The 144,179-nt window shown below is 40.5% G+C and overlaps 2 protein-coding genes and 1 long non-coding RNA gene across 6 annotated transcripts; 1 reads left to right on the top strand and 2 right to left on the bottom strand.

The window, feature by feature from the left end:
- Positions 1-17,644: 17,644 nt before the first annotated feature.
- LOC136291705 (uncharacterized) lies at positions 17,645-20,654 on the bottom strand. Its single transcript, XR_010721665.1, has 3 exons — positions 20,600-20,654; positions 18,543-18,646; positions 17,645-18,458 (listed from the first exon to the last, which is right to left on the bottom strand). It is a non-coding gene; the product is annotated as an uncharacterized lncRNA (long non-coding RNA).
- A 13,307-nt stretch (positions 20,655-33,961) lies between these two features.
- Positions 33,962-123,584, top strand: PPFIBP2 (PPFIA binding protein 2). 4 transcript variants are annotated; one of them, XM_066187464.1, is made up of 31 exons: positions 33,962-34,042; positions 49,028-49,120; positions 50,395-50,489; positions 63,121-63,335; positions 83,948-84,037; positions 87,667-87,780; positions 96,063-96,194; positions 100,944-101,123; positions 102,520-102,612; positions 105,085-105,193; positions 106,657-106,689; positions 108,339-108,400; positions 108,916-108,991; positions 109,663-109,760; positions 109,941-110,005; positions 110,264-110,332; positions 110,726-110,786; positions 112,314-112,355; positions 113,202-113,346; positions 114,698-114,730; positions 115,321-115,459; positions 116,102-116,230; positions 116,719-116,869; positions 117,029-117,140; positions 117,626-117,714; positions 118,429-118,551; positions 119,156-119,281; positions 120,043-120,231; positions 120,577-120,747; positions 122,287-122,352; positions 123,012-123,584. In XM_066187464.1, the coding sequence occupies exons 3-31, from the start codon at positions 50,426-50,428 to the stop codon at positions 123,081-123,083; spliced, it is 3,048 nt and encodes a 1,015-aa protein (XP_066043561.1). In that variant the 5' UTR covers positions 33,962-34,042; positions 49,028-49,120; positions 50,395-50,425; the 3' UTR covers positions 123,084-123,584. The 4 variants fall into 4 exon arrangements, with proteins under 4 accessions (XP_066043561.1, XP_066043563.1, XP_066043562.1 ...); XM_066187466.1 differs by lacking the exons at positions 100,944-101,123; positions 114,698-114,730; positions 122,287-122,352; positions 123,012-123,584 and having other exon boundaries at positions 120,577-121,431; XM_066187465.1 differs by lacking the exons at positions 33,962-34,042; positions 49,028-49,120; positions 50,395-50,489; positions 63,121-63,335; positions 112,314-112,355 and adding an exon at positions 74,338-75,163.
- An 837-nt stretch (positions 123,585-124,421) lies between these two features.
- On the bottom strand, positions 124,422-132,222 carry CYB5R2 (cytochrome b5 reductase 2). The gene is made up of 9 exons (XM_066187468.1): positions 132,081-132,222; positions 131,839-131,985; positions 131,117-131,189; positions 129,981-130,087; positions 128,312-128,441; positions 127,496-127,579; positions 126,888-126,973; positions 126,199-126,298; positions 124,422-125,273 (listed from the first exon to the last, which is right to left on the bottom strand). The coding sequence occupies exons 1-9, from the start codon at positions 132,093-132,095 to the stop codon at positions 125,101-125,103; spliced, it is 915 nt and encodes a 304-aa protein (XP_066043565.1). The 5' UTR covers positions 132,096-132,222; the 3' UTR covers positions 124,422-125,100.
- Between the last annotated feature and the right edge of the window lie 11,957 nt (positions 132,223-144,179).

The raw sequence follows: 144,179 nt of genomic DNA, 5'->3' as shown, positions 1-144,179 counted from the left end.
TCAGGGCAAAGATGCCACCTATAAGTGGGCCCGAAACCGAAGAGTAGATTTAACCATGGACAGTATTTCTCAGGTTATCCATGACTGTGAGACATGTGCTGCAATCAAGCAAGCCAAGCGGGTGAAGCCCTTATGGTATGGTGGGCGGTGGTCCAAATATAAATATGGGGAAGCCTGGCAGATTGACTACATCACCCTTCCCCAAACCCGCCAGGGCAAGCGTTATGTGCTAACCATAGTGGAAGCCACCACTGGATGGTTGGAGACCTACCCTGTGCCTCATGCTACTGCCCGGAACACCATCCTGAGCCTGGAAAAACAAGTCCTGTAGAGACATGGCACCCCTGAGAAAATCGAGTCGGACAATGAGACTCATTTCAAGAATAGTCTTATAAGCACCTGGGCTAGAGAACATGGCATTGAGTGGGTGTACCATATTCCTTATCATGCACCAGCGGCCGGAAAAGTTGAACAGTGCAATGGCCTGCTTAAAACTACCTTGAAAGCACTGGGTAGGGGAACCTTTAAGAATTGGGATACTAATTTAGCAAAGGCCACCTGGTTGGTGAACACTCGAGGTTCCACCAACCAAGCAAGTCCTGCCCAATCTGAGCCCTTGCAAAAGACAGACGAAGATAAAGTTCCAGTGGTACACATGAGAGGTATGCTGAGAAAAACTGTTTGGATTAATCCTGCCTCCAGCAAAGACAATCCCATCCGTGGGGTTGTCTTCGCTCAGGGACCAGGTTGCACCTGGTGGGTGATGCAAAAGGATGGAGAGACCCGATGCATACCTCAAGGGGACCTTGTTTTGGGGTGAACTACCCATGACAATGTGGCTGCATCCATATTTGCATATATATATATGTATTTTTAATAGTTAAAACTCAATGTAATATGTTTGTATGGGAAAAAAATTCGGGGTGGATAATGTTGGGGGTTGGATTTGTTCCTTCTTTCTCTGGGGAATTTTTTCCCCACAGGTTGCCAAAGAGACCGGGTGTTGGATACTTGAGAGTGCTTGGCTGAAACAAAGAGATGGACAAAAGGTGGAAGGGGGAGATAACGCAGGTAAAAGACACAGCTTGAGGCAGCGGCGTGCTTTTCTGCTTCCGGCGTTCGGGAGACGCGTGTCGGCCGCTCCTCGAGGATCTCAGCCGCCGCAAAGCACGCCGAGCAGAAGCTGGGCCGCTTTTCTGCCTCGCCTTCGGCTCCTTCGGCGCTGCTCCTCTTGCTGCAGCGTGACCCTGCACCCCCTGCGCTGCCGAGACACCCTGCCATCCCAGCTACCAGCCCGGGACTTTTCCACTGTTCCAGCTTGGTGCTCTGAGGATCCTGCAGGGACACCGAAACCAAACTGCCCTGAGTTTTGTGAAACAAAGCCCTCAAGGTTCTTGGTACTGTTGTCGTTTGTCATTAATGCTGTAGTTGTTTGGTGGGAGAGGAGGTTTTTTTTTTGTGTTTGTTTGCTTTGTATTACATACTAGTAAAGAACTGCTATTCCTATTTCCCAAATCTTTGCCAAAGAGCCTCTGATTGTAATTTTACCTAGCAGATACCTGTCTTCCTAAACCAAGACAGACCCCTAGACCACGAGCCCAAACCCTTTTCCCAGGGACTCTTGCGAGGATGGAAGGCCCAGCTCTGCCCTGCTGCAAAGCTGAACACCTCCTCCCCTGTGTCGTTCATCAGGAGTGGCGGTGATAGGCGCAACCCCTCGAGCCCCCCCCTCCACCTAGAGCTGATCTTAATAAAGGCATTAAAAAGGAGCTGGTCTCCTTGCCCACTCTTATTAAAACCAAAAACCAATTTTGCTCCACAAAACCAAATATAAAAAAAATGAGGAGAAATTTTAGCATGCACTAGAAAATATTTGATTGCCTTTGAATGCAGTGCCTGAGAACTCAAATATTCATTAAAAAAAGAAAACACACATAATATGAACAAAAGCACAAGGTACTAGACAAGTATCATTCCGCAAAATGGTTTCCCCAAGTCTCTTTGCCTCATCCCAAGCCTTTCTCCATCCTCAGGGTGACTGCATTCACTCCAGGGTACCTGGCAAAAAAAGGAGCAAGCGGAGACTTTGTGGCTTCTCCGGCAATCCACAGCAAATCAGAGCCACCAAGGGAGGCACAGATCCATCTGCAAGGGCAAGGACTGATCCGCGTCCACAGAATCTCCATGGCAATATTCAAACCCCAACAGCAGCAGCATTTGCCACGCTAGGTAGGCAGAACACAGCAGCAACCAGTGGTGCCCATTACCCATCACATCCCTGAAATGCAGCTGTCTTGGCCCCCAGAGCAGAAACCCATGTCTGCCATGAAACTACCAGGGATGAGAACAGCATCAGGTCTTTTTTTCCCCAAAGAGGAATAAAGTGAAAATACAAACATCAGCTTGGGGTTTTTTTACAGGTGGTTGTTACTCCCCCACAAAGTACAGAGTTATTCTTGTTCACAGATTCCTGGGGGGAATTGTTTTGCCAGTGCTTAAATCACAGACACCAACTTCAGGAATTTTGTCATTTAGCCAGGCTCAAAGCAAGAAGTTGTAAAAGGAGAAGCTCATCGCTGCACCTCATCATTCCTACCAAAGATTGCTGTGTTCATTTGGCACAGCCTGTGTTATAAACGTATATTATAGGGTTGGCTTTCCACAAGATGTGTGTTATATGAGTAATAATGTTGTGGTAAGGATATAAGTTTTTCTTTTATTTCTGCTATTAGTAAAGGGAACTAAGCATAGTGGTATTAGCTGATATAGTATGCTTAAACTGTTTGGCCGGGATAACATCCAGTGAACATGTAAAGAAGACTCTGCTATTTGCTTGAACTGTCTGTTTGGTCAGGATAACATCCAGTGAACATGCAAAAAGGGACTCTGCTATTGATACACCCACTATCAGCATCTACCATCTGAAGAAAGCATGGACCAAGGCCCAAACTGGAGGTGATAACGAAGACACGGGCAAGAAACACGCATGCTCTAAAAAGGCGGACCCAAGGAGGGGCCATGCAAAACAGTTCCTGGAATATGGAAACTAGTTTATGGAAAAATATGAATATTCAACAGACTGATGCAATAGAAAGGGTATTTAAAGTATGACTTTGATACAGCAGTGTGTGGACTTGACTGAGTGCCAAGTCACCCGGCCAGCCGTACTTTGATTTTTTTAATTTCTTTTTTCTTATTATTTTATTAAATTTATTTTTTAAATTTTACATAGAAAGTGAACCTCTTTTTTCACAATTTGAGGGCTCTTTCCAGGATAATACCTCATCCCTGAAACCCCAGGAAATCCAGAGCAAGGGAGGCGCCCCGCCTGTTTTTTTTTTTGGCGGCCCAAAACGTTGTTTTTCCAGGTGAGAATCAGGGATTTGCAGGGAAACGCCTGAAGAGACAAGCAAGGAGACAGAAAAATCCAAGTAAGGAAAAGGGAAAAGGTTCCCTAAAACTGCAGTATTTTTTGTTCCGTAAAAACCTTGTGCATGAAGAACCCAAGAAAGAAAAAGGATTGTAAGTATTTGTAAGGGGGGCGGGGGGGGGGTCTGTGTGGTGTGTGAATGAGACATTGGCTGGGTACCCCAGACTGGTGAAATGAGTGTGGTAGCTTCTTAAGCTGCGGTTCCATTCTCTCGTGAGGGAGGTGGCCAGTACGGAGGCGAAGTGAAAGATAAAAAGGAGTGAAAGTAACCCCCTGGGTGGCTGGGACAGGGTCCCAGGGGAAGAAGGGGTTGTAAAAAACCCTGGGTGGCTGGGACAGTCCCAGGGAGGGGTTGGACCCCTCAGAGGAAGGGAGCCAACAGCTTTTCCTAGTACAATCCACTGGGAAAGCGGGGTACTGAGGGGGAAAGGTTTGAACTCCCTTTTCTGGGACAGGGTCCCAGAGAAAGGGGTTGGACCCCTGAAAAGAAAGGAACAAAGGTTTTCCTGACACAAATCACTGGGAAAACAGGATAAAAATCTTTGGGGGGGGACCCCTAAAGATTTAAGACACCTGGGCGTTTTTTTTAAAACAAAAATGTCTGCCAGGTTGAGAAATACCAAAGGCTCAAAAAGAGTGTAATAATCCAGAGCATCTGGAGGGGGGTTGGTTAAACACCTATAGGTAAATATTAAATAGTAAAAGTGGGTACCATTTTTTCCTTGTATTGTCTACTTGTGTTGTCTGGTTGTGAATGGGGGAGAGTGAGAAAAGAAAATAAGAATAAATAAATAAAATTATGTAAGTGGGGTGAATGAATGTATATGTGATATGGATTGTTGATTTAACCTTTTCTTTTGGGGAAGAAGGTGCATGGTATTGTATTGTTGAGAGAAAGAGTTTCCTATGCCTTGGGAAAAGGGGGAAGGTGGTGTTTAGGCTGTTTGGGAAAGTGGAAAACAGAGACCAAGGAATAAATCGACAAATCCTGAAAATGGGACAGAATTTCAGTAAAAATCAGGGTTCAGGAAAAAAAGGGGAAAAAGAGCTGCCAGCAGAAATACCCCAACATAGCCCTTTAGGGGTTATGTTAGCAAATTGGGATATAGATCCTTGTACAAGAAAAAAAGACAAAGTAAAGATGATTCAGTACTGTATGATAGAATGGACAAAAACGGAAATAAGATCTGACCACATTTATTGGCCTAGATATGGTTCTTTTGAAGGGTGGATTTTTCAGGCTTTAAAGATATTTGTAAATTCAAAAGAACTGGTTAATCCAGAGGGAAAAAAAAATTATGCTGCCTGCTGGAAAGGAGATATGGACTCCATGGGGATAAGAATTTTTAAAGTATCAGAAACCCCCGAGACAAAGCAAGAAAAGAAAAAAAGAGAAAAAAGGTTACGATGTCCTAAAAATATTACCTCCCCCCACCGCCAGCCACCCCACATATCCCCACTCCCGCGTCGCTTTCATCCATGCCGCTGCCAGCCCCTCCGGCTGCCCCTGCTCCCCTGCCAGCCACTCCCCCATATGAGGCCCTCCCACCCGCCTCGGCCCCAGTACCAGCAGCTGCCCCCCCGTACGCTGCTCCCGCACCGCCGGCTGCCCAGCCGTCCACAGCTGCTGCACCTGTGTTTGCTTCAGCTCAGACCGCATGGTCGGGGGTCGCACCGTTAGACATGCCAGGATATGTCCCAGCCCCAGTTCTGGCGGCATGGCCCGCGGCAGCTCCACCGGAAACCCTGCCTGTCCCAGCCACGGCCGCTGTGGCCACCCTTCCCCCACCTGGGGCTGCTCCTGCTGCCCCGGCCCCAGCGGCTCTGCCCTTGATGGCTCCGGCTGTGCCGGGAATAGCCAGCAGAGACTACGTGCAAAAGATTCATGCCCCGATTTGGGTTCTGCCAGAAGATCCTGTCCTGTCGGCGGTTCCGGCTACAGCCTCCGCCAACCCCCTCCCTTTCTTGGAGGACTCCACCCCGGGGAGGATCCCTGCCCCCACCCCTCCCTCTCTGCCAGTCCCAGCAACCCCTGCCCTGGCCACTGTCCCCATGGTAACGACAGCCGCTGCTTGCCGGGGGGGGGGGGGGGGGGGGGGGGGGGTTCTCCTCTTAAAGGGGAAACACCATACCAACATAAGGATAAAAAACAGTATAAAGGAATTAATTTATTCCCTTTACAGGAAGTTCCTATGGGAGGGGGGAGCACAGGGTTTGTGAATGACCCTTTGACTTCTTCAGAAGTCAGAAATTTTAAAAAGGAAAGTAAAGCGTTGCTGGAGGACCCCGTAGGTGTTTCAGAGCAACTAGACCTCTTCTTAGGGCCAAATTTTTTCACTTGGGGAGAGTTACAATCAATTATGAAGATTATTTTTTCTCAGGAAGAAAGGCAGATTATTAGAGCAGCTGGAATAAGGATTTGGGAAAGGGAAAACCCGCAGGGAAAACCGGGAGACCAAAAAATGCCAATAGAACCTCCAAATTGGAATCATAATGATGAGGCAGGACGAAGATCTATGAATGATTATTGTAATTTGATAATCAAAGGAATAAAAGAAGCTGTACCACGAGGGAAGAATGTCAGGAAAGCTTTTGAAGGACAGCAGGGAAAAGAGGAAACACCAACAGAATGGCTAGAAAGACTCAAGAGAAATATGAAACAATATTCTGGAATAGATTCTGAGACACCTGCTGGACAGGCTTTATTGACAGTTAATTTTGTTACTCATGCCTGGCCAGATATGAGAAAAAAGCTGGAAAAAATGGAAGACTGGCACGAAAAACCACTAAATGATTTATCAAGGGAAGCCCAAAAAGTTTATGTTAAAAGAGATGAAGAAAAAGCCAAAACAGAAGCAAAGATCATGGTAGCCATGATGCGAGAAAGTAATTACCAAAAAAAAACCAAAGCCCCGGGTTACCACTCCTAGATATTCAGGTCTTAGAGACAGGGAAAAAGAGAAAAACAGAGTTCCAGTACAAACAAAATCCCAGGAGCACCCTAAGAGTGTCTGTTTCTTTTGTGGGAAGGAAGGACATTACAAATGTGAGTGTCCCCACTGAAAAAAGGATTTGAAAATTTTCAGAGAGATAAACCCAGACGAAGAATAGGGAAGTCATAGGCTCTACTTTTTAGGGGACAAATACCATCAAGAGCCTTTGATAACTTTAAAAGTAGGTCTCCAGGAGGAGGAATAGAATTTGTCGTGGATACAGGTGCTGAGAGGACATGCTTATTGAATATTCCCACAGGCTATAAAGTAAGTAAAGACACTGTAAAAGTATCAGGGGCAAAAGGGGAAAGTTTTACAGTTCCTGTTATTAAAATGTGGTGATAGAAGGTGAAACTAGAATATGGATGGGAGATGTCTTATTAGTCCCTGGGACAGGTACTAACTTATTAGGGAGAGACTTACAAGTAAAACTGGGAATAGGGGTCATACCACAAGAAGGAAAAATGACAGCTAAAATTTTAAAACTTGACCAAAAGGATGAGGATAAAATTTACAAAAAGGTTTGGGCTAGAGAAGGAAATAGGGGAGGATTGAACATAGAACCCCGTAAGGGTCACAGTTGAAAGAGAAGAGTGTCCTACACATGTATGTCAGTACCCTATATCCTTAGAAGGATGGGAGGGTTTGAAGCCAGTAATAGAAAGACTAATAAAGGATGGGACATTAGAACCTTGTATGTCCCCCCATAATACCCCCATTCTGCCAGTAGAGAAGTCTGATGGGAATTACAGACTAGTACAAGACTTGAGGGAGGTTAACAAAAGAACTCAGACCCGTTACCCGGTGGTACCCAATCCTTAGACTCTTCTAAGTAAGGTCCCGCCCCAGCATCAGTGGTTAAGTGTGGTGGATCTAAAAGATGATTTTTGGGCTTGTCCATTAGCCAAGGAAAGCCAAAATATTTTCGCCTTTGAATGGGAAGATCCACATACTGGAAGGAGACAGCAACTAGATGGACAAGGTTGCCGCAGGGTTTTTCTGAGTCTCCCAACCTATTTGGACAAGTTTTAGAAACAATATTACAAACTTTCCCTACTCCTCCTGGAATACAAATTATACAATATATGGATGATCTCTTATTATCAGGGGAATCTAAAGTTGAAGTTAGGGAAGCTACCATAAAGCTTTTGAATTTCCTTGGGGAGAAAGGACTAAGGGTATCAAAAGGGAAACTGCAATTTGTAGAACCTGACGTGAAATATCTTGGACACTTAATAAGCAAAGGTAGCTGAAAATTAAACCCTGAGAGGATTGCAGGAATTTTATCCCTCCCTCCCTCCTCCCTCTTCAAAGAAGGAAATAAGAAAACTACTTGGATTATTGGGATATTGTAGGTTATGGATTGAAGGGTATACACAGGCAGTAAAATTCTTATATGGAAAACTGGCAGAGGGGGATAACATAAAGTGGACCAAGGAAGATGATGATAAATTAGAAAAACTGAAGTCAAAACTAGCCTCAGTGCCAGCTTTAAGCTTACCCTCATTAGAAAAGCCCTTTCATCTGTATGTAAATGTAGAAAGTGGAATGGCTCATGAAGTCCAGGTTCAAGAGTGGGGAGGAGTGAAAAGACCAATAGCTTATTTATCAAAAATGTTGGACCCAGTGAGCCACGGCTGGCCAGTGGGTATTCAAGCTATAGCGGCTACTGCAGTCCTGGTAAAAGAGAGCCGTAAGCTTACGTTTGGAAGTAAACTACTTGTGTGTACACCTCATGCAATTTGAAATGTATTAAACCAGAAGGCTGAAAAATGGTTAATAGACTCTAGGATGCTGAAATATGAAGCAATCCTGATAGACAGTGATGACCTGACATTAGAAGTAAACAAGAGTTTAAATCCAGCACAATTTTTATATGGAGAACCAAAAAATGACTTAATACATGATTTTTTAGAAATAATCCAATACCAAACTAAGGTACGAGAAGATCTTGAAGAGCAAGCCCTTTCAGAAGGGGAAACAATATATGTGGATGGTTTTTCCAGGTGTGTACAGGGGAAAAGAATGTCAGGGTATGCTTTGGTTGATGGGAAAAATATGCAAACCATTGAAAAGGGCAAATTACATTCAAACTGGTCTGCTCAAGCTTGTGAATTATATGCTCTAAAAAGAGCACTAGAATATTTAGCACATAAGAAAGGAACTATATGCACTGATTCAAAATATGCCTTTGGGGTAGTGCACACTTTTGGAAAAATTTGGGAAGAAAGGGGATTACTCAATTCAAAGGGAAAGGGGTTGGTACATGAGGGTCTTATTTTGGAGGTCTTAGAGGCATTAAAATTGCCTGAGGAGATAGCTGTAGTACATGTCAAAGGACATCAAAAGGGAATGACCTCTGACATAAGGGGAAATAATCTGGCAGATCAAGAAGCTAAGGATGCTGCAGAGAACGGGACCTGTCGGGTTAGGTCTCCTCAATCAAGCTTAAAGATGGTAAAAAGTCTTTTTTCCCTCTGAAAGCCCCAAGCCAGGTCGCAAGAAAGAAGCGGAGTCCTCAAGGTCTTGTTCTCTTGATATTTTGTGTTGTTTATTGTTTCATATCTTAAAATGTTCTCCGTGCCCAGCCGAGATCTGAGCAGCAGCTAGGACACGAGGTGACTCCCCCCACAGTGGGACCTTGCAGTCCCTTTATACAGAAAGTTACATATCACCTGTTTATACTTATATTCCAATACCTATCACCTCTACTAAAATGATCAACTTTACTCTGATCCAGTCTCCTTAAACTACTTTGTGCCACCGTCACCAAGAGATGAAGGCCAGGGGAGAAGAAGGAAGAACTAAGGGCAACACCCTAAATCCTCCATCTTGTCCCCCATGTACCTATATTCTAAAAACTCAAAACTACATCATTTTTCATCCTATACCAAACTAAACTACTTTTTTCACATCTTTGTGGTTTGTAATTTTTCCCTCAATGTTGGAAGCCATTCCCATGGACTGAAGTCAAAGGCAGTGTCCACCTGAGCTCCGTGCCAGGGTCTCCAACCCCCCTGTACAGATCCAAACCCCCCTGTACAGATTTCAACCCCCCCCCCCCCCCCCCCCCCCCCAGATCTCAAACCCTCTTGCTCAGGTCTGTGGCCTCCCAGGGCATCCAGAGGAATGCCCTGGACTCCAACAGGGACCCAAAAGGTTAAGCTAATTCTGACTTCAAATGGGGAGGAATTGGAAATTCCAAAATTCAGTGAAGCAGAAGAAGAAGAATTAAATAAGATAGGGGGAAAATTAGATGAATCAGGGAGATGGAAACTTCCTGATGCGAGACAGTTACTTAATAAGCCACTCACTAAGAAAATACTAGAAAACATGCATCAAAAAACCCATTGGGATACTCAAGCTTTGTGTGATTACTTTCTAAGAAATTATGAGTGTATTGGGATTTTTGGATTGGCGAAACAAGTAACTGAAAGATGCATAATTTGCCAAAAGGTAAATAAAAAGGTAATGAGAAAAACAACACTAGGAGGTCAAGAGTTAGCTCTCTGACCATTTCAAAGTATCGAAGTGGATTTTACTGAACTTCCTCAAGAACAAAGATGGAAGTTTTTATTAGTAATAACAGACCACCTGACTCATTGGGTGGAGGCTATTCCCACTGTCAAAGCCACAGCCAATGTGGTATGTAAGACCCTCTTGGGACAAATTATTCCTAGATATGGAATGGTTAATAGGATAGACTCAGAGGAACATATTTCACGTCAAAATTCTTACAGCAAATAATTCAAGCCCTGGGAATAAAGTGGGAATTACACACCCCATGACACCCACAGAGTTCAGGTAGGGTAGAAAGGATGAACCAGACTTTAAAGAGAAACTCAACAAAATTAGTAATTGAAACCCAAATGTTGTGGGTGAAATGCCTACCTTTGTCTTTACTGAGGGTTCGCACACAACCCAGATCAGACTTGGGAGTGTCACCTTATGAAGTGATGTTTGGATTACCCTTTCTGACCACCCAACATGAAACAGCCACTTAAGATGTAGGAGAGATGAGTGTTAAGAAATACGTCAACACAATTGCAAAAACCCTTGAAAATCTGTGGTTGAAAGGGATAATCCCTCAAACCGCACCTTTAGATTTTAAAATCCATAATATCCATCCAGGGGAGTGGGTGCTAGTTAAGACCTGGAAAGAACAATCTTTAACTCCACAATGGGAAGGTCCTTTCCAGGTATTGCTGACAACTGAGGTTGCGGTCCGGATTAGGGAACGAGGGTGGATCCACACCAGCAGGATCAAAGGACCCGTGGAAGAACCGAAGGAATGGATTGTAAGATCTAAACCGGGTGATACCAAACTGACTCTTAAACGAGGACTGGGTGGTAATGAACTGGGGAGAACTTAAATGACCCAAGAAATATACAAAGAATCACACCTAACTGGGAAATAAGGCCAAGTTTAAATCAGTGGTTTCAAGTGCGGCTTGGAAGAACTCCGAAACACCTCCACTATCCCCCTGGGGAGGGACACTTTCACTTCAAACAGGAGGATCAGGACTATCTCAGCAGAGGATTCTCATATTCTCACCCTAGATTGTGACTTATGCACAGAAGAAGAGGAGCTACCACCTCCATCAAAATTATACTATATATGTACTCTGTTTAATTTGCCCTAATACTAGATATGTTAACTGGGTTAAATGTAAATGTTAAATTGCTGAAAATTGCTATTGTAGTTCACTAAGGTAAGGCTCTCATTGTATGAAGTGTTGAGTGACAAATCTATTCCCCATCCCAGTGGAACTAAGAACAAGCTGAAATAGTAACTTTGCTCTGTGTATGGGGATGACTTATGACTGTTGAGTGGGAAAGTACTTGAGGAACCATGAGAAATTACAGTTAAGAAGTGTCAAAAGACGATTCGCCTGGAAATTACCAAAAAGGAAGTGACAAGGAAATAGAGGGCAAGACTGGGTTGGCTGCTGTACTTGCCACCAAGAAGATCACATATTCCTGCTGTGGGTAGCAACCCCATAGGCATGGAAGGTGGAGGTATAAGCCATATCAGACCTCTGTTGTTCCTTTTTCTGTCACTCATCCTTGGTGTTTTCCCTTATGGGATATCGAGCAAGTCATGTCACAGATGCTATAAAAAGTGTATATGGAAAGACACCGAGGTTCCTTTCTTATTACACATACCCGTACCAACAGTCACTGTTAACTCATCCAAATTAGACAATTGTATTCATAATGGGAAAAAATATTGGATTGCTGAATACTTGGGGTCCAGTGGTGACCGGTTGGGAAGTAAGTGCACAAAAGGGGAAAGATGGATTTGTTTCACGCACACTGTTGGGAGCACAGTCCAAGATTTAGAAAAAAAACAACAGGTGAAAAAAAAGACAAAGCTGGCACAGCAATCCAACCCTGTACAAATTTCACTCCAAGATTTGTATACAAAAGTGGACCAGCAATTAGAAAAAGAAATAGATATCTCGAGACTGGGGAAAAATCTGTTTGTGGAATTGGGGGAAAGAATAAGTAAGGAACTTAACATAACCAACTGTTGGGTCTGTGGAGGGGCTTTGATGTCAGAGGAATGGCCATGGAAAGGCAGTAGCTTAGGCCCGGTTGAACTCCTTAAACGGAATCAGACAAATATAAAAGGGGAAAACTGACCGGAAGGGTGGATTTTAAGCTCAACAGTGATAGGGGAAGAATGTCTCTGGCACACTGGAAAAAATTTTCATAATGAAGTAGGAAACACTCCCTGTAAAAGATATAAGGTGAGCAATGAAACTTTTACTTCGTGGATCCCAGAGAAACCAACTTGGTATTGGACTCAAAAGAAAATGAACAAGAGGAATTGTAAATATAATAACCAAGATGGACTTTTTCAATGCAATGATACAGAGAAAAATCCTTATTTTGGGATCCCTGAAATATCCAAATTTTGGGAGTATATGAATCAAAAGGAAAATGATTATTGGAAAGCACCAGATGGCTTATTTTGGATTTGTGGAAAGAGGGCATACCCAGACTCCCCTCTAGGTGGAAAGGGAGTTGCACTTTGGGAATGATACAGCCAGGATTCTTTCTTTTACCAGGACCAAAGGGAGATCAATTTGGAATACCAGTTTATGAGGACTTGAAAAGAAATAAGAGGGATGTGATTGGAGGATTCCAAAAATGGGGGAATGATGAATGGCCCTCTGAACGCATATTGAAAACATATGGGCCAGCCACCTGGGCACAGGATGGAAGTTGGGGATATCAGACCCCAATTTAAATGTTGAACCGCATCATAAGACTCCAGGCTGTTGTACAAATAATAACAAACAAAACTGGTCAGGCGTTGGAATTAATATCAAGTCAACAACGCCAAACCAGGACTGCAGTATATCAAAATAAATTAGCTTTAGATTATTTACTAGCTGAAGAAGGGCGTGTTTGTGGAAAATTTAATACATCAGATTGTTGTTTGAAAGTAGATGCCAACAGAGATGCTGTTCCGGATATAGTCAATGATACCAGGAAAATAGCTCATGTACCGCTCCAAAAGTGGGAATCAATGCTAAAAAGCAGCTGGTGGGATAATTTACTGGGAATAAAATTGTGAAAAAACCTAGGATTTTTTTCTCTTATGTGCTACTGCTGGCCTGATATTTCTTCCTTGTTTAATCCTCTGTTTTATTCGGCTGATCACAAACATAGTTCAAGGCATGCAAATAGTAGCAATGCCTACAGACCCAAAATTGACCACATCTGGAACGGCACAAAAGATCATGGTGTTATAGAAGCAAAATAATGTAAAAGACCCCTTTGAAGAAGCAAAATTGATCTGTGAAAAAAATGAACAAATAATGGAGGCTAGAAAACAAGAAATATGGCTCAAGCCAAATGAATTTTAAAAGGAAGAGGAGGGAATTGTTATAAACGTATATTATAGGGTTGGCTTTCCACAAGATGTGTGTTATATGAGTAATAATGTCGTGGTAAGGATATAAGTTTTTCTTTTATTTCTGCTATTAGTAAAGAAAACTAAGCATAGTGGTATTAGCTGATACAGTATGCTTAAACTGTTTGGCCGGGATAACATCCAGTGAACATGTAAAGAAGACTCTGCTATTTGCTTGAACTGTCTGTTTGGTCGGGATAACATCCAGTGAACATGCAAAAAGGGACTCTGCTATTGATATACCAACTATCAGTATCTACCATCTGAAGAAAGCATGGACCAAGGCCCAAACTGGAGGTGATAACAAAGACATGGGCAAGAACCACACATGCTGTAAAAAGGCGGACCCAAGGAGGGGCCATGCAAAACAGTTCCTGGAATATGGAAACTAGTTTATGGAAAAATATGAATATTCAACAGACTGATGCAATAGAAAGGGTATTTAAAGTATGACTTTGATACAGCAGTGTATGGACTTGGCTGAGTGCCAAGTCACCCGGCCAGCTGTACTTTGCTTTTTTTAATTTCTTTTGTCTTATCATTTTATTAAATCTATTTTTTAAATTTTACATAGAAAGTGAACCTCATTTTTCACAGCCTGGTTTTTTGGTAGCAGCGGGGGCAGGGAGCCCACAGAGGTGGCTTCTGTGAGAAGCTGCTAGAAGCTTCCACCATGTCCGACAGAGCCGATTACTGATAGCTCTGACGATGGACATGCTGCTGGCCCAGTTAAAAAGGTTGGTAATGCCTCTGCGGTAACATTTACAAAGAAAATCAAAGCAGCGCACACACAGTTTTTTCCAGGGGTTGCGAGGTGCTGCTGCCAGGGGCCATCCTGGCGTGGCCCACGGCAATGCAGTGCTGTGGCCACCGCCATCTCCATGCGGCTGTGACAAAGCCAGCCTGCCTGGCCATCCCAGCCAGCCATGCTGCAGGGACAAGGGCAGGGCAGGCAGCAGCAGCTTCTCCCAGCACCAGGCATGAGGAGAGGTGCTAAATAGAACCAGTGCCACAGTAGCCGCCACTGCTCACACAAAAGCTGCAGGGGAACACGGCCGGCAGCAAAACCGTGGCGAGCGACTCCCTGACATGGAACCTCAACAAGATCAACCTCTTGCTGCTGTGGGATCGTGTGGGCATCTATGAATTGGTGAAATTTGTTGGCAGTGGTACCTACAAGCAGCAAATTTTCTTCTAGTCAGGGAAGAGGAAGAAGTGAGGACATGATGGAAAACAACATGGTGGCATCCAGGTAAATGGGAAAAAGGGGAAAGAAGTGCTTCAAACATCACAGCTGAGACTCCTCTGCAAGCTGTAGTCAGGACTATGATGGAACAAACTGTGCCCCTGTAATGCATTAAGTCCAGAGGGGATGCAGAGACCCACCCACAGCCTGTGGGAAAAAATGCCCATGCCAGAGTGGGTGGAAGTCAGAGAAAGCTTTGATCCACTGGCAGACCTGAATATAGAGAGCCCCTGCTTTTAGAGATAAAGAGAGCCCTTACTTCCAAACTAGAGCTACTTATCCTTAAAAAGCTACACCCTACAGATGAGTAACCCATGCCACAAGAAGTTGTGGGAAGACTTTACACATGGGAGGGACCCCATGGCATAGCAGAGAAAAAACTCCTCTCCCTGAGCAAAGAGAAGAAAATCTCGAATATTGAACTGCCCAAAACCCTCATACCCTCTCTCCTTGCACTGTCAGTTGGAAAGAGGGATGGGGCTAGGGGGGAAAAAAAAAGGTGTTTTAAAGGCTAAATTTACTTCTCGCTATAACCTTATACCTTTAAATTTGAACCTGTTTTGCCCTTAAGAGTGTTTTTCTCCCAGTTCTTAACTCATGAACTCTTCATTAATTTTTTTTCCTCCCTCTCCTCTGCCCAACTATAGCAGAAGAGAGTGAGTGAACGACTTAATGGGTGCCTGGGTTTGGCCAATTGCCTACAGTGATTGAGCACCAGTGACCCTAAGGCTTCACCATCCCCCAGAGCTGCAGCTGGGGGGTCCCTGTCCCAGCCCAGCACTGGAGAGCCCCTCCCAGAACTGCGAATTCCCACGGGGGTGTCCACCCACAGGCAAAGAGGCTCCAGCTGTACTGGGACAGGGCCCGGTGTGGGCAGTGGGAATAAACAAGCTCCCCCCATTGCCAGGGCAGGAACAGCTGGGGTCAGCCTCCTCCTGGGTTCTTCCCAAAAAAGCCTGGCCAGGGCTCAGGGAGAAAGTCAGGGAGTTCCCTTTGACCATGGAGCTCCCAGCAAGGCCAGAAGTCTGATTTCATGGTCTTGGCCAGCTTCTCAATAGAGAAAGGTCAATCTGTGTTTTGTTAACAAGCAGATACAGATGCTAATAATCCCGTGTTTCTCTTTAATGACGGGATACAAATGCAACGTTTGGTTGGAAGGTTCATCAAGAGCTCAGCCTTGGCTAAGGGCCATTACACATCCAAAACAAGGCCCTTTTTACAATCTCCAAAGTATGGCCAAAATCCCACCTACACTAGAACACCAGATTTTTACAGTGTAGCAATATAAACAAAAATAGATTTAACACATTATTCTCTAGACAACAACTAATTACTGCGCATTTGCACTGCTTGGTCAATACCCTTTCTGTGTAACCTTAAGCACAAAACATGAAATCAGAAACCAACTTTGACACACCAAACCAAGTAGATAAAAAAATGATCACAAGCACTAGAAAATACTTGCTTGCCTTTGAATGCAGAGCCTCAAACTCAAACAGACGTTAAAAATGGAAAACACAGAAAGGTTGAAAAAAATCAAATATTAGATAATTCCACAGAAGTGTCATTCTGGAAAGTGGTTACTTCCTGTGTTTTTGTCTCATCCAAAGCCCTTCTCCATTCTCAGGGGTCACTTCATTTACTCCAGTGTAGCTGGCAGGAAAAAGGAGCAGGTGGAGTCTTCATGGCTTCCCTAGGATCTCTTCTTCTTTGACCACCTCAGTGACTAGGAAAAGCTCTCTGGGAACCAGGGTAAAACCAGAGCTCTCCAGCCTGGAATGCTATCCATTACCCATCACATTCCTGAAAAACAACTGTGCTGCACATCAGAATAGCTGGAGCAGGTATCAACACCTGTGTCCTGGGTTGTAGTATAGGATGTGCACAAAGTATTCTATCACCATCTTCATGAACTGTTGAATCCAGGTGGGGCAGTGTTTTCCCAGACCCCCTCCCTCTGGGCCATTATCTTCTGTTAATGGCCCATCAGATGCCTTGCCCATGACTCACAGATAACTCCCTCCGGGAGTTGTCTCTGTTTAATGGGCCATCAAGGACCCTCTGCATGACTCATCATCCCATTGTGAGATGCTCCGCACAGAGGGAGGAACCAAGCATTCCAGCCTGGATATAATCTGAGGTTTAGGACAGTACAGGGGCCCCTTACCCACTGGATTCCCAGAGGACCAGAGCTACCAGACCTTTCTACAGGATCACTGCTTTAAGAAGACTACCTCATCTGGACTGCTTCCATAACTCTGCTCAGGTAGTATTCTGACTCTGTCAGTGGTCTTTTGTATTATTGCATCTATTTTATTTTACTTTCTTTCCTTTCTTCCTATTAAATTGTATCTGACTTGGAGCCTCTCATTTGTTTTGCTTTTAAACCACTACAACCTGCCTTGCAAATTCAAAAGAGCATCAGATTTTTTTCTCTAATTAGTGAAAATAACAAGCTGATGTTTGTATTTCACAGGTGGTTGTTACATCCCCACAAAAGCCAGAGTTACCCAGGCTCTTAATAGATCCTTTCAGGAGGAATAGCACCCAAGAACAATGGATGCTATGTTTGTAAACACACACATATGGATGTAGGGGTAATTTTTTAAACCATTTGGTTGCAATGGAAAGCAGCTGTGCAGACATTTTAGTTATTATCTATAGCAGTACAGCAATAAGAAAGCAAACAAATATTGTTTTAGAAAATGAGTAAGGGAAAAGAAAATTGATAACTGAGCCAGTTGTGTCAGGGAGGGTAATTAAAATGAGAACAGGCACCATCTCACCTTGTGGGATTTGTCTCTTACTGCCTCCAAGCCCAGCCTGTAGCCTCAAGGTACTGATAGTTCACCTCCTCTGTACCACACACACTTGGCCAGACCCCACGCAAAACCTCTCTTTCTCCCTCCAGGCAGGCCAGCCTGGACTATGCAGAGTACCTGGCTCTCCACAAATGGGCCATTGGCTGGAATCATTCATCATTAATAGCCTAGTGTCCCACAGTGGTTTGAGCCTCACAGTGTCGCAGCAGACCTCAGCTTCATCTTAGAAACTCTCATTCCCTTTCCAGTAAAACAATGGTCTGCAAAAACCACCTGATCAAAAGATGTGATTTGAAGGCAACAAATTAATTTCTTCCATCTCACCAACACAATTGTGGTTTCAGCAGTTTATACTCCCTGAACTTCTTCTGAAAGTTACACAAAATCTACTCCATTTCTTTGCTTACTTTCATTATGTCATTAATTACAGAAAGAAACTGAACTATTTTTTGAGGCTTCCAATTAATTCAGCTATTTTCCATTGCAGAACTTTGGAAATAAGCCTCTGATTTGCCTCTCAAGAGAGCGTAAGGAGAAGCTCTGCAATGCCCCTCATCATTGCCACCAAACACTGTCTACAGTGATTAAGATAGAGCACCAGTGACCCTAAGGCTTCGCAATCCCCCAGAGCTGCAGCTGGGGGCTCCCTGTCCCAGCCCAGCACTGGAGAGCCCCTCCCAGAACTGCGAATTCCCACGGGGGCATCCACCCACAGGCAAAGAGGCTCCAGCTGTGCTGGGACAGGGCCCGGCTTGGGCAGTGGGAATAAACAAGCTCCCACCACTGCCAGGGCAGGAACAGCTGGGGTCAGCCTCCTCCTGCGTTCTTCCTAAAAAAGCCTGGCCAGGGCTCAGGGAGCAAGCCAGGGAGTCCCCTTTGACCATGGAGCTCCCAGCAAAGCCAGAGGTCTGATTTCATGGCCTTGTCCAGCTTCTCAGTTACAGAAAGGTCAATACTTTTCCTACTCCATTTGCTGCTTCTCTGTTTCTGTCAGGATCCCCACAAGTTCTGCCTCAGCTCTTGTCCTACCCTTCCAAGTGACCTCAAGAGAAAAAAGGCACAATTATTACTACTCATTATAGCCACAGACTTTACATTCACTAGTGGGTTCTGGAAATTCACTAACCTTCTGGAAACAGAAGCAGACAAAGCTCAACCTACTGGGGCTGATTTGTCCATTCCCTGCTCTGCTCTCACAAATCCTTCAACCACTCTGCCAAACCTGCAGATCTACAAGAGAGCAGCAGTTTATCCACAGTCACTTCTCCTAATACACATTTCCCATTACATATCCATAGCAATCCAAGGGCTTATTTTACTTTTCTGTAAGTGTGGCCCAAGTCCCATGTACACAAAGCACACCAAATCCCCGCAGTGTGCCAAGAGAGGAACCTACAGGACACTTTATGCACATCCTTAAGTACAAAGCATAAGAACAAAACCCAGCCTTGCTCTGTCAAAGCAAACAAAGAAAACTGTAGGAAATTATTCCATAAAATAGAAAAAGCATCCCTTTAACCCAGGCAAGCATTCAACTGCAGGAGGGGACCACCTGGTAGAAGAATGCTGACCAACCAAACGCAAAGCACAGAACCAGGGGCTGCCTTAAGGTTAGTGTGCTGGTTTGAAGGTAAACCAGCAGGAGAAATTAACTCTGCATAAATACTTTGTGAGAAATTCCAAGCCAGAGCTACAATTTAATAGAAAAATTACAATAAAGGCAATAGCACAGAAACACTGGCTTAAACCAGTCAAGACATGCTGTTAGCCAGGGTGTTAGTCAAGTCCCATGCAAGTGATGGAAGTGGTCTCGTCAAAGCAGGGGACCTGTCTAAAGGTCTGGTCCCTCTCAGGAGATCCAGTGGTGGTTGTTGAGAGCTCATGTCCTCTGGGCACCCAGCAGTGATATCACAAGTCCCAGATTATACCTCAGGTACTGGTGTCCCTGTCCCATACAGGCAGGAATGTTTGGCACCTCCCCCAGGGGGAGGGAATTTCACAATGGGGTGATAGAATTCTTCGAGTTATTCTGGGGAGTCCCTGGCAGCCCATCACAGAGATGGACCCCTCAGGGTGGGTGGTGCTGCTGCTTCCCTGGAGAGAGTTATCAGGCTTGAGTCACGGCAGTGATAAAGAAAGTGGCTCCACCCACTTTCACAGCTGAGCAGACGGCAATGCAGATGGGGGTAGAGCATAAACTTTAATTACACCCCATATCGTAACCCAGGACACATAGGAAAGCTTAAGCTGTATAAAACACACATTTCCCAAAAGCTACCTCTGCGTCCCCTGACTATTCCTTATGCATTTGATAGTGATTTCCACAGGCGTTTTACCATTAAACTTACTATATAAATCAGCAAAGAAGTTGAACCTCAAAAGGTTATTTTTCTTGCTGTGTTTCCAAACTAAAAGCTAACAAAGAGGTTCAGCATCACGTACAGTCCAGCTGCTTTTCCATATCATTCACCCCACAGTGTGACCACATCACAGTGCTCAGTCACCCTTCCCTGCAAGGTTTTCAGTCTGTAACTTTCATCCCTCAGGAGGAGCCTGAATTAACAAAAGCACCCCTATGCCCCCTGCCCCAAACAGGGATACAGCAACACCACCTGGAAAAGGAGCAAAACTTCACAGCTCCTGTCCCAAACACTGACCTTGGCCAGAACCACAGACACAATAAAAATTTACAGGTTGGAGAAATTAAGGCAGGAAAAACTTTGTGCCTCCCATTCCCTGCCAAACATGCTCCAGTTCTACACAAGCATGAGTCAGAGTTTTAACTGTAGAAATTTGAAGACTTGCTATAATTCTTGTTTATAAAGGAGCTTCCTAACGCAATTATCTGTCCCAACAGAGGGCAAACCCCTCTGCATTCTACCAGAGCCACAGGAAACCCAAACCAAGGGTAGAGACTGACACAGAATATACAAAAAGTATTATTTCAGCCATTAAAAGGTCAGGAAAAAGCCAAATTAGAACAACTGTTGCCTCCTAACTCCTCATTGAGGAAGAGCTTGGAAGTCTAAGGCACATTCTGGGACAGCCAGAGAGCAACAGCCCCTCAGCACCAGCACAGCTTCTGCTGGGGCCACCTAACATTTGCTCTATATCACACCACATGCCTAAACATAATATTAATTTCAATACCGTTTAAACAACTGAGTTAAAACATGCGCTTACCCCACTAAAACAGCCCCAAGGAAGCAAACACCAGCACCCACCAAATGCACACCCACAAACGCCACTACACCCCAGGCTCCAGCCCTTATAAGCCCCCACCTGGTTCGTGATTGGCCGATGCCCTGAAGTGCTCACAGCGCTGATTGGGCAGTGCGCCCAGGGCCCTGCTCCCGCCCTGCCCTCGGATGCGCAGCATCGCCGCCCCGGAGCTCCGGGACCCGCAGGCGGGGCTGCCTGACTGCCGCCAGGGGGCGCTGCCACAGGGCTGTGCCCATGCAAGACCCCCGCCCCGGGACAGCCCCGGCCCTCACTGCCGGTATTTAATTCCTTGGCCAGCAGGAGTTTTTTTTTTCCCACCTCAATTCTGTTGTGAGATCTGATGATTTTGCACTAGAAGTTTTGTGTACCAAGTCCAAGATTTGGTGCCTTTGTCCATCTTGTGTGTGTTTTCTCTTCTAAATGGCTGTTTGAGCTCTAGGGCCCTGTGTTCAAAGGCAAGGAGGTGTCTTCTTACCAGCTTAGAAATGAATCTGAATACAAAAATGTGTTTTAATCTCTTTTACCTGAGATAAATCTCAGGTGGGACATGTGACAAAGATTATCTGATGCAGCCACAGGGACGGATGATCCCCCCACAGTCAATGCCACCCTCCAGCTGCCCAGAGACTGGGCACTACCACCCTGGGTGTGTGTGGAAAGGTGCCAAAGCAGACACTTTTAATCAAGCTTTTCTTGTCTAAGTTTGATCTTATCACTAGTGTATTAAATAATAGTGTATCCTCCAGAAGGATTTCCAGCAGAGTCTGCCCTCTGAGCTGAAGGGCAAAATTCAGTTGAAGTGAAAAGAAATTTTCCTGAGGAAAAGGTGCGTTTGTAGACATTACAAAGCTGAGTCTTTTTGGCAGGTGTGTAATTTTTAAGGGTAATTTCTAGCCCAAGGAACAGCGATTTCAGGGTCTTACCCACACCTGGGGGTCAAGTATTGATGTTGCACAAGGAATGTACGTGACACAGTATTCCCAAGCTGTGATGGAAACCAAGGTCAAGCAGTTTGGCTTTTCAAGGCAGATGCTAATGAATCCATGAATCTCTGTGCTGGCCAAAAGTAATTGTTTTTTAGATTATTGTACAGGTGAAAGATTTGAGAAATTATTCAGCCTTTTCATTGATTTTGCCCTGTTTCACTGAGAAAAACCTGTGTTGTTTTCACCATAATTCCATGAAGCAATAGATCTGATATATTGGGGAGAAGGGTTCTGTCTTTCTAGTGGGATTGATTCCTGCTTTTTTTTTAATGAATTGCTTGGAATATTCATGACAATGCATGTTTAGAAGAGGAGGAGGCTGCCTGGATTTTTGGTGTGGGGATGGGGCAGCACAGGGGAAATCCAGGCTTTTCCTGGACTTCTTAGAATGACATTGATATTGGGATATTGCAGGCTAGAGGCTTAGAATGTCACCTATAACACAAAATTATCCAAATCTTTGAAAGATCAGCACTGGAAATGATGATGTCCCTTGCTTGGGTAGGGGACTTTCCTCAGTGTTTGGAGGCTGGGAGGAATGAGGGTGTTCATCCCTGTCCATGGCCGTCTCTCTGCTTGGCACTGCTTGGAATAACAAAAAACAAAAGGAGAATCTCTTGCAAAGTTCTGTAAAATATAAGTTTTTTCCAGCCTCTGGAAAGGGCTTTGACATGTTGTGGTGTCAAAGGAGCATTTAATTCTGTATCCCTTCCTTTCCCCTAATGCATTGGGGGAGGCAGCAGACTATACCTTAGCCAGACTATATTTGATTTTTCCTTATGGCCTGGCTTTACAGCTTCATATTTCCATCTCTATTTCTCTCACTCTGCAGGACAGATATAACTGCAGCCCAACCAGGAAATGTTAAAACAACAGTTATACCTTGCTCCCTGCAGAGGTTAAAGGATTCCCTCATCTGTTTCCCAGCCCAGGCTGTGGCAGGAGCCCATCCCTGGGTTTGGATATCTGTGGGTTGGTCTGACTTCCTGAACTTCACAGCTGCAGAAACCTTTTGTACCATCTTCCTTCAGCTGAGTAAATGCCTTCTGACTGTGTTGTGGAAGTTGGTGAGATGTCCAACGTGGATTGTAAATGTACCTAGTGTAACTGGTTATCCTAGAGGGAACCTCCAGGTGTGATCAGTGTCTCACAGAGCTACAAGGCCATGGCACCAGCCTGTGTTTAACTGCCCAAGCTCTTATCTAAAGTATTTCTTTTTCTAGGGAGCCCCAAAAGCCAGGAGATGGAATTTTTGAAGTTGGCGTCACTGAGAGACTGAAAACATAAATATTAGTTTATTATTCCATTAGGGATCTGCTGTATGTCAGGTGGAACTGCTTCCAGTCCAGTGGCTGTTCCCATCACAGGCACAGGAAACCTGAAATCCAGAGACATCTTTCAGCTTGGACCTTTCCTTCTGTTGGGAACAAGACTTGGAGCCTGGGGTATTTCAACACCTGTTCCTGTTCAGGGGAATGCCAGTTCCCAACTCCAAATTGATTTTTCTGCATTGTCTGTTCCTGTAAACTGGGTATTTTCTTTCCCCCATCACTAAAAGGCAGCTGGTCCCGTTATGGTTTGGGTCTAGCACAGAAGTGGGATCTTTGTCTTGTGCTGAAGGGGCAGTGGATAGAACCTCTAGTAACAAGACAGGCTTGAAATTGTGTGGGAACTGCTGCTCCAGCTGGATCCCTACAAATCCATGGGGCCCAATGGGATTCATCTGGGAATCCTTAAAGAGCTGCTGATGTCATCAACAAACCTCTCTCGATTTTTTGAGCTGTCTTGGGAATCTGGAGAGGTTCCAGCTGACTAGAAGTTATTCCAGTTCTCAAGAAGGGCAGGAAGGAGAACCCTTCCTGTTAGGAAACTACAAGTCTGTCAGTCTCACTTCAGTGCCTGAGAAGGTTATGGAGAAGGTGATTCTGGGAGCTATTGAAAAACGTTAGTAGGACAACGCAGTCATCAGTCACAGCCAGCACGGCTTTGTGAGGGGAAAGTCCTGCTTATCAAAGGTGATTTCCTTTTGTGACAAGGTAACCCACTGGGGCAGCCAGATCATGAGTCTTGGGGGCAATTCTGGGCACCCCAATATAAGAAAGACATTAAACTCTTAGAGAGTGTCCAAAAGAGGGCAACAAAAATGGTGAAGGCCCTTGAGGAGAAGCTGTTGGACAAGTGACTGAGGGCACTTGTTCTGTTCAGCCTGGAGAAGAAGAGACTGAGGGGAGACTTCTTTGCAGTCTGCAACTTCCTCCCAAGGGGAAGAAGAGGGCAGACACTGATGTCTTCTCTGGCCAGTGACAGTACCTGAGGGAATGGCCTGAAGTTTTGTCAGGGGAGGTTTAAGTTGGGTATTAGAAAAATGTTCCTCACCCCGAGGGTGGTTGGGCACTGGAACTGACTCCCCAGAACAGTGGTCACAGCACCAAGTCTGATAGAGACAAACATTCAAGCAATGCTCTTGGGTACATGGTGTGACTCTTGGGGATGGGTTTGTGCAGGGCTGAGAGCTGGACTTGATGCTTGTGGATCCCTTCCAACTCAGCATATTCTGTGATTCTCCTGGATTGTTGCAGCCAAACTTCATAGAATCCTGGAATGGTTTGGGTTGGAAAGGCCCTTAAAGCTCATCTTGTCCCACCCGCCTGCTACCAGCACAGGCACATTCCACTACACAGGATCCCTCCAACATGACCTGGAACACTTCCAGAAAAAAAAAATATATTTCCTATTCAGTTGTTTGGCCATAAAATGCAAACATACATTAATCAGTATTAATGACAGCAGTAAAGTAAAAAAATGTATTGCTCTAAGTTTAAAGAACTTTCATGCAAACAGACTGAAACAACTTCCAGGCTACCCTGAATCCGTTTTTTTCCCCGTGGCGTTGGTATCACAAGAAAAACAACATATTCACATTCTCATTGCATATTTGTTACCACTACATTCCTAGTCAGTCTGGTAAACAAATAACTTATTAAATTTCAAAGAAATATATAAGTTGTGGTTGGTAATGAATGAGAATTACAGAACCACTAAGGCTGGAGAAGACCTCCAGGGTCATCAAGTCCAACCTTTGACTGAACACTGCCATGTCAAATAAACCACAGCACTAAGTGCCAAGGCTACTCTTTCTCTGAACATCTCCAGGGATGGCAGCCCCACCATTTCCCTGGGCAGCCCCTTCTGATGCTTAATCACTCTTTCAGTGAAGGTTTTTCCTAATATTCAACCTGAACCTCCCCAGGTGTAACTTGAGGCCCTTTTCTCTTGTTGCTCTTACCTGGGAGAAGAGACTGATCCCCACCTGGCTCCAGCCTCCTGTCACACAGTTGTAGAGAGCAGTCAGGTGTGTAAAGTGTTCTCTTTTCCAGGCTGAACACACCCAGTTCCCTCAGCTGGACTCTCCAGACCCTTCCCCAGCTCTGCTGTCTTTCTCTGGACTTACCCCAGCACCTCAAAGCCCCTCCTGCCGTGAGGGGCCCAGAGTTTTAGATATATGCTTTGAATAAATCTTTTCCTCATCAAGTTCTTACGTAAAACAATGTTTGTTTTACTAACCAACAGGTATGGAGATTATACTTTTTTCTATCCAAGCAATTCAAAATACGTTGGCAATGGTCATATGCTTGTATGTTTATGTTTTGTTGTTTGAAAAACAGAAGAGATTGGTTGTTTGGGTTTTTTTACGAGAAAACATTTGAGTACTCCACACCCATCTTTTGCAATATAAACCTCCATAGATTTATCAGTCAGAGCACAGCACTGGTATCCAGCTGGGACAATGAAGTTGGGTTTTCTTACTAGGTATGATTTTACTGACTCCCTCTAATGGCGGAAGAGAGCAAGGAAGGTGCTGCTTATCATGTCCACAAGCAAAATTTTTGGTGAAATGTTTATATTAACATTGTCTGCTATTACTCACAACAGCCAAATAACTTCAGCGCTGTAAATGTCACTAGCCATAAGCATTACTTTTCATTTCAGCCCTGTTTGTGTCCAAACGAAGAGATTTTGTGGGGCTGTTTGGTGAGGAAATACACCATCACATGACTGACTAACCAGAAAAACAGCAAGGAATGTTCATAAACAAGATGTGAATACTTTTTTAAAAGGAATGTGGTGTGTACACATAAAGAGGACCCTGATATCTGACAATGCACAAGCAAAGCAAAACAGAAGCTAAATTCCTGTCCTTATTCATTCCATTACTCCAGGGAAACAAATGTTTCACCTGTGTACACCTGCACTGGGTAAAGCCAGTGGTTTAGGTTTTCCTATGGTGAGCTAGGCTTTAGGAACCAAGAAGATTTTAAAGGAGCCTGAAAAAAAGTGAACATCTTCCTAAATATTTCAGCTAAAAATCCCAGAAGAAAGCTTAAGATCTTAGCAGAAGAAAAAATACTTTACAACAGCAAGAAATGAAATACTTCTAAGGTTGAATCCATGAGCCATAATTTCGACCTGGATCAGAAAGCCCCTGTCTAAATCTATAGGTATGACAGAAATGCAGTTGTTGTCATACCAGCAAGTTTTTGGTACTGAGGTACTTCTTTTGGCTGGACATAAATTCATACGAGGAAGAAAATAATGGTGATTATAAATATGCAAAAAAATCAAATTCCATATCAAGAGCAGAGTTCTTCTACTGAAACAAATATCAGAACCACAATAAAGATGACTGACCATCATTTCCTGTTCAGAGAGGATTTTTTGGGAGATAGAACCCCCTAACTATTTAATAATACTACAAGTCAAAGACAGAGTACATTAAAAAGCTACAAAGAATAAAATAATGCATTATGATAACACACAATAACAAATACATCTCGAATTTAGGACTGGATTGGTGTAAAGAAAATTAAACTGCAAATTACCTGAAAAGGCTTGCTAACTACCCAAATGTCAAAATTTACAGTGCTCAAAAAAATCTTTGTCCATGATTAATTGTGTTTTTATTTGAACTAAGAGAAAGGATGGCAAAGCACAGAAGCAAAGTTTCACTTTTCAGAGAGGTTTATTTTGAGGCTGATATAGCTGCAATCAGCATGAACTCACAAGAGGATTCTGAGGTCATTGGCAGTGAAACACAGGTTTTCTCAGAGTCAGTCAGAACTCCTGCAGCTGTGGCACTGAGATCAAGCTAAAAACAACCCTTCTGAGAGAGTTTGTGTTGGAATTAACTTGGTTGCTCACCAGCTCCAGTCCCAAGGTGGTAAAATGTGCACGAAGGCTGTACAGCTTCTACTTCCCACATTGTAGTCCAGTTTCTAAGTTAGTTAATTTTAAGAAAGTAAAAATATATCAGGAGACATTTTCCTGGTTACTTCTAAAATGTAATGAAAGTGTAGTGACCAGGATATGTGCAGTCATCTACAAAACATGTTTAGAGCTCAAAGGCAGGGCACAGGGAAGTGACTCTTTAGACTAAGAACCTTCCCCCCCCCAAAAAAAACCCAAAACCCCAAAAACCAAAAACCAAAAAAAAACCCAAACAAACAAAACAAACAAACAAAAAAAACACAAACTGCCCCCCCCCCAAAACCCACAAAAACCCCCAAACCTCTAAGAGTGAAGAACTGCTGAAAACCTGCAATCTGTTGGATAAACAAAACAGGTCTTAGATGCTAAATCAAGTCTCAAAAAAACACCAAGTTTATCTCTGAGGGTAGAGAGACGAACAAAGGAAATGGGAAAATGGCTAAAGGGTTCTTTGACAGGCAGCCTGTATTGTGCCAAACCAGGTCACATGTCCCCAGGGAACCTGTAAATCCAGGAGTTCCCACTGATTTGTCAATCAGGGTCAATTACTCAGAATTTCCAGGCCCTGCACACTCTGGTACACCCATGTTGGTTATCAGCTCCTGGGTCCAAGACAAGCTCTGGAGATAGCGACCTGCTGCTTTTTCTGTCCTTGGGTTGGCGTTTGGGGCTGGCGTTTTCAATGGGATTTTTTCTGTAATAGACCTTAATGACTGCTCTCAGACTGGCACTTAGGATGTGAATCAGGAGACACGCAGCTATGCAACTGCCCACTCTTTAATCTCCACAGAAAGCACCATTCACTCCCTTTGAAGCCATGTCTCAGCAAACAGCAGAAAATACCAGAGCACAGCTGACTAGTAAACAAACATGAGCAGTTTGACATAAAAATCCCACTTTGATCATCTTCTCTATAGGCTCCAACACAGTCCTTCATTTGTAGCCCATGACTCAAATAATGCAAGAGTTCTGTCTTAAAGAGAAACCAAACAAACCAATACCATAGCACAGATGCAGTTCAGAGCTATATCTGATTAATTATTGTTTTTGAATGGGGACAGCATCACTCACTGAAGGCTATACCGTGGTGAAGCAGCACTGGGCATTGAAATTAAAATGCAAGTAATAACTTGAAATAGGATGCTCGTTTCCACAGGTGGAACAATTCTTAAACTCATTCTTAAAAGTAGGCACCATGTTATCTGTGCATAAGAAGGAAATGCCTGCATTTCTGTCTTGGTTTTGGCTCAGGGTGTTTAAGGATCAATGTAAGGAAACTTAGATACTTTGACTCTGAGTGGAGCACAGATGTCTAAGACAGGCAATGTTTGTAGCACTTCCTTTCCACACTGTATTTAAGACTAAATATGCAAACCCAGTATATAACAACTCAGATACATATGAAGAAAAGTTACCATCAGGATACGTGCTTGCCCATTTAGTCTCTGTTTCCCAGAGAAAGATATTCAATCTTGGCTGTTTGACTTGCCTTTTGAACTAGTCTGATACATTACTGAAGCATCACTGAGTCCAATTAATGCTTATGTGAATAATATATACACATAATGATTATGTAATGATACTGTGATCATGGATTTCCAGATATGTGATCATACCCAAAGATCTTCATCTTGCTTTGCAGAGCTCAGGCATGTGAGCAAGATCCTGCATGTCAGCTGAGTCCTAGGAGCTGACCTTGTCTGCTCTGGCTCATGTCGGGGTTAGATGAAAGGGGCTTAGGCTAATCTTGCCTGCCTGAGAGCTGGGACAAGTCACACCCCACTGCTCATTCCTGCAGCTGAGCCAGCACAGGGTGTTTTGTTCCATCACAGCACCAAAGGGCACCGGCCAGAGCTGCCCCAGGTCTGCCTTGAAACCGAAAGCAAAGGCATGACCTGCTGCAGCTGTGAGCAAAAAGGCTGTGTGAGAGGCACCAGCAACCTGACACACAGAGTTGAGCAAGGACATCACCAGGGAAAGAGAGCACACAGAGGCCCAGCTTGTGTCCTGCCTCCAAGTTTGCAGGTAAGCTGAACTCAGGGCTTTTCTTTGTTATGGCCTCTCCTGATGTTTGAAGGTACAGGATTTTGTGTGTATTTTTAAAAATAAGAAATCCCTTAAAAAACAAACAAACAAACAAACCAACAACAGCAAACTGTCTGGGAGATTACCAGAAGAGATAATATGACAGATATTTTTTCAGTCAAGAAACAGCTTAATAATACTTTATGTAGCTCACAAGACTTTCTAGCTTGTTTTCTTTTCCTATGAAAAAATTTAGGCGTTTGTTAAATCCCCCAATGTTGTGACTGAAACAAATCCCATGACTCAACATCGCCTCATGGAAGGAGTTGGAATACCAGCTTCTATGGGGCTGTGTTCTCACAAATCCCTCCAGCCACACACGGTATAAATTCTGTATCTCCCGAGCTCCTTGATGGTGAGAGAAAATGCCGATGTTATAAACAGTGGTGGCCCATCAGCTCTTGTGTTACTAAGGCAGGCTTGCTAACCCCAGAATTTATAAAATGCCTCGGCGTGGGGAGGCTGCATTCACCTGGGGGAGCCAAGAACGAATGCGCCATCCCAAAACCTCTCTGGCTGTCTCGCGAGTGATTTAAAGCCTGAACACGAGATGGCGCCAAGTCCTTTCAGCAGCACCACCTAAATTTCGGTTATTTCACCTGTCTCAGGAGGAATTCCAGTTCCAGCAAGCAACCGCATTAATGGCATTTTTTAAATGCTGAACGAAAGGCGCAACACGTTCCTGAAAGGCTTTTTAAAGGACTTCATGTGTGAAAGAAAGCTTCTGGAATAGAAAGAGGAGAAAAAAAAATCCCAAACTTCTCAACAAGTATAGCTCTCTCTGGAAAAACTATCTACATATTAAGCTTTTGAGGTTTGTTTTTTTTTTTTTTTTAAGTGTATCATTTCTGTCCTAGTAAGAAGACTTCTATATCATGTGTTCTGCTAAATGATGACAGAGGAAAAAAAAAAGTTTTGGTTTTATATCAAGTAGCTGTTGCTATCCAGAAAAATCTCAATATTCTATTTTCTAAATGCAGAATTTCTACTTTTATGTAGGGGCAAAACACCTTTGTTCAAACTCTCAACTTGAGTGTTGCAAATTGATTCCACCAATTCCACTAGCAGGTTCTAGTGAGACATAATGGATTAGTTGCATGGAGTCCATGGGGAAGGATTCTCCAACACATTTCCTGTCTACAGCTGATTTTTCCCCATTTACGTGAAAGGAAATCCCTGGGGATTTCAATGGGTCACTTTATTTCAAAAACAGGAGATTACACAGTATTTCAGCTTTCACAGTCCTGCAATCATAGTGTTTATTTGTCGTTTTAACGACAAACACTATAAACACAGGTTGCAGTCTATGAGGACTGTGATTTGGGAGAAGCAGTGAAACCATACTGTAACTGACCTGTGTAGTGGTCTTGGAGTAAAGATTTCATAAAGAAGGACATGAGATCTTGTGAGGATTCTTGAGCAAATTGAAACTAAAATATCTGAGTGGCTGGGAGTGAATTTAGACTACTTTAGTTGCAACTAATTTACTCTCCTTTATAAACAGGAAAATTACAGCTTTATAAAAACCTTTCAGCAAATATAACAGCAATTTGGAACATACTGCAAAGTGATGTATCAAAAGATGATTCCCCCCCCACCCCCGCCTTAGAACCACGAGTTTCTATCCAGGGAGCAGAGCCATTTAGAGCCTTCATCTCAGAGTCTATTTTGGCTCTTCCCCTTCAGGGACTATGGTCAATTTTGCCACTTTTCTGCATAATCCAGTAACGGGGCAAGCAGCACAAGAAAAGAACCACTGGATGCATTAGCCTAAGCACCATTCAGGCACACTTGCAGGATCAGGAATCTGGCCTGGACTGAATCTGGTCACCTTGTCAAAGTGACCCATAATGTGACTGTGATGCTGCAGAACAGAAACTTGGTCAGGTCTGCTCAATAAATTCTAACAGCATAAAAATGAACCCTGATGGTTAAATCTCATTAGGATAAACTGTGGGATCTCACATGTGGGATCTTACAGATAACTGTTCTTTGAGATGGAAGAAATGAAGATGGTTGGTAAAACCATGTCGAGCACTGCTCTGCTTTGGGGCTCCTAACTTGTTTTTCTCATAGGTCTTTTCCGAGAAGGATGATTCTGTTCTCCCTGAATAAACCCCATTGTTATATGAGAGAGGCAAAGACATAACACAATGCCAGCTTTGTGACAGCCATGGGTCTGCACCACTGCAGCAAAGACACAAACCACTCTCATTGAAGAGGGCACTTCTGGAATGGTAATTAGCCAAGAGGCCAGCACAGCTGAGGGAGTGCTCCTGGAACCCACTACACTGGGAGAGGTGCAGAATTAACTCACTTATTGCAGTGATAGTAAATAGGATAGACAGGACAAACAAGCTAAAGGGAGCCCAGAATTAAGATTCTCTCTGGTTTCTGGTGGTGCAGCAATATTATGCCAAACAATAAAGAAACCGACCTGTAAAATCATGACTCATGAACAGACGGGGGCTTGTGCTCTGTGCTTGGCCCCCCTGCGCTCCTGCCTGTGCTTCCCAAGGGAGTGGCAGTAATTGCAGGGCCTCCCCATTCCAGGCCGTTCCCCTGCACAGCATCGGGGCAATGCCATGCTTGCCTTTCCCAGGCACTGCCTGACACTGCTTCTCCCAGTGAAACGCTGGAGAACAGCATGTGCCAGCAGGGACTTGCCAATTGAGCTCAGGAATAAACGGGACAGGGGGAGACAACCGTACATCACGGAGTCAGTGAGGTCCCAGGTGCTGCTTCTATCGTGTGGAACGTTGTCCAGATACCTGCCCTAGACCTCCAGTGAGCTGGGAAAAAGGAGAGGAAACTGGGCTGTTCTCAACTAAGTTTTGCCCAGATTGTTCTAAATTCTACTGATTCTTTCCCAAGTGGTTTAGCAATACTCAACAAGCAGTACTGTACAGTAATTTTTGGTATCAATATTATGAAAGATGCAAATGTTATCAACTGGTGTAATTTTCACTGCTCCTCTATGTGACCTGTTTAAGAGGAGTACCTCGAAGTGGAGAGAAAAGACAAGAAACACTCAAAAGCCAAATTAATACACAGCCCGTGGATCCTTTCCAGTTGAAATTACTCTTTAGCATGTTCAGAGATGTTTCAAAGGCATTCTACTTCACTTCCCATTTTCTCCCTCTCCCACCTTGGGCATGTCTGCTCTGTACGTGAGGTCCGATCCTTTATCTGGAATATCTGGTATGTGATTCATAGCCTTGGTGTGTCGTGTAAGTTTAAAGCAAAACTGAAATAATGTATAATTCTTCCCAAGGTCAGAGAGTGGCTCAGCCGGTAACAGGGAACAAGTTTTAACACCCCAAATGCACTGGAAGATTATTCTAGGCAAAAAGAGATTATAAAACTGAGGAGAAGTGTTATAAGTAACAAAATTACGTTAAAACAACGTGTATATTAGGCATGCTTAAACTATTTAGGTGAAAAACACAATCATCCCAGAAGGAAGACAGGAGACTGCAGTGGTCAAAATACAACCACTCCACAAAGAGGGAAGAGTGGGTGTTAATTGCATTGTATATGTGTCTGGAACCTCTTTATCTCCCTTTCTGCCAAGTAGTTACTTTTGTTTATTCAGCTCCGTGGAAAAGTGACATCGTCAGAGGCACTCAGCGCTGCTGTGAAAGAGCTGTGCCGGTACAGCGGAAGTGACCCCTTTGGTCGACAGAAACCCTTTATCAGATATTTGCTCAGCCAGGCGCCCCAAGTGACATGGGAACTCCCAATGACCAAAACTCGCAGCACTTTTCATATTTCTACGAGTGACCCTGGAATCTCTAGAGACAGAAGAAAAGCTACACATTGTGTGTTTTTGTTTAACAGCCGTGTACTTGCAGTCTTACTGCACGGGAGATTTTTTCAGTCATTAACAGAGCACTAGAGGCTGATTTTTAAGCAGGAGTCAACAGGAGATGATATGAAATAGTTATTACAATAGAAACGACTTATGCTGTTATTTTACTAAGAGAATTAAAGTAGGTAAGAAGCGCTGTAAGTAGAGAAACACCTGATTTTGAAATCTTTGGAGTAGTTAGTGTTTTTCTCAGTCAATACCATGATGTCTGTGTTAACCTGGAAAACCTCCCCGGGCTGTAGGAAAACGCACCAAAAAAATACGCGGGGTAACACTTCTTGAAACAACACAGTTTTGATTCCAGCAATAGCGAGGAGGGGAAACGCTGTACAGACAATTCCCTGAGCGCAGGAATTCCCTGGAGCATGTGCCCGCGCGGGGGGGCCGGAGCGCCGGGCGCCGTCATTTGGGGGCGGCCCCGAGCGCGGCCGAGCCGGCGTCGGGCCGGGAACAGGATTGGGGATCGGGCTGCGTGGGAAGGTCCGGCTGCAGCCGCCCGAACCCTCGGTGCGGGAGGCGGCGGAGCGCGGTCCCGACTGTCCGGGCTCTGCGGAGTCACCGCCGGGCACGATCAGGAAGACCAGGATAGCGAGGGCTCGGTGGGTCCGGGGTATTCCAGCGGGGCCGCTCCCGGCGCTGTGGCTGCAGCACCGCCTGTTGCTTCTCGCCGCTCTATCCCGCTGGCAGCAGAACATTTAAATAGACGTTGTAAGGTAAATGTTTATTCTTGCGGCGAGCAAAGCTCCCAAACTCGAGTTCGACTGGCAGGTCGGTAAATAAAGCGCTTTATTGACGTAGGGCAGGGGGTTCAAGCAAGTGCTGGCAGTAATGACACCCAGCTGCAGACGAGCTCTCTGAGGTGGGAGCCCACCCCTTCCTCCCCTCCCCAGGCTTTGGCAATTAACTATAAAAACGCGGTATGTAGGGTGTCATAGTGGTGAAGAGGAGGTTGTTTGAAGGGTGTTTGGGGAAAAAGTAGCTGGAAGGTGAAGCTGGCTGTTGGAGCAGTGCAGAGGAAAGGGCATGAGGAGATGTGAAGTGATCCCCAGTCCCATCGGCTAGCACTCACCGTGTCGCGAGGCAAAAGTACCTCCTCCAAGCATTTGCAAGAAGGTTAAGGAACTACCCTCTTTTGTGTGTCGTCTTTTGCTCAGCTTTGTACGCGGCAGAAGAGGATGCTGTGTATCAGTTTTTCAGGTCAGCAGCTACAGGTCTGACAGTGTATGGGTACAGTGCAGTGTGTGTTTTTGAAGGTTTGCGTGTACCAAACTTTGTATTTCCACAGCCAAAAAGGTCATTTGCAGTTTCAGATTTTTAATTTTAAGGTTAAAGAAAGGGAAATCGCTGAGGGGTGCTTTTCTGGGGTTGTGTTTTGGTTTTTTGGGTTTTTTTTGTTTTTTTTTTTTTTTTTTTTTTTAAGGAATATGTGAGCAAGCGTGTGAAGGACTTCATTCTGAGACTTGTGTGGAAATGTGGAAAAAGTAGGTGGGAGAGCAAGGGAAGCAGAATTCCAGCATTCCATGTTTATTTATTGACTTTGCCTGTGTTCCTGATTTTTACTTGCATCTGCTGTATGAACCTGTTTAGAACCAATGAATCTTTATACTTATCTTCATCTTGCTAATGGAGAAATACTTGGAGTCGAACTCGGTATACCAGGAAAGTGAAAGGTCAAACTAGGACAAATACAAGCAAATAAGGATTGTTGTTTTTTAAATGATATGGGTTTCCAGCCACTTGCTTATACTTCCAGTTGAGAATAATTGTAAAGGCCTCTTGAATCTGAAGGAAACCCAGTGTAAGTTAAAGCAGAGGGAGAACTCAAAAGAGACTTAGCTTTGTCTTAAGGACAGGTATAGCTTGGTACCAGAATATAAGAAAAAATAATATGTAGAAATAGTAAAATTTATAATATATGCAATAATTTCAACTTCTCAGTAACAAGACTTAAGTTGAGAGATAACTCAAGACTGGTCTCACCACTGACTGCTGAAGGTTTTTTTCTGTTGTAGAGACACATGAATTGTCTGTAACTCTTTTGAACTAATGTTAGCATCACTTTTGAAAACTTAAATACCTTATTTACTTAAGCTAAGTAGGTAATTAAGTGTCCTGATAAAACATACTGCAGCTTATCTGTCACGCATCTGGGACTCTGCCCTGTGGAAAGCCCAAATTAAAGGGACCGGGTAGAAACTGCTTGATCTGTGTCACTGGAACCTGGTCAGAATTGGGCTGGGAGCATTGTTCCCTGATTGCAGGTTCCCTGGCTGCCATCATCTCCCATCCCAGGGAGAAGAGGAATTAGAGGGATGGTGGCAGAGGGCACTGCTGCTACCGTCCTGATTTTACTCCAGCAGCCCCAGCCACATGAGGGTAAGCAGGGAAGACCGGAAGGAGATAGGGAAGGGATAGGTAAAGATGCGATAATAAGAGCTATCTTCCCCTCACTCATCCTGTATCTGATCTCACTTCATTTTTCTTCATGTGGTATCATCAGTGTGGAAAAGTGATCAGGGTGGGTGGGGGTGTGTGTAGACAAAAGGAGAATGTTTTGGTGTAGGCACAGACCACAGAAGTGCTTTCTGGGTTCTTGAATCCATCCTCCCATTTTCCTGTCATGCTTGTTACTCTGAGTTGGGGTTTCTCTGGACACACCATGCAGGCTCTGAGGCAGCAAAATGTGACTCCATGTGGCAGAGAGTGAATGGAGGATGGGAAGAGAACAGATGGACAAGAGCAGAGAGGAGACCTCAATAATCACCTTCCCTCAACATGCTGCTAGTGTCAGGAAAAAGGCAGGAAAGGCAGAGGGGCAATGTTCTATGAGTGCAGAAGATGAGAAAATGAAACAGAACAAGAGACAGTGAGCCACCTCTTTGTTATTCCATGTGCAGCTCTGCTTCCAGCCCTCATTTACCTAACTTGTTTCCTGTTTGACTCTTTCTGGTCTCTCTCCTCGAAACAAACAAACTCCCACAAAACCCTACAAGGCACTCATCTCCAGACACTGCTTTCACTCTTGTTGGCTACTCAGAGGCAGGCCAGATACAGTTCATTTTCCCTACAGCTAGGGATTTGTTTGAGCTCAAGCAGCCTTGGTCTAGTAAAATTAGCTGAAGACTCTGCTCACACAGGTGAAGCAGGGCCTCAATAGGGCTCTGCTTATTAGCAAAAAATCCACCTTCCTCCTGCTCCCTTCCCCAGAAAAGACATTTACAGCAATAGGATGAAACCTCCTCCTTGCTTTAGAAGTCTATAATGTAATGATTTCATTTATCAAAGCAGAGAATAATGAATAAGAAAATGTGTTTTATGATAATGATCACTCAGTATAGGTGCAAAGTCATTGAACATGCTGTACAAAGAAAGGCTTTTCTGTGTTTTCCAGAAATACCCCATGGTGTGGAAATAGCACTACAGCAGAAGATGACATTGTTTAGGGCAGTAGATTAGGACAGTCAGAAGTCACTTTTCTATCAGTGAAGTTGCAGCATTCCAGTCTCTGGAAATGTTTATCATTTCTGTTTGCCACCTCATCCCCAGACATCCCTTCAACTTCTTTAGGCATAACCTTGAAAATCTCATAAGTTACTGAAGAGGGTTTAGCAGTAGTGGAGGGACACTTAATCAGTTACCAGAGTTCTGTAGCTGTGTATGAAATAACTTTGCTTCATTAAATTCCCTGGGAGTTGGAAAGTTGGAGCAGTAAATAAAGTTCTTTAAAATTTCCCCAGCTTGCTTTTGTCTGCTCAGTTCTGTCAACTCGCCTGTTGCTTTGAAGCTGAAGAAACTGAGTCCCACCTTTGCTCAGTCTGTTCTTTAACTTTGTGTAAGCACCTGCTCTGAGGTGATGCCTTTGGTAACCTGTGGCAGGTTGAATTTCTTCGTGTTACCTTTACATTTTAGTTCTTCATTTACATAGATGCACATTAAGCAACAAAACAAAGGTGCTTTTTTTCTTGTAGCTAGATACCTCTGCCTATATGTTTTAGTGTGACATTTTTATTTCAAGTCTCTCTGACTTTGTAACATTACAGTTATCTCTTTTGTTTCCACCTTCAGGTGGTTTTTTGCTATTAAATAATTTCTCAATAGCACTTTTATCTGGCAATTCACTGATGCAGAGAACAAAACAGTTAAATTACAAGGGTAATTTCTTTCTGAAACAAATGTAAGTAAATCCTGATGGCACTGTTGCCAGTCTAGGTCAGTTTGTGTTTATAATGTGCATCTGCCAAGTTTCAGTGTAGTGGTTTAGAGGACTTTTAGCACAGCCTGGATTTTAAACTCTAATTTGGTAACGTTTAAAGCAAGATTTTATGACTGTTGTGTGGTTCACTAGTATTTCTGCAAAACCTGTGACTGAAACCTGCTAAGGGGAAAGTGCTGGGTATTTTCATACTGATCAAGAGGGAAAGTTTGGTATCTTCAAATGTCTAAGACAGGGTATTATTTCTCTAACAGATCATCAACAAACAAATAGGGAACCATTAGTGGTTTTCTCAACTCTGTGTATGTGATATATAAAGTATATTCAGTGTTTCTCTGTTTAGTCAAATTTTCCAGGTTAAATCTGAAATAACGAAAGATAAAACTTGAGGACCGAATACAGGTTAAAATAGAGCACTTTATAGACGGGTAATGATAAGAAACCTGATGTGACCAGATAGTATGTGTCATTCAAGGAGTGGTAAATAATGGGTCTGACTTCCAAAAAGTTGCACGTATGAGCTGGTGATTGTATGGGAAGCCTTTGGCATATCACCCAAGGAAGTGGTGGTAAATTGATGGTGGTTTCCTGAAGCAGATGTGAATTTGGAGAAAACAGATCAGCTGATTCTCCTTCAACAAATCCTTGCATTAGTGTGGAGGGGTGAAATCAGACTGAATGCTCAAAGTAAAGAAAAAGACAGGCCCAAAGAATGCCTCTGTTAAAAGTCTTGCTTATCCAATGCTGACTGGGAGCGTTGTTTTCATGAGAGCACATAAAATGTATAAATATTCTTAGAGAATGATTCACCTGCTGCTTAGGTCTTAATAGTCTTTAGGATCAAGAGATTGTGTGCCAGTTAAAGTAATTAGTGAAGATAAATCTAAGCTCTTGTATTCTAATCTGAATTTGCAGCACTTACAGTATGGGAACTCCTGTTTTACCTTATCCTCTCCTGAATACAAGTCTCATTGGTCTCTGCATTCATAAGTGACTTAGCTGGGGTTGCCTCCTTTCTTCTGTGTGTACTGCTCATACAAAAAAAGTAATTTTATTTTCAATTTGCACTATTTTCAACCCAAACTTTATTTCAGAAGTCTTATTTGGGCAGGGGAAGATACTTGACAAGTGTCTTTTGAATGTAGTGAATCATATTTTTATTTCTCTACAGTGCAAATGGTAGCATCTGCTTTAATAAGGCATAATCAGAGCATCTTATTCTAATAGCATTGCAGTAAGATTTATGAGTGTGTTTCTAGGGTGGTCATAAACTAATGAACATAATCCAGTCAGCTCCCAAACAGAAGAATTCTGATGTTTCACTCTAGAGAAAAAAAAAGTAAAAATCTCTAACAGAGACCTTTTATGTCTCTGTTAGAGATATGCATAGGCATATCTCTATGGTTAGGCAGGAAACAAGCACAAACTAGCTATGAAAGTAGGTTATTCTCTTTAAGAGTGTGTTCATTACATCTGAAGAAAAGGCCAAATTAGTGAAGTTAACATTTTCTTTTGTTGAAGTAATCTTCTGCAAATAAAATAAAAGTGTACAGTAAATAAAAGTATACATACAAAATATTTTAGTACTGGTACAGATTATATTAAACTTGAAAATCTCAGTCAAAGGCATTATAAATGATTAGTTAAATATTTCTTGAATTAAAACTTTCTTCAATTTAGAAAGCTGAATGCATGCAAAGTAGAAATTTTACCTGAAACTCTAAAGTAGAATTTTCAGTCTGCTCTGGCAGACTTTGTATGTATACAAAGAAAATCATATTAGAACCTTTGCCACTAAAAGAAAGGAAAGTTGTTCTAACAAGCTTTTGTGCAAGAAGAAGGTCTGTTCTGGCTTGCTTTGCAGAGCACAGTGCTGCTCTGTTGTGAAATATACTGAATAACCCTCCATAGTTACCCATACTCTGCCCAGTGTGTCCAACACTTCATAATAATTGTAAATCAGGCTGAGGATTAGAAAACTATTTCAAGACTTGTGGTCCAAATCTGTTTTTCCTTGATTTCCTTCTCCATTTTAATTAGGAAACTTATTAGCATCTTCAGTTTCCTCTGCAGATTGTGAAGTGCAGCTGGTTCTCATGTAACTGGCAAAAGGCATATTTTAGAAAGCTGCTTTTTTGCCTTTTTTTTTTTTTTTAAATAGCATGGGGAGGGGAGTTTGTGTTCAGAGCAAATGCTTCATTATAAAAGAAATTCATACTCTGAAATTTAGCTGGGTTTCCCCAGCCATTTCTAGTTTTTATTTTATCAAAGCTTCTGATTATCCAGGACTAATTGCAATTGGGAGTAGCAGCTGATTCCTTCCTTTGGAAACCCAGATTTGGGTACTTAAAAGAAGAGCTTCCAAATTAGTAGAATCATAAAAGTGCAATGCTAGGCAGAATGCCCAGTTTGCCAGGCAGAATGTTTATAAATATCATTTCACTGTATATGTATTTTATTTGCTTTCCTTAACTAATGAGTAAACAGAACTGTTACATGTATGTGTTTACAGCACAGTCTTAAAGCAAAACTGCTCCTTATCAATAAAGACTAACAAAGCAAAACTACCCCTTGTCAATAAACATTAACAAACAATTTCTTCATGACAGAACTGTGTTTCAGTGTTTGCCAATATGACTGTATTCTTCTTTCCAAGTAGGAATGGACAGGATCTATATAATTTTGGAATTAATGAAACTGTTTTGAATATTTCCACTTGGAGGTTTGAAAACAACTGGAACCAAGGGGACTAAATCTCTCTTATATAATAGCAAATTAAATTTTCCTTGCAAATTTAATAGAAGAGTACAAAGATGCCACGATCACGGATATGGAAGCAGACTTTGATCCATTTTCTGGAAAATTAAATAAACTGAAGACATTGATAATGAATTCTGATTCCCTTTTCTCTCCTGAAATAGAAGCAAAAGATAAAGTTATCCAACAGATGGTCATTTCAGTACTTCAGTCTTATGTCTGTATTTTATTTTGATTTTGATGCAAGTGGCCCCAAATGCAAGAAACTTCTGGGAACTTGTCATGCAGGCAAATCAGCTGGTAGCTGTTAGGGATTAAAGGACTTTGTAAGTCATTCGCCTGAAATAATTTAGTTTGTGGTCAAATAAAGGCATTGTTATCAAGCATTAAAATACATGATTAAGTTATTACCTCAGGAAAATCCATAGGTGTATTCACAGACTACATATGAGCAGTAGGACTTTCAAATAGTTCTAAAAAGCTGCTCTGGGTCTGAGCATGTAATACTCTGGAGCAGTACAGATTGTGTAAAAGTCTGACAATCAGCATGCCCCCAGGTGACATTCCTGGCTATGACAGTGCATTTTATGACTTCTGGCCTTGTTATGATGACATTCAAACCCTCTAAATTAATGTAAGAATTCTTTTTCGTTTTGTGCTGTGGCAGTACAAAGGTGTCTACTACATTTATTTCAGAGGCAGTAAAATCTGATTAAATTTATGACAAAATTTTGTTTTGGTTACAGTTATACTCTAGGATCTGCAATTTTTCTGTTTATTTGAACCATATGATAGAGTTCTTCTTGGGACAAAAAGTAACATGCAGCGGAATTTTAGCTACAGGGGGGTTTTTTGGCAAGTCCTTTTGTGTCATTGTTTGTGTTCAAGATGGTGTTCGTATTCAAATACTTATCTGGAAAGGAATCTAGAGAAATCCTGTGTATGTTCATTATAATGGCTTAACTTGTGGATTTTTCATGCCCTAAAAGTAGTGGGAATTCAGAGAACAAAAGGTATCCTTTAAATATACCCCAGTGATAGATTATGCTGACAGCATCCTGAACTTCAGCTGTAAATGTGTTTATAAAACCCAGAAGAGCACTGAGTTTATGAATAGGTCTGTTCCTAGGTTCAGCTCTTCTATTCAGTTGATTTGCAAAACTTCCAAAAGCTTTCTGAATCGGGTGTCTTAGCAAATGTGTGAGCCGAAATGATTGAATTAGAATATGGAAACTTTAGAGACTCCTAAGTTCATAAGGCTTGTAAGTTTTATTGAGCAATCAGTCTTTATCTGGAAATGTCACATACTTTCAGGGTTCTGCAAATTCAAAAAGGCATCCTGATTCATGGAACTGAGGCTTTGCTTTTTCTTATCTCTTTCTTAGTCCCTCATATCATGTATAAGGAGAAATTTACATTGATTTGGCTTACCCTTGATAAGATGATTTGACATGGAAACATATTCATTTTACACTTGTATAGAACTTAGAATAAATGACTTGAAATGGTTGGCAGACTCTGCATGATGGGCTCTGTGGATGGTAAGAACCTGAGAGCACCTCATAGTTGGTACTAAAAGGTGCAATATATTACAGGAGAATTTGAGGATCTCTTTTGTATCCTGTGCCATAGGAGTATTCGCTTTGTGGGAGCAGCACAGAGAGTACCTCAGAACTCTTTAAGCCTATAAAACATTTCCCCCAGATATTCAAAACTGCATATACAGTTACCTTTTTTAAAAATTATCGTATTATTACTTAACATGTTTTATTTGTGGTTATAGAGTCAAAACAGTACTAATGCACACAAATGAATGGGAAATACAAGAGCAGAGCACTTGAGTGGGTTTTCAGGGAGGTGAATCCCTTAAGAGCCTTCCCTAGGTAAATATGTGTTTCTCTGAGCAAATACAGCTCCCCTATCAAACAGGTCATTGAGGAGGCCTGTGCATTTTTTCAGACATTCACTGTGGGCTGGTCCATGCTCTCTCTAAAGTCAACTTCTGATTTCAGTGCATGCCTAGTCTGTCTGTAGGCATCTTGGTATTCACTTTTCTTCTAGAATTCATTGGAAAAACTAGGATAAATGGTGTTTAATTCATTCTTGACACCTGTAATAGTGTTTCTTCAGCTGGGGGATGTTACATGTTTCTCTCACATCTGTGAATCTTAAACGTATTAAATGTTGCTCTTGGATGTCCAGTTACTCTTCTGTCCTGCAGCATTTCCTATCTGTATAATGCCCTTTTTTCAAAGTTAGAAAATCTTATTACTCCATTAAGTATGGAAAACAATTATGATAGGAGGCTGGGATTTAAAATTCAACTGTGGCACAGGGTTTGATACAGATATGTTCTTAGTGTTGGCCAGTTCTGCAGGGAATAAGATCTCCCACACCCTGGATAATGGAGGAGCAAAACCCACAAAATATGTCATTTTAAATCAAGGTTTTACTTGCCGTGAAGATTTTTTGCCTCTTGGTTTTGGTGTTCAGGTGTTGGAATGAGGAGTTACTTATCCATAGAATTGTCTTGCTAAAGTTTAGGGATGACATGATCAGTGATCTCAGACTTATGGGGGCTTAACAAACCTTGGGGAGAAAGATGTACCACTGATAGTGGGCACAAAGAATGCAGAATTTACAGGCCACAGGGACTTTGGGTAGAATTCCCAAATAAGGAAGAAAGTAACAAAGCCAACTCAGCAACTGGTGCTCCTCTGCTCTGTGTGTGGGTTGGTCTCTTGCACACCAGTGAAATAACTTATTTGGGGCCAACAATTATACCTATCCTTAAGGCAGAGAAAGAGGAAAAACTTGAAGATGGCTTTTTTTCCAAAGATATTTTCAATAATCTTCAGGCAGCAATCTATATAGGAGTGTTTTGTTTATAAGCACAGGCCTTAAACTGGCACAGCTGTTAAAATTTATATTTTTGTTGATATGATGAGTAATGTGGGATATGGTGCTTTTCATAGTGATCCATTTGCTGTTCCCAATTTAGTGCTTTTATTCCAAGTGGATTCCATTTTGTTGAATTTGCTGTTTCTGGCAGAAGTATGTTTTTCTTTTCTTTGTTTCTCACAGACATTTTCCTCAAAATAGCTACTGAAGCTTCAATTTATACAGAAGTGCTTGATAATGTCAGTTCGTGTTAGTATGAATTCAGCATATTTGTATCCACAGATGCAGGTTGGGTAATATTAAACCAGCCTGGTGATATTTCTTGTTATTTATAAATTGCTGCACAGAATTGTTCAAAAGAGGAAGAATACTCATATGAAAATGAATTTTGCAAAGTCAAAAAGTTGACTTTTTAGCATACATTTTTAGCCTTTATGCCTAAAGCTGAGACTTCAGACCTCACAAGAACCTTCATGTCACATTTGTAAAGCTGAAGGAAATTCAGGACAGAGCTCTATAATCAGAGTAACCCAAGAGTAGATAGTTTTGTAATAATAAATATTCATAAGACATATTCTTCTTTATTGTGTCTATGTGGAACTGTTTCTCTGTGCAGTCTAGCCCAGACCTCATGTTTTTCACCTCTAGATATCTTGTGGATGAGAATTGCTTCTTTGGATTGCAGGAAATCCATTTTCTAGGTCATCAACCCTGCCCTTTGTTCTGAGGGTCTGTTGCAGAAAAACACATCTTGGGTACCTCAGCAACCACTGGTGTCAGTTCCTTCACTGACCCTCACCTCTTCCAGTGTCTGCCCATGTTAAGGAGCATTTAGTGCCCTCCACTCTTCTAAACCTCCAAAGTGAGTTGTTTCTGTAAAGATCTGTGGCTTTTTACTCTGCATGGAAATGGTCACACCTTCACCTGTGATTCTTTTGCAGCATTTTTCTAAAAATCAGAAATACCTTTGAATGGTTCCCATAGCATCCCAAGGGCTGCATGGGCCCTACACACCTGCTGCCTTTGTTGGCAAGGCAGCCGATTTTTACAGTGACCCTCTTTGTACATCAAGGAACTGAAGAAACAGAGGAGATTTGAAAATTGGATATTTCAAACTTCCATGCGTTTCTTTGAGATATAAGATCTTCTGGCCCTGTGTTAGCACTTTTTAGTTTATCTAAATTTTTACGAGTTTTACAGAGGCTAGCTTTGAAAATTTTGCTTATCATATTTACCTAATCTCTCTCCGTTTCTGTCAAGGGTTTGTCCTCTGCTTTACTTGAGGACAGAGTTAATTTGTGCATGAATTCTGTGTTTACTTTTGCTATAACTCCTCACCTTTCAATTTACCAGAGCATGAATTTACTTTCACGATGTGGGGGGTGGGGAAAGGTGTGGTCTGAGCAGTTTCCCAGGCATTTGAGCTGGATTTAAGTAACTTCAAAGATCTCATTGAAATGTTGACCTTCATGGAAGAAAATTTGGAGCTCTGACCTTAAGGCCAGTGAGATTAGAAGGAAAATAAAAAAAAACAAACTGTGGTTTGTTGTTGGTTTATTTTAAATGTTGAAGTTTTGAGGATCTAAATTTTCTTAGTTGTAACTCTCTGACCTAAATGTGAACTGCAGTACCAAATCTGACTTTTGTATGTGTTTATTTTAAGAGCAGAAATGTTAATATTTTGGTTCAGAAACTTTCCTCTTGTGCATTTTATAAGATAGTGTTTTGTTCAGCTGAAGTTTATATCCAAACTATTTATTCATTGTGTCACTTTTTAAAAAAATTTTAACTAGTTAACAGCTGGAACTAGTTTGATGATGGAAAAGTGAACTAAAATAATTAGACATTTTGGACTTAATACAGTAACAATTAATGCAAGTCTGTTTTTAAGATTTGCAAAGTCAGAAGCTATAACACTTTTCCTTTATACTGTGTATAAGTCAGAAAACATCATATATCTGATAACAATATGAACTTAAATGATGAAGGGCTTTTTCAAACTTTTATGGACAAAGTTTAAAGCAGCACTGAGGAATGAAGGGCTTCCTGCCGTTGCTGGAAGTATTACAGAGAGGACCTGAAGAGAGCTCACTTTGCACATGCCATTCTGTCAGCATCAGCTTTTATGTGTAAGGATGAGACTTTGTGCAAACATGAGTCAGGAAATTTGATTATGGTATCAGTAGGATCTGTAACTCAATGTCCATCAGGCCTGTGGAGGAGTTGCTATGAGGTGATACTTGTTTTAAAGCATCAAGTATCAGTCAGATCTAGCATTTTTTTAAAGGGGGCTTTCTTTTTTTCCTTCACCCTCTGTTCCCCCCCAAAACTGAAATTCAGACTTGCATTAGCAAACTTCATGGGTTTATTTTTGAAAAGAGGTGTTTGGCTTTGATTTTGCCACTACATAATGCACTAAGTTTAACTATGTTCTGTTCCCTTTGTATTTTAAATCAAATTATTTAGCATGTTATGTTTAAAAGCAGCATTGCTTTCTTCTTGTTGCTCTGACTTGCATCAGTAACACACAAATATGGTGCCTTTACAGTGCCAAGGTACTATGCTTCACTTAAGGATATCCTCTTGTGTAAGGACCCCCAGCAACAGGTTGAATAGAGACTTGAACAGTTCTGCCACCTACCTGAAGTAATTTGCTATCAGGTCTTCGTTCAACTTTGACTAATCTATATTTCTCTTTAGAGCTGCCCATTCTGCCTTCATGTGGGCACTTTACACTTCCCAGCTGAAAACAAATTTGATTTTTTCATTCCTATTCTAGTTATTCCTAAAAACCCTCTGAAATAGGGTCTGATTTTACTTATTAGGAATGGGTAATCAATGAAAGAAGAGGTTTTTTGCCTTTCTGCCTATTCCAGTGAAGCATGTGAAGGGAAAATAGAGCAAGTACCCATCTGTATTAAGAAATAAATGAAATTTAAGCTAGAACCACAGAATGGTTTGTGTTGGAAAGGACCACAAAGGGCATCTGGTTCCACCCCTCCTGCCATGAACAGAGACACATTCCACTCTCCCAGGTTGCTCAGAGCCCCATCCAACCTGGCGTTGGACACTTCCAGGGATGGGGCAGCCACAGCTTCTATGGGCAGCCTGTGCCAGGGCCTCAGCACCCTCACAGGGAACAATTTCTTCCTGATACTGAATGGAAATCTGCCTTCCTTCAGCTAAAGGCTCTTACCCCTTCTTCTGTCACTACTGCCCTTGTGACAAGTCCCTCTCCAGCTCTCTTGTAACCCCTTTAGGCACTAGAAAACTGCTGAAACATCTCCCTGAAGCTTTCTCTCCCCCAGGCTGATCAAACCCAGCTTTCTCAGCTGTCTGATAAACAGGATTTTTGGCTGGGTAGCCCTGGAGGATCCTGCATAAGTAGCGTTCCGTAGGCAGTCATTGCAGTGACCATCAGAAATGACTCTGTTCCCTGGATTGCTGGTTAGTCCTAAGGATTATCTTAATTAGAGAGTTATAGCAGGTTCTAAAAGGCCAGGATCCAAATATGAATTTATAACTTTTGGAACTGCTGGTGCCATGAGCTGGAGGGATGAATCAGTGGCTGTGCTCCTGTCTGGATGCTACACAAAGTGTGGCTGGGGGAAAAGAAAGGTGGGAAAGAGAGAGGGTGGAAGTTGGGCACATTTCTGCATTCCAGGGCAGGAGTCATCTTGCAGCTGAAGGAAAGCTTGGAGGACTTCTGAGGGTTATCCAAGGCACTTGATATTTTATTATGCTGTTAAGTCCAAAGCAATGTAATACTCAAATCTGAGTGTTGAAACAGTTTACAAACATGTATTTATTCAACCTAGGAAAAAAAGGTGGTGGTAGTTAATTATTTACGTGTGTCTGCTAAATGTAAGAGGAATTCCTAGGCCACAGACAAGATCTGGATTTCTGGAGCTTGTGTGAAAAACAGCACCCTTTGCAACTGTTAGAGTAGGTAACCTCATTATTATGAGCAGCCTTGGGAAAACATCTGAGTTGCCTAAATTTGTATTGTTCATATTCTTATCTCTAGGTAGCTGCTGGTTCAAGCCAGCCATGAGAGATTCAAATTTAATTAAAGCTTTTCATCATTATGAAGAACATCTTGCTCGTAGTGAATATATCTATTGAATATTATGTTCCTTTTAGACAGAGCAAGTTGTAGTTTTACATAGAGAATGTAGGTTAAGACATTTGCAAGGGATATTGGCTCTGAGCACCATAGTTCTACCAGAGATTTTTCATTTTATTTGAAATGCAAATCTCAGATTAGGACTTAGAGTGTAAAACTAGCTTAGCAAAATAAATTTCAGGAATTCAGACTAGTTTGCTCTGTCTGCACCTCCTGGAAGATCTCATTACTTAGGCAATTATAACAAACAGGGTTGCAGTATCTCTGTGGGCTGGGCTCTAAATTAGTATGAGCATGTGGCTTAGAAGGGATGATAATAATTCGGACTTATGTCTGTTAAACAGTAAAACTTTGGCTATTAATAGCAAGGAATTTTTACTGATCAGGAAAAAAGTAAAGTCTTTTCCTCCCAGAGACCTGAAAAGATGAGTAGCCTGGTTCTTTTGTTTTGCTGACATATGTATTATTCTAATAAATCCTGAAGGTTAGAATTTGCTAATATTGAAGCTTGTACTGTAATGTGAGAAGCAGCTTTTGTTCAGTTTTCAGCAAAGCTGAAAAGACTTGGATTTTTTTAAAATATTGGGGTTTTTAAAATATATTTGCATAAGTAAATAACTCATGGTGTCCTGCATCTGTTGATGTCATTCAAGAATGAAAACTGTAAAAAAGATTTGTAATTAAAATACAGCAAATAGATGGATGTTGTTTGAGGGACTATTACAAGTGGCTTGTTATTTAATAATATTGCAAGAGGAATCCACAGTTGAAGATACTTCTGTAGAATTTGTTCAGAAATGGTAGCTAAAAGCCCAGGAGACCTAACAAGCTCTTTTCACAACACTGCTTAGAACAGCCAAAATGTAAGAAGGGAGTGTCTGGGAAAGTGAGACTTGCCTGGAGCACACACAACAGGTCTGTCTAGAAAAAGATGTCAAGCAAGTAATATTACATTATCTCTCCAGAGCAAAGAACATTGTTTTTATTAATAAATCGTTGTTTGATCAGCAGGTTTTGCTAAAACTTAATGCAGTTGAGCAGCAAATACACTGTGGGTACAGGTGAGAAAATAGGTTAACTGTGGAGTCAGGGAGGAGGTAGGAGATTTACTTCAGGTGGAGTTTTTCAGCAAAACTTTCTGGGTTTACTGAGGCTTTGATGGGAGGTTTTTCCATAAGTGAGTTTTCAAGTTTGTAATGCAGTGTAGGAGCGCTTTCTGTCCCTTGGTCACTACAAATGATGAAATGCTGTATCAGATGTTAACAAGAAATGTAGTCCTGCATTTCTCGTTTGAACAGCCATATGCTGCTCCAGCCCATGGAGCAGTAGCTTTCATCACAAATAAGAGTATGGAGTGCAACCTAGCAATAGAAACTCTATGCTGTATTTAGCATTTTCTCACTTTTTTTTCCTTCTAACTCTGAGCCAGAAATCTGCTGCCCTGATTTCCCAGCCCAGCTGGTGGCCATGCATTCCTGGGGGAGTGGCTGGTGGCACCAGGAAGCCTTGGTGCCCCTTTGGCACCTGTTTGCTGTAGGTGGATTTCCTGTCACTGAGGTGATTATTCCCTGTGGTATGGCTTCTTTGAACTAGAGGAAATAGTGCAAGGAAGGAGGATCATTGCAGCTGAGAGGTCTTTGCTGGCCTGTGATGTGGCAACAGAAGATGGAAGTCTCCCAAAAACCAACAAATAGAAGCAGCAGGATCAGGCAGAGTGCTTGGAAAGTTCATGTGTGAAAGGAAGCAATTTTAACTTTATATCACCTGACTTAATGACTTTCCTGATTATTCTAGACACAGTTTATTTCCATTGCCATTAAACAAAATACTTGGGTGACACGTACTTCGGTTAAATTTAGCTTTGCTTGTACTTAAAAGATTATTTTGACAAAAACGGAGGGACCAAAGCCACTCATTCATTTACATTAATCTTAGCCTTGGGTGACTCTAAAGATGAGACATTCTCACATTGCTCTTCCGATCAATGTGATCTGAAGTTAAATTGTGGCTTACCCACTGTGACAAGCTATAAATGGCAGAGTTTAAATTAGAACATTGTGCTTTCTGACTCATTGCTGCATCGGTCTCTCTAGATCCTGCAGTTATCTGCATTTACTGGAATCAACATAGGATGCTGATTACACAGATGTTCTTAGTAAATTAGTTTTCTTTGTGTTTGTTTCAGCAGCACCATGGAGAAAAGCCCATCACATCTCAGGATCCTTAGTTTTCAAGAGAAGAAAATAATTTTGGTTTGATAGTGGTACAAATTTTCACGGTAATATTTATTTCAATTCAAACTACTTGAATTCTTTGCACACATAGTCCCAGGATAAACACATATTAGTGGCGTTTCAGTAGCACTGGAATACAAAAAAACATAGGCCCATTGCCTTTACACTTATCCGCAGCCTGAGTTATTCGAAGGATATCTCTGTCCATTGTCAGATAGGTGTCTTTTGTGACAGCTGTTAAAACTGAACCGTTTTAAAGCACAGCTCTTACAACTCACTGTAAAAGAAGACTGAATGCCAAGAGGCTGAATTGCAGCCTTCATGGAAGAGAAACCAAAGTACTGTGACTCTTTGTGGGCTATGTGAGTGCTCTGAGCTGTGTGTTAGAGCCCTGTGAATCACAGGCACGGGAGCCATCCCTTTTTCCTCGCTGTGTGAGCACTGCTCTTGTGCTTCAGCGGTGAAGTGATATGCGAAAAGGGCCTTATTCCAGAGGGGGGTTTTCACTGGCAGTGAAATGGACTGCATAAATTCTTCTCCCCTCCTTGAAATGTCATCTGCTGGCAACAGTGGCTGCTGCTTGACTTCGAGTCCAGCAACACCAACTCACAAGCAGAGACTCATTCCGGAAGATTTTTCTTTTTTTTTGTTATCCCTAATGTCAAATGGCAACATGACTGTATTTAATCCTGTTTTAAAGTAGCAGTAGTAACTTCAGAGAACTCATACCTAGGACATTTTGTTTATCTGAACAGAAAGAATTGGATTTTCTGTGCCATGAAGGAGCTGTTGAAAAGACTGAATGGGATATAGATGAGAGAAGTAAAAACTATTTCAGAATTTTCTTTACTGTTAAGGCAAAAATCAAAAAGTAGAGCTCCTACAGATTTCTGCTTATAGTCTAGACATGTTTTGCCCCATGTCTTCATTCCTTCATTGAACCTTAGTCAATCTTCTTTTTTTTCCTCATGAGGCAAAAGACTGAAATTGAATCTAGGAAACCATTGTTAAGGATGAGGAGCAGGAGAATCTCAGGCTTCCAGTATTTGAAAATCTTTGGGTTTTTTATTTGCATTTGATTGTTTTAGTAAAATCTCTTAAGAAGCATCAGAACTCCCAAGTCATCTATCAAGAATAGGAACAGTTTTGTTAGTTTTCTTATTGCTAGGCTGTATTTTTTGTCTGACTAGTCTGCATTACTAAGCTGTAGCATGGCTTTTGTTTGTGTCACCTAATGTATAATGTGAAAGTGAAATGTATTTTTTTGCCGCCAGGCTATTTAGTGTAATACATTTGGTTTATTCTGTCTTTTCAATAGAGGGAGTAAAGATCTGAAGAAATCCCAGACGATGGCTTCTGATGCCAGTCATATGCTGGAAGCAGCTTTGGAGCAAATGGATGACATCATTGCAGGTACTACAATGCTTTATTTTACACCATACTATCTTGAGATTTAACTATGTCTGGTTTACTTTTTAATAATTGTTCTCAGTTTATCAAAGTCTCTGACATGTAGATTTCACCATTAACACTCTGGTTCAATAGCTGTGTGGAGAAAACTGGAAGTAAAATAAACCCTACATTTCCCCTTAACAGGTGAATATTGAAGTAAGAGAAATTTACTCTGCTTAGAGCATTAGCTCTATGATAACTTAAACACATCCTCAGCCATGTGGTAACATTCCATATTTCATATGTTAGTTTTTTATTTCAATGTGTCTTCAAAAGTTTTCACCAAGTCTTCTGGCTATCTGGATAATATATGACTGCATCAAACACCTGCACATATAGATACATAAAAATGTGTGTATACGTAAAAATCTACGTTTTTTAAAAATTTGTGATGTGTTTATTTCAAACAGCTGGCCTATTAATTATCTTCATGGCCTATCTTTTTGTCAAATTTCATAACCAGAAGTGGCGCTGTGAATTGATTTTACACAGCTGTCCACTAGAAAGGCACATGATCCAAGAAGAATTTGCTGTGTTTAGGTGCTCTCATAGCAAGGCAATTAGCAGATTCTTTCTCACCATTACAGCATGCTAGAAGGGAAGTTAAATTCTGTGGTTAGGCCTGTGTAGCCTTGGGGTTTGTGCTCACACACCGTGCAGTAGAAGCTCCTTATAGGAGTGTCAGGGTAGGGCATGATCTCACTTGTGCACAATGGGAAAGAATTCACTAAAGATTTATAAATCAAAATGGTGACACCCAAGCTGAGCCTTCTTCCCTAGTGATGAAGACAATGACATCAGCCTCTTGTTGCTGCAGTTGTGCTGCTCCTTGATCTTCTTCCTGCTCTTCTAGGAAAGCTTTTTGTCAAGAGATTGATATAGGGCTTTAAATGTCATCATCAGGCTAGATCATTATCCAGGATTTTTAGTTTAAACAATCACTAGAGTTTGATTTGTTTGGTTTTTGCATCCTCATATGAGTCTTCACTTCATTCTAAATGTGCAACCTTTAACAGCCTACTGAGATACCCAGAATTGTAAACATGAATATGGAATAGATATAACTGAAATGACTTTTTACATTGATGGAAAAAATTCTAGGCAAATAGGAAAAATCACGCATATATTTCCTTGTCCTGAATGCAAAACCTTATTCTAACAAGATTTTAACCAATGGAAGTTACTGGGATTTTATTTTTTCACACCTAACAAAACACATAGGGAAACATTGAACTTCCCTCAGATGTATAAGGAGATAGTAAGAAAGGCAAGTCCCAAACCGTAATTCATAAACTAGGAAACTATTATGTTTTTTAGCCACTGCAGGCTTTGGTATCCTATAGAACCTGTGCTCAGAAACCACCTGCACACAAATAGAACTCATTGCCTCTCTTCTGTGGTGATTTATGCACAGCTCTGCACACTTTGGGGTGGATGGACTGATGGTTCCACTCTTCAGAAGAAGCAAGAGAATGAAAAAAGAGTCTCTTTATTTAAATTGATTTTCAGATTAGACTTTTTTTTTTATCTAGAAGCTATCAGTTGTCAGGTGAGTCCTGGTTATGACAATAGGTGTTTAGTGTTGGGTGTTTTTTCATGGTGTGGAAAGATAGCCTCATAGTATGTGGCATACCTGATTAAATAGCATTATATGACATCCTAAGAAAATAGTGGGGTTTTTTCAAGTTTTGTGCCAGAATGATGAGGCCAGAAGATAGCTTTGATTTTGGGTTGGTTGGTAGGTTTTAATGTGCTTTTCCCTGCTCCTTATTCAGATTGTTTGTGCCATACCATTTCAGGATTTAATCTTGATAAATAAGGAATAGAAAATTAAATTTTTCCAGGCTTTCAAATGACATCACTTTTGCCCCTATCACTTGGCTGTCTTGGGGGTGTAGAACAGTAATGCAGAGAAGAAAAGCACATGTTGAGAGAACTAACCACTGGAAATGAGCTCACCACAGCTGTTCTGTGCTAATGACCAAGCTCTAAACTAAAAAGATTCAGACATCCCAGTGGCACGTGGAGTTTATTTCCACCATGCGTGGGTGCTCATGAGCAGATTAGCAGCCTCTTCAGGAGAGTTGAATTTGTGACTTTGCATTACTTACCTTTTCAGTCTAATGTCCACTGATAGGCAGCATAGCATTGAAAACAGGCTTATATAAAGATATGTAATGGGAGAAGAAACAAAATATTTCCCAGACAATGCATCTTTCAAGCCTCATCTATGTTAATTGAGTGCTTCCCATATGATTCAGAGTTATATCTACCTGTGCTAATAAAGAAACATATTGATTTATTCCTATACTTAGTGAAAACTCAGTTATTTGGGAAGGTTGCTTAACTTATTTATTTCTTTATTATTTTCCTTTGTAGGAATAAATAAACTTTTTAAAGACAGGTTAAGTCTGGTGTCATTCTCCTCTAGCCAATGTTCTGTGTGTTCCAGAACTACTTCTTGAATATTCTGGCATAATTGAAGGACCAAGTAGATCTGATGGACTCTATACTTGGGATATGGTTATTATCATGTTTTGTCTGAAACTGAGGAATAGAATGATTATTCAAGTTTGATTCTCCCTAATTCAATCCAGTGAGCTTCTGTATGCAACTTGGGCAGGTACTGGAAAACAGGAGTGGTCTGTTGTCCCGTATAGTAAGAGAAAAAATAAGGTAGAAAACCCCTTTGAAAGGATGACTGTAAGACTGTGCTGAAACAAACCAGGACTGAGATTTCTTCAAATATGGAAAAAATCATCTGTACAAATGTAGCTGCTCTTAGAATTGACAGGGATTAGCAAAAAATCCATTCTTAAGAGCTTGTGCTATTTCAGTTCACTGTATCCAGAGTCCGTGGACATCTCTAGGATTCAAAGACCAAGGTTAAACTTCATGATTGATGTAAACTTAAGTAGCTGATAAAAAAGATGTTTTCTTTTTCAGTGAGGCCTGAGTGAGTACTAGGAGAGCCAAATGCTTGTCTTGCCCTCAGAAACTTCATCTTTAGGCACAAAATTAGCATTAATCCCATTTTAGAGAAGTCCAGAGGTGTATTACTGACATTGCTTAACTTTTGAAGCTTGAGCATAAATGTATATATACACATGCAAAACCAGCATTCTCTCTCTTTATACAGCCCTCATTTCTTTTGTTCTCTTTATTATCATTAAAACATTGGATTGTGGCCTTGTCCTTTAAGGTAAGAACTGGGTATATGCAAATATATATTACAAGTATTTACAGATTTGCACTTTGAGCCTTTCAGTTCTAGAAGTCCTACCCCTTGCTCCAAGAGGAAACATCTCCTGCATGATTCTGATTAATCCAACCAAGAAGCCCCACTGCAGCATATGCTCATTCTCAGTGCAACGCAAAACCTATTCGTGCTCAAACTGCACAAGGGGAGGATTGTGAGACAAGATTAACAAATTGAATTTCACTGCAGCTGATCAAATTTGACAGATAGGTCAGTGTTCCCAAGTCTTTTATGCCTCAGTACATCTGTACTGATAACCCGCCCTCAGAGCTATATGAATTAGCCATGCTAAATGTTTAGCCTTATTTGACTAAAATAGCAAAGAAGGGCTAATGTGATTGTCAATTCACATCATTTATCCATTAGCTGGAGTGCCTTGCACTCCAAACAGATGCGTCCTCTAAAGAAAGCACCATATATCAGATCTGTCTACTCATTCTTCATTTAAGGTGTGTGAATTTGGCCTTGCTTCCCTTTGAGCCTTAATCAAGTCATTACTTCTCCTTTTATTCAGCTTGTACCTGTTTATTAAAATGTGTTTCTTTCTAGGACTGTAGATTTTGGTTATTTTTATTTGCAATATATCATAACAGATGAATATAGTTTTTATTTTACAATTATTTTATATCAAACTGCTTCTCTCCATCATCAGTTTGTAAATCCATTCTTTCCCCTTGTGATTAGTTAACATTAATTTTAAGGTCTAAAACCTCCCATCACAATATAGTTTGCTGCAGCTACAGAGTCTCTTCAAATTCACCAAGTCATCAATGTAATTACTGAGTTTACTTTTAACCAGAGCTCCTGCAATTATTGCTCACCGAAAATAATGAGAAAGTTAAATGTGTTATCACATGGGTCTGTATGAATATTTCAGTATTCGCACAGAAAGATTATGAAGTAAATACAGTTTAAAAGTTGGACAAGGAGTATTCATGTTTGAATTCCCTTCTCCTGAGCTGGCAGAATGTTGGTGTTTGACTGCTCTGTTAGAAACTCAACCACTTCCCACAGGCTTTTCCAGAGGAAATTTTACTTAAGAGATAAACAGGCTTTTAGTTCAACTTTGATATATTTTCCTTGTGGGATATACCAGCCAGTATTTGAAGGAGCATCTGTTTGTGGGGATTATTAAATCACCTCTAATAAGCGATTAGGACTTGGATTCTAAACAAAATGGAATTCTGAAACTTATTTGAACTCCTTTGGATGAACTTTAGGTTCCGTGGAGTAAAGTTTTCACTGAGTTCCTAGATAAATAAAAGGAAATCACAATATTTCCTAGTGACCTCATCCTTCACCCCTGAATAGCCACATATCACAGGATTCATTCAGTCTCACAGCACTTGAAGTGAAGAGGAAGGACATCCCTGTTCTGCTTCATGAGGGATTGAGATTTTCCAGACCAGACAGAGAGCAGTTAATCCTATTTTTGTGTGTGTGTGTGTTGGGGAGGTGCTGGTGGGTCTCATTTGAAGTCCATGCTGGGTAACATGCAGCTGATGGGCACAGCTGTGACTGTGTGGAATGGCTAGAAAATGGCTTCTGTTTTTCTTTTCAATTTGTTCAATTCCAGATGGTTTTATATTTTTATCACTTAAATCCTGTTCAAGGTTCACGATGCTTTCAAATTCAAAGTTTGATTTCTATAGCAGAGGTGTATAATTTTTTATAATTGTAATAGGAATCTTCGTAGAATTTCACTTCAGAGCACTGAACTGACTGTAGTTAAAGTAATGATAAGCTAAACAGAACAATTTAAATACTAAGCAATTTCCTTCATTGTAGATTAGAGTAGGTGGACAACAATTGCTGTGGTTTTCTTGCATTTTCTAAATAATTGTGTTAAAAGGCCATGCTTCAGTTATGAGTAGTGCATTTCCTTTTTATATTCTGTGATTTTTTTCAATCAATGATTTAGGCTATTTTTTCTGAACCAAAGAAATAATGTGTCTAGAGCACTTGTTTCTCTTGTTACTATTCATTAAGGTGAGCATTTGTGAATTTATAATGTTGCAGCTTTTTAAACTGTTAACTACAGTGTGTTTATGCATAGATCTTATAGCAATAGCGATATGAAAAAGGAAATTACATAGAAAATGACTTGAAATTAGGACTTTGATAGAGGAACACATAACTTCCTGTCATAACAATTCCAGAAAGTTATGTGTCAAGAATGATGGGGGCTTGGGGGGAAGGGAAAGATAAAAATTGTGTGACCCCTAAACATCCAGTATATTAAAGGAGAAAATCTAAAAGCTTAACACAATATTTATGGTTTATCATTTGTTGGGTTTTATTTTATAGCACTTAAAATTTGTTTAAGGTGCTGACATTTATCTTCAGATATTGACTTCAGAAAAATGGATGAGTTAATTCCTCAGATATCAACAATACCTAATTTACAGTAATTAAAAATACTTTAAACATTTAATTTTTTTAACATTTAAAAGTAGAGCACTGCAGTTTTTATATTTATTTAATTCATCATTTTTCATGTGAGCTCTCAGTGGCCTTGCTTTTAATTTTGTTAACAACACCTAAAAGAATTGTACACTCTTGAATAACCATTACAGCCATTTGTTACTATAACCTATGAGAGCTATTTATTAAAGCCTTTAGATGTGCTGTATCCTTTGGGTTAAGACCTTACACAAGTGTCCAGGTGCTTTTTTTGATCCATGTTTTAAAAGCATGTGAAAATCAGGGCACCTTGCATGGTGTTTCATGCATGTGCAGCACTGGCTACTGATCCCTTCCCCAGGGTTACCAGAGCAACCTGATCTTTGGAATTTCCTCAATTTTGAGAGTTTAACTTTGCAAGAGGTCACTACAGCTGTCCCCAAACGTGCTTCCCGTTCTCAGGTTCTCAAAATTATGGAGCTCTGAGCACAGTACGGAGAGGGGAGACTCTCCATCTTGTTTGAAGGACAGGTGGAATCCCTCTGTAAACAGGGCAGTACTACAGAACTTATAAAGCTGAAAGCACTGAGAGCATCTTTCCTAAAAATCCTTAATTATCATCTAAAAAATCGGGCGTTTAAAATTGTTTTCTGTAAGGCAGAGTGGTCCTTTGAAGGTCCAAGTCAAACTGATTCACTGATCAGTTTGGTCTTTGGCTTCCCTTGCATGTTTCTGCCTTTCCAGCAAAACAAAAAAATTAGAGGTTTTCTTGAAAATGGGAGTTTAATTCAAAACAGAGAAATGCTTACAGTTTAAATATGCCACTTTAAATTCTTTATTTCTGACAAGAGATAGGGTTTTTTTCTGTAATACAGCAAAAATACTGTCCTGTCCTAGACACCTACACCAGCGTACCAAACTGCAGTAATGCATTGCATTTAAACCAGATCAACTCCATACATCATTGCTGTTTGTGCTGAGTTTTGAGGAAGGACTGGAAAGAAACAGAAACCTGAATAGCTGCAGATACAACAGGTGGCAAAGGAAGGCAGTTGTATCATGATGGCCAAAACCCCACAGGATTGAAAATCTGAGACGCAGAGGTCCTTTTGTAGTCTGTATGATGTGATCTGGTTTTTAGTACATGAGTGAGTCAGTTGCTTAATAGGCAAGTGAAGGGAAATCTAAGATTTAAATTTAAAAGAACTTTGATATCATTAAATTCAAAATCATATCTTGTCCAATTCTTACTTTAAGCTAATGAAATTGATTTGAGAGTCTTTTAAAAATGATAACAATGTAATCTTAATGAAACAAGTTTCCTTCATTTCCTCACAAACTGAATGCTCTTACTACAAACAATTACAGATTTTGTGCTAAAAACGCTGTTTTACTTAGACTACTGGTTTCACTGGCCCTAAATACACTCCTTTTTAATGTGCAATTTAAAAAAAAGCATTCTTGCAAGTATTTTTTAATGTTTAATAAATGTGTTGATCCTGGTTTTTTCTGTACAATGGAGACTCAGCCTCAAACCTCTATCACAGCTGCATAATTGATCCTCCTTTTTTTCCACCAGACTGCTTAGCTTGTGTTTTTGGATAGGAAGGACTTTTTTTGTTGTAACTGTGTGTGCAGTCCCTGAAAGTGCTGCACATCACAGCCCAGCATCTAGAAGCATGCAGGAAAGAAGCCTGAGCAGTTACACCTATAATTTACATAAGAAACTATAGACAGTGTGGAAATTGTCTCAAAGATTCCATGTGTGATTGTAGGCAGAGCTCAGCTGAAAATCATCTGAGCTGTGTGAAGCTCTCATCTCAATGTTTCTAGGCTTGGAAAATTTTTCCTAGCGCTTCCTGCTAATCCAGGTTAATAATTGCTTTTCCCCTGTAGTTAAAGATCTAAAAGCAGAGATTTGAGAAGAAGTTAATGTGAGATGTGTGTCAAAACACACCATTTGTGATGTATTCTGCATTACAGTGTGAGAAGAAAGGATTGTGTGAGCTCCCTCTTCACTCATTTTGTAGGAGGCTTAGGAAGGAGGAGGCTGAAATATGTCCTGTCCAGCCCTTACTGCTGGTTTACATAAATTCACACTTTTAAGGCTGTCTTCATGTGAAAAAAAAAAAAAGAACTGTGCTTCAAAGAAAATAGCACTGTTTAGTCTTGAAGGAGAGAGGAAGAACTTGGACAATCTATATGCTCACCTATATTGAGTAAAAATTCAGGTAAAAATGTGTTCTCTAGCAGTGTAATGATTGACTGAAAGGCCAGAGGAAATGTATGTTTATAACTTTATTCTAACCACTGTTGGTCAGATGTCAGAATTGTTACTCATGAATATTTCAGCTTTGTTAGAAAGTCATCCTTACCCAGCATGGATGTAGTTTTGGTGTTTGCTGTGGGGTGTTTGTTGGTTTTTGCTGGTTTCTGACCTAAAGGAGCCAGCAGTCCTAAGAAAATGTCGTTTTAACCACTGATGGTTGAATTGTGCATTACCTGGAATTTTTTTTCTAGACTCAGCCAGTTTGAGAGTGAAAAAATTGAGATGAACGCAGGGGATCAGAAGTTAAGATTCAAGGGAGAGATCAGACACAGTATCTACTGCTAAGAGAAATGGAAGATGTGTGGTAGATGAATGCATACAACATAAACTGAGAGGGGATTTTCAAACTGGCAGGGCTTTTGCCTCTTTCTTTACTTGTGCTTAGTGACTTATTTTTTGCAAGCTACCTATTTTCTGAATAGGTTATGTATTTGCCCAAAAGGAATGTTTCTTTGAAGCCACTCTGCTAACTGCAAGGAACTCTGAAAGAGAAATGTGCTTGCATGGTCAGGGTGTAAGAAATGTGTAACTTAAAAGTTGTTTTGCTTGTTTTATTATTTATTTTATTCTTTCTGCCTACAAATGATGTGCAACTGCCTTTAAGCTCCTTCACTCACTGACTGGGGAGGCCAGGAGTGAACTACTTGTAATGTCTTAGTTTCAACACTTTCTCCCTTTCTTTTTTCTTTCTTTGCCGCTCTTCTAAAGTGAACATTCATGATGAATAATTGTGTTGCAGTAGTACACTAGGAAACCATGGTGTTGGACATTATATAAACATCGCGACAAAAGACTCCCCTGTGTCCTGTTTACCCCTGGAAAAAGAAGTGAGGTACAGGAAGACTGTGACTTGCTCAAGAAAAAAATTTAGTCCTTTTGCAAGAGTTCAAAACTGCACTTATTTTTCCTGAGTATTGATAAAATTCTGATGTTTGAACTGCATTCTTCCCCACTTCAGTTATCTATAATAAAGCTACATACATGTAAAGAGCTGTTAATGGTAGAGAATGCTGGTAAAAAATGTTGTGTGGCATCCCTTTTTATTTCCATTAATCTGCATGGATATCCAAATTCTTACTGTCTGCTGCTAAAAGTTCATGTACTTTGCAGCATGATGATGTCAAGGTTTAAAGCAATGCAAAGAAATACATTTACTCGTACGCGCTTCTTTTTTTTCCAGGGTGTGTTCTTGTCCTTCTGGTGAGCAGGGCAATCCTACTTAATATGAAACTACATGGGAAGCAAATGAGAGAAGCAAGCCTGTGATTCATTTGAATTTTAGCAGCAAACCAGGAAGTTTTCTGAATTAAAATGCTGAGTTGGGCTCAGTACTTCGCATTTCTGTACCTAGTACAAAGTTCATTATTTGTTGTATTCAAAGGAGTCCTCCATTTTCTCTTGCAGCCAGGAGAATAAAAAGCTACCACATTAGCAAGCCATAGCAAACCATTTTTAAAGTAATTCAGCATTTTGCAAAATGTGAGCGTGCAGAGAATTCTGCCATTCTGAGCTGTCTGAGTTGAAGAGCCTGGGATAACTCAATGATGCATAAGGAGTATGCCCAGTCTCAAGAAATCACAGAATTCCTGGCTGGTCTGCCCATGCTCCAGCAGTGTAGGAATTTTGTCCTTTATAGAATTAGTTTCTTAAAGGTAACAGCCCATGTGTGTATATATATGTTGTTTTCCCTGGTATTTTGGTAGAGACAAATCAAATAAAGGCACAATTAAATGTGAGACTATCGCTGACACATAATTTTCCTACACAACCTGGAATTATTTTCTGGGGAAGGTAGATGTTGCCAGGAATGTTGTAGTCATGCAAGGCAAGGATTGAGGCATGAGGTGATACACAGCAATGTTACCAATAATGCCCTGGAGAAAGTTTATACAGTCAAATATACACCTACATCAAATGTAACTATCTCCCTCGTAAAATTAACTGAACTCCTGAAGAGTTGTTTTAAATTGTATTTAGCTTGGCTTTTTTTCTCACCTGAAGTATTTGTTGCGGGCCTGTACGTTTTTGTGGTTTTTGTTTGGATTGTGTGGAATTTTGTTTGTTTTTTTTCCTCCTGTCTGTAAAAGAAAAATATTCATACAAATAACATGAAAAAAATCTATAGCAGTCCTTTCAGTTTCCCCATTCCATAAATATTTTAAATTGCCAGTTCATTGAAGGGGTAGCCACCAGAGCTGATTACAAAATAGCTTTGAATCCTGTCTGATATTCTAGAGTGAAAAGTGCTTGCTAAGCAAAAAGAGAATATTGGCATGGGTTTTCTGAAAGAAAGTGAGAAATGGCACAATAACCAAGGAATCAATGCTACTGAAGAAGTCAGTGTCATGTATCAGTTTCTGGATGCATCTCTCAGAATGTAGTAAGCCTCTCTTGGCTGAATGAAAAGATGTCATTGGTTATTTGATCCAAATGGCCCTTTCGCAATTTGGAACTCTGCTATTTTTAGTTTATTAGTTTCGTATTAATCTGCATTAGGAGATAAAGAAACAAGCTGGCCTGAGTAGCTGAAAGCATGGAAACACATAAGAAAATATCATTTAGTGGTTAGAAAACACAAGTCCTGCAAACCAGTCAGTTGATCCTCCCCTCCAAAGGAAGCAATTCAGGAAGCTAGGGTTGGTTTACAGGGTGAGGTTGTCTCGTGTGGTAGCTTTGGAGCACGGGATATTGGAGAAACTTTATCTTGGACGTGGTCTTAGCCAGAAATTAAGATGAGATCTTGCACTTGAGGTATTAAAATAAACTCATAAGCAGCGGAAGTCAACAGGCTCAAATGGAATATTCTTGGTCTGAAAAGAAGTTAAGGTAATGTGAATTACTCCAGTTGTGAAAATGTCTGTCGCTTTACCAATACAAAAAAAGAAAAATCGTACTACAGAGCCTTGTAAATCTTCTAGGGAGGGCTTTTCATTATTTAAAACAGTCAAAAAACACCCCCATATGAATTGTGTGGTAGAATTCAAGCCACACAATTTTTTTCCAAAGATATGACAGGCTACTTTGGGTCATTGAAAGAGTTTTTGAAGAAAACCTGGTTAATATTATTCAAATTTTCCCCAAAGCTGTGAGTAAAATTAAGCATTCACTAAATGAGAAAGCAAGTATTGTTTTTGTTCAAAAACTGGTTGACGTGGGGAATAATATTAGCATTACATGATCAATTAGTAGTTTGGCTAAAAGCTACTTTAGGTGCAGAAATTATTTCTGTGTCCTGGGATCTACAGTGTTGGTGTATTCATGTCGCATGTATCAGGCTACACGTAAAATGAAACACTGGGTTCAAACATAGTTTGAAGTGCCCAGGTCATGGTAGATAAATGACCACAGCAAGCAAACTAACACTAATTAATGCCAGGCAGTGTGCATTCAAAAAGAAAATCTGAATTCTTTACACATTTTGTACATCACATTAGATACATCTGTTTAGGAGAAAAATAAATTTAGCAGATCATTTTCAAAGACCCTATGAAGATTTTTGTTCCTTTTGTTACTAACACATAAACTATGTTAAACACGGGAGTCAAAAGAATAATAGCAAGGAGATTATTAAAATCTCCTTGTGTACATCAATTATGTAGTCTTCTAGTGAATACACAATGCTGTGTGGAGCCAGTACAATGTGAATGATCAGAAACCTAAAAAAATTCTCCCATTAAGTCAAATAGGAAGGGAAATTTTGCTTGTTTATGCCAGAGAGAACATGAATGTGTACCATCTATTATGTACATGAGGCAATGGATTGTAAGTAAAAACTTTAAAAAGTAGAGGAAATAGAAGTTTTCTACCTGACTGGTTCTTAAAGACATAAAGGCCTATTAAATGAAATTGAGATCTGAAATTTAGGACTGAGAGAAGAGAGCCTATTTTAGTGTGCATCTTCTTGAAACACACAGAGTACTAAGACAAGAAGTTTTGGAGATATTAGAATTTGTATTATTTATAATTCTTCCATAGGTGAGTTAAGGTTTTTGTGGCTATTGTTGTTGATAGATGACTGGCAGAAGAGAGACGGTGACATTTAGAGAGCTTTTTGTAATTCATAGCACTAGAAAATTTGCATTTGCCATTTTTGTTGCTAACTTTTGTGGTGTTGCTCTCCATGAGAGAGTTCTAAACCTGCTCCTGATCATTTATATTTTTCTAGATCTGGTAACATGATCTGTTTTGATCCCAGTTTCATGTCAAAGAGCTGCATCAGTCATTCTTACATTGCTGAGCAGTGAGCTGTGTGGGGCTTTCAGTGGTGTAGCTGAGAAGTTAGTGACACCTCATGGTAACTGTGGAAAATTACAAGTGTTTTGGAATAAACTTTAGGGTTTGTAATTTGGACATTGCAAATGTGATCTAGGTCAAAATTCTTTTTTGATATGCATGTACACACGTCTTGGATTTAATTCTCCATATTTCATGATTTATCTGGAGATTAATTCAAGTATTCTAAGCCTGAAATGAAGATTTTCAGCCTAGAGTGAAACTTGTCAATCTGAAGTCAAAGTATTGTAGTGTGCAGGACCTATTAATTTGCCACCTACAAAGCAATTATATAACATTATTGTCTCTGCTCACTTTATTTGTTTTAGGCACAAAGTCAGCCACAGAGTATACTAATGGTGGTTACGATATCATGTCACCTGCTCCATCAGTGTACCTGGGCACATCTCAAATTTTGCACCTCCTGGAAGATCTGAAGATGGCCCTGGAGATGCTGGAGGACCCTCAGGAGAAAGAAGCACTGCGAAACCAAATCCCAGGGGCTACAGCCCTGTGTCTGAGGGAGTGGTTTGAGGAGAACCTGGTGAGCTGCTATTTGAGCTTTTCCATTTTGTCTGCAAACAGGGTTGGGTCAAGTATTTTCAAACTCAGATTATTTCTATAACTGAAATCTGCATACTTAGAAAACTGCAGGGGGTGGTCAGCAATAATAGCTGTGGATATCACTGCTTTATATGCTGATTTCTAAAGCAATGCAGATATAGGAGCAGAAGAAGTTCATAAAATACCTTATTTTGATCTTTGGGGGGAGAAGAGATAGTAAATTGAAGTACAAAAATGTTTGCCTTTTCTGTGTGTTTGTTTGTTTTTTTTTTTAATTTGATTTGCTTTGTTTCACTCTTTACTGGAGATAACAAATTTATAACTATTTACAAAACTTCTAATTCTTAAATTGTCAGTTTAGAATAGAGTGGCGCTGTCTGTTGCAGGGACAGCCCCAGACTGGATGATCCTCCTTTCCTTTTCCTTGATGCATTTCCTTTGCTATCAGTACAACGAATCTCCAAGGCATCCTGTAAACCAGGCAGTGGGGGTAAATACAGGAAAGTCTTTGGTTCTGAAGGGGAGACATTCCTGTCGGGATGGATGGGGAACAAACATCTGCACTGGAAAAGACAGAGGTTTACCAGGTGAGGAGCAGATTCTGAGACACACCGCAAAAGAAGAGACTGACTGGATGTAGAGGAAGAGAAACACAACATTGCCCTTCCCCAAACCTGCCACTGCCAGGGACTGGTGGGTTCCTCATGAGTAAAACCTACCTGGGGCTTCCCCAGCTTCAGAAAACTTCCTAGATTAATGTGGTTTTTTTTTCTTCTGGCTTTGTCAGTGCATGTGACTTTTCTGTAACCATGCCTGCAGCCTGTGGTGTGGTGTTTATTTGCAGTAGCTGCCGTGTGCTGCCTGTAACCCGATGATGTTGGGAAGGTGGCTGCTTTTGTTTGAACTTGTCAGCTGCTGGCTGGTTGGCATTCTTCACAGAGGGCAGGTCTGTGGCTGGAAAATCCTGTTTGGGCCCACATGAGAGGAAGGAAGGAGAATTTGGTACCAGTTTTGAAAGCTAAAGGTGTAGACAATGTTTACTTTGGATTTTCAGTATAGGTTTTGGATTTAGATATCCTTAGGCCAGCTCGTACCAAATGCTTGCCTCAGCAGAAATTTTAATGATTTTTCTAATTTTTATGATACCTAAGAGATGAGTTTTGTGCATAAAAGACAAATTTTCAGAGTTGTTTACAGGACAAAATTGGACCTGTATCAAGAGTAATATTCATTTGGCAAAGCAGTTGGGCACTCTGGATTCAAAACTAAGAAAACAGAGAAGATGGTGGTTTGGAGTATCTCTAGTGCAGTATGTAGAGATGACTGGTTTAAAAATATTTTGCACTGCTCTGAATCAAGGGAGGCTAGTGCATAGTTGCTGTGACTGTTACTTGAAAATGGATAGTAATCTCAGGTGTTTGAAGACCTTTCTTATATTTTTTTAAAATGCAATTAATTTGCAAGCAAGCATATAATTTCTGTTGAAGAAATGTGATTCAGCTGGTTTCAATGAAATGGAATATGTGTTCCATGATTGTGTCCCATACTGAAATTTCCTTTGTTCCAGCCCAGAGCTTTGAAACATGCCACTTAATATGTGTCATTTGTCAGGATAGCGGAGGTAGTGAGTTCTAAAGAATGAGAACTCTGCATCTCAGTGAATGTGTTCACACTGGAAACCTCAAAAGCAGTTTGGTGATCATTACTCTACAAAATGCTGGAGTATCATTAAAAAAACCCACTCAGATGTGGCACATTCTCCAGGGGAATTGTGCTCCCAAGTGTCTCTTCTAAGCATTCTACCTGAAGTGTAGGGTAATAACCCAGCACAGAGATTTGGAGTATATTTTAATTGTTGTATTCAACTGAAATATTACATAAAACAATGTTTAATATCAGTAGCAGTAATTAAATTGCAACAAATGTTGTATGTGAAATGCATGCGACAAATAGCAAATAGTGAACTGATTCTTTTCGGATTTTATTGTTTAGAGTGTTACAGGTCAAATAACAGCCATAAATGGAGAGGGATTTTCTTTTGTGGGTGATTAATTCCACATCTGGGGATTTTTTGGGGGATCCATGCATCTTCCTTTAAGCTGGGAGAGCTGCTCTAGCATGTCACTGAATAGCTTCAGAGACTACAGCAATTGCTCCAACATTTTACTCTAATGGGCACCAAAAATATTCCCAACTTATCCTGATTGGGCACACATTAGAAACTAAAGATACAAAAAGCCGTTTCATATTTTTAAAAGCAGATAAGTATGCTTCTTTCAAGAACAGTGTGTTGTTCTCCTTCACTTCAGTGTGTGGTTGAAAATTATATTGGAAGTCATTTCAGCTGCCATGGTTAATCAAGATTACAAACAGTGTGCCTAATGGAAATAATTTGAACGTGTGTTTTTCCACTGCCCCGTGTTGCTTTGCTGGGAAACCCGAGGAAGGGAAGTCAGAAGGAAGACTGGAGGCTCATTCCTGATGGATAGCATCAAACAGCAGCATTTGACTGCCAGCATTTGGGTTTAAACAAATTATGCAATAAAAGTCCCAATGATTGTTCAGTGTGTTCCTTCTGCTTTACCAATTTTCATAGCCTGATGCAGCCCTGAGAGCTCTCTGAGTGCCAGGATGGGTGTCCCTGCTCTGTGTTTGCCACACAGTAGGATTTGGGATTGCAGCTCAGAGCACAGAAAGTGGCTGAATCTTCTTGGTGCTGTTTTTATTGGAGTAACATCTAGAAACCAGAGATCAGTTGTATCTGCATGGGGGAAATAACCTCTGCAGAAAATTGCCTCTTGGCCTCATGACTCAAGTAGCTTTGCAGCTTTGAGAATTGCCACTTAATGTGCTGAACTGCACCTTCAAATAAAGAGATAAAAGCTGTGGAGTTCAGCCTTTGGTCAGCTTTGAGGTCCACGGGATCATCACTGCTCAGTCAGGAAGTTTCTGTGGTGATTATAGATACTACAGCTGGTCTTACCTTCCTTTGGGTCCATAGCACCCAGCTATGGTGATAATACTAGAGAATTTATCTCTGCTATCTATACTACTACAGATACTAGACTGTCTGATAATACTAGAGAATTTATTAGGCGTGAAACTCACCAAGTGATGTTTGGTGGTCTGATCAATTTAATTTTTTTATTTTTAACCAGTAGTAACTTTTATATTCTTTGTCCCATCTGCTCTAGGTGTGAATACCAAAGATGTGGAAAAATTTAGATGTGGTTAGAATTGGAAAACTTTAGGTATCATGTTTCATACCTGGTATTACCTCCCCTAATAAGTCTATGAAAAGGAGCTGCCTAATTCCTTTTTCTTATGGAGCCATTAGTGATTTGGTGTTTCCTCTAAGATCGAGGCACAGCATCTCTTGAACTAAAGGTGTTTCTTTTAAAAAGGCCTTTTTTTTGTTTGTTTGTTTCTGTGATCTAGGATCTATGAACAATTCAGATTCCTGAGTTTACAGCATAACTGGATGCAGTAACTGTGCTGTCCCTGCTTTGAGATAGATGAAACAGGTTTGACAGAATTAGCACTGAATTTAGAAAAATTTTATGTCATGTAGAATGAAGATTTTATAGTTGCTGTAGTTGCACAAATTTTTTTTACAAACCTAAACCAGAAGAAAACAGGATTAAATATAGACTTTTAACTACTTTAGATTTGTATTAAAAGCTTTTGCCTTGAAAAGAACTGTTTTACATGGCTTTATGATTGTAAATTCTTTGGCCTTAAAAACAACACAAAGACCTAGGGATTATCTGGGACACTTCATGCAAAACAAATTCGTGGATAGTGTCCATGTTCCTTGTTAAATATTTCAGTATTGCCAGTTACCATGTGACCTATCACAAAGCAGATAGTATTTTCAGCATTAAAAATTAACTGCTGCAATGACAATTTGGCTTTGTGAGCTACGAGAGAATGTATTTAGTTACAATTTCGTAACTCTAAATGAATTTCCACACTGTTCGTTCTGGGTTTTATTCTATCCACCTTTATGGAATCCTTTTTTGAGTAAAGAGGAACACTTGTGTTCTTACAGTGGACCTTAAGCCTCATTTTCAGGATTGCAAAATGTGATCTTCCTCCTAGGGGAACATGTATATTTAAAGCAAACCACTCCATCATGTAGCTTTATATAATGAGCTTTAAAATGCCAATTCTTGAAAATTCGTTAGTATTTTCCTGATTATTCAAAGGTTTTTTGGAAGCTTGACTCTGAAAATCTTTATAAATATTCTCAATTTGATGAAATGGAGGGAAGAGCAGAAGAAATAGTAGAGGAACATGTGGTAGAGACAATTTATAATGGAGTGTGTTTTGCCTTATGATATGTGCTGTACTTTGTTTCTTTTGAAGATCTGTTCCTAAATGGTAAAACCAGAAACCTTTTAGCAGAAACAGCATATATTCCATATAGTCTTGGTTGCTATTTGCTCATAATTAATGTTCAAAAAAGATTGTTTCCACTGTGGGTTAAAATATAGGAATATTTTTCCCCAGTATCTTCACAAAGAGTTGAATTAAAGCTCAGTTCAGAACTGTGACTTGATGGAGCTCGTGGAGTTTTGAAATCACTTCAAAGTTTTATTTTAAGCATGTGTTAAAGTGCTCTGCTGAAACCTAATCACTGGCCTCTCTGTTTCATTTTTGTCGAAGATTCATTTCACAGAGTTATTAGTCCAGAAGAGAGGCAGAAAATTACTGAGTTCACGGCACTTCCATCTACTTGAAAACATGCTTTTATAAAAATATCAAAAGCATTTTTCAGCAACAGCTGAGTGGGAAGGGAATGTATTCTGAGCACCACCAATTAAAGCCAGTGTATTTAACTGCTGGTAGATCTGACTGTGGAACTCAGCTGCTGGGAGTCCTGATAGAGATATTTATAGCTGGATCTCCCCACTGCCAAGGGATATTAACACATGTCAGAGTGAAAAAGGAGCAGCAGAGCCTGCTTGGGACAGTGTGAAAAAGCAGTCATTCGATAAGCATTCATGTTTATTTTTGCCAGCTTGAAATATTAGATAGGTTCTCTTTTTTGAGAAGGACTCAGAGCTGAAAGTTGAATGTCCTAGTCCTCTGCTGTGCTCCAGCTCCTTTTTGGTGAATTGATGATGCAAGGAAAGCCTGAACTGGAACTCTCAGAGTTCCCCTAGTGGTTCAGAGCAATTCACAGGACACCAGAGACAGCAGAGAAGTGCCCTTCATGTGTTCAGCCATGTATGAATACTAGAGAATGCCTTGGAGACCGTGAAACTGCTGGTGTACAGAGCTTGCACAAAACTTTTCTGAACTAGGCCTAATTTTTCCAGTGTTCTGTGGTTGCTTTGTCTGGGAACTAGCCCCATCACCTCTGACTATGACTGCTCTCTGGAGTAGCTCTCAGAAGAAATAAGAAAGTCTCCTTAGTTATGTTATTAGAGGAACTAACTGAAGTTTAAAACAGTTTTGCAGTGGATAGGACAGATTTAGATCTCTTTCTAAAAATGTCATTTTCTTTCACCCTTGTAATGATCAGTAATGTTTAACAGAGCTGACTTAAACTACAGTGAGCAGAAGTGCTTAAACAGGATTGAGTTATGGCCTAGAGGCTTAGAGTACTCATGGAAGACAGGTGATATTCCTGTTATAACAGCAGGGGCTGTATTTTATGTAAGCTTTCCAAGATTTCAAGGTACTCTACTGACTTATATGCAGTTTGCCCTCAGGCGCAATCCTCAGCTATGTGGCCTAACCACACCTTGATGCTGTCACACTGAAATACTCTGTAGGAAGCCATGATTTTAAACAGAAATTGCATGTTATCCTTCAAAAAGATGATTTATTCAGTTTCATTTGTACAAGTCTCATTCAGCTCCTGGGTTTAGTGCCTTCCTTTGCACTAAGTGGCTGAATATCCCATTAGTTCATCTTTCCTTTTGTGTCTGATGTTATGCACGGAGTCCCTTTTCCATCTCACCTACTGATCTCTCACTAGAATCTCCAACTGCATTACTTTTCACTGATTTAAATGTTATACACTGTATTCATTTAACAAACATTAGTGCATAAATGTATTTTTCAAGTGGAGCTACAGGAAACATTGGAAAATGTTTTCCGTAAAGTAATTAACAGATTGGCAAGAGAGATTTGTTTCCTCAGACAGTGGTGCTGTCAGAAAATGTGTAGAGGTTACGTAGAGAAACTGGAGACAAATTTTAGTTTTAAAAGGTCCCTGTATTGATTTGTAGGCATTATGTGAATAATAGAAGAAGGACTTAACTTTGAAGTATTTCTTTATATAACACCTGTTCACATTTCACAATTTGGATGGACAGGTTAACCTATTGAAATTTGCTTAATCTTACTAGTTATGACAAACATAGCAGTGTTGTATCCACAACAAAATTATTTCATTATCTTTTGGATTAATATGCTAATAACACAAAACTAAATATTTTCTCAGATTTTTTGACCATTCAAAAATGGGGAAAACCCCTACTTATTTTGGACATACTGTCTAAACGTGTTGGCATCCTATTCTTTTCCAGAAGTTGGAAACAATGGGCTTAATTTTCCTCAGTAATGAAATGCTTAAGAAAGAAATTGAAAAGAATATTCGTATATTCCATATCAGAAATAAGGACTTGTAAAGGTGCATCTGCAGCTTGTTCTGTGGGTGTGTTTTTTTTTTTTTAACTATGTTTTCCATTCTGAAATTTAGAAGAAAAAATATGATGTGCATCATAGCGAGGAGAGGCAAACTGTTACCTGGTAATATTATTGGTGTGTATGCAAATATTTGGTAAATATCTTGTTTCAAATGTCTCATATCCTGATTTATTGCAGGCTTAGTAGTTTCAGCAGTGCTTTGAAGCATTTGAGACAGGAAACTAAACCTGACATTGTAATGTGCTGTGTGGTCGGATGAAAATAAGTATCTTTAATTATTTTCTTTATGTATCAGTATACTCTGCATATAACTGGGGGAGGTGATCACAGTGATGTTGATGGTCTATTAAGTAGAAAATATTTTTCAGATTTTGTGCAAAAACAGAGAACTCATGCTTCTTACTTGTTTTCCAAGTAAGTTTCATTCAAAAAAAGAAAAATAAAAAGGCACAGTTCTTGTAGAACTTGGGCTGGACAAAGTATTTCAGCATATGGTGAGGAATGTGGGAAACTGCCAAGAATGTGCAAATGTCTGTGGATGAGTTAACAGACACTAACTTCATCTCAGAACCAGCTATACATTCTTTATGCCAGCCAAGGGAAGGGAGCTGCTCAGTGCTTGAGGAGTGGCCAGAGAGGATGTGGCAGTGCTGGGGATATCTGATATGGGAATGGCTCCAGAGGTGGCAGCACCTGCTGCAAGAATTACCAACATAGAATAATGGTGAGAGTTAACCACCACATGGAACTAATGGCCATCTAAGTCTGTTTAGTTCCAAGTCAAGTCTGATTCTTGATTTTAACCAAAGAATTAAAGCATTAGGATTAAGTGTGTCTTATGCTGGGAAAGGATTATTTGTGCACCTGCAAAATGTTTTTTCTTGTCTGTTTCCCAGGATATTGTTTATTTTTTTCTAAATTATCACAAGCAAAGCAAATGTGCTCATCTACAGATTGCAGTGTATTTTTTAAATTTTGTTCCAAGAGTTTCTTCTTTCTCTGTCACGTAGGCATTATCAGTCAGTCACAATTAAGTTTCTAGGACAAATTTTCTTGCTGTTAATCCTTCATCCAGATTCCTGAAGCCATTTTTGCCATGAAAAAGGGATTACTTTCTCCATTGTCTTCTACACAAATGGTCTGAGTTTCTTTATACAGAAGTATTCCCATGTTTTCTCTCTTTTTTCACTCTGAAGCTCTCATATTTTTCTGCACCATGAGAATGACATGTGTGACCATGAGAATTGGCATGCTGAAAACATTTTCCCTTTTAAAATCTGGTCCTAATCCCTTTGTTTCCAAAGCAGTCCAGATGCTAGGATTGGGCGGGGGGCGGGGGGGAAGTAGAGGAAGACATGTAGGAAAAGTTGATATAATTCTTGGGAATGAGTAGATTTTTGTAGCACGTCCATCCTTGCTGGGCTTCCCTGATGGGGCTGGGAGGATGCAAACCTGGACACTTTCTTTCTTGGCCTAAGAGAGCAAGTGTAAGTTCTTTTAGTGTTTTCAAGGGCTGATGGGATTTGAAACCAGAACAATCTATAAGTTATTGATGAAAAGGATGACCTGGAGGACTGCTCTGATTCCTTCTATTCCTTTGGCCTTTAGTTTCCCAGGAGATTCAGGGGCAATAGAAGAACACAATTGACCATTTGCATTTGTGCTGCACCAAAACCTGTATTTTATCACAAATAAAAAGTAAAATTACTAAAACAATGCTAATAAATATAATTTGTTAGTGTCTATAGGGCCCTAGCTGGGTGGGAGAAAGAAGGGGGGAAAGTGGTGAAAAAGCAAACAGCTCCATGCTTCTTCAGCTTAGTGTTGGTAGAAGAGGGAAAACACCAGACAGTGCCTTTCCCTCCACAGTTCTAAGAGGATCTCTGGATGTTTTCTTGCCCCTTCATAGTCTGGAATGGAGGGACATGAAAAGTGTAGCTGATCATTTAAAGCATTGTTGCTTTCAGTTTCAAAGCTCTTGCAGCATGTTTGTTTTAAAAGAGACTCCAAGCCTTGTTTGAAGTATTTGAGTGCTGACTAAAAGTAGTGGCTCACTTAGCTGAGTGGGCTTTGTTGGTTGTCTATCAGCACTAAAGTTCTTGGGCAGGCACCTTTGGTGTTCTGCAAACAGAGTTTTTAGTCCGATCAAGTCTGGCAGTAGTCAGCAGTTTTCTGTGGAAGTATGGAACTGGCAAATAAACCCTAATGGGTTATCATACAGCTTATGGAGTATATAAACTTTGCTAATTTGAAATGCATATGTATTGCCATAACGTGTGTGTTCTTTTATTTTTGGGAACAGCACAGGAGAAAGCAGGTAATTTGATGGGGCCAAGAGAGCAAAAGCTGGATCAGCCTCTCTCTGGGGTAACACTTGAGGATGGAGGTTCTGCAGTGGAGGGTGGGGGGGGCTTTTTCTTCTTTGCTTTTTAGCTCTCCACTGACCCAGAAAGTGGTGGTCAGTGAAGAGCTACACACAGACATGAATTTCCTGAAAATAAGAAAAACATTCAATGGTAACCTGATGAAGCAATCCTGAGAATGCAACGTATTTTCCTTGTTTTCACACTGCCCAGAGAAGCTAACCTGCTTCCCCAGTGAAACAGAAGAGCACTCTAAGCAAATCTGGGGCAATTGATTTGCATTCAGCTGGTTTCTGAAAGTTTCAGACCAAAGCTCAAGCAGGATGTAAAGTTCAGTATGCAGGTGACAGGCTCCCAGTGAGCATGTGACTGTCTGGAATGTATGCTGTCGACATTCTGGCTGATAAGACGCAGAAAATTCAGGCACTTACCTTTTAATCAGGAAGAATGACTTAACAGAAATCATGATGCCTTTGCATGAAATCCCGCACAAGTAACGAGGCAGAGGAAAGGTATGTTGTAATTTTTAGTACTTTTAAAAGGAGAAATGAATACTTCTCTAAGTGCAAATGATGCACTGGGGCACTAGGAAGTTTAGTAACACAGTTTTTCTGTAGTTTTTTAAATTAAAAACACAATCATTAGCTCATAAACTGTGGTGGAGTGTTTTAAGAGAGGTATTTCCTTCCCTGAATAAGACTGAAATGGGAGTCTTAGAGCCAGTGTTTTGAAATGGATGAAATATGGAACTTACGGCACCATGGTGGTGGTGCTATGGGCTACGCAATGCTGAGAGATAAAGATATTTGCTAATCTCTGTAATTAGATAACAAGTTTATTTGGGGAAAAAGTGCTTTATACTGTTGGGCATTCATGTTTAATGTCAAGACAACTCCCATTTAGTCTCCAGCTTGTCAGCCATGATGGAGGCTGTCATGCACAGGGAAATGTACTGTATTAAGTATTAATTTTTTTTTGTCATGCACTGTTGATAATGTATTAACATTTTTGCCAGATAGTATGAGCTATTCAAGAAATAACTGCTCTCATCCACTTTCAGACAGCATAAAATAAGTATATACTATGCTCAGGGCAACCTAAGTCATATCTGTCTTGTAGCATTGCTTTTAGAAATGGACAGGTTTTTTTCCTCACATTTACTGTTGATTTTAGGTATCCAGCACCTTTAGAAGACTTGTAGCACTGACTTTCTAAAAATTGTCATATTTTTCTTGTCATGTGACTTTAAGTAAGAGCAGATAATAAATACATGAAGGGAACTGAAAGTCCAGGTTTATATCCTTCCCTCTCATTTTGGGTTGTGGGAGGTTCTCAGTAGAGTTCCATCAGGTCAAAAGGACCAAGAATGTTTGAAATATTAAAAATCCACATCCCCTTGAAGAAGTTTTGTCACGTATCTGTGACTTGCCCAGTCTGGAATGTGGGTAGGTGTGTGAGTGAGGTAGGTCCCTGCAGGAAAGGCTTTATACTGCTTCAGACTTTGAGTCCTTTGTGTCTAATGTTAGGACCATGGGCAGCTTGGACACTGGCTCTTTCAAACTGCTGATTTACTGCTCCCTAAGCCCAGGGGACAGTTTGGCTATAGAATCTGAAGGCAGTGACGAGATAGGCAAATGTTCTGAGATGGTCACAAAGATTCCATGGGGGAAGCTGCCTTTGAATCTTGAGAGGCATTGCCCAAGCAGTTGTCCTTGTGTGTGTAACAGGCAGGTGCCTGGTTTAAGGCCAAAGTCACTCTGAACTAGGGGGAGAAACGACACTGGAAACTGGAGTTTATTGGGAAATTTGGAAGTTATGGATAAGTGCTGTGTGGAGGCACTAGAGGACACCGCAATAACAGGCAACACTTTAGACTTCCCTTCTTGCCAGAGCATTGCATTACACATGCGTTTATCTTGGTGTTGCAAGTTTGAAAAGCTGCCCTGCTGTGAGATTTCAGCTTCAGCGGGAGCAGACAAATATCTTGGAAGGGTATCATGGTCTTCTGTTGGGCTGGAAAATCGCCTCTTTGGCAATAGAGCAGTTTATGGGATCATTATCTTATTCACAGGATTGTCCTTGAATTCCTCCCCTTTTTATAATGTCTTTTGAGAGGACAGGCAAGTAATTCAAAGAGCAGAACTTATTTTTAGGTTTATTCCGAGCCTGAAATAAATTGAGAAGGCTGCGTAGTGTTACAATAGACAGGGAGTAGAACAGAGACAGGAAATAGGGGGTCTTTGGTAATGAGTTCCAGCCACTCTTGAAACAGAAAGCCAGAGAAGGCATTACTTGAGAATAGTTTCTCAGTGACAGCTTAATAATTTTTAGCTTGTTATTCAGCATTAAAGAGGAACAGTTCCTGCAGATTTATGCTGTTCTGGAAAGATCCATTTTTAAAGATCACTTAGCAAGTTATCTTTTCAATGTTTTTAGAGTTGCATTGTTCTTGCTGCTAACTGATCTGCTGTTTAAAAATATCAGATGTTTGGGGGGGAGCCTGAAGTTTATACAGTTGCGTGTTATATATACATCTGTGTGGAGCCTTTGGGATAAGACTGGGGGACAGGGACAGGGGATTCAGCTTAAAATATGACCAGGCATTGAAGATTTCAGAAGTTGAGGGTTGAAAGGAGAAGAAATCACGGCTACATCCTGTAGAACAAAGCAGAGCGCTTGCTTCCAAAAGTTTCTTTTAAGCCTGGGAATGTGACTGCTGAGATGGACCAGAAGCATGGATGGTGAGATTGATATTTATAAGCACTTCACGTGGCTAAAGAGGGTAAGTGATTTGCTAAGCTTTGTTTTCATTTTCGAAATGCACATTTAGCAAAATCTTTGAGAGGATTCTCTGCTTTGAGGAAGGAAACTCATTCAGTGCCTCACACTTTAAATGGTGTGAGTTTCTTCATGAGAAGTGAATTAAAGACATGCCTTAGTGGAGGAGGAGGAGGCTTAGGGAGGGGGGAGAAAATCAGCTGTCTTTGTCTTTAAAAATGAAACTCTAGGACCCAACTTTGAGCAAATGGCAATAGATTCTGGCAAGGGCTTGTGCCTTCCGGGGATTGAAATGCAACAAAACAAATCCTGCATGGTAACGTATAGCATAAGAAAGGAGAGGCTCTTGTTTACCATGTTGTGCTTTAAAGGGAGAAGTTTTCTACACCAGTTCTTTCTTTAAGTGATTCTTCATCGGGGTAACTGTATGAGTCCTTTCTCGTGATGCCTTTGTCTCGGGTAAAAATGGTGGTGGTTTTCTTCTGTGCCTGTTACTCTGCTAAAAAGATGTTTGTTTGGTTTTTAAGGCAGGGCTATTAACTTTGTTAATTTTGTTGATGAACTGCCCAGGCATAGATCAGCTGCATGAAGTTTTTGTCTTCCTTTTTTTTTTTAAAAAAGTAGGTTTCTACAGGTCTCTTATCACCCTGAAAAAATCACTTTGTTTTTCTCAGCTTTTAGGTTTTATGTTCTGAGTATTTATTTTTCAGTGTTAGAAAAATCCTTGAATGGGATGTGACTAAATCCCTCAGAATAGGCTGTTTTTAAAATTAGAATATGGATTTATTGTATGTCATAAAAGAAGCACATTCTCTCCTTTTTCTTTTAAAATCTGTTTTAACCTGTGTGTGTTTTTCCAGCAAATTCTTGCTTGTCGGTATGTATACACACATGGATACATATGCAAATGGTCTCTTGGGTTTTTATTAGCTGTATAAACACAAAATATCCGTCAATTCTAATGTGAAATGTGATTAGGAGCACTTATTTTGGGTAGTTTCTTGAATAAGTGTAAAAAATTAATCATGTGTCAGTCTTTAATAAGAGCTTGAAAGTCCTGGAGTTAATTTACCAAATATTCTGGAAACTTTCACATTTCTGGAGTGTGTCTGTGGAGGGGATTAAATGGAAAGTGAGCAGATAGTGAAGAGGCAACAGGAAGTAGCTGCTGGTAACATTATATTATAATTTAACCTGTGTTCTGTGCAGTTACGGCTAATTACCTCTTTTAAAAACTATATTTAGAGCTCACACATTAATTTGCTATTTAAATGAGGTTATGGATGCAGTGTGTCTGACACTCCTGCTTCCAGAAATTTCATTTCTGTAAAGACAGGTTTGCTAACAAAAAGGTTAATAAGGTCTGCTGCCATCAGCTTGTGGACTATGTTATGAAGTGTTCAAATGTAGCACAAGATTTTACAGAAATTAGTAATGCTCCTGCTGTTGCATGTAATTCCCTTTATGTCAGATACATAAAGGAGAATATCAGTACTGCTGGTTTTCCTTGCAAGCTCTTTAAAGGGGTGAGCATGTGGGGGAAGGGAGGAGGACTGAAAGTGGTCTTGCATTGTTCCCAGGAGAACTTAAGCAGTCTGCTCCCACATTCCTTTGACAAGTGATTTAGAAACCAAAAAAGTTGAAACTGTCTAAGTTCCTTGTTCAGTTCTCCTGTCCAAGAATCCCAGTGTCTCACGTCTGGCACTGACTGTTACAGCATGTAAAGATTTCAGTCCCTGCAATCATAAACTGTTGCTCTTTGGCTTGATTATAAAATTATGAGTTTCTTTCAGAGTAACACATGGCATTTTAACCGAGAATAACTGCAACAGACTCCCGTAAAGCCTTGGTGAAGTATGCCAGGGCTGGCTCAAATTTCATCATTAGCAGAAATCACTGGAGAGACCCAGATGGGTTTTGATGTTGCAGGGGTTGGCTAGACTGTATTTGTGTGGTATCTGTGGCTTGGACTGGGTTAGGGCAGCAAGCAAAAACAAAAACCGTGAGATCCAGGCAGGCAAAACAACAGATAGAGCTGCTGGTTTTAAGCAGACGTCTTGTAACATAATATGTACAATGGCCCCTTGCAACAGCAGCAGGAGATCAAACTGAAAGAATCTGTCACCACACTTCAGTTCTTTCCATTGGGTTTTATTGGTGCCAACAAGACGTGTGGAAATGCTGGGCCAAGAATGGCCAAAGGGATGGACAAAGTGGGAAGCAAGACCAGAGAGCTTGTGGACAGAGCCAAGGAAGGAGGATAGGGAAATTCCTTGTGTATAAACATGGTGCTTTTAAATTCACAGCTTGGCCAGCAGCACAGTCATAAAGCAGTGCTGGGCAGTTTGGGGGAAGTGTGTGGGAACTGACAGAACATGGATTCTTAGGCTTCAGGCAGTGCCTTGAAGCCTGTGGGAAAGCCAAGGACAAAACTCTCTGTCTGGCCTGGGAAATCGTGAGGAGGAACCCAAAACAATCCCTATAAGCAATCCCTGTAGATAGCCTCTTCCTGGTGCCTGGTGTTTTTCTGACTTGATTACCGGTAGAGATGTTCACAAAAAGGTGGTGCCCTAAAGGACCAATCCTATTAATTGTACTGAAACACTGTATAAAAGAATCTGTCTTTCAATAAACTTTGTTATAAGCCCTCTGAAGAAATTGGGATTCTGTGTGTTGTTACATGAGCCGTCCTGAATTGTAACAATAGAAGTGTTTTGAAGGCAATTAATACTGGGTTCTTTCACAGGGCCCTAGTGTGGATCTGTTAAAAGTTTCTCTTGCAAACTAAGAGACCTGAGATACCCTCATTACCTGAAAATGTCTCATTTTTAACAAACATTTCTTTGTTCTCCCAAGGGATTTGGGTTAGAGGGTTCACATACAATTTTGTGTCATCCTGTTGCTTTATTCTTTTCTTTCTACCCACTCTTAATTGGATGACACCATTCCAAATAAAAACAGTACAACTCACATTTTGGTATGCAGACATGTAGTTACAGACAAAAATGATTAATAGAAATGCTAATATTCACTGCAAACTGTGTGGCACAGAGCTGATGGCTGGCCTGAAATTGATATGCATTGGTTTTAGGCCTTCCTTTTTTTCTGGAGGAGATTCTTTACCTGTATCGAGTGATCAAACCCATGATGTAGCCATTGAATTCAAGATGTTGAAGGTGAATCTTATGACTTCTGTAAGGATATTTACTCTTAAGACATGTAACTGTCTGAAGCATAAAACCAAGTATTAGTTTACAGAAAAATTTTCTGGGTATAATAAAATATTTGTTTAAAATTCATTTGGTTGCAGGACTACCAAAATTTACCTAGCTCTGTCTTTGCTTAGTTTCAGACTATGCACTGTCAGCTTTTTCCAAGTGACTGCCACTTTCATTTAACCAACCAGTAACAGTGGCAAATAAAAAAATCCTGCTGTTGATTTACTAATTGCCTTCAGATGAAATACAAGAATTATAGATCCAGAAATTGTGTTCCAGCCCTCTCCTCCTCCTCTCAGGTAACTGAGGGGAGTGCACATATATTGAGATGGATGTGTGTATCTGAGGTAGCACTAACATGTCAAGAGATTGAATTTGTATTGCATCCACAGTCAAATGCAAATAAAGATGTTTACTGTGTAAGCTACTCGCTCATCACTCTTATAATACTCATCATAATAAATAACTCCTTGTGACTCAGAACATAATTCTAGTGATCAAAAAGAGGTGGAAAGACAATACACTTCAATATATTGTCAACTCAAATAGGCTGGAAAGAGTCTGCAGTTACATTTTCTTGTGTTGGAATGCAGTGCTGAGTTCTGGGTGCTGCTGGTAGTTGGTGGTAAAGCTGACTGGCTGGATTCTGCTAGCCATACTCCTTGTCTTCAGCTTCTAAACTACAACAAAATGCAATACATCAAGCACGTCCCTAGTCTTCCCCATTAATACAAGTATTATTGTTGCCATGGGCATCCTGTTCCATTATCAGTGGAGCAGAAGGTGATTCATGTGGCTAAGGAAGAGAGAAGGCTTATGGCATAATCTGTCTCCTCAAAGAGGCAGGTGACTTGTTGAAAAAGCTCACAAATCACCACTTTAACTGACTGCCAGGTTTCTTTTCCCAGCTCCTCCCTGTTCCATATCCCAGGGTGAGATCCATGGTGTTTGTGACAAATTTCTGAGTCACAGCTTGCTGACCAACTTCAGAAGTTGGTGGGGTTTGGATAGAAATTGGCTGTGTTGGAGATTCTTGGCGCTGAAAAGGCACACACGAGGAGAACATAAACTGACCAACATTTCTTGCCATGCCCTTTGATACTTTGCTGATTATCCCCATTTTAAATCAAAGCCATTGAATTGTTCTCCAAAGTCTGATTGTTTTGTGTGTCATGTAAGAAGGAAAATTTAAGCCCTTTTCTTGGAAGAGGACTCAGTAATGACTGGATCATGCAAGTGGTACTTAGAATGTCCCAGCAACTTCCCAATATTATTTTCATAGTAAATCAGTGAGCATATTCGAAAGAGAGATTTGGAATATAAAAATGAAGAGGCTAAAGCAAGCAACATAATACTTTTTGACCAAGAAAACCCCAAATATAGAAAGCTTTCTTTTTCTTTTCTTTCTCTAGAACTGGGAGTAACAGCTGATTTGGAATTGTTCCAGGAAACTTTTTATGTTAATATCTTTTGCCATCTGATGTGCAGTAAACTATATCCCAAATCACCAAGGAGACTGTAATACAGGTGCTCCAAGGAATTGCTTTGCAGCTCCTGGCTTCCCACGGCTTGCACAGGTGCACTCTTCAGTGGGTAAAACCTGGCTGGATGTCCTGACACAGAGTGGTGAAGGATGGAGTTATATCCAGCTGGGGACTGTCACCAGTGGTGTACCCCAGGGATCAGTGTTGAACCTAGTCCTGTTTGGTGTCTTTATTGATGATCTAGATGAGGGGATTGAGTGCACACACAGCAAGTACCAAGATAACACCAAGTTCGGTGGGAGTGTTGATCTGTTGGAGGGAGAAAGGCACTGTAGAGGGATCTGGACAGGCTGGAGAGATGGACTGAGGCCAATGAAGTGAGATTCAACAAGGCCAGATTCTGGATCCTGTCCTTGGTTCACAACAAACCCATGGTGCCCTACAGACTGGAGACAGAATAGCTGGACAGTGGCCAGAGAAAAGGACCTGGAGGTGCTGGTTGAGAGTGACTGAACATGAGCCAGGGTGTGCCCAGGTGCGCAGTGACACCCTGGCCTGTATCAGCAAGATTGTGGCCAGCAGGAGCAGGGCAGGGACTGTCCCCCTGTCCTGGGCACTGGTGAGGCCACGCCTCGAGTGCTCTGTCCAGTTCTGAGCCCCTCAGGAAGGACATTGAGGGGCTGAAGTTAGTCCAGAGAAGGGCAATAGAGCTGGGAGGGTCTGGAGAGTCCTTTGAGGAGTGATTGAGGGAGCTGGGGGGTGTTCAGCCTGGAGAAAAGGAGGCTCAGTGGGGACTTCATCACTCTCTAGAACTGCCTGACAGGAGGAGGGAATCAGATGGGGATTGGCCTCTTCTCCCAGGAAACAGTGACAGGACAAGAGAAATGGCCGAAGTTGTGCCATGAGAGGTTTAGATTGGATGTTAGAAAAAGTTTCATCACAGAAAGGGTTATAAAACATGGGACAGACTACCCAGGGAAATGGTGGAGACACTGACCCTGGAAGAGTTCAAAAATGTGTAGATGTGGTACTTGAGGATGTGATTTAATGACAAAAATGGTGGTCGTGCTGGTTGGACTCGATGATCTTAAAACTCTTTTCCAGTCTTAAGAATTCTATGATTCCTGTAGGCAAAGTATTTTTGGCATGCTGTTGGTTTTTTTATCTGCAGTTGTACTGCCATCAGCATATTTTCAGCTACCTTGCCTTAGCATATTGTTCCTTCTCCTTTGTTATCATGTATAATCATAAACTTTTTTATGTGTTTTGTGCAATCTCTCTCATTTTTTCATTGTAAGAGGCATGGTTAACATATTTGGCTTATAATTTGTTGAGCCTAGGTAACAATTTTTGGTCTTTAATGCTGGACCTTCTGGAATAAGAGCTTTATAGGGAATCCTGCAGATTCAGCCTTTTAGACCTGTGTTACCACATGACCAGTATTTATTTATTGTTTGTGAGTTCTTAGAGCAACTGGGATCATCTATGATCTTGTGTCTTTTGTGCTATAGGTCTTCTATTCAATTGCAGCCCGTACATGTGACATCTTGCTCAGTTTCTTCTCAGTCCTGGCTCTCACAACTGCAGAATGCACTCCAACCATGCACAGATGGCCTTGATTCATGTTACGCTGTTTTATCTTGTCTTTATACATGCCACAAAGAATTACCAGTTCTCAAACAACTGCTGTGAGTCAATCAGACGCTTTCATTTAGCAGGTCATTTTTCTGTCTACTGTATTTCCGTGTGCTTATCTGAGGCCTTTCTGGCTGACCTCTCACCTGCGTATTTGGAGCCATTTCTGTGAGGTCTTGAACCTTATCTGGACTTACTATGAACTGGTCAAAAACTTGTGGCAAAATTATATTTTGAGTAGGGTTAACACGTTCATCTTTTGATGATGAATGCCGGTAAGTGAGGTGTGGAGTGAGTGCCTGAACATTCTGTCCTCAGTGTTCCTGTTGACCCCTTAAACAGGGACAGAAGATCAAAATTATTGAATTTGGAGGTGATTCTAGTTAAGGGCCTTGCAGCTATGCTAAAGGACATGATTAAAACATAACAGCCAGATGCACAGGAAAAGAGTATAAATAATAGAATGCAAGTCAGTGCAGACTTGCTCAAAGTTACACACTTAATCAGAAACAAAGAGTAAAAGCAAAATGAAGAGCAGACTGGCAGCTAAATAAAAGCATTTTTAAAGGATCTGGAAGTTATGGGTCCTAGGCTGAAAATATATGAATTTTACCATATGTCTAATATGGAAAGAAATATGGCCTGAGAGTCTGTGAAAAGGTTTTACCACTGAAGCCAGTTTCAGCTGGAGTCCTGTGTATCCTCTTAGGCACTTAATTTCAAAAGAACTTGGGAAATAGTTGGTAAAGAGGAACCAAAAGAAAACAACAAAACAAATCTCGAAAAATTAACCTATGAGGAAAAGACAGAAAAACTTGTATTTTCTTTCACAGCATGCAGAGGGACCTGCTAATTAGAGATGTAGAGAAAAACTTCAAATACGTAGAAAATCTCTGAAGTGAACAGAAGCACCTATTTTTTAATTTATGGTGGTACGATAACCATGAAGTTGAGTAGCTGATTCTGATTAGGCATTAAGAAAAATGCTCTGATGGTGGGTAGGTAAGAAGTTGATGGAGAAGCTGTGAATTCCATTTCTGGAGGTCTTTAGAAGAAGACAAAACAAGAATATTGCAAATCATCATTGGGTCTAGGATGCAACAGGGAACCAGATGATCTCTCCAGACATCTTTCAGCCCTGTTTGTAGGTGCCATTGTGATTTTCTCAGTTTCTTTCAAAATAATCAGAGGCAAGTGTGCTCGGCTTCTCTCAGCTTATAAAGGTGCCACACTTTTATCTAGTGCCACACTTACATCTAGTTCAGCAATTTATGGCTTGAAAAGTGTCTTTTGATTGGATAAAAATTTTATTTCTTGATTTGAGTGAATTGGCACCATGTTTATTTTCAGCACCTGTTTTACATTTTGGCCCGTAGGCCTCAATATAGATCAAGATGTCATAAATATAAATTTTTTTAAATATTTAATATTAATATTAATAATATATTTTTTTAAAAAAAAAACGTTCACAAATGTTCAGTTGAAAAAGAAAGGGCAGTTGGGGAGGAGGATTATAGTTCTATTGGTGCCGTTGTGCAAGTAATTATAAATGAGTAGTCAGCTGCAGCTGAAGGGAGCTCCTTGGATTCTTGTGTTGGCTGCAAAGCCAGGCTGAGTGTTCTGTTCCCTGGCAGAAATGCAGTGCCTGCAGTGAAGCTGGGAAATTAACCTCTGGGGGCTCAGGTTAGTTTTGATGCTCTGAGCAAACGGCTCCATTCCCACAATGTTTCAGTATGCAGGATGAACCTCGGAGACTGTTCTAAACTTAAATAAATCTGCAGACTTTTTTTTTTTTTCAGCTGTGGTGTTTCTATATGAAGTATTAAAAGTCATAGGAAATGGGGCATAGTAGTTAAGGACAGGCCATGTTTTAGAAGGTTTTGCTCCCTAGAGCCATCTAGAAATCCATAAGTGATTGGGTGGCTAGAGTATCTCCTGATAAGAATTTGATCATTTAAATAAATTTTTAATTGCTTACAAAAAAACTTCTAGTTTTCTTTCAGTAATTTCTAGGAATAATACGCCTATAGCAATTTTTACCACTTGAAAGTAAATACAGGAGTCACTGACTTTGGAAAAAGACTGTGGAGACTAGATATTTTAAATAAAATGGGTTTTGTTTTGTTAAGATGGTATTTTCCACTGAAATTATAATTTTCTGTAAAATATCGGTCTGTTCACTTACCACTCTTGAATGCTGGAAATGAGAGAGGATTCAAAACACAGCTGAAAAGGGTACATTCTTAATGTACATTAATTTTTAATTTCCATTAAGTACAGGCTTAATATATCTGAAATAAACAGTTCTGGTCTATACACATATTTTTTCTTTTTTTTTCTTTCTTTTTTTTTTTTTGTCTTGTAAAAACTGCTCAATATAAAAAACTTTTATTAACTATTGCTTGAAACTTTAACTGTAAAAATTCTCACTGCACTTTTTTTCCCTCCCAGTCACAGGTGAACCATCATCCATCCAATAATGAAACTTATCAAGAAAGGTTGGCACGATTAGAAGGTGATAAAGAGTCGCTCATCCTGCAGGTATGTCCAAAAGAGACAAGAATATTGTCTGTGTAGTTGATATTCAGTGCAAAAAAGCTGAAGTGGCAGAGTATTTTCTGTTAAACAAATGTTAGGAGGTCACCAAATGTAACTGATATTTAACCAGGAATTAATTTGTAATCTGTATAATGTCTCTAAATGATTTTGTGGTGGGGTAACATGGTAGAGGAGAGGGGTGTAACAGGAGTAAAAGTTTTTCCTGTTTATGCACTGTACCGAAATTGTTTACATCATTGAAAAGCTCAAGGGGGAGGGAAAGAGGGATAGAGAAGATTTGACAGTAAAATGCATGCCTAAACTCTTCCAGGTTTCCTGTTTCTCAGTTTACCAAGCCTTTTTCAAACAGATCCCATATCCCCTGTAAGTTCTGCTCCTGAAGAAAACACATGTTGCACAACTTAAAAAAAATATTTTTGTCTATATATTTTTGGTAGTACTAAACTGCACAATTCATGCTTTTTAAAAACTGAAGCCAGAGATTATTTAAATAGTCTTTGCAAATTCTTTCCCTTCACGTTTTCACATGCATAATATAAGCACATATATTTATATCAAACAAAACTGGAGTGTGTTGGGTAGGTGTTCTCCCTGCTTTCAGTCACAAGTTTCTGTAAACATGTCTTATCCTGTATGTTTTGCTCACACTTGTGTTCATTTACTGAGCAGAAGCCTCACTGCTGTTGTTAAATAAACAGTAAATGTTTTGAGACACAAGCTTTGGCTTGGTTGGATTATTTTTTTTTCATTACTGTTAAACTAAATTGCTATTACCAAATTTAGGAAAAAAACCCCACCTGACTGAAAAAAAATCTTCTGGTTGGAATTTAAGTCTGTGCTACAAATTCCCTTTACAACTGCTATTTATTAGAACATCTGTAATCAAGTGGTTGTTTATACTAAAAACTTGATTCTATTACTAATAGAAAACAGCTTTTCACACTGTACATTCATGCCTTGCATGCCTGAGCAACTCTTAAATGGAGAGACAATTGGATGGCCAAATCCAGCTGTTCCCTCCAGAGCTGAGGGTGGAACTGGCACATCTGTGGCTTTGGCTGTGGGGTTCTCCTTTATTGCTTACATTTATCTGTGAAGTCCTGTCATTTTCCTCTCTTTGTCCTGCAGATTGTCAGTAACTATTTCTTCATCCACACAAACAAGTACCCAGGAATGCAGCCAGCCAAGTACACAAAACGCGGGGGTTTGTGACACGTTTTGGGACCTGCCTAGGGTTTTTCTTAGAAGGAATAGAGTAAAACCAGAGCTATAAAATGTCTCCCTTGCATTTTACTCCCATCACTTCCACCCTTCATCAAATCCAAAGACTTAGTCAATATTTATGCATTTTCCTTTTGCACTGCACAGCATCACTGTGGAACTGCAAAAACCCCAGGAAAATAAGATAGACTAAAACCTCAGTCTGGAAGATGAACATCAACAACAATAAAGATGCCAAGGTGGAGCTGGGTTTAGGACCTGGTTTACACCAGTTCTTCTGTCCAGGCAGTCAAACCTGAGGAGCACAGGCAAGCCCCAAGTTGAGGTTCCATGGCCTGAGGGACTCTGCTGGTGCAGACCTATCTGCTGGGCGTGACCTTTGGCAGGAAGGATGAGAAAGGAATTGGAACTGAGCACCTCTATCCTGTGGCTCATGCTGAATTGCACCAATGACTGGACCGTAGCTGCAATCTGGAGGGAATATGAGGCTGGGAGCCCTCCAGGCTTGCCTCAGACTTTTACGCCTTTCAAACACTCGATTTTTAGCTAAGTGCTCAATACCTCTCACTTTTGCAGACAACAGGCTGAGCCTTGCACGTGTTGCACTGCTAACGCAAGATGGAATTGCCAGTGTAACCGGGAGATTTTGTTCTGGGTGCCTACGGATTCCTTGAAGAGTCTGGCCAATGTGATCCTGTACAGAGGGGAAAATATGAGCTCCAAGTGGTTGATGTGCCTCTCAGCCCAGCTGCTGGAACACCCAACACATGCTTCTAAAGCTGCTAAGCTTTCACTAAATACCTTTGCAGGTCCCATTTAACATCCAGAGTTTTCCTTCCAAGTTACAATAGTTTAAATGGTATTTAAATCTAACCTGGTCCTCTAAATAGAGCTGTTTTTTTTTCTCTGGAACTTGCATCACGCTGAAGGAGAGAATTCCGTTCATTTCTTCGTGCCTTCTGACCTCATGTGGGGTTTCTTGTGTATCATCCCTCAATTAATGGGAGCAAAACAAAGTAGACTAGCAACAGCAGGGAGTTCTCCTGCCCCAGCTTGGATGTGAACCCCTGCCATCTGCCTCCACCCACTCCTTCCTATCACCTCTCATCCGGAGTCCAGCTGTACTCTAACCTACAGCCAACTACTTGAATGGAAAAAAAATTAAATAGTCCCTTTTCCCCTTTTCATTTTTTTCTGTGATTCTTTCCCAGGCATACTTGCATTATGTCTGCAGGTAAAAGAAATGCAGATCTCTCCCTCTGCAGCTTCCCTGAAGTGAACTCAATTGTTCATTGGGGTTTGGACATGCTGCATAGTGGATATATCTTAAAAGTTTCACTTCCACATACTGTACATTTTTATTTTGTTTTATTAATAAAGGTGTTGCAGGGTTGGATGTGAGAACATATATAAGTTTTTGTTAATGCATTTACTTCAAAATGGAGTTTAAATACCTTAGGCTCCTTTGTTTGTTTTAGATAATATTTTTCTAGAATAATCAAGGCTTTATATAAATAAATAGTCAAAATGAATATACAGAGTGTATGTTCTTCTTAATATAAGAATTATCATTAGGGGTTTTTTCCATATCTGTCTAATGTTATTATGGGTACAGGGTTTTTTTTCTGCTTGGCAAGATTTGGGTTCAGTTTCTGGGATTTTTTATTGCATACTCATTTCTCTGTACCACCATTCCCACAGTTCTTTACCACGACTGCTTATTGTTTCTTTTCCTGGGGTTCATTGTCTGTATCTCCCTGCTTTTGCTTTCATGTTTTGGCTTGCCCAAGCCTGGGAATTCTTGTTGGAATAGAACTTTGCCACAGCCGAAACTTGCCTTTTAACACATTGCATTCTTTATAGCTTCAGAACTTTTTATTGATAAGTAAGTTTTGAATAAAGTTTTGTTCCTGTAATAAGTAAAGTAATTGGTTGGATTGGGAATGAGCAGTTTTCCTGCTTATCTGTTTTAGGGAGTGAAATGCCAACAGAACCCAAAATGGCGATGCATGCTCCAAAACCACATAAAATATTTCCAGCGTCCTCTGTTCTTGCTTGCTCCTTTCCAATTTTCCAGACTTTTGCATGAAGGGACCCAGGCTACCTTTAGGTAGCATTCCACCTCTTCTTGAAATGCCCTTTCTTTTTTATATCAAAACAAAACTGTTGCAGGGGAGGGGAGATGAGAGGGCGGGGTTGGAGTAAAATAGAGGTAAGACTGCAAAACTGTGTTGGTAGAGGAGGTTGCTGCAGTGCACAAGAATATTAAAGCATTGAGGGCGTTAAAAGGGATCTTCTTGTCAAAACGTGTGTTTGGATGTTATATGCATAAGGTAATTGAAACTTACTTACAGTCAGTTCAGTAGCACTGTGCTTCTCTCAAATTACAGGTGAGTGTTCTCACAGACCAGGTGGAAGCTCAAGGAGAGAAAATCCGGGACTTAGAAATCTGTCTTGAGGGGCATCAGTTGAAGCTGAATGCTACAGAAGAAATGCTCCAACAGGTAAATCTGGATTACAGAGCTTCCTGCACAACCTTCTCCAGTGGTGGGGTGAGCACACATGGTCAGCTTGTCTGTGTGTGTGACTGCCTTTGGCAGCAGGATAAAACAGGGAGGAAAAAAAATGCTTCTTTTATTGTTCTCCTCCTGCTTTGCACTTCGCCCCCCCCCCCCCCATAAATGTTTTTTTGTTTTCCTGTTGCAGAGAAGTTTTACTGGCTGGTTGCATAATGCTGTACGTGGCAGCCTGTAAAATGAAGCTATTGTGTCTTATTTGAGCTGTGCTTATTTGGACATGGCTGAGTAACTGGTTAGACAGGTTAAATGTATCTAATATATGTAGAAAGTTACAGAATTAAGAAGTTTTACTTAAATGCCTTCTGTTTTCCTATGGCTTTGAAGTTGAACAAGCAGCAATTTGAAATTAATTACTGTATGAAGTTCTGTTCTAGAAGCATTTTTGTGTAACTTCAGAGCTTTCCCCTTAATTTGATAGGAGAAAATCACTATATAAAGACATTTTTTCTTTATTTCAATCAACAGTTTCAGGCTATGTGATTCAGTTTTTGTTCTTTCATGTTCTATGTTGAGGGAGCAAAGCAAATGATAAATTAAAAACCTTACAGAACTTTCAGGTCTGTTGATGCCAAAGTTCTTTGCCTGTGCAATTTTCTGTTATTACAGATGTAGATCATCCACTGTTAATGCAGTACATAAATACCAAAATAGATTTGAAACTGTAAACAAGCCTTAAAAATCTATGCCAGAAATTTTTAGGATAGATACCATTCTTGATGAACTTAGTTCTTCTCCCCACATGAATATGTTGTGTTATGTATTTGCTATTTTAGTGCATGTGAGATACACAAGCCTTTTTATGAACTGATCCAAGCTTTAAATTATGATAAGGATCCTTGTGCAGGTATGTAAACAATAGCAGTTTCTATAACATGAAATTGTATCCTAAACATTTTAAATTGTAATTCTCAGAGGCTCTTGAAAAGAAACCTTCCATCTCACGCAGTCCAAAACACTTCTAGCTGGGAAAGGTTGTATTCTGAGGGATGTCTTTAAAAATGCAAACAGTGAGTGCATGTAGTTTTCCAGTGAGATCTGAAGGGAAACTCAAAGAACAGGAATTATTGAAGTTGTGAAAATCTCTTTCCAGACTATAGGAAGACATTCGCAACAGAGTGCAGAAGCTTCCTGTTTCAATCTAAAGCTAGATAGTTGTTCTGTGACTTCTGTTAGAACTGTTTATTCTTTCTCTGACTTAAATTTTTTCCCCAGATAATCTTCTGAGGAAACTGTGAACTTAGAGCCTTATCTACTGGAACACTGAGGCATCTGAAAATAGAATATAATGTTGCATGAACATTGCCATTTCAGTGAAAATGTTTGCATCTGCTCGTCTGACACATGCACGAATTGCTTACAAAGCTGATCCTAAAGTGATAAGCTACAAAAGGCTGTACCAAAGTTAAAGAAGTCAGAGAATTTCCAGATATGTCTAAAATAAGCCTTAAATCTAAATTTTGGGGTAACTTTGAGCAGCTGTAGTTGTTTCTGCCAGTAGACAGTGGGATATGGGAAACCCAAGTTCGATCTCTCAGCAGAGAATTTGTACATTTATTTTCTCAGCAGAGGATCTTATTTAATATCATTTCTTTTAAAGGTTCTCTTCTCAGTACATCTTGTTGAAAAGATTATCCTCTATGGGGAATGAGTTGAGATTTGGGCAGAAGAGATTGACCTGATCATGTGGTGATTATGACATTCATTTAAGATAATGTGGCCAGTGGACTTTCCTGCAGATAATTTGTCAAAAGTAGAGTGCGTGTGTGGCTTCAGGGATTTCAACAGATGGATCAGTCAGGTTTTGGGGATATTTGGGTTCAGATCTTCTCATCCAGCAGCTGCTGCTGGTGTCCTGCTTTTCAGAATGACTTCTGTTACCCTCTTAGGAGGGGATGTAATGTAAATTCAGGTTTATTTCATTGTTCTTCTTCCCTATTTACAATATATTGAACTTCACTGGTTTTTGCCTTTGTGAACTTAAGTCAGCTTCTTCCTCTAAGTGGAAAATGGAACCACAAAGATAAAGCCCTGTCTTTTTAATTTCAAGAAGTATAAGAAGAGTCACTCATAATTAATTCTGTGGGGAAAAAAAATGCTTCCAGTAAAAAAAAAATCATAAACTTTAGGATAACCTAATGACAGTATCGGTAAGTTCCACAGCAGAAAGGGTATTTAATGCTACCCTGAAAAGCAGTTTTTGCTGAATCTGTGCTAGCAGAGACTTGTCAGGGTGGAGTTACTGGCAAAAATCCTTCTGGCTTATGATTTACGCACAGTTGTTTTGAGCCCTGCTACAAAGTGATCATGGAACCACTTCTGAAACGTTACCTGTAATAAAAGTTATATAAATAACATAAAGTGGCTGTTCAGCATTTTGTGTGGGCATCTTGAATGTGGAGTAACAGCAACAGAGCAGAAGGCCTCATTCTCCTTTCCTCCTTCTCCGTCTTCCTGACCGTGTTGCTTCTGCAACTGATTTGAGACTGTCACACTCAGCAAACCTTCTCCTCAATGACTGGGAGAAAACTAACCTGGGCTTTAGAAGGAGGAGGCTGTTTTTGTGATGGCCTAGTCAAACAGCTCACAGGAAAGGTCCAGATGTGGCAGAAGGGCAGTGGTGAGATGTGCTTTGACCTCACTGTTTATGGGAGCACAGCCAAGAAGAATACAGCTCAGCAGTGTTTGAGCAAGGAGAGGATCCTGTGTGAGAGAAGCAGAGATGCCTTGGTGTGCACAGTTACAGGTAATGTGATGCTTACAGCATCAAACCAAATGTTTTACTTTTGTAAGGACACTTTTTCCACCGCAGATTGTCATGAAGAAAAATATTTTTCCACCTTGAAGGTCTCTGCATTTTCTTCCTTCAAACAAACAAACAAACAAAAAACCCCCCCACAAACCCCCCCCCCCCAAAAAAAAACAAAAAACCCAAAAAAAACCCCAAAAAACCAACAACAACAAAACAAAACCCAAAACTGGCCTTTTCAAAGCTCATGAAAGTCAATGGCAAAACTTTAATTCAGTCCTGAAGCATAATTCATGTTTGGGCTGAGAAAAAACAAGGCCATCCTTCATACTAAATGATAACAGCAAATTTTCTGGAACATGACAGGGAGCAAGACACAAGTTTAATCTCATGGATTTACCTTGCAGTGGGGTGTCTGACCTGCTATTTAATGTGTAAAGAATATGGAAAGGCTGGCCCATGTGAATAGCTACCTGCCTTTCCACTTAGCACATTGTAATGGAGATAGCTAGAAGTAAAATTAAAAAAAAAACTTCCTGGAATTACCCTAGGAAAACAATTTATGCTGTGACAGTCCATTTCCAGTATACCAATGCCTTTAAATTGTAAAGTTACGGCCAGTTCTAGAGAGCAATGATGTGTGTGTATCTTGTTCTAAGTTATTTTGTGGCATTACTAAGTACTTTCTACCCGTCAGTTTTAAGAAGAATTTTTTTTTTTTTTTTTTGAGAAGAGAGAGGGCTTTGGGGAAATCTCTTATCAACATGCTGTTGAATTGAAAAGCAGAAGTAATTTTTGCTCTATAAAGCTGCCTGAACTGTCCCATAACAGAGTACCAGCCATGTACTCACATGGCTGGTAAAACACATGTAAACACATCAGTGCTGTGGAATCTGTGCTGCCAGGCTTAACAGCTGTGTCATGTCCATCTGAAAAGTGAACCTTCTGCACATACAGATTTCACCTCTACGGTTCCTTTATGTGCATTTCTTGGTAATTATCATGAGTAATTCTAGTTTGTTACCCCTTTGCTGTTCCAGAGCTGCATTTTATTTGTTTAACACATAGTAATTTCCACTGAAGCCCTTGGGCGTAAGGGACAGGCAGTTTGCTTTGTCAAGGACAATTCTGGTCTGGGTGGCAGGTCATTCCTGTACCTGACCTGAACCAAATCCTAGATGTGGTCTGACCATGTCTTTGTGCCTTCCAAATAATTTCTGAAAAAATGCAGGGGACTCTTGTTGGGTAGTTTTGTTGTGTGAACACGATTGTGTCTTCAATCAAGCGAATTCTCATGAAAAGTGTGAAGGACTTGGGGTTTGAATTCTTTGTGTCTTAAAACAATACACATAAAACCTGAAATGTTCAGATGTAAACAGGAATGGATCTCGGCTCTCATAGCAGTTTATGGCCTACTCCTCTCTGGGTGCAAGGCCCAGAGGAAGGTGTGCCAGACAGTGGAGAACCTTTTACAAAACTGGATTAAAAGAATGCAGAGAGGAGCTGTATCAGAGTAAGAACTTGAATCCAACGCTGTTCAGTGTGTACCTGCTCTGGTTTTGCAGTTGTCTCATGCTCAGGGGAGCCAGAATCCTGTCTTGGTTGCTGGGTATAAATCTGGTGTGTATCTGTTTGCTCCTCAGGAACTTTGCTGGCTGGGAAAGACCATTCCTTCAACTTTCTGTTGCCTGAGTTATCTGATCTTAGATGAATTTCAGCACTTGTTTATATCATGCAGGAGCTTCTTGCCAGCAGCTGGCTTAGTGTTTCAGATTTTGAAGTGTGCTCTGTGCTGCTCTGGTTGACTCTAGGGTTTTCAGAGCGTGCTCTCAAGCTGTGCAGCTTTATCTCTCCAGGTGAGCATTCCACTGCTCTGCTCTTTTGCAGTTACCGTGGGCAGGAATCTGTTCCTCAGGCGGATCCAAGGGCTGGTCAAGTTGGCAGGGGTATGGGAAGCTCTGTCCTTTCCTTGCCTTAACCATTTAATGGGCAAATGATGAATTGGAGAGCTGTATTTCCCTGCCTGCTACTGTCTTGCACCATTTCATGGTGATTGCACACGTACATTGCTCTCAGCTGTGTTTCCAGCTAAGCAAATATCTTATTTCTGCCACAGCTGACACACAGCACTTGAGAAGTGCAGTCCTCATTAGGGGTGTGCTTCTGGCTGGATTTTGCATCCAAAGGTAGGTGGCTTGGTCTGTCTGTCTCTCTCAAGGCTTTTAATAAGGGTGAAAAGCAAGGAATTTTTAAAATGTTGTGTTTTGTGGAGTGCACAAGTGCAAAATGGGATCTTTGGGGTATTTTTTTCTCCCCTCCTCACTTGACTAAAATCTTACTTCTGGTTTTTCAATCAGTGTATGGCATGATGGTTTCTTCTGTTTTGTGGAGAGCTAAATATCCTGGAATTTTCTGTGCTTGCAGCTGACAGCCTAAAAAACTGTAGTGTCCCCTTCTTGTTCTATTTTTGTCAGATTACATTTTATAAACAGTTTTATAAGAATTATATATTTTCAAGACAATTAAATGTGAGTGTGAGATATACAGTGTGTGCTACAGCTTCATTAGGAATATTGGAGAAGTTGATTAAGTATTTTAGAAATATACAGTGTGAGTTTTAAAAAGTGTGTTGTGTTTGGAAATAGCTTGCTATTCCTTTATCTATCTGGTGCATGTATATCATCACTTCTTCATGCCTCCTCAATTTTGGAAGTTAAAAGTTGAGCTTAGAAAAAGAACTTTAAGAAGGTAAATTGCGCTTGCATAGTATGATGTAGAATAAAGGTTAAAACTATAAATAAGTATCTTGTTTCTAAAGAAGACTCCCTAGGAAATGTTCTTTATCTGTTCTATTTTTCAGCTAAGATCCTCCTTAAGCTGCTGCAGCCTAAATTACCATTCTGCCTGTCTTATATTATTTTTTTTTGCTTTCAAACCAATGACATAAATCTGTATTTTCTTTTCTTACAATTGCATATTTATTCTGGCTGAATTCAAGTTGCATCATACCGCTGAAACACACTATAATTTCTCTGTAACAAAAATGGTTCACATTCTTAATGAGCTGTTCACTGTGAGCATCTGCTTGAAGATGAAAATAATTGCTTCCAGATGTTCTCATTTCAAGAGGAGACATTTACTTTAAACAGCACTCGCTTTCAAAGCAAAAGTTAGGTCCTATGGATGCAAGAGGAATTGTCAGCTGTTTTAAATCAGTGGAGCTCCATTGAAAACAAACTAGGGATAGTTAGTTGTTTTTGCCTATTTTAAGTAATGAGGTTTATGCCAGTTTGGACCAGCTGAGAATCTGAGTCCCCAGCTTCAGAGCAAATTGTAAAGTTTGGTTTGAGGTGATTAAAAACAAAACAAACCCGAACAGCTGCCTTTATGCTCGCTTGGACCAGGTAGTGCCTGCATGTTCACACAGAGCTCCTGAACTTGGGATGAGAGGAGTGAGTCTGGATTGCTCTCCACTGCACAACTAAGGGTACTTTAGGGGTCTGTAGGAAAAATAAGGAGTAATGCCAGATGGTGCACTCAAAGGATATATCTTTTGTTTAAAGTCCCTAGAGGGATGCTGTGGCTCATTGCCTTATTAAGAAATCTCCTTCCCATATCATGGAACACCATGCCAGTGTCCAAAAAAAAATTCTAAATGTTGTTTTAGCTCAAGAGTGAATAGAATCTGTCCATGGAGCCACAGTTGCCTCATCCTGCTCTTCTTTCTGATGTTCAGTGGCCTTATTTCATTTCAAAGTTCTCATTTTTAACTCTGTCTTAACCTGCAGCAACCTGCTATGTGAACAGCTGTGCAGAGCCTGTTCCAGTCTGGACTGTGATGTGCCTCTGAATCTCCTGCAAATTAGTGTTTTTCTGGAAGACAGAGGAGTTACTTGTAATTGTAATTTGTAATCACGTGTGTAAGAAAGCAGCCCCTCCAGGGATTTCATTAAGTGACTGTCTCTTAGAGTTTCTCAATAAAAAAAGTTAGTGCAATATCTTTTCCTGATTAGTGCTTGATTTATTTCATTTGGAGAAGAAAAAAAAGAAAAAGCCAAAATCATGAGGCCACATTTCTGTTTATTTTCCCATCCATCCACAAGTATCATTGCCAATGTCAGCAGGAATGGGCATGGCATTGGGAACAGTGGGTGGCTTAGATAATTGGTGTTGCAATACAAATGCAAGTTTAGTACTATTTTTAATTTGTGCAATATTCCCCACCAGACTAAAATAACTTACATGTAGAGCAGATTTTGAAATAAACTTTAACTCTGTAATCTTTTAAATAACCTTTGTGGCTTCTCCAAGCCTTGATCTACAATGTACTGTAAGTTTGGGGCAGAAGAAGAGATGAGAAAAGGCTGCTGGATATGCTGATTTCTGATCCCTCAATAACATCAGCATAGATCCAGATTAACTATGGCAGCTTTACTTAAATCACTGCCATGTAATTCATAGCACAGTCTGCTGTGATTTCTCAGCATGATTCATATGATCAACACACTAATGGGATTTGTGAGTTATCATGAAATCTTTTAACCATTTGGCAGCCTACATTCTTTTGTTAAAAATTGATTCGGCACTTGGAAAACTAAGTATGAAATTCTCAGTAAGGCTTAAACTCCTGATGGGACTTCATTCTTTTTGAAAACAGAGGTGACAGAGGCATTTGATGTATGTAATACACTCTGTTAAATTTTGGATGGTTTCTTGCCTTGGCTTTCCTGAAAAATGAAAGATTCAGTGTGGATGTGACGGTTGACCATTCTTCAAACACACTGATATGACTCCATCCAAAGCATGCCTGCTCTGAGATCTGGAAAACAAACTTCAGGCACATAAGCAGAAGCCATGACTACTTGTTTCTCCTTTACAGTTTTCTTAGTTTGGATATTGCCTTTTAGGCTACAGTTAGGACATTCCATTTGCTGCAATTCCTTCCATCAAAAACCGTCACAGAATGAATCAATTCCTTGTCCCCATCACTGAATTAATTGATTGAGGTACTACTGGTGTGAGTTACTATTTATTGGTATGACTGCAGAGGTGTTGCTTGCCTCTGCTACTCAGTTTGGGTTAAGGTGCTCATTCTGCAATACATCCTTTATTGGTTAACACGTGACAATCCTAAGACAACTTTGGCTGATTAGTGTTTTAGGAAGACGCCAATTCTTTTGTAATGTGCCGTTATGTAGGTTTGTGTCTGTCCAGCCTCAGTATTGTTTTTGATTTCATGTCTAGCCCAGGGATTAACTTTGCCACACATTTGCTTGAAATAAGGAGTGGGACATAGTGGTTTGGTGATTAACACAGAACATTTAGACGAAAATAACTGCAGCACTTGAGAAACACGCTGAGGTTCAAACTGAGGGTTTAATTCAGGCCTGCCAATAAAATACACAGCAGTCTGTAAGTCGTCACATAAATAACTGGAGAGGATATTCTGCTTTGCTTTCAGGAGCTGCTAAGTCGCACATCGCTTGAGACTCAGAAATTAGATCTGATGGCTGAAGTTTCAGACCTGAAGATTAAGCTGGTTAGTATGGAAAAGGAGCAGAGCGAATATGAAGAGAAACAGAACAAAGCTGAGGTGAGCTTTTTCATTACCTTGTGTTCATTTTTTTTCCATCACGCGTCTGTGGTGTGCTGTCACACACCTGAGCTTTTGGGCTGAAATCAGCACGGAATAAGATTTTCCATGCTGGCAGCACAGCCTATGTCACTGATCATACAAATTCAGTGAGGAGTATGATTATGCATTTTTGGGATGCGGTTTCTTTTCCTCTCCCTCATTATACATCAGAGGTTGCTGTTTGGCTTTCATCAAGGCAGAGTCCCTCCCAGAAGCATTTATTGCAGTGGGTGTTCACCTAACCCTTTCCTTTCCCTGAGAGCTGGAGTGGCATGACTTACCAGAGCTCTTCCCTCATTTTTGTGGCAGAAAAGACTGTCAGCTCAGTAGTGTCAGGGGTGCCACAAGCACTGAGATTAGGGATTTTTATGTATTTGTGGCACTTGGGAGGGCATTTGTTTCAAATGTGTCTTTCCCCTTGTGGCTACATAATAGTGCAAAAGAATACTTGGAGGCAATTCCAGCCATTGCTCCCTTTCAGAAGTAGAGAGTTCTGGACATCAAAGGAGCTCTGGGTTTTGCTATATAGGTTCAGAAAGAGAGTATGAAACAGGAAATTCATCTGAGCAACACCCATATCATGGTGCTGAACAGCAGGTGGGAGCTGGGAAGGAAAGCAATCATGGAAGAGAGAAATTCATACAAATTGCCGTGTGTTGCCCTACTCAGTGATCCTGTCAGGGGACCAGCTACCAGGAGAGGACTGCCTGGAAAGGAAGGATTACTGGGTCTGAGATTTATACATTGCTGACTGAAAAAGAAAAAAAAAAAAAAAAACAAACAACCCCCAAACTTTGTTCCATATTGACTTAGGAGAGTGTGAAATCTGGGCATCATTCGGGACTATTTGCTCTCCATAACTCTGCTAGTGGAATAGGTGATAACTGTGCATCAGAACTTTGCCTGCAGTGACGTGGCTCATTTGGGGTGTGTTTGCTTTCAACTTATTTATTCTCTGAAGTTCTCTTCAGTGATTCAAAGATAACATGAAGAGAGCAGTTTCTGGCAGAGCTTGCAAGCCAGAGAGGCATCAGCTGTTGTTTTACCACCTGTGGCCTTTATCCTGCTCTTGTAGGCATAGTTGCCAGTGCCTTGTGTACAAACTACCTGAAAACCTGAACAGGTCTGAGCAGCACCTGATGGCTACAGATGGCAGCCTGCTCCCAGTGCTTCCCATGACATGTGGAATGCAGGGATGAGGAAGCCTAAATTGTTGCAAGGCATGCACAGCCAGCTCCTGGAAAGCAGCAAAGATACTGGGTGCATTTTTGTGGGCAGGACTTCTGAGTGCCTGGGAGGTCTGGTCCTGTGAGCTGTGAAATTCTGTTGCTGCTCCAGTGTTCCTTGGGTGGAAAAGTTGAGCTTTTAACGGCCTGGGTACCTTGCTGGTGTTGCTTAAGTGATAGGACACGTTCCTGCTGAGATGGAAAAGGATTCTAATCTGATGGAAAAGCTGAGAATCATTGTGTTGAGTGTATGCTGAATTATTAACTACCCCAAGGTGTGATTAGGTTTCTGGCATGTTGAAAGTTGCAAACCTTTGCGTGTGCAAAGCAAGGAAAATGGGTTTTGTAAGGAAAGCTGTGGGAAACAGCATTTTTGATTTGCTTGTTGAGTTATTTGTGCATTTACTTTAGATTCTCCTGAATAAGCATTAATCCCATTTATCAGGAGTTGCTTTCAATCAAATTGGATGCTTAGTTGAATTCTAATGCTTTAATCCTATTTCTGCTCCTTTTCCTGTAAATTATGTTGATTTTTCAATACAGACACAATTTCAAACATCAGAATGAAATGTATTAATTTTCTTTACTCTATCAGACTACAGCTGCTTAAACTTGGTAATATTTTGAGTGTTTTCCTGAAGTCTTTGCCTCCACTGCCCAACTACATCTTTCTAATGAAGAAACCACTTTGACGAAAGCAGTCTACCTGTAGTTTGCTCTTGGTTTTGGCATCCAGTAGTTAAACCATTTTAAACAACTTGTTCATGATACCTCATGGCTGACCCTGCTATTTCTAAATATAATAATGGGACTTAAAAAGTTTAAAATTAAATGTGGCATTGCAGGATCATTCAGCTAAACCATGTTTTCTCTCTATTCTAATTTTCTGCCAGCTTATTACACAGCAGCTGTTTCCAGTCACTTAGAATTTGTCTGTGGAATTATTTTTCTGGTTGGGCTGGGAGGAAAAAAACCAAATTAAGACATCCTTCTAAATATGAGCAAGTTTTAATGTCTGAGGTTGGTTTCACTTTATCTTGTGCAGCTGTCATTTAGGTTTGGTTTTAGTTAACAGCAGAGTTCATCAGGCATCTCTAACCTCCTCTCAAAGGTATTGATTTCTCACTGAATGCCACTTGTCTCTGGCTCTTCCAAAGCACATACTAAATATAAAGTGCCATTTATTTATATATATTACAGATGGGCCAGAAGAGCTGCTTATACATGGGCTATCTCACTCCTGGCTTTGTCATTTTAATTCCTTTTCTGTGGAATAATGTCCTACTTCTGACACAGTAATGCTATGAAGGTTTCTGGAGTCTCACCTGAGGGGGTTGTGTAGCTTTTTTCTTACCTGAGAAACCTCGGAAATTTTGAAAATGTGTTTTTCTTAATGTAGCAAGGTATGAGGAAGCAGCATTGTCAAAAGATTTATGGCTGCCTAGATGTCTGCTCTACCTGAACGCAGACAAAAGAGACTTTCTGTCTATACTGCCTCTTCCTTTTGTGGCATGGGGTAAGTCTGTGGGTTTGGCTATAAGCTGCTGGCAAGTATTTTGTGGCTCTTGTCACTTTTGAATTAAATATCTAGTGTAAAGCTACTTGCAATTCCAAAGAAACCTGAGTCAGTGAGCCACTGACTCCCTCTGGGGAGTCTGGTGCCCTATCCCATCTGAATCAAGGTGTTGTAGTTAGTGTTAGTAAATGTTCATGCTGTGACAGAACCTCAAAAAGACCTGTTCTACCTTGAAACTGGAAACAAATGTGAAGGCATCAGCTGGAGTTCCAGTGGGATAAGGGTTTCTGCCATTTCTGCACTGTCAAGCTGTGGGGAGTCTGTGGATGCAGAGTGCTTCCCTTTTCCCTTTTTTAATGGCAAGGCAAAAGAGAATTGCAAGGCGGCAGCAGAAGTGTTTCTGGACTCCCCCACATCACCACAAGTGGAGCAGCTGCCAGTTTATGCTCAGAAATCCGTGCATCCTGTTGGAGCTGCCCTTCTCCAGCACCTCATGGGGGTTAGCAGAGCTTTTGCCGAAGAGGAGCACAGACCAAGCCTTGGTGCTTCAAAGAAAGCGAGACCGATGGATGTGTGTGTCCTGCCAGTTCCATTCCCAGCTGGTGCTGTGCTGGGAGGTTTGTGGAGAGGATGGTAAAATTCGATTGTAGAGAGGATGGTAAAAAACCAAGCCTAATCCTAATTTCTGTCCATTAAAGGTTTCTTGGGTGACAGAGGATGAGCATCAGACATTGTGATCCTGTTTGAGCGTAATATGTATAGAGTAATATGTCTGTAACGGCTTTTCTGAATTTCGTCTTAAGCACAGTGAGCTAGAAAATACTCAAATGTGTGAAACTCTTGTATGAGTTAGGTGAATCTTTGTTAAGACCTTGATTTGACTGTGGATGCTGTACTGCCCTGTCCTGGCTGTTCCCTAGCTCTAAGGCTCCTGATTTTACTGCAGAGTCAAGGTTACAGGAGGATTTTTGGAAACTCTAATGAAGAAAATAATAAAAAAAATGATTTGCCATGTCATCTGTTTTTCTGTTCACCAAAATCTTTTTCTCTCTCCTTTGGAATATGGATTAAGCTCCTCAAATCTGTTCCACTTGAGAAGATTGAGAAACCACAAAACTTATGTTATTAATGTACATGAAAGCTAAGAGAAAGACACTTCAAACTTGTGATACCTGAAAAAATACTCAGTGCTATTTGCTACAGAGTTGGGGAATTGAGGTGAAATATCATATAGATTTTCATACTTTAATTTGAGTTGCTTTCTAAGATGGATTTTGTGTGTGCTTTTATCACTGATACACACAAATCCAAGAAGCTGACCAGCAAACTGGTGTGCTTTAAAATAATTACTTTTTCTTTTGTGTTATCCTCCTGATTTCTCTTGCATCTGTTGCTTAACTCCTCCTCCACATCAAGATCCTGCCCAGATAGAGAGAGGTAATGGAGTTATTTCTCTGCCCCGTGCTAAACCTGGAAACAGGATTACTTTGCTAGTAGATTCTGTATATAAATTATGGAAAGGAGGCTATGGCCCCAGCTGAGCACTTTGCAGTTTCTTCCTACTGGATGATTTAGAAGTGCAAATGAATGCAATCAAGTGCCATTTCAGCAAAAGTGTACCTCTGAGCCAGCATATTAAATTATGTTCCAAATTATTCCTCACATGACTGCAAAACTTTCCAAAAAAGGTTTCTGATCTTAGCTTCAGAGTCAGAATCATGAGTTAGTCTGGAATGTAGATTCTGTTCCATGTAAACTTGGTTTTGTGTGGTATTCCAGGTTTATACTCATTTGCATCTACTTTATCAGAAAGGAAACACATAATCTGTCTTTTTTTAGTTTGCCTTTTATGTGCTTCACGTAGTTCTTTGTGCTGAAACTATAAAATATATTCTTTGCATAATTTCTTTTTCTTACTTGTCTATTTTTTTGTCTTTTTTTTTCTCTTTCCTCCCATGTTTTCAGTCAGTAGTGAACCTGATCAGTGACCTACAGGAGCAGATGTGTAGACTGCAGCTGGAAATTAATAGTAGGATCCAAGAAAGAAAGTCTCAAGATAGGAAACCAGACTTGACACCTAATGGTCCTCAATCTGGTGCAAGATCAGTAGAGCCTCTGGGCCAGAAGAATTGTTCACAGTGTGAAGTATGAGAAGCACCCCAAGGCAGAAGCCTTTGCATTGCCTCTTCTCTCTCTTGCAGAAACTAAATTCCACTAACCAGAGCTGCCTTGGGGATGTTTTGGCATTAATCTTTGTGGCTTTTGGTAGCAGAGAGTGGGAGTGCTAGAAAAAATGACCAGAAAAAAAAATCCCACCCCAGACTCTCCGCCCCAATTACTGGGACAAATTTGGTCACCACTGATGGCTGTCCACTAAAGCACAGAAATCTGTAAAACCCAATCACCCCTTTCAGATTTTTCCCAGTTTCCATTTCACTTGTAAGTCTGCAGTGCTGGTGGGGTGTGGGGTTTTTGGATTTGGGGGTTGAGATTTGTCTGATGTGCAGCATGCTGGCATGGTTTGATAGTTTGAAGCTTTTCCTCATGATAGTGCCACCCTAGCTGTGCTTGATGGTGTGGCCTAAGCAGTCCTCTGAACACAGATTATTGATTCCTGTGTATCTTAAAAGCTTAACACAGGTGTAAAATAATTTCAGCTAAGACTCTCTGACACAAACCGTTTCTTTTCCTAATGAAAACAGCCATAATAAGAATAATCTGCGTGTACTTTAAAAATAGCAAATCCAACATGGTTTTGTTTATTCCCTGACATTAGCAGGTACCAGAATTTATGTAGATCTTGGTTGTATTTGATCAAAAATGTGTCACATGGCAAAACAAGAGCTACTTTGCATAAATGGTTTCATTTCACTGAAGGTGGAGTGATACCTGTATGCCTAGATAAAATCATTTTAATACTTTATTTCGTATCAAGTTTTTGCCACATCTCTTCAGTTAAAATTTGCATGCCCAGAACTCATAAGTAATCAGCTTGTATTGTGAGACAGGTTTTCAGTAATTTCTCTCACTGGTTTGTATTGTAAAAATAACTATTCTGTGTGTTACATCTATTTTGAGAATAGTGCTGTTGTTTCTGGACTTGTGTTCATGCAGAACTGCTTAATGGACTATTAGAACTACAAGCTATAGTCTGGAGAAATAATCTGAGAGTTAAATCTGGGAGGCATTCTAAATAAATCTTAAGGTAATCCAAGATGCTAGTGTGGTGCTTAATGTAAATACTGCACAGGAGTCCAAAATTGGATTACTCCTCCAAACTTCTCCTTCCTCAGTTCATTTTCAGACATTTTGTCTTGTCAGAGCTTCATTGAGGTTTTAATAATATTGTCCTTTAGAATGAGCAAGGTACAATTCTATCAAGGAATGGGAGAAGGGACAGCTTCTTAGAGTAGGTCACAGTTCTCAGTGTGGTGGTTGAAGCTGAATACTGTGTGATTCATGCATGATCTGTAACTCAGGACTGTGAAAAACTAATATTTGCCAGAAAAACTTTACCTATAATTTCCTTCTTTCTCTGCAGGGTTTGTTACAGGAACTCAGACGCCTCAAAATTAAAGTGGAAGAACTGGAAAACGAAAGAAGTCAGTACGAGTGGAAATTGAAAGCAACTAAAGTAAGCAGAATCCTTGGCATTTTCTAAAGATAGGCTTCTATCAACTGGGAAGGGATATGCTCCCCCTCTCATCAATATTTACTTTTCTGACATTTACCTAGTGGCAGGGTAGCTATGAAGTCAAGTTTTCTTCAGCCATCTTTGGGATAAAAGTCTTGGTTTGAAAATGGTATAACTTTCTTTGTGCTTTTTGCTCCCTTCATGCAGTTTTCAGTCTGGTACTTCTTGAAATTCTTATTTTAGGAAACCACCAAAGGCATTTTGACTTAAAAAGAGCTGCTTAGAGTAAAGGCCTCTTTGAAGGCTTCCTGGCCTTGATTTGTGTAATGGTGACAAGCCTCTGTGGGATATACTTTCCAGCCTGCAGAGACATGCAAAGCTTGTTGGGTGTTTTCTTACTATGGAATTTGTTTTCTTAGACATTAAGCCCAAAGTACACCATTAGATCATCTGCTTTGACTTTGTGTATATCACACTGCACGCCTGCCTTACACTTCTGTTGACCTTCAGTCCTGCAAAGCTGATGGATCATAATCTGGAGAAACTTGACATGTGAAACATTTAATCGTTTTCCCCAGTAATTAATTTTTCTAGTGGAACATTCTCACTGTTATTCTTAGTTTGAATTTTTAGCCCTTTCTCACTAGATTAAAAAGCACCATACGATTTTTCGTTCTTGTGCTGTAATCACATTTCCTTTCATTTGTGTAATAATCCCTGTTGATATGAATGACTGACTCTTGAGTTATGGTTGACTCCTGGAGAAACATTTCAAACTATTAAACTGAATTTTCGATTTAATGCTTGATAGCTTGATCCAGACATGACAAACAGCTATTACTTGTATTAGCATTTCTTTTGAGACTTCTTGGATGAATAACAGAATGTTGCTATCATGTCTTTTTTCTCATAAAGATAATAATTCCTCAATACATGTTTTCTCTGACGTGGTGGAGGTGAACAGTCTTTGAAAATATTTTCTCAAGTGGTGTGTGGCCAGCTGCCAAGACAGAAATTATGGAAAATGTAGGAGCAGAAGGAAAATAGGAAAGAAGAAGCATAAAACCCACTGAGGGAGAGAAGATGCAGGACTGGAAAGGAAGAAAAGTACAAGGAAAGAGAGAGGAAGCAGAAAGATGATCAGAGATGACAGGAATTAGACATTAAGGGAAAGGAGAGCTTTTAAAAGAGCTCTGAGATTGCGTAGACCGGAGAGGCAAATCCAGATCTGGTATTAAGACGTCTGCAAGCTTTTGTCTTCCTTTTGTTCCAACTTCTTAGATGAGAAATTGGAATATATCCATGGCTGGATATAAAAAGCATGTTAGTCAGTGGGAAGTGTGGGAGCCCTTCAAAGATGCAACAGGGCAGATTCTTCTATTCCACATGGACTTTTAGGCAGAGCAGTGACGTTATCCTGCAGTCGAACTGCTTCCTTCCTGGTGAAAATAAGTTTATGTGTTAATTAATCTGTGTTTCTCCCTATTTGGATAATGTTGTTTGGTGTTTTGCATCTTTCCTGCTTTATTTTAGTATTTTGAGAAACTGGTCATAATAATTTGTTTGTTTGTTTGTGTTTTTTTGAGGGGGGGGGGTTGTCCTTGCTCTTTGCAGTTTTCCTTCTCTCACCCTTTTTTTTTTTTTGTTCTTTACCTGAAAAGGGGCTTGATGTGCTTTTACAGGGGAAACGCAGAATGTTGACAGACAGAGGTTTTTAGACCTCTGAAGAAAAACTTATCCAACTGCTGACTTACAAAAATATGCTGATAGCCATTTTTCTCATCAATACAAAAACCAGATTAGAATCATTGCATTTCAAAATGAACAATCATAATCCTTCTTCCTCTGTCCTGTTGACCTCTTTCATGTGGGATTTTCTATCCAAATCTAGTGGCAGCCCTAAATTTCCAGTAAATGTAAATGAACACTGGTATTTTTTTACATGTGTAAGGTTGTTTTCCAGGTTGTGCTTTCCTTATATCCTATTTGCTGTTGTGAGGAAAAACAGTTTTGCTGTCTTGCTGAGAAGGCTCAGCATTAATAGATTCTCAGTTATGCTAATAAGTAGTAACTAGGATTGAAAATAACCAGTATCTGTTTAAAAATCCTTTTATATCTTTTAGAGGTCTTCATACAAAGTTTGAGTTGCCTATAATAGTCATTATTATTATTACATGACCAACTTTGTAGCATTGAGAGTTTTCCAGAGTTTCCTTACCTACATAAATCCTTGAAAATGTTACCTTTCTCTACATCTGTCTTCTCCAAGAGCTAATTACATGGGGGGATTATGAGCTTCTCTAATAGCAATAGGAGCATAAATATGTATAGTTGTTCTAGTGCTTGTGAAATATCCTGAGTTGGTAACTGACCTCAACCACAGTGTTACACTCGGACATCTTCTAGTCCCTGGGAAAGACTCACAGACAATGGGTGGGGAAGTTATTCTGACTTTGCTGTGCTCTTTTTCAGGCTGAGATAGCTCAGCTCCAGGAGCAACTGGCTCTCAAAGACGCAGAGATAGAACGCTTGCAAAGTCAGCTCTCCAGAACCTCCTTATACACTGAAGTGGCAGAAAGAGGTAAGAGGAGGGGAAACAATTAAAAAAATTGTTTTTTGAGTTGAACAATTCAAACAATTAAAAATTCAAAACCCTACTTTAGCTTTGCTTTGGATTGCAAAGTGATACAAAGAAACACAAGATCCGACCTAACATTTATTTTGGAAGGAAAAGTGGTATCAGTTAATTCTGTGTTCTGGTAGAGTTGGAGGCCTTTAATGTGTGAAATTCTATTCCAATCTAGAGGCAGCACAAATTGAAATAAGTATCCTCAAGGCCCTGAAACTTTTTCTTCCGATGTTTTATTTATAATTGTAAAGACTCATTGTAGTTCAGTGGGAATTTATTTTTCAGTTATACCTTGAAAATTTCTTTGAAAAATCTTGACAGTTTCTGTTTTTTAAGGGGAGAAAGGATCATGGCAGTAGATAAGCCTAATGTTTCAAGGTCCAAATGTCCTAAAACAGAGTCATTGTTTCCTTTCTTCATGACCGTGTCTCATTCAGGCTCCCTGTCCCATAAAAATTTGCACCAGATGGACTTTCAGTGTCCCTGCCAGCCTGGCTTAGAGTTCTCTGATATTGCAGGTTTCTGTTTTAAGCCTGCTCTGTTGACACAGGTCAATGGCAAACAAACCAGTTTGTTTCGCCTTTGGCCTCAACCAGTGGCATCACAGTTCTCTGAAATATTCTCTTCCTGGGGCTCCTGCCAATTGCTGGGCCAGGAGAATATGGAATTAGGGACCTTTTCTCTCTGCAGCACTGGCACTCATTCATGCAGGAGTATTTTTGTGCAGGTCACCACAGGGCATCAGCTTTGCTGCTCTAACAGCTTCTGTGGGCGTTCACTGAGGCTTCCCAAGACTGCCCTGGATGGGATGTGAATTTCCATGTGCTGTGCTTCCTCCTTCCCAGGGCTCCCCAAGAGCCTCCTGTAGTTCATTCCAGTGCAGTGACTTAACTCCTCATTGTGCTGATCTCACTCAGCTGCAGAGCTTGTGCATGGAGAAAACTGCATGTCTAACCAGAAAATTTGTTTGGCTGACAGTGGTGCTTGGTAGTGGAACCCTTCTCCTCATAGAATATTGTATCTTCTGTGAGATTCCCAAATCATTGATGGTGTTTCCAAGGAAAGATAGGGGTATGACAGTAAATCCAGAGCTCAGCAGCGTTCAGCTTCTAGAAGTGTGGTGAAACTGTCCATGATTCCAGTGGCAGAAGAATCAAATCCTCTACAGAATCCATGGGCTGTATTCAAGGAAAGCACTTAGACTGTATTTGAATGGAAACCATAGCAATCCTTCTGAAAAAAAAACCAACAAACTGATTTATCAGAATTTTTAGGTGCTCGTCTCAAATAAAGTTGAAAAGTGATGTCAATGTACTTGTAGCATGCTAGAATGCATATCCTAATTAAATTGCAAAATTGATCTAATTGTGCTTTTTCTACACACTTTATTTGACTCTCACCACTTACCATCGTAGAGGAAGTTTATAGGAGAAGGCTAAAAGAAAAACGTAAGCCTTGCAATTCCCTTTTGGCTTTCTCTCACTGCTCCTTTCACACCAATGTTCACTCAGTTGCATTCTGCAGCAGTAATTCCATGTTTGTTTAGATTTGGCTGTCTGATTGTAATTTACATGAGATGCTGCTTTCACTGCTTGCAGCAAGCAGACAGCTCGTTGCCCTGTTCAGTAACATTTCACTGCAGAAATAAAGGTCAGAGGTTCATAAATTGTTGGACTTCAAAGGGATGTTGTCAAGGTTAGCAGAGCCAAAACTTAACAATTACCTGCCTTCTATTTGCACATATGTAAACCTCATTTAATATTGTGAAAGACAGCTTTAATTGAAAGCCTTTCTCTTTGGAGGGGAAGATTTAGGCTTTATTTATTTTATTTTTTAAATCGCTGTATTGCATTTTTAAAACATCTGAATAAATGTCCCCATACTTGATAATGTTAATGAATATAGTAAGAATTTGCTTTAGTGTGCTTAAATCTACCTTGACACCAGTCCTTTTTGAAGTCTAATATTTATAAAGAGAAATTAGTAGGACTGTGATTTTTTAAAAAGTCTCGTAATTGCTTGCCCACTGCCTGTTGGCTTTAGTTTTTGATTTGGCTGTACCTGTGCATGTCCTGTGTCTCTTCTTTGAGAAATTGCCTGTGAGGCTCATTTACATGTTTTGAAACTTAATGATTGCAAGGTGTGCACTTTCCAGAATCCTTGCAATAAAAACTAATCACAGCTTTTTCAAACAGTTTAGCTATGACATTGTGTGTTCAATATCCAGTTGTAAAACCTTTTTTCACAGATGCTCTTTGGCAATGTTGATTTTCTTTCCCCTCTCTCCCTTTGTGCCTGCTGCCATATCTGTTTTCATGGTTTTTTGGGAACAGTTGTATCTGGTTTAATGTCAAAGCATGAATTGCTTGAGTGGTAGTGACAACAGAGGAACTATTTCAGCTTCTGTCTCCATTACACTTGGTTTAGTCAGGAGGACTTGCTGGGACTATTGTGCAGAGAAAAATGAGAGATTTGGTTTAGCAAATTTAGGACGTGATTAACAACCTCACACATTTTGAGAGTGTGTTTTAACTGACTTGACTATAACATTACTGGATAATCTCTATCACTAAATTGTGTGTGAGAAAATTCTCCATTAGCCCATGACGTAGATTTTAACCAAGTTGCTCTTACTAAAACATTTAATTAAATAACATTTTACAGAATTTCCTTGTATCAAAACAGTTTTTTGTTATTTTTTATTCCCAAGTTCATGGATGTACGTTAACTACTTCTCAGTTGGAATATATTTTCAATCCTACTTTAAATTATTTCCTTAAGTACATAACAGCAAACACACTCTCATCTTTTGCAAAATGAGCTTCAGTGTTTTTCTTTTCCATTGCTTGACTTTCATAGTTTAAAATAGTGTAATATAGTTTTTTGTAAGCAAAACCAGGATGTTAGTGTTGTGCAGTACTTTTAATAGTTCAGCTTCTGAAAAAATCTACATTAAATGTAGTTTAGTAGTGCACTGGCCATGCCACTGACATGGTTTTGGTTATTAGTAAGAACATAGGGAGAGTACCACAAAACATCTATTTACAGTACACACAGCAAGTCTTATCTGTCTTACAATATTTTAAAATACTTTTAGACCAAGAGGTTCAGCGGTTGAAGATAGGAATGGAGACATTATTGGCTGCAAATGAAGAAAAGGTGAGAAAATAATCCTTGTTCTACATATTGAGAATGAAATGATGGTTTTGAATCTCTGAAATGTTTCAAATAACACACTTTCTGTAAGGACTAAATGTGAAAGGGGATTCATTCTTCATGAGGCAGTAATTTTTGTGATCATAAATCAAGCCATGGGATTTTCTTGGATGGTTGCACATTCATTTATTATTACATGGACAATAATATGCATCCCTAAAAACTTCCTTTAGCAAGTGGAGAATCTAGGCAAAGAAACATTAATTCTGGAGAACATTAATGTGGCTCATAACATTTATTTCTCAAATAGCCCTAATGTCAAACTCCTGTGGTTTCCTTATCTCCGTAATTTCACATTGTCCAGCAAATATTGTGTACAAAGGCAAATAACATTCCTTACAAGACATGTGAAAGACTGAGCCTGTTTTCATGAAAATCACAGAGATGTAGTACAGTGTTTCTGCAGTTAGAAATCAAGGATTTCAAATGTAATATTATTTATTTAATGTTTTCCACAGGACCGTCGGATAGAGGAGCTGACACTGCTGCTAAGCCAGTATAGGAGGGTCAAGGACATAATGATTGCAGCTCATGGTAAAATGTCTTGTGAATTATTTCCTGGTTTTATTTTAAGTTTTTGGGGTGTTTCCCGTGACCATTATGACCTGCGACCTTCAGCCATGTTTTACAGCATAAAATGATGCCAGGAGAACTCATTTCCCTTCCTCTAAGGAAAAGCCTGACAGCTGACTGGACAAGTTTTGTTTGGAAGGAACGACTGAAAACCCACATTGTTTTGCTGCACACAATCCGGTGTATTTGACTTTGAAATCTGGGGGGAAGAAACAAATCTTTGTCCCATTTCTCATTTACACTGTAGGAAGTGGAGTGGGTTTTAGGAAAATCTCATTTTAAGTTGCCACCATAATTTTAAGCACTGAATTCTATCTGGGAAACTTGACCTTCTGAAAGGACAGTTTTGTTCCATACACACTGTCGCATTAAGAAGCAATAATAATATTTTGAGGCCTTGCATGGCAGAATGGAAACTTGTGTTTAACACACTAAAATATGGAATGAGAGTAAATGTATTTATCACACAAAATAGGGAATGGGAGTAAATCTCTCTCTGAATGTTCATTTAGCAAATAAACAAAAAGAAGCAAGGAACAAGCCATGATGCTCTGGATTATTGAGCTGATACTGCAGACAGCAAACTTTGCCCGTTTCTCTCTCTTTCTACTTCTGCTCTCTAATGCTTTCAGGCTCTTCTGTCTCTCGTGGCAGCAAAGAGGAACTTGAGGCAACTTTAAGGAAGTGGAATCTTTTGAATAACTCTCAAGGAGAATTACTGAAAACAGAGGTACAGATGTTCTAGATGCAGGTTCTGCTGTGTAGATGATTTTTTTGCTGTTGGTTTCTCTGTAGTAATGTAGATGAGGGTTCAGCCCTGGCTGAATTTTGTATTTCTTGGTATGGGCACAGTAGTTTCAGCAGCAGACACCAGAGTCACAAGGCTTGAAACTCTCTGTCTCTTACGCAGGCCTCTGCAGGAGAATTGTCACCAGCTGTGCTCCCTCCAGTGCCACACAAAGCCATGGAAATCAGGCAAGACCTTTCTTCCTCATGTTTCATGTGGGTGCTGCTAAATTGTATTATCTAGACTGTTTAACTGTTGGCATCTTGTCTTGACTGTATTTGGCTTTGCTGCGGTTTTGGGCACTTGTGAAACCTGTGCTTGTCAGGGAGGTTTGCAGGGCTTAGATGTTTGAGGTTTGAATTACCGGAATAAATCAGCATTTGTATTTGTCACAAGATACATGCACTGCAGTCCTTTAAAACCATAAAATTTCTTTCTATTTAAAGTGGAAGCATTTCAGTACCTTCAAGTAATTTAACCTCTCAGCAGGAAGAAACTTTGGAAATCACAAATAGGTAAGAAAGAGTAACTTTCATCAAAGTGCAAAACAATTTTCCTTTCTAAAATCCCTAAGTGTTGCACATTGCTCACAGAGAGTTACTGCTGTGCTTATTAAGAGCTTCTAAAATCATCTACACATTCAAGGCTGAAGCTGCCCACTGGGCCTGGCTGCCTTTCCCTGCTGGTCAGAGGATGCCTTGCTGCTGTTTCTGTCTTCATCTATTGCAGTTCTCCATGCCGTGATTTTTCGGACTGAAAACAGAATAAAATAACTGAATCTCTTAATGCTGAGCTATGTTTCATGCAGACATTATTTGACTTATACAGCGCTTGTGCATGAGACACTGGTGATGTGCAAACAAGCCATGTTGGATTAACTGCTGCTTTTTTGCCTGTCCCTTTTTAAGGGTTCCACAGGAAAAAAAGTCAAGTAGTTTAGAAGACTTGCAGAGCGAATGCTTGGAAAAGGTTGGTTTATTTGTAATCACAGCTTCTGATGTTTAATGTCACAACTAAAAGACAAAGATCAAGTATAAATATTCTTTTTGTTATACATACAGTAACTTTAACCACCACTAACTCTGTATGTGGGGAAAGAGCCCTAAAACAGCTCATTTCCAAGCTGGCTGACAGACCCGTGTGGACACACCTTCAAATTCAGTTTTTGCCCTGAGAGAAGCACAAATATTTAAGTGAAATACAAGAAATAATGAGGAGTCATTTTGTTAAACTGCAGTATTATTTTGTTTATAGGTGTTTTTAAAATACTTTTTTGCTTCCAAATCACCAAAACATATTAATCCAGCTAATCCTGAAAGTAGCTAAATGTTGGGACTGTGTATTTCCAAATAGGATTCCTTTTTCGGTGTTTTCATGTGACTGTGTTTTCCCTTAGCTTTCTGATATAAATGGCATTCCTGAAGATGGCAGGGATGATGCCTTAGTTAATGCAGCAGGAACACTCCAAAGGCTTTCATTTGATTCCAGAATAAAACTTCCCAGTTTGCAAAGTCTTGTTACATTGTGGTCCGCAGTCTTGTTTTGTCATTATGTACACTGACGTTTTTCTACTCTTTTGTAATTCTGCTTTGTGAGACTGTTGTTGTTTTCTGTACTCAAATGAGGCTTGATACCAGATTACCTACACCCAGTAATGCCATTTAAACCAGATACCAGTAATATGATCGCTCCAGTTCTTAAATTTTTAAAGTCTTTTCTTAAAAATTTATTATTTTTCTTAAATTGCTGGAGATGATAGTAACCAAATAGAATGTGTGAAATTGGTGCTGCATTTGTTTGATTGTAGTCACACACATGTGACAAATCAGAACTAACATTTTATTCCATGAAGAACTGATGAAGGTTTTCTCATCATAACTTTTAGCTATTTTCTTGTCTTAAATCAAAAACCTGAATTTGTCTCTGTGATATGCTGTCATAAGGCTGAGCCTACACATTTGTGCTGGAGTTATTCTACCTTGCTCAAAAGTTCAATTCCCATTGCTTCCAGCAATAATAATAATAATAATGATAAAATAATAAACCACATTGGTGTCCCTTACCTAACTGTGGTGGAATTTTTATCACTCGGTTTCTATCAGAGCTCTTTATGGTTTCAGTTGTATCCATACTGGATTGTGTTATTTTTTGTCAATTGTTTTCATATTGGTCTGTTAAACAGCTGTTATGTTCCCTGCTCAAAGTAAGTCTAAAGGGACCACCCGGGAACCTGAAAATAGCAGAATTCCTTTGATCATAACAGAACTTACACAGGAATTTTGTAGAGTGGGGAATGAACAAACACAATTAGTATTAAATATTGGATTGAGATGAAGTTAAGAGTTAACAGTCCTTATAATATATTGTCCATACATTAAGCACCATCTCTATAGCAATAGACTATATTTGATGTTCCATGTATGTATGTTAATACTAACATTTGTCTGTTGCTTTTTTCCATAAAACTTTGAAACTGCTCTCCCTGAAACTCCATAGTATGTAGACGGAAAACCAGCACAGCCTGTTGTAGAACAAGAGGTATATTAACTGCAACCTTGCCTAACAATGCTCTGGTGTGATATGTGATGTGCTGTGATGGTATGGCTGGTTTGCATTTTATTTTCATTTTCTCTTCAAAATGTTTGCATAGTTCCAGTGCTGACAAACAAAACACAGGGTAAAGATTTGAGAGGGAAATCTTTTGGGTTTTTACTTTTCATCTAAAAGTTTGTTACATTAAACTGAGGTCAGTCAGTCTCAGAATACACACTGCTGATGTAAGACACAATTTCTCTACTCTTACAATATTTTTGGTAAAAGTCAGGATGTACTCCTGCAGTTGACAAAAAAGGAGCAGGAGTTGAGGAACTGGGCAATCTGGCCTGCAGTTGGAGTATCCAAAGAATCCTCTAGGCCTTGGAATAAGAACAGATAAAGCAGTGGTTATCTCACTGAATTTTTAATGTATCATCCTGTCACAGACAATGTTTTGAAACAATTTTGTTGGAATGGGGTTACTGAATAGGAGCACACTGTCCTGGAGGAAAGAGAGACAGCTAGAAAAATTATTGTGGCGAACCCATGTAATATTTAACATATGTTAGTAATATTAAAGTAATATTAAAGTAACATATTAAAGTAATGAAGAGTGGATGAAGTGGGAGGAGCAGATGATGAAAAGCAAGGCTGTGTCTTAGCTAGGAAACTGTCAGCTGATGGATGGGTTTAAATTGAGTTATCTGCAAGCAGGAATGTGCAGGGAGTGGAGTCATTTTGAGCCACACTTTTTTCTCAGCTTTAAGAACATTGTGTACCAGATTGCAGGTGCTGGGTGCAATTCGATTTTGTATTTATTTTATCTTTCCCTATTTTAAAAAAAAACAGAGTAAGCCAGTGGGGAAAGGCAGCAAGTACCAGACACTGCCAGGAAAGCTGCCCCAAGCCCTGCAGAATGGAGAGCAGGGAATGTACAACTCCCCTGATGGATGTGGCATGAGTGACAATGATGACAACGGCATCCTGGGCCTGAGTATGTACCTGTGCCTCTCCCAAAGGGAAAACCCAAATTGTTTGAGAGGTTGGGACATAGCATGGGATAGAATCTGCTGTGCTAGTACAATGCACTGTGATGTTCACATGGTTCACTTAGGCAATGTCCTACTTTTTTTTTTTTTTTTTTTTTAAAGAAATACCAGAAATATTCCCATAGTTCATGCCAGAGTGAAGGACGAGTTTAAGTTAGAGGGGTGGTTTTTTTTTTCCTGTTGCACCTGGCAATACCATTTGAAACTTTATGGTACAACTATCAAAACCAGGACATTTTGGGTAAAAATCTCTATCAGCACTGTTGGTTGCTTAGCTGTGGGGGACCCTCTAGTGAAAATTTAATTTACTACATGCAGAAAACATCCGTGGATTTTGGACCTGCAAATATATTTCCATTCCACAATCACAGCCCTGTAATCATTTCTGTGGAATTTCTGTTCTTCCTGTGGAGGCCTGTGTTAATTTGTTTTCAGTGGCACCTTAAACACAGATTTGTTGACAAAAAGATGTTAAGAGTCAGGCACAGCAGCAGGTATTTTTTTTTAGGACCGAAGGGCTTGGGATCTCAGGCACAAGAGTATCCCTTGTGATTCTGAAGTCTTCCTGCACTTTTAAAGTTACAGTGGGGTTTTTTTTTGCTTTGGCTGTAGTTTTTTTCCTCTGGTGGGAGTTGGTTTTTTTTAAGGCCTCCCGGTCCCTAAAGCTGCTAGCACACTGCAGTTTCAAGGTTGCAGTAGGTTGTGGGTTTTTAGGGGTTTTGAAAGAGCTTTTGTGATGGCAACTTTGTAGGCAACACAAGCCATGCTATAGTGTCTTTAATAGCAGGATTATCCAAGGGTGGGTGAGCTTGTAAAGTCAAATGTTCTTTTTCTAGAAACAAGAAATGGCTTCTTAAATAGACTGAGTTAAGAAAACTCTTTTTCTGCAGGTCGGTTTGTTTCTTGCATGTGCAGTAAATTCACTCCACCTCTAATTCTGTATTTCGGACCAATTTGATGTAATCTTACCCATTGCTTCATTTCAGATACTCTGCAGGCTTCGTAGAACTCTGTAGTCTCTGCTTAAAGAGCTAAAACTTTCCAAGAATAGTTAGGAAAGTCCAAACATATCCATTTTCATCCCTACCTGTTTAAGGTGATCTGCACAGGGTTCTTGGGGTGTGTGCACACCAGTGCATATTCACTTCCATGTCGAGCATAACTGCTTCTTTTTCTTTTTGTTTCTGCTTTTAATGCTTAGCTTAACTACTTTGCTCTTCTGTAACTTTATTTTGCTGGTGTTTTCTATCTTCTTTGCTTCTGCATCTGGCTTTCTGCTTCTTGGGATGACTGAAGATCGCATCAGGAGTGTCAGTGCACCTGTGCTAGGTACTGTATCCCAACAAGATACAACTTTAACACTCATTTTGCTGCTTCCTTTGTTTCTTTCCTTTCCTTTCCCCGTCCCTTTCCCTATGAAATACTAATCCCAGCTGGGCCCTCTAGACTGAACTCCATACATGCAGTACTGAAATGAAATAATACCTCCTGCTGTGTGGCATTCACATGGAGTTTCTTTTTATGACACTTATTCCTGATTTCATTCTGTTTTCACTGAATTTAGAAAAAATCCCACTGATTTTGATGGAGGAGTTGAGGTATTAAGAGCAGGCAAGAAGACCTTAAGTGAATTCAAATCATGTAGTTAAATAGAAAAGACTGAAATAACAAAACTATTTTACCCAGTGTTTTATTATTTTACTTTTTTTGTATCAAATGCCCAGCTATTTTTTCACCTTCTGAGCATGTGGTTTTTTTCTTAATATCAAGAACAATTTTATAGGTATTTTATTTTTTATAGGTATTTTATAGGTATCTGTACTTTTGTATCACGTCCTGCATTTAAACATCAGCCTCCCAGACAGCAACTTTATCAAAAATTAGTTTAAAATGTGACTATAATACTGTTCTTAACCCAGGAGAAACAGAGAACATGGATGGTACAGTGGTCTCAGACGACCTTTCACTTCTCTCTTCGGGAACGGATTCAGGTCCACAATCTCCATGGTCTCCAGAAAACAGAAAGAGTCCAAAAGGGATCAAGAAAATCTGGGGAAAGTAAGGTCGTTGTTTTTTTTTTAATTCACTGTCAAAGCATTTCAGCTGAATATGAAACCAATTCCCAGAAAAATCTATAATTATCTAAAGCAAGAATAAACCTAAAATTTGGGGTTCAGAAAAGCAGCTCTTGGATTGCCTGGATGTGTCCTTATGGACACAGTGGGGTGGAAGAATTGTTGAGAGTGTTCACAGCATCATGCTGGTGAAAGAAATAAGGCAATGCCGTCATCTTAGTGCTATTAAATTAGCATGCCAGCAGTTCTATTAGCCGTGAAAAATTAGATTGTAACAAGTTGTTCATTACAAAAGACACCAGGTAAAAAAATGAGGGAAAATAGAACAGAAAGCAGGGCATAGTTGTGCTGTGTCCACTCGATCTTCTGCAGCAACAGCAGCCATTTCCAAGTCTGGATTATTAACTGGAGCAAAGTGGTACTGCTGCTCTCTGGAGCTCTTTATTTTTTTTTTCCTTCAGAGTTAGATCCAGACTGCATTTCCTAGAACTCCTTCAGCTGCCTCTGAAATTTGCGGTTTCCAGGGAGGTTAGCAGAGCTGTTAGTTGTCAGCGTAGTTTCCATGCAGAGTAAACACCCTCTGTCACCAGCTAACAGTCCTGTCGTGGCACTCTTGTCTTGCAAGAATACGAAGAACTCAGTCAGGTAACTTCCCTGCAGACGACCTGGGCCTGGCAGAGTTTCGGAGGGGTGGTCTCCGGGCAACAGCTGGACCTCGCTTATCCCGATCCAAAGACACCAAAGGCCAGAAGAGGTAAGGGCTCCTCCTCTCCCTGGCACAGCCTGCTGCTGCTAAATGTGGCCAACAGCCAAACCCTTCTCTTGGGGAGTCTGCCCAAACACTTCAGTCCACATGGAATTCCGCAATGGCTGGAAAGAATTTCTCTGGTAGCAAAAACCATCCTGAGGATCTCCCCTGCCTGCACTCCACCAGCTGCTTGGTGGAGTGTCAAAAATTTCACCTTGTTAAAGTACAAGGAGGATAATTATCTCATCATCTGCATAATGATGAGGATTCAACAATTCCTTTTTCCCTTTTTTCAAACAGAAAATGGAAATTCTTATCTGCCCTCCAACTGTTCAGCCAAACGTTGTGGCTGGGCTGCCAAATTCCCAGGACACCCCAGAAAACAGCACAGCAACAGATGTGCTGAGGTGCTGCCTCTGGCACATGATGAGCTTTCCAACATGGACATTCATTCTTTCTTTTAAGATTTTCCCAATGTTTCTTGTGCGTTTCAGTGACCACAATGCCCCATTTGCTCAGTGGAGCACTGAAAGAGTTTGTAACTGGCTTGAGGACTTTGGCCTGGGCCAGTATGTGATTTTTGCCCGGCAGTGGGTGACATCAGGACACACGCTGTTAACTGCCACACCTCAGGACATGGAAAAGGTAATCACTGCTTCTCTCTACCTGATGATCCTGAACCAGGTCCCTCCAAACCATTGGCTCTACCTTTCTCAAATCCACAGTATCCATTTTCATAGTTACCTCACATGAGGAAAGGAGCCAGAGGCAGGGCAAACTCTTTGTTGATGGTTTTTGTTGCAGGAAATGGGAATAAAGCATCCACTGCACAGGAAGAAATTGGTTTTGGCCATTAAAGCTATAAATGCAAAACAGGATGAGAAGTCTGCACAACTTGATCATATCTGGGTGACACGTAAGTGTTTGGGCTCTCACGGAATTGTTTGGGAAGGAATTTCTCCCACCTCTATGGAAGGGCACCCTGATTTGTGTTTAAGCAGTTACCAAACATCTTTTAAAAAGCACAGAGTTTCACTATAGAAGAATTGAGGATTTTTGTGTTTTTCTTGACATCCAAACATACAGCTTGTGGTATGCTCTTCCATGGGGAACTCTGTCAGACAGCAGGGAATTAAATGGGGCAGCTCAGTCTAGGAACAGCTCCATTATGCTGCAGAAGATGTGCTCCCTCACATGTTGTATGTCAAATATCACAAAGCTGGTGTGGACAAAGCTGGTTGGTGGGAATTGCTTTCAGGCTGCTGGCAAGAGGCTGTCCCCAGGAAAGGGGAATAGGCAGAATGAGCCACCTGAAAGCCTCAAAAGAAGCCAGGCAAGAGGGAAGAAGGGCTTAATTTACACTGATCTGGATTTGGTTCCCCATTGCTCTCACATCTGCAGGGTGGCTTGATGACATTGGCTTGCCTCAGTACAAAGACCAGTTTCATGAATCCAGAGTAGATGGGAGGATGTTGCAGTACTTAACTGTGGTAAGTACAGTCCTTTTTCCCCAGTTTTACCAATTTTAACTTCAGAATAAGCAAAAACTTCTAAATTTTTCCTTTGAATGGGAGCAGTTAAAGAATTTTTGCAAGACAGAGATAGTACCAGTAATAACTCCTTTGTGCTGCCTAGTGCATGGAATCTGTTCCTAAGGTCCATTAAAAAAGCCATATGTTAGGGTTAACTTCTGCAAAGTCCTTTTTTCAATATCATGTAGCACACCACAATTAAAAGTAAAATGACCTACTTTTTGGGTAACCTCTGGAGCTCATTGTTCTTCATACCAAGTTAGCAACAACATTCAGCAAAGTAACAGCAGAAAATCCAGTAATTTGTGCAGCTCTGACCACATCCACAGCATACCATGAACCACGCACAGCCACTGTGTTTTCTTCCCATTGTCCTGCCCAAGTCTGGATTTGCCTTAACAGGCTACACTCCTGCCTTCATTTTTTAGCCAGGTCTTCCTATGGTGCAACATTAAAAAAACCCCAACAAACCAACAGCAGAACCCCCCATCCCCAAATCTCCACCCTAACAAAACCCAAACCCTCTTTAAAGTATAAACTTTCATCTTTCCTAAACCACGGTTACTGTAGTGTTATATAAAACTACACAGCAAATTTAAACTCTTTCTTCTTGGGGAGAGTGTCTGTTTTGGTGTGTGTTCTGTGCCACCTAGAAGTCTCTCTCCTTCACAGAATGACCTTCTCTTCCTGAAAGTCACCAGTCAGCTGCATCACCTGAGTATTAAATGTGCCATTCATGTGCTGCACATCAACAGCTTCAACCCCCACTGTCTACGCAGGAGGCCAGTTGAGGAGGTAAAAGGTTGTTGAAATAAATGAATTTAAGTAAGCACGAATTTCCTGGTCCCAGCCAAAGGGGATAGAAAGTCAGCAGTGTACAGTGATACAACAGAATCCATGCTTCTAGGGACTTGCACCTAAAGCAGTAGTTATTAGTCGAATCTCATGCATTTCTCTTCAGAAGTTATTTGCATTGTGGGAAAAAAAGTTAATTCATCGTCCAGGAGAATAATTTGAAATGATTTGTCTTTGCCTGACCTCATTTTTAAAATCTGTAAGGTTTTTGCCTTACCTGATCAGCATAGTTTTGTCTTAGCATTAAACACTGTTAATAACCCCATTGTCAAAACGTTCCCTTTTTATCCCTGTGATCTGTAATCTCTGCTGTTGCACTTCTTGATGCAACACATGGGATTTCATCAGTACTAGACCAGGTCTGCCATCTCATCAAAGACTGCTTGAATGGGGCCTTGAAGAGAAGCAGTCCCTCAGTCAGGGAAGAACAAGTGCCCTTGGAGGAAGAGGAGGGAGGCTGTTTTTATCTGAACTGAGATATGAGTTGTGCACTCTCAGACAGCGCAGGCTGTGGTGTCATCACCTTTTGTGATCCCTCCAACAGAACAACGTCTCTCCTTCCGACGTGGTGCAGTGGTCCAACCACAGGGTGATGGAATGGCTCCGATCAGTGGATCTGGCAGAATATGCACCCAACCTTCGAGGCAGTGGAGTGCACGGGGGCCTGATTGTAAGAATTTACCATTTCACGATTAAAAATGGACAGGCCGTAATATAAACTATCTTTTATCTGATGTTCATCAAGCAGAAAGACATCTGCAACATGACAGCATGATCAGGCCTTCTAAGGAGCCTCTTTATCTGACCCACGCATCTTCACGTTACAAAGGAAAACTAAAATAAAAAAGGAACAGCTAAAACACTTCCTATAATCAAAGCTGAGCTGTGCATAAGTGTATGACAGCAGCATATAAAACGAAACGTGAACTGTGCTGTGCAAAAGTTGCTTTTTGACTAGGCATCACAGAATGTTTTTTTGAGTGATTTACTAGAACTCTGAGCCTCACTAAATAACCACTCTGAAATCCCAGCAGTCAGGAATGACATTTTTTAAATTCAAAACATTCAGAACTATTTGCAGCCCAGTAATGTCAGAGTTCTGAAACACCATGATTCTACTGCTGCAGAATTTTTGCAAAAATGCAGTGGTAAAAATCATACTAAGATTAAGCTTGTACTCTGACTAGAGCAGAAAATTCTGAAAGGAAACTTATTCAACCCAAACCTATGGTTTGATAATATAAACATATATTTGCCTGATCATGCTCAGCATTTTTTCTTGGCTCCTTTCAGGTATTTCCCATTCAAACCCCAGTATCATGAGTGAGCTATGTGAACAGGTACTTGGTGAGAAATTCTCTGCTAAGCACTGTAGTAGTTTACTCATGCAAATATTTGTATAAAAAAATAAACATCCTGCCCTTTTTCCAGATTCTCGAACCTCGCTTCAATGGTGACACGCTGGCCATGCTCCTGAATATCCCATCCCAAAAGACCCTGCTGCGCCGCCACCTCACCACCAATTTTAATGTGTTAATTGGGCCAGAGGCACAACAAGAAAAAAGAGAAATCATGGAGTTAGCAGCATACACACCTCTGACCACCACTGCCAAAGTTCGGGTAGGCACTGCTGTCAAAGAGGGGCAGGGAAAGGTGAATTCTAGGAGTGCTACCTTAATTCTGGATACCAGACCTTTTACTTTGTATCTGTTTCAATCACCTCCTGAAAATAAGCATGCAATCCTTTCAGTCTCTTCTTAGAAGGAATATCATATAAATGCATTTATCATCCACTGTAACTGAAATTTGAGAACAAATGTAGTTAATTCAGAATCTTATGTACTTGAATGACCAGGGTATGATAAATGAATGACCAGGTAAATGAAAAAGGGGAGGATTTTGAATGTTTAAAAAACAACCTTACTTGTCTTACTCAAAGCTACTTCTGTTGACTCCTTATTTTAGCCAAAGAAACTTGGATTTTCCCATTTTGGAAACTTAAGGAAAAAGAAGTTTGACGAATCAACAGACTACATTTTTCCTATGGACACAAGCCCAGCTGCTACAAATGGTACTTCGAAAAACTATGGTGGCTACAAAGAACTTAGTCCTTTCACTGACAGGGAACTGGATCAGGTGGGACAGACACACTGATGCCATGCTCATCTCATCTTCTCCATGCATTCCAAAGCTTGCAAATAACCAAATGTTCCCCTATAACAAACTCTTTGCTACATCCGCATGAACTCACTGAGAAAAGTATTGGCTGTGGACACTGGAAAGAGTTCCAGACTAAGAATGTTGGGGTTTTTTTTAATCAACATCATAATAAACTCATCCATCCTCAAGCCCTTTTTCAGGACTGTGACACCTTTACACTCTGAAGATTGAGGTATTTTGTCAGTCAAGGGCGTGGTTGCAATAAACACAAGACTTTTGTACTTCTAGCTTTCATAATTTTAGTATGGCACACTATTTTTTTCATTATCTTTATGGGTGGTTATTAATGTAATAAATTCATTTGGACAAACTTATACAAAGCTATCAAGTTATATGTAAGTACAACTGGATTGTATTTTTTAACTGACAGTAATCAGAGAATCCAACTGAATTTTTTCTTTCATGGTGTATAGTGGGGAGTAGTTCTGCTTAGAAAATATATGTGAAGACAATGCATCAATGAACAAATTATTAATAAACCAATAGTTAATTCACTTTTGTAATGTAGTGGTGAACTTGTGAATGAAACTGCCTAGACAGCATACAAAGAAATGATGAAGACTAAAAATTATCACATTTTATTTCAACTTCGCGTTTGTGTAAAAGGATGAAAAAACCCTGAAAAACGGAGCGCTCCTGGAGCCTTGTGTGAACTATGGCAACACACAAGAGCCACACAGAGGCAGCTGGAGTAAACTGGCCTTTCTCCAGTGGCATAAAAACAGTTTAAGCCTCATAAGAGAATGGTCACAACATTGAAAAGACTAACTGTGAAGGTAATTTTTTCATTTGCATGGTTTAGTGCATCTAACGTCTCACTTCTGTTCATTGGCTGACCGTGGTCTTTTTCAATGTACTGCTCCTAAACAGGGAGAATACCAAACCCTGACTGTAAGCGTGGACATCCACTTCCTCAGCTAAGAGTTGTGAGGGAATGCATTAACTTTGAGCCAACAACTTGCACTGTGCAGAATTCAAGCATGACAGAAAGACTGGATTTTTCTCTAGCAGCATGGTCTGTCTAAGCATGACTTCTGAGCATGTGGCCCATGCAGGAAATCCCAACGCCCAGAACTGGTGACATTTCTATGTAAAAAGAGGTAGGACTGTATCAAGGACTTCTGGCCTGTGAAAGAGGCATACCAGAAATACAAGTAGTGTTAGACCATTTGGAAAAGAATACTTTTCATTGGTAATATCAGTGAAGCTTTTTCTGTTTTTCTGTGAATTAGAGGCCAAATTTCATGGAATCAATCTCTCTTAATCAGGATCCACTCTTCCGGTCATTAAATGCATTTTCACATACCTTGAAGCACGGAGGCATTTTTGTTAAGGAGCTTTTAAACTTACCCCAAATTCATTTGTCCAGGCGCAGATCCCTCCCAAAGATGCATGTAGAGTGAATAAAATTGCACATGCCGTCTGATTTTAACTAGTTGCTGACTGCTTTTACAGATGGAACACTCAGAAGGCACAGTAATGCAAATAGGGGCTCTTTCCCAAGGCATAACCCACCTCACGGTACGTACTCCTTCTTCTCTTGTTCCAAAGTCACAAATGTGTTCTGCTAAAACTCACTGAACGTTGGTCATTGCTGGTGGTAATGAAGAGTGAGTGGGTCTCTGGTCTTGTTAAGTATCTCTTTACAGCCTGGTGGGACATCCAGTCAGAAAAACCCCTTGCTTTTAAATTGCTCTAGAAATTAAGCTTCATTTAGGCCTCTCCAAGTTTTCATGAACTCTGCTGTCTCTTTGACAAAATGAAAACAATTCTTCAAAAATTTTTGAAGGTAACCTCCACCTCAGTCACAGCAGCTAGGAATGAGGTACAGACTTTTGAAAATTTACGTGAGCTAAAACACTGTGCAAAACAAAACACCTCACTTTTGCTTCTTCATTCCACAGAAGCTAACTTATTAAAAAATAAAAATAAGTGACCGGAAGACATAATGAAGAATGATGAAATATAGTCGAGTTGCACGCCAGACACAAAATCTCTAAGAACTTCCTCAAGCAAAAAAGTTATTTAAAGAAGTAAATATTTCTTCTGTATTGAAGAAATTAATCTGGACTGTGTGTGGCGCTCACCCCATGTTGTGAGCCTGATCCCACTGCAGCTGGGTCTCTGGGAGCACAGGCCCCTCACCAAACACCTCAGTCCTCCCCATCTTGTTCTTTCAGACACTGCTGAGCCAGGATGAAATCCTGAATGACAGCAGGTTTTTAACACCGACCTCTGAGGATGGGAGATGATGCTTCAGCATGACCAAGAACACGACTCATACCTCATGCCTGCAGGAGTGGCCAGGAGCAGCTGGATGCCGTGCAGCAGGAAAGCTTTACCTCTTTCCTGCCACTGCCAAACTCCCATGTAACATTTCCTATTGTCAGTGCAGCCACATGTTTCAGGTAACTCTCCTGTGTGCTGGTTTCCCACATGATGTAATATGAAACAGTGTTGGGAGAGAAGTGGGACTCATTCAGTCTGGAAAGCAAGACTGGCAACATTTTGTCCTTTTATTCAGTTGTCTTTTATGTGCTATGTTGATGTACTGTGACATGAAAGACCTTCTGTAATTTTTTTATTTTTATAATTAACTAGTAATGCAGGAATCACTAATACATAATTGTATCATGGGGGTTAATCAGAGCTACCTGGAATTCAGCTGGATGCTGGTGAAAGAAGCAGTAATGGCTCACTCACCATTCCTGTGGTCTTGCCAGACTGGTCCCCAGAAAGGATTTCAAACCTCCTCCCTTTCACTGGCACCTGTCCTGCCCTCTTTTTATCCAAGTCAGTGCACTGTAGGATGGGAAGAATGGAACATAATACTGTCCACCAAGCCCTTGCTTTTTATTAGGATGACAAGTGACCATGTTCACAAATCTTTACCTAAGGCAAAAACAACTGCAGCAGGAAATTGTAACTCTGAGACTACCAGGAAAGTACCAGAATAAAACAAAGATTTGTTTCTTTAAAACACCTGACCAAATAAATCTGTTGCTGTTGTACTGGGATAGACAGGACTGCATGAGAGGGACATATGGCCTCTCACTTTTTGAGGGGATGGGGGTGAAGCTGTCACCTTTACAGCAGCAATTATTTGTGGCATCTGTTTACAGGTGCATCTCCTGTATTAGTGAGCTATTAAGAAGCTCTCTTAGTAAACAGATAAATGCCAGAAAAAAAATCTCCTTAATGGCAAGGAAAAGCACTATGTATAGGTCTGGTTTGCGTTACTCTCTCCTTGCTGGCTGCAGGTGTTGCTTTAGATTCTAATATAGCCTGAGGGCAGGTCATTGCCAGCCACAACCCTCCCAAATAAAGAGAGAAACTCCAGGGCTGGCCACAGGATGCAGCAAGGGCTCTTTGAGAACTACCTGGGGTGCATTTTACAGGTGATCTATCCTGGTCCTCACTTCACCAGTCTCTCATGACAGACCTTGCACTCTATGGTCAGGTGTTAAGAAGATAAACACGATTTGATTGTCCATAGTGGTAAAATCTAACACAGGCTCTTTTCAATCACTGCAAATTGCAAAAAAAGAGTAACTCAGAAGAATGAGAACTAAGTCTACGCATCAGCAAACTACTACTGTTTAATGTTTAATAAAAGGTATTTAATGTACCAGTCAGGCAATGCAGTCAGTGCTAGTGACCAGCTCAGGTACCACAGGCATTTGAAATACTTTGTCAGGTCAATTAGCCAACAGACTTATTACAGCACTGCAAATGGGACTGGCTGCTCCAGCAGCCCTGGGATATTCTGAACACATTTCCTATTTCTTTCAATGCTGTATTTACAACTCTGTGTGTTGTTGTGCTAACTTGGCTGTGAATAGTCAATCCACAAAACAATTGATTATTTTTTTTAAATATATGTACTAAGAAATCCTAAATAGCATAACACTGGTATAAATGCTTTTTTTTTGACTGTTATGAATAAATTTTGAATGTTCCCCTCTCACTTGCTGACTGGAATGATTTAACACAAATTCATGTGGATGACCTCTCATCTTCATTTTTTTTCCCCTCAGAATTAATGTTCTATACTAATTTCAGAGGTCAGACTAACTCCCACACAATTAAAGAGGATTTCTCAACTTCTTATATTAAAACACACAGGGTAATTAGGAAGTTATAAACCACAGAAATTACATCGAGGGGTTAAAAAACACACATACACACAAATGCTGCAGAGTTGCACATCAACTGTTCCTGTAGAAAAATATGCAGTACTTCCAAAAAAGGTATCAGGTAACATCAATGTTAATAAACAAATGTACTGCTCTTGGGATAGCCAAGCTTGTCCAGGTTGGGCTGACAGGCAAACTGAATCATTGGCGGTGGCCCACACATGAGGATGAGGGTCTCACTGCCAGGGACAGGCAGGTGGGCTTTCAGCATGTCTGCAGTGACAAAACCAGAGCTGTACTTCCAGTCTGCAACAAAGAAATTAATTACTTTGAATCTCTGTACAGGCTAAAGCCATTTTAAACCTCATTAAGTAGCTGAAGAATCAAGTTATGGCACCATCACTGCAAGCCAGGAGAGGGTTAACTTTCTCACTCAGCTCCAACCTGGTGATCCCCTTCCACAGCGACAACAAGCGTGTAGGTAACAAGGATCTGGCTGATAAGACATGGAGGTCTTAAAACAATAAATTATAAAATTTAAAAGAAATAAGCAGGTAGGAATAAAAAGGAAGAGTGATTCAGCTTTTCCAGTGAAGAGGGGTCACCCAGTGGCAGGGAGAGGTATTGAGACCTGTACTTTTTTTTTCAGATGAAGCAGTGAGGTGACAAAGTTCAGTGATAACAAAAGCTCTGTTTAGTGATAAGAGAAAACTAATTAAAAGAGGAAAGAAATGCTAAACTATTTCAAGCAGTAGTATTATTGAATGCATCTGCCACTTGAAGTGAGCCACGTAGGAAAATGATGCCTTAATCCATACACATGGCAGCTGTTTCACCAGAATCTAACGTGGAGCTGCTGCAAAGCAAAGATGTGTACATAATACTTACAGGTATTAAACAATTTAATGCCAACACCATGCTAACATAACCTGATTAGGGAAATAACCCAAAACAGAGCTGAACTTTTGATGAAAATTCCCAAAAACTGAAATACATGAAGAGATGCACTGAGTAACACGTCTGACACAAATGAGGTTAAATATGAACTCCCACATTTTAAAGCCTACCTGGCTTAGATCCCATTTTAAAACAGGGTGTGGGGTAAGGTTTGTTTCTGAGTTCTGAAGTGTAAGAACAAGAACACTTGACATTACTCTGATGTCCCCATAAGCAAGAGTGAAGCTCTGACTGTTGCACAGGGATGAGCAAAGCCATTTCCATGTGTCCCTACCTTTTGGAGGTCTGTCCAGTGTGTACCACAGCACAAACTGATCAGGATGCCTCTTGGCAATGTCTTCCAGCTCAGCTCTCAGCAATATATCATTTTCTGTCTGCAAAATGACAGTGCTGTTTAGCTCCAAACCACCCCAGGAGCCCTCTGATGGGAACTCACATGCCATTCACAACAAATGCAATGACAAAAATTATGCAAATCAAGAAAGTAATTTGGTATTTTGCCCCTTCCATGATAGCTATTACCATTACAGGCTTCTGTAAATTGAGATTAAGAACAACAAACTGTGAGACTTAGCAGCCACCTAAATACAGTCCTAAAGATGGCAATTGGAACAACTTTTTAATCCAGGCTAAAATCACAATCAGCTGGATTTGTCCCTGACTGTGGCAAATTTGTCCCTGGCCCTGGCAAATGTCCCTGGGCCAGCATGGTGAAGGTTAACTGTACAAACAGATTAGCGGAAACAAATCCTGTTTCCTTGAAATCAGTGAAGGACTAAGATGAGCAGAGGGATCAGGATCTGGTCACAGTGTTTATTCTCTAATGTAGGAATTCAGTGAAACTGAGGAGACATTTAAGTGTGGAAGAGTATAAAGCAGGTGCCATCAGTTTAAAAAGCTCAGAAGCCAGCTAAAACAAGTGGGCTATTAAAGAAGAACAAAGAGATGGGTCAGAACACTCACCTGATTAGCAAAAAGGAGGTAACATTTTGTGGAGTCCTTAGGATCATTTGTGATCTGACGGATCAGCTGCAACATAGGAGTTATTCCTGTTAAAAACCAAAATGGTTATTAAGTGGGTATTTCTTTCCATGGCTACAGTTTCAGTACTAATGCTGCCTCCCTTCAGTCTTCAATGGAATCTCAGTTTGCACAGGGCTACACATCTTTGGATTTCTAATTCACTTGGAGTGCAGAGACTGGGGGTTTCTATCATGGCACACAGTTCCAAAACAAACCCACAATTCTTGTATAGAAGGGCTTTTCTCTTCACGATTCTCTATCGCGTAATTTTACCCTCAAGACATTCTCTTAAAATACTTTTTGTCACTGATGAACTGAGTTCTCTGAGGTCACAAGGTAAATTAGGATTCAAAGCTTCAGGTTGCTACTCCCCAGGACTGAGCTCAAATCACTGGAAGGCCTCAGTGTTGCCACCACGAAAAGAAATTGATGAAAAGAAATGCCGGTGTAAGTACTCTGCTACTAAAAGTACAGTGATCTAAAGTCCTCACATATATGCACAGACATTTTCACTCTCTAGACACTTCAAATTATGAGGTTAGTTTTACCTGTTCCTCCAGCTATCATGCCCAGGTGCTTTGCAAACTTTTTCTCTGCTTCAGACTTCTTATTAGGCTTGATAAGAAAGGTACCTAGAAGAAATATTCCAAACCTACAGGTACATTAGCTTCCAAATAAACATGGATATAAATTCCATGAGAAGAAATTACTACCGATGATCAATTCATAAAGACAAATCTTCTGAAAATCCCTCCCTTCTGCTGAGATAGATTCATCAGGAGATTGCTGATCACAGGAGGTCTGCATCCAGAGAAATGCTGAGCACTCTTGAGGTGAGACTTAAGTGCACAACTCCTCTCAGTTGAGATCAGTGCAAAATCTTTCACTTGTATCCTACAAGAGGATTACTCCTCTGAGCTTATTTCCTCGCAGTCAACTCAGACCTGGTTTGATTATGAAATGGACCTGGGCCTCAGTCAGCTGGTTATCCAGTAACAGCACTGAGATTCTCAGAGGGCATTTTAAGCCACAATCTCACTTGCATAAGAAGCATCTGGAGCATCTCCCTCCATATTTATAGCTGAGATGTTTTATTTCCAGTGAAGAGTTCTCAGTCATATAATACAACAGCAATTTTTTCAGGTTTATAATCCCAGGAGTGAGACACTAATCACTTATTCCTTACACAAAGTACTCTTTCCCATCATATCAACTCTGACAGGCTCATGATCAAGCCTAAAAAAAGCGGATTTTCCTATTTCCCTCTTAAAAAAAAAATTTCTCTACTGTTGTCAAGTTTTATAAAACACCTCTGAAAATAACCAATACTTCCCTTTTGCTCTCCCGCCTTTGTGTCACAGTACCTGCTCCCTTATAGACCAGGAGTCCATTTGGCCCTCTGAAATCAATGGTATCTCCAATCTTCAAGTTATCTAGATACTGGGACATCTTCCCACCTTCTGGAAACTTGGGGTTCACATTTTTGTGGTAGACCTGTAAGAACAATTATTTGCGCATTATAAACCACTAACTTTCCTGCAGACAGTATCACAAACTGTAGAACACAATCCTGAAATTCAGCACCTGAGAAAGAAATCGAGGTAATTCTTTACTCTCAGCTATCTCTTGCAACAGGAAGCAGCCAAAGTAAGTAAGAAGTGCTGTTGGGCACATGTCCCTCTGCTCCCTGCAAACAGCCAGGATAACAGAGATGGGTGACAGGCAGACTATGTGACTGCTGCCCTCATTTCACTATTGCCTTATGTCACCCCACTTTTGTAGCTGCTCTTTCTGAAAACAGTATTGCTGCATCTTTTCTTGTAAAACCTTCTCACTGAACCACACAACAGCTTTTTCAGCTTTCAAAGCATGGAAGAAGCATTAAGTAGCTCATAACGATTCACCATCCTTGTAACATGAAGGAGAAAAAAAAAAAAGTCTGGATTTTTGCCTAAGGACAAACTCTATCATAGAAAAGGATTAGGAAATCTAGAAGTCCTGGGATCAGATAATCCTGCATCCCCTAGCTTAAAGGATTTCACTTGTTTGACTTGTTTAGAGCTGTTTGCAGTGAGCATTAGCAGCAGCAGAGGCATCTAGAGGGAGAGAGATCAGTATCCATGCATGCAGGGAGACAGACAAAAGATAGTGCTGAGAGCAGTCTTGATTTTGGTATGTTGCATCTGTGTTAATTATCCACATTATATCCACATTATTATGTGGGAACAGCCTTGCCCTCCCAGCTGTGGGTGTGATAAAGAGTGAGTTAGCCGGTAGAGTCAGCTGGAGTCTGCTGGCTGTGCTGTGAGGAGGAAGGGACAGGAGGGACAGAAAGGGTCAGACATTGTATGAGGGATCGACAGGGTTAGGTGGCTGTGCTAGGGATGGGAAAGAGCGAGCCAGAACTGCATAAAAGAGAGAGAGGACTGCAGCAGAGAAAGAGCTGGAGCTGTATACTAGGGACAGCAGAGTCCCAGGTCAGTCTGGATGAGCTAGGCATACTTCCCTCATCGGTGTGTGAAGAAGAGCTGAGGCATTGAATCTACAGGCTAGCTGCTGGCACAGATGGACAGACCCTGAGAGCTGTGTGGAGCTGTGTGTGGGATTGCTACAGAGAGAAAGTATGAGAACTTTTAGATAACAAGGAGCTGATACTTGGAGCCCCCGTGAGTTTTTAATGAAGCACTCTGAACGCAGTGTCCGCCTCAACTTCCACACATGCACTGCCAAATAAAAGATATTAGGAAAATTCCTAAAGTATTGCCAGAGAAATGATTCTCCTCTCCCTCTACTCTCCCTCCCCTCATTGCCACACAGCAGATACACAGGATACAACTCACTACTCAAGGGCAATGTGAAATGAGTTGTTTGCCATCCAGTCATCCTATTTGAAAAAGATGAGATCTGATTAAAATTTGAATGAAAGAGGCTGAAATTTGACAACTAAATCAAAACAAATCATTTCAGTAAAATGAAGTACTTGCCTTCCTTCCAATTAGCAACTTATCCATATTAAAGGAAAACAAAATTTACCTTTATAATTAAATCAACATAACCTTTGGTCCCGTCACTGGAAACTGGGGTATAGGCTCGAATCACCAGATTCCCATCGATTTTTGCAGAAAGATAAACATGTTGGCCTGGGGAGAAAGGATTATAATCTGGTATTTTTTCATCCCTGGAGGACAAGAGAGAAAGGCAGGTATTGTAACCTGCTATGCATGCAATGAGAAAGAAAATCTTTGCCATATAAATGCTGTAGGAAACATTCAGTTCCTTCTCTTTTTTGAGCACAGAGCAGGAATCTCCCAGGAAGTAGTATAGTTTTAGGATCTTATTCCTAAATTCTTAAGAATTAATCTGGATAAACACAAGCACTGCAGAGCACGTCTCAGTTGGTTTACCATTTGTCTAGTTAATTCCATTAATCTTTCCCATACAACCCAGAAGAGAGTTTGGAGAAAAACAAGCAGCATGCAAGGACATGCTCACATGGAATGGGATGACCCTGACACCTGCCATACAGCACAGGGAACTGCCAAAAAGTGCAGTGCCACATCAGCAGATCAGGGAGAGGGGCTTTTATAATTGCTTCAAGGTCCAAGGTTCAGTGCTATCAGTGTTCCAGGGTACAAGAAAGAAGGCCAATCCTAGGCTGAAATTCGTGCTACAGAACTCCAGATAAAGTTGCATGGAAATGTGTGCAATTCAAACGTAAGTGCACGCACAGAAAAGGCTCTGAATATTTCAGTGTCTTCCCAGGCAGCAGAATTGTCCCCTTTCTCCTTTACAAGTGTGACTGTATTTGCCAAAACAATGAGGGCAATTGCCAATAGACTGATGGAAGTAGAATGCAAATAAGAAATATGAAAAAGCTTTGACAGATACCACTCTGGCTTACATCCTGACTGGTGACAAATTCCATCAGGTTCAGTTCACTTTCACTGCTCCATTTCTAACCCTGCACCACACAACTGGACAAAGCACTCACAAAGATCAATATATTGTAGAAATACAACCCTCTGGGACACCTGGCATTTCTCTCTGAGACAGCAGCATTCAGATGCAGCTTTCAACTCCTTGCTTTTCTGAGCCTCAAATTCACAGTCAGAAGTCCAAGAACTGTGAGAAACCAGGAATATAAGCAATTAAGTGTTTACAGTACTTACCTACAGGTAATCCTAATACATGACTCGTTGAGGGTAGCCCGAATCTGAATTTCTTAGTATCGTGACTGATTTCCTAAAAAAACAAAGTCAGAATGAGGTCAGCACCATCACTACAGTAGTCTGAATTTCAAACTACTCAACACAATATGCTTTAGCAAGCCTGCTCTTTGATAGCATGCAAGCCAAATGCTGGGAAAGGACACAGAAACGGCTTTGAAAAATACAGTTGAAATAACCAGGAGTTCCAGGAGCAGTTTTCTCCTCTTTACTTCCACAAGGAGTGACTTTTGCCTGCTTGCACAATCCCTACAGCACCTTTACATAGAAGAAGTCAGGAAACCCTGTGTCCAAGGCCAGTGAGCACATTCCATGCTTGTGGCCAAAGACCAGGCAACACAGGGCGTGCAGAAGCTCAGGCTGCCAGGCTTGCTTCTCACGGTGTACCTAGGACAGGAAGCGAGGGAGGAATGCAGCCAGGACTCAAACACGCAAAGCATCGGGAAACAACAGATCGCAGCGTGGCATAAACGCTTTTTACACACTCTACTCTACCCTGGGAGCATCACGGGGCGGCTGCGGGGGTCACAGCCATTCTTGGAGGGTACTGCACCCTGCTCTGCTGATTCGATCCCTGGGGTAGCCCACGGCCCAAGAGCCCCCGCAGGCCAGCGGATCTGCTGCCTCGGATCCCCGATGCCCCATGTCCCCAGAGCCCCGTACACCTCCTTGTCTAGCAGCCGCAGCGGGTACTTGGCGAGCGGGTCCTGCAGCGTGACGGGGCCGCTCTGCCTCCGCACCGTCCCTCGGAGCAGCAGCAGCAGCAGGGCGGATGCCGCCACCACGGCCACGGCAATGGCCACAGGCGCTCCCTGCGAGGAGGAGAAGGGCAGGCGGTGAGGGCAGGGCGGCAGTGAGGGCACGGCCACAGCCCAGCCTCGGCCCCAGCCCGGCCCCAGCTCCTCACCGCAAAGGCCTCCATGGCGGCCTCTGGCCCGCAGCTTTCGCCGCGCCGGGCCCGCTCAGCCCCGGCCGCGCAGCTCCCGCCTCGCGTTCCTCCTCCCGGTCCCTCCTCACGTTCCTCCTCCTGGTTCCTCCTCCCGGTCCCTCCTTCCGCCGCCTCCCCGGTTCCCGCCTGGGGCAGGGCGGGGGTGGACCGGGGCGTCTATCGGGAGCCCCACTCCGGCCTCAGCCCGAGAGGTGAGGCTGTCCCGGGAGCGAAATTCTTGATTTCACAGAATGGATGAGGTTGGAAAAGACCTTTGAGATCACCGAGGCCAACTTGTGACCGGACACCACCGTGTCAAGCAGACCATGGCACTGAGCGCCGTGTCCAGCCTTTCCTTAAACACGTCCAGGGACAGTGACCCCACCGGCTCCCTGGGCTGCCCCTTCCAGTGCTTAACAATTCTTTCTGCGAAGAAGAAGAAAAGGAGGGGCCAGAAAAGTCGAATTAATAACTTCAGATGAACAAATAGCAGTATTTCTGTGCAACCAACGCATGGCAATAAATGAATTCCTAAATGAGAAATAAACCTGCCCTCGTGCCGCTTCTCGAAAAGTGCAAGAGAAACAAAGCGAGGGTAAAAGAAAACAGGGAAGATCCAACAAGAATGGGATTGTCGTGCCCTTTTGGGCAGACCCACAGTGGGAGCAGAGTCAGGAAAGGCACGGAATGTGTTATCTCCACAGGCAGAGGAGCACAGAGAGAGCAGGACACCATCAGGACGCTATTCCAGAGCTAACCAAGACAACCTACGGTCGCAGATCCTCACCTAAAAACCAAAATAGAATCCTATTACATGAACCCTGTTGAAATTATTTTTTGTGGGTTTTGTGTGTTTGTTTGTTTGTTTGTTTTTGTTTGGTTTGTTTTTTTTTAAAAAAAACCCAACATTTCGTTTACATCAGAAAGCAGTTCCCATTGTTGCTAAAAGGTACTGGCACCTTACAAGACACTAAAAAGATGCCACAAACAAAAGCAAAACTAGGCTCCTTGTAAAACCATACCAGGAGAAACACAAAAGGCCAACATCAAGCAGCCAAGCAAAAGGTTAGTGCCATAACAATCAAATCAAAACCAGACATTTTAAGACAGAATTCAGGACAGGAATTTTTGTAAGAGATACAATTTATCAGTATATAACCGCTACATTCAATATCATTACAGCTGACGTCACCTGTAATTCTCTTCACATACTTTCTGCTTTTCTGAGCACACCCACTTAAAATCCTTATCTTGATTTAATAAACAGATAAAAGTCACTGTGTTCCTGTTAAACAAAACAGAATAGCAGCCAAGATATAATACACATCTGCTCCTAGCACAAGCTGATACAGTCAGCTAATGGCAACTTCTACCATAAAAAATATTAACAGGCTTCTATAATAAAAATTTCCAAAGGATATTTTCCCTCCATTTCTCTCTGAAGATCTCTTCAGAGAGCTTAGCAAAGATAGAACGCGCATACTCTATCAGTAATGTAATGCAGCTGTTAATCTGAACCACTGAACCTCAATTTGCCCATAATCCTTCCACTGTTAAGTATTTTCATAGCTTCACAGTAAAGTCATGCTCAATATTTTGTGGGCTTTTGCCTCAAACTTTACAGCGAAGAAAGTGGTGAAATATGTTTACCTCTTTCATTGGAGAATAAAGTCAGTGAGATTATTGTTTCCTCACCTACAGAATAAAATTAAAAGTTAAAAAAAACCCCAAAGAACCAAAATTCAAAACTAATATAATAAAAAAGGAGGATTACTGGCATCAAATGCCTCCCTTGTGAAGCATTAATATATACCCTAGCATTACACAGATCCTTTTTGGGATCATTGTGTATTAGCATAATGAAAACAACAAGCAGATAATAGTGCTGAACAATCCTACTGCTTCAGCCAAAGAAAACAAACTTTCACAGCAAGGCAAGATTAGAATTTTTGATTTTTACCTCTGCTCAAGCTCTCCATTATACAGATTTTGAAGAAAGATGTGTTATTTTTGTTAATGCTAGATGGTGTTAGAAGTTAAATGCCTAGATCTATAATCTACCTAATTTTTATCTCTACATCTGTTTCCCTGGTTTTGGTCTTACGAAGATGAGAAATAAATGTCCCTGATAAAACCTGGAACAAACCTATGCATTAAAAGCAAGCAAACAAACAAACAAACAGGAAAAAAAAGGGCAGCACAGAAATCACACCGTGTCTTTTAAATGGCCTACATTATATATTTACAGCACTGTATGTACAACAGAGAGACAGTCGAGAGAGTTAAACACTTCCAGAAGACAATTTGGAACTCATATTGACATGAATGACTTTGTAAGTAATTCTAGGTCTAGTCACGTTGAAGATGAGTACTTAATCTCACTGTCTCTATGCTAGGAATATATAAAAGGATTAATCCATTAACAGGTTTCAGTCAGGTGACCTGCAGCTCTCTCCTCTTCCTTTAACTGGGTTTAACTTTTCCCTGTGTTAACAGGGAATTCAATGACCTTCCGCAATGTCTTATGTTTTGTCCTCATCTCCTTCATTGTAAATTTTTTTATTATTTTTAAAATGTGTCAGCTAGAACAGACTATTCATTTGGATTGTTTAAGCAACAGACATTTCTTTTTCTTAAATCTTCAGTCCTAAGGAACATTACATTGCTCAAGCTTATCATAAACACAGAGATTTGCTTTAAATATTAACAATACTTGACTTTGTCATGGAGGAGTGCTAATTAAAGGCAAAACAACAAGCATCGGTAAAATATTGTATCGTTCAGTTAGAAAGATGAAAGATGTTACAGAATGTCTGGAATAGGGCAACAGGTTTTATTCATCAGCAGTAACCTAAGAATTTTGCTTTTTTGTGAGCACAAAAATATAGATATTTCTGAAAATGCATTATGGTATTAAGTCTGTCTTGGTGTTTTGAGCTCTTTTCAGAACAAACTTATTCCTTAGAACTGCAATAATAAAGGCAGCTATCATATTCCTACTTTATTCCAATGCTATATTAACCCTAATACTTTAGCTAACTATAGTGAAATAAAATTTACCTTAAAAATCAAATCCTTTTTCCCATAACAAAGCTCTTTCAGCTGGGCTTGGATCTTTTTTGACTGAAAGTGAGGATAATCAAATCAGGTTTGGGTTTTTTTTAAAAAAATTTTAAATATTAAAAAACCCACAGTGGATTCTGAGAACAGCAGAATCTAGATCCAATTTAAAATGTAGAACACACCCCCCCCCCCCGCTTCAAATAATTGTCAATTGCTTTTCCAGGTTCACAATTAAACCAACCAAAAGCACTGAGGAAAATGTAAAATATAAAAATGTAAAATTAAAACCACACCCATCAGTTAAATGAACTTCCTAAAACATTCAGGATTTTATTCCTATCTCCTTCTTTGAATTTGAAGAAATTCAGAAATAACCCCCTTTCATAGATGTTTTTGCACCTTTTTCTTTCAGCAGTAGGATGCAAGTGGAGACTCTACACTGGTTTAGTTAAAAAGCCAAAGCACAATTAAAACACACACTTTTTTCTTCTAAGATGTGAATTGTCAATGTGTAAAATGAACATATTTTGCTTGTAGAATTCCCATAGGTAATTTTTTGTTGTTGTTAAGAAACTGTTCTCTTGCATAATATTACAAAGGGCTAAGATAGAAACCACCAATGTAATATTTACTTGAGCAAAAGTTCATGGGGGAGGGGGAGCCCTGAACAAAAATGAAACCCAGACAAGATTAGTTTTTTATGATGTAGGTGAAGAAAAAGTAAGGAAATTAGTTTGGGGATTTACCTGTCACCAGTGGAGAAGGTTCTCACAGAAATTAAATAAGAAGACTGAAGCATGAGAAGAGCAGACATGCTAACCTTCAATTTGCTGTATTATCAATCACAATTTTCAAGTTGTTTTTTTATACTAGTTTAGGCTTAGGGAATAAGATGGCAACCCGTGTAATAATCACTGTGGGACACACAGTGCAGCAGGAAAATTTTATGTGCTGCTAATGGCAACGTGTCAGAAACATGGTCTAGAAGCAAATACTTTCCTTTGAGCCAGTTTTATAGCTCATTGTACAGTCTGCTACAGACCCCAGAGTTGTCTTTCTCCACGTTGACAGTCACAAAGAAAAGGTTTCCTGCTAAATAAGACCGTTTTTAAAGGGGGCACAGGGTCGTATTCATCTTGCAAGACAGAAAAAGAAGACAGCTTCCCCATTATGATATTTTGATTCAAAATTATATAGGATATACCAGGGACAAATAGCAGTTCCCAGCATATGTAAGAAAAAGGGAAATAAAATTACATGAATATATGAATTAGCTTTTTTTCCCTAGATAAGAATAATAAACACATGCAATTTCACATACTTGCTTATCAGCTGAAGAACAATATTTTACCTGGGCCCAGCTACACATCAATGTGAAAAGGCAATTGTGATGAGTGACTTTGTATCACGCTTTCAACTGTGCTCCTAATATTCTGTCCAAGGGATAAATCCACATATTCTTTCTTTTGATGCTAAAAAGAAAGCAGAGCAAGATGAAAAACCCAATAAAAGAGGAAGTAATGTCTTAAAAGAAGGAATTCAAACCTATTTATTGGATTATGCCTCATTTTCTTTCTTCAGGGCAGATCCTCTCAATTATTTTTTTTTCAAGAAGCTGGATTCTACTGACTACAAACAAGTAAGGTCTAATGTTAGAGCACACAAAGGAGTAATGCTATTTAATATTTCCATGTAACAGAGCAAGGAGTGAGGGACAGGGGGTAGGAGCGGCGAGGTGCTTTGTGCTGGTGTCGCTGATGTTTTCAGAGCCAGAGAATATTCATTTGGTTCTGGTGCACTACAACAGGATCCAAACCTTAGAAAGTGTCTGAGACAAACTGGGAGGAAATGTGTTGAAATGAATGTGATTTTTAATAGAAGGCATTTATTTAAATAGGTTTTAAAGGAAATTTTTTTGAAGGAAAAGTGAAGACATTTGTTTTTTTAATAAGTAGGGTGTACTTAGGCAAAAGGAAAAAAATTAATAATGTTAGATGTTACTTTTTTTGTTGTGGAGAAAAAAACGGTAGATGTAGAGGGTTTTTTGCAGGTGTGGCTTGGGTTTTTTTGGAGTTGGAGTGTGGTGTGGGCCTTTTTGGGCTGTGGCGTGGGGTTTTTGGGTGGTAGTTTGGTTATTTGGATTGAAGTTGAATAGTTTTAAATTAAGAAGTTGTAGTTTTGGCAAAAATTTTTTGTTTTAGCTAATGAATGGGAGGTTACATTAAAGAAGTAAAAAAGGGATTTTTTGTTTGTTTGTTTGTTTGTGTTAGACAATATAGTTGAGAGAGAATTTGGGGGACACTGTGAGTATGGTACATAAATTGTGTGTTGAAAGATTTCTTTCTTTTAAATTTTAAAGTTATAGAATTTATGTTTGGGCATAAAGTAGAGGATAGGGGATATCATATTATAGTATCATTTTAGGACTTCTTTATTTTATATGATCAGCTTAATGCTCAAATTAATATATTTTAATTTTGTATATACATTTTTATAAATACAGTTAAATGTAAATAGTGGTGATGCTATTTAATAAATAGTGGTATTTATATGTGGGTTTTATTAAATATTATTTATTTTATTCAATAGTCATATTTTTGTGGTATATAGTGTGTTGTTTTATTTTTTTATATTATTTACTATGTGTAATTTGGGTTTTGAGTAAAGGTAACCTTATGGATGCATTTGTTTGCATTTGAAATAAAATTAATTTAAATAGTTTTTTTTAAATAGACTTTTGATATGTATTATTGGGGTTTTGTTTTTGTTTATTGTAAGTAGGGGTTCAGATTGGGTAGGGTTTGTTTGGCAAGTGGAGATTTGGGTGTTAGTTAATTAGGTGATTTTTCTAAGATGCAGTTTTTAATGTTGGAAAGTTGTTTTTATTTACTGGATTTAAGGTAGTTTTTAATAATTTATTGTGTCATTTTATTATGTAGTTCGTGTATGATAAGGGATATGGCATATTTTTATTATATTTTTATTAGTTTTATTTTTGGGGACATGGGCATCTATATGGTGGGCTTTTATAGGTAATTTTTTTATTTGGGTAGTGACATCTTTTAAGTTTTAGTAGTTTAGATTGGGGGGTTTATGTTTTTAATTAGCTTTTTTATTTTAACAATTATTTTAATGGAGTGTTGGTTATTATTTATGATTTAGTATAAAGGTAGAGCTTTGGGGGTCTTTTAGTAATATTTAGGGTTAGTTGAATAGTTTTGAGTTTAGTGAGTTGGTTTGATTTTTTTTAGTAGTTTTTGTGATTTGTTCGATATGATTCCTATTTATTTCTATTTCATTTTTATGATGTGATAAGACTTGTAAAATTGAAAGTGCAAGAACTGTTAGAGTGAAAAGAGTGTAGTGTGGGTTTTTTTGCTGGTAGTTGGTCATATGGTGAAGTTTTTTAACTTGTGTTATTCTTCTTAAAGGTTTTTTTAGTGAGAATAAAGGTTTTATTTTTGGGTTAATTTGTAATTATTTTTAAGACTTGTGGGCAATTTAGATTTTTGATATGAGTGCATTGTGTGATGAGAGTAATGTATTTGTTTTATGTGGTATTGGAGTGGTGGATAGAGGGAAGTTTTATTTTGAACATTTATTTTAATATTGGTAGTTGGGGTGTTTGAAGTAGTAGTGTTTTAGTATTGATTATTTTTGAGGTGTTTGGATTTTTTTATAGGTTGCTAAGAATTTTTTTGTTGGGGTGTAATTGGTTTTGGATTTTTTGTAGTTTTGATTTTAGAATTGTAGTGGTTGATTTTGAGTTTTGTTAGGTATTTGCTGTTAAAGGCTGTAGGACAAATTGTGGGTTTTGGTTGTAGAGTGGAGTACGTTTTTTATTTTTGGTTTTGTTTTGATTGGGTCAAGGGCTATTATATGAGTGTATTTGATTTGGGTGAAGGTTTTTTGTTGGTTAGGATTTTACTGGAAATTTGGTGTTTTTTGGGTAATTAGGGAGGGTTTATATTTTGGCTGTATTTAGGAATATGCATTTTTTAAAGTTTATAGTATTTAGGAAAGTTTGGGGTTTTTTTAATGGTTGGTGGAGACATGATTTTGTTGATGATTTTGGAGGGAATGTTATGTTGTTTGTTTTGTTATTTCAGTTTTAGGAATTGGATTTTTTGAGTAGGTTTTGTGATTTTTCTTTTAATAGTGAAATCCGTTTTTAGCAGAATTTGGATGGATTTTTTTTCATTAAGTATTTGTGTTGTCATGGTTTTTATATTATGATGCTTACATATTGTAGATAATGTGGAGTTGGTTTTTTCAGTGTAGTTTGGATTAATTTATGGTAGATGACAGGATGTATTTTTATTTTTGAGTTAGTTGGTTTTAGGTGTATTGTATGTTATTTTAGGTGAAGGTAAATGGAGGCTTCTATTTGGTTTTTAGAGGAATGGAGAAAAATCTGTTGGTAGTGTTAACAGTGTTGTATTATTTTGTTGTTTTGGATTTTAGTTTGTACTGGAGTTTTAATATGATACAGTAGTGTTTAATGCTGGAGTTATTTTATTTAAGATACCATAGTTTATAGTAAATTTTTATTTTTTTAGGTTTGCATATAGGTTAAATGGGGTTGTTGAAGGATGAGTGAGTTTTGTTAATTATTTTTCATTTTTTTAGTTTATGGATTATTTTGTGGATGGGAATTATAGTATTTTGAGTTGTTTGGTATTGTTGATGGTGCATTGTTGAGGTGGTGATTGTTTGGTTTTTTTTTTCTTAGAAGTTTTATTTCAGATGGGTTTTTTATAGTTTAGGCAAGGTGTTTAATGGTTTTTGTTCTTATAGTAGTTACCTTAAATGTTTATTTGAGTTTTTTGGAGTATTTGAAATATTTGTTTTGCAGGAAGTTTATGCCTAATACGTATGAGGTTTTTAGGTCTAGTTATAATGGGATGCTTTCTATTTATTTTAGGTAGGTTAAATATAAATAGAGAGTATAAATTCCCTCTATTTATATTTTAGTTTTTAATCTAGGTAAATTTTGTGATTTTTTTTTGTTATGCTAGTAATAGAGAAATGGTTTTGTTTTTATATGTTTTGATGGGATTAATGTGTACTGAGTACTAGCGTTGACTAAGCTTTTATATTTTTCTGGGTTTGATGTGTTAGGTTAATGAATTTATATCGTTTGAAAGACGTGGGAGTTTTTGGTTGTTATTTGGATAGAGGCAGGGTTCTTTTAGTTGTGGTTGAGTGTCTTTTGGGGCATTTATTTTAGAGGATTTTTGGAAGGGGGTTTTTGGCCACGTCCTTTTTTGCCTCCGCTCGCTGTCCGTCCCCGACGCGCGTGGCAGCCGCGGGCTGAGCTGGGCGGCAGTGCTGCCGCCGTGTGGACCGAAAGCGGTACTGCAGCTCTCCCCCGTGCTCGTCCCCACTCACCACGCCCGCTCCCCTCCGGCCCAGGGGAATGGAGGAAAAAACAAATGCATTGGGGTAGAACGAACACTCGGCAGAGCTGCCTGAGCTGTCCCCGTCCCCTCAGGGCAGCAGGCAGCAGCAGGAGGCAGCAGCCAGCCAGGAGGAGGCAGCTGCTCTTTGCCAGAAAGCTGAGCGGTGCAGATGAAAGAGGGGGGATGCCCCGGGTTTCCCGGGTGGGTCTTCCCGGGGCAGGTTCAGCTCCCCGCAGCTCTGGCTGAATGCTGCACGGATTCCGGGATGAGCCAGCTGGGAGCGGGTAGATGCTGTTCACGTCCCCGGGAACTGCTGCTGCCGCTGCTGCCCAAAGAGGACTCGCAGCAGCCTCGTGTCATCTGTGTGTGCAAGTTTTTGATCGGCTTTGCAGCAAATGTGATGTTTCAAGCTGGGAGCGCTGGGTTCCCTGCATGGGAAAGTCCTTGGAGTAGCCAAGTGGAGCAGTTGCTGAGAATTCCAAGGCTCCTGTCTTCTATGATTCCTGAAACAATGTTTAAATAGCTTACCGTCGGGTTGAGGCAGTGGATCAAGTCGATTTGTTAGAGTGGCAGAAATGGGTTTTTGCCTGGAAGTGTGTTGGGATAAGCAACCTTCCTTAATGTCAGAATGAATTGGTCTTCCTTCTTTTGGCTTTTTTTCTTTCTAGATTGTGGAGCATTGAGGAGACTATTTTGGATAAAGAACTGAAAGGCACAAGGGAAGCTCCACGTTCCCCAGGGAATGCTTTAGGCACCTGCGGCTTCTGAAGCACACCGAGAATCCCGGCTCCCACAGAAACCTTCCGAAGCTGGAGGGGACAGATAAGACACTTCCAAGAATGGTGTGGGAAGCACTTTCTCCCAGGTCTGGACAGCACTGAGAACAGAATGACTTCAGAATATTCCTTGTGCCTCTCCTGTTGCCAGCCCAGCACTAAGTCAGTGTTCCCTGAGTGGCTGCAGTTTCCTGCCTGTGGAGGGAGGAAGCCTTTGCTGAGGAGCGGGAGAAAGGCCCCTGCTGGTTGCTCCATCCTCGGTGGGTAGAGAACTCTGACCTTGGCCAGATGGGTTGGTGAGTGTTGAATCAATCCTGCCTCATTTTGAACAAGTTGTTTTAATGAGTCATCAGCAGGGAATGCTTTTTTTAAATCCAGTAAACTAGTTTTCCCATATCCACCCAGGCTCATGGCTTCCCACAGCAGAAGCTATGTCTTTGGTGCTATGGAGGCAGAGGTGGGCACCACAGAGCATGGTCACTCTGTGAGGTTTTCTGACACTACAACACTCACACTCCCTCTAAGAAACTTCCCTTTCAAGGACTAAACTGGAACAAAAGGTATAAAAAAAATATATAATTCCAAGAGGGAAAATAGTCTGCAAAAAACAGGTCCATGTGGGCCTGGATGCTGATTCCTATTGGTGATCAATGATAGCAGGTGAGAGGTCAAATTTCAAACTGTTTTATTTAACAGGAAAGTGGTTTGTTCCCTCTTGAGTAGGATCATTGGCTTTGCATGGGCAAAACCACTCCAGATTTTCCATCTAGGAAAACTAGTTAGGGAACCATTTAAAAACATAGTCCTGGAGGTAAACAGCTTGGCTTGGTATTACTGTGTGGAAAGAGAAGAATATCTGTTCTGATTTTTCTCTCATCTTTCTTCCACAGCTGTTTTTGTATTCCTAACTTCTGTTTACATCAGGGCCACGTGGCTTGGAGCACAGGAGTTGGATATGTTACTTACCCATGTCAGATGGGTCTGTACTAGTGCAGGTTATAAATTACAGGATGACTCGGAAACTCGGAAACAAGGAGAAGAAACTATTATGTCTCTTTGCAAAAAAATTTGGCTACATCAGGGCATTAATTCAGGGAACTAACACTCCATCTTTAACGTTCTCTGCTCTGCCATCATCACTGTGAGCCATGAAAGCCTCCTGAGTTGTTCTCATACAGACCTGACTTGTTTGGTAAAAAAACCCCAGTATTTTATTACTGTGTGCAAACTCGGGGGAAAGATTTTATTCAGTATCTCTCAGTGGAACATTAAAGCTCCAATTTCTCTTTTCTTGAACAGTCTGAGACACAATATTACTTACATCATTTTTATTACTGACATTTTTAACCTCTTGAAGAACCGGAGAGACTGTTTGTGGACGTGCATGTCATTAATATCCATCCTCTCTCCAATACAGGATGGGAAAAAAAGGCTGCAGAGATTCCCACAATGGGCTGTAAGTGCAAATGAAGAGGAGCCAGAGGTTTAGTGACGATGATTTACTATTTCTTGAAGAACCTGTTTGATTTCATGATACCAAAACCAGTATGAATAGACGACTGAACTCTGGAATCATGACGGTCATCTCGAGTTTAAAAAGCTTTAATGGCTTTGAAAGACATTTATATCAGACTTGGTTTATTTTTATTACCTCTTTTTAAAATTTTTTTAAAAAAGCTCTGATCCATCAGTGCTGCTGTGATGTGCAACAAAAGCCTATCTTCCCTCCACTTGGAACAGGTGAGAGATGGAACTAAACCCCAAAGGATTTTCTGCTTATTTGAGTATATGTGCAAAATCTGATAAGTTGTTCTTGAATGTGGCCATGAGGGTAGTTGAACATGCCAGCCCACATCTGCAAACATGCAGTGCCAGAACGAGAACCTTTGAAATGTAAACCAGGATTTATTCAATTGACTCATGACTGCGTCCTGTGCCCAGGTCCCTTGTGCAAATACTGTACAGGATAAAACCAGAACTGCACATTTCTTTGTGATATGTATTGAATTTTCAGGGAAGGAGTAAATAAAAATGAGATGCAAATAAGGGAATTGCTTCTACATGTAAATATCCTTGTCCTAAAGGAGCCATCAACTCTCTGTACCAAGACTTGAGTTAAAAATTATATTTCTTTAAAAACCCCCAAGCCCTTTCGAGGCTACAATTTGTGTCATGTAGAATTACTAGCGGCTGACATGAGGAAATCTGTGAGCCGAATCTAGCTGAGTTTAACCGAATCTAGCCAAGTTCGGCCGAACCGAGCCGAGTTTAAGTGAACTGGGCAGCGTGCAGCCAAACCGAGCCAAGCGGCACCGAGCTCAACCGAACTACGCCGCCTGCTCTCGTGCCCATTAATTAGCGCGAGTGTAGTCACTGCCTAGTGAGCTCCTGCCCAGTGAGCTCCTGCCCGACCCTGCGCTCCTGTTTGTGTCCGTGCGATAGCCGGGCCACCTGCGGGACTCAGCAGCAGGAAAACACCGAGCTTTGTATGTTTAACGTGAGGTGGCTCCGATTTCCCGTGCGGCGCCTTGGCCCGGCCCGCGCCTCCCTCAGGGAGGCGAGCCGAGATTGGTCGAACACAGCGAGCGGCAGCGAGTGCATCTGAACCGAGCCGAGCTCGCCTGAAGTGCTGAACCTACATGAGTGTAGCTGAAAAAAGATGAATACAGCCAATTATTGCCGTGAATAGCCGAAGAGCCGCATCTACCTCAGTGTAGCCGAATCTTGCTGAGTTCAGCCGATGACAGCCCAGTGTAGCCGAAGAGCCGAATCTGGGCGAGATTAGCCGAACCAAACAGAGTTTAGCCGAACCCTGCGAGAGGCACCGAACTGAGCCG

Source organism: Chamaea fasciata, unplaced genomic scaffold, assembly GCF_029207755.1.
Source record: "Chamaea fasciata isolate MVZ Bird 193981 ecotype frontalis unplaced genomic scaffold, bChaFas1.0.hap1 SCAF_7, whole genome shotgun sequence".
In the NCBI taxonomy this organism is placed as follows: Eukaryota; Metazoa; Chordata; class Aves; order Passeriformes; family Sylviidae; genus Chamaea; species Chamaea fasciata.
Note: the sequence above shows the minus strand (reverse complement) of the source record. Positions and strands in the feature narration are given on the sequence as shown.

Excerpts from the sequence above, each read along its gene's own strand:
- CYB5R2 (XM_066187468.1), bottom strand. Across the intron at positions 128,442-129,980 it reads ATGTTGATTTAATTATAAAG|GTCTACCACAAAAATGTGAA; the intron begins GTAAATTTTGTT and ends TTGTTCTTACAG. Across the intron at positions 127,580-128,311 it reads CCTGGTCTATAAGGGAGCAG|GTACCTTTCTTATCAAGCCT; the intron begins GTACTGTGACAC and ends TATTTCTTCTAG.
- PPFIBP2 (XM_066187464.1), top strand. The coding sequence starts at position 50,426 with ATGGCTTCTGATGCCAGTCATATGCTGGAAGCAGCTTTGGAGCAAATG. Across the intron at positions 102,613-105,084 it reads GGAAATTGAAAGCAACTAAA|GCTGAGATAGCTCAGCTCCA; the intron begins GTAAGCAGAATC and ends GCTCTTTTTCAG. Across the intron at positions 112,356-113,201 it reads AGCCTGTTGTAGAACAAGAG|AGTAAGCCAGTGGGGAAAGG; the intron begins GTATATTAACTG and ends AAAAAAAAACAG.